This window comes from Carassius carassius, chromosome 39, assembly GCF_963082965.1.
Source record: "Carassius carassius chromosome 39, fCarCar2.1, whole genome shotgun sequence".
NCBI classification, from domain to species: domain Eukaryota; kingdom Metazoa; phylum Chordata; class Actinopteri; order Cypriniformes; family Cyprinidae; genus Carassius; species Carassius carassius.
This window is the reverse complement of record NC_081793.1, coordinates 9,108,000-9,252,178: the sequence shown is the minus strand read 5'-3', so window position 1 is coordinate 9,252,178 and position 144,179 is coordinate 9,108,000. Positions and strand designations below refer to the sequence as shown.

Sequence of the window (144,179 nt, the reverse complement as noted above, 5' to 3'; positions counted from 1 at the left end):
TTAGGTGAGTGTATAATCCATTGTAAAAGTGGATGCAAAGTGTTCATTGTGTTATAAATCATCATACTCTTAAAAGCTATAACCACAAATAAGTAAATATTATAATATATCAAAACATTAAATATACAACATATTATAATGTTTTTTATAATGCCTTAAGAATACCCTTATATTGTATTATAAATACGGGCTTCATAGAAAGTGTTACCAAAAGGATTATGTTTGAAATCTGGATATTTATTTTACAAAAACGAATGGATTTGCTACTTTGTAAAGACAGCCTTTTTGGTTCAAGGGCAGGTTATATTCTCGATTCATAAACTATTCATCATTATTCTGAAAATATTAAATTATATGTACAGAACAACATAATCAGGGCCGTAGCTGGGGTCAGCGGGGCCCCGGTGCAGGTTGTACCAGTGGGCCCTGTTTGAAAGTGTTTATTTTGTGGGTTCTTTCTGTTTATTTGTTTGTGCTATTCACACAGTGTTTAAGTTTTTTCAAGTTTGTAAGTGTCCAGGTACAAAAACCGAATAATTAAATGTAAAATAGCACTGTAAAAATTAAATATACAGTCAAATAAAAATTTATTCAGACACCTTCAACATCTCTAACATTATCAGTTTATTTGCTATAGTTTAGAAAAATGGTAATAAAATATTACAAGAACTTAGAGTTAAACTGTCAGAACAAATTAATCTTGATAATATCAGATAACTTTGATAGAAAGATATATAATGGATTACAATCAAACAAAACTTCAGACAACTGTCAATACTTTGTTGAGCAATTACCAAGCAATGATTAATTTTGTTTAGTCTGTTGTGTGAAAAGGTTGCATTAGCAATTACGAAAAAAAAAAAAAAAAACACGTAAGCAAACCATGGTCAAAGTTTCTGGGAACTAGTCCAACTCTCTAACCATTAGGCCACAGCTGCCCCTCTTATTTTGCTATACTCACTTACATACATTAATTAATAGTGTCCTGCACGTACTAGTTAAAAAAAAAACCATTTCTTTCGTTTCTCTTGCATTGGATTAACATTACAGCAGCCAGTAGCTAAATTAGGCGCGGTCAGTTTAAGAGACAATGAATGCATCTAATATAGTACACATACGATTTTTTTTCCTCAACTGTTTACTTTCACTTAAGACATAACCGAAATGTTTTTGAACATACTATCCAAGATGGGTATTTTCACATATTTTTTATGTATTTGTCGGTACAATAGCAAAAACAGACAAATTAGGTGTTCAAGTGTTTTAAAACGTCTCTCTCTCTGCGTGAGCCTGAACACCAGAACACCGCAGTGCTGATTTAGGCTCTTACATATCCTTTTATGTTTGTTTAAACTGCGATTTGTTGTTGTTCGTTCAGGTGCAGGAGGAACTTAAATGAGAACTTTGTAAAGGAGAGCTCAGTTCAGTGTTGCTGTCTGTGAGACGCGGCTCTCTCTCCGCGTGCGCACCGAGCACAGCACGAGTAACCAGCTGCTCAGTTCAGCTTTTCCGTGTCTTGTGTTTAAATGCTTTAAAGTCTTTTGAATGGTTAAATTGGCAAGTGGCAAGGCTTAATAACACATGAAAATGATATGCTTTCATGTCGACACGCAGCAGCGCTCTGTCAACTGTCCTGAGCGTCTTTTTAGACTGGCCTCAGCCAGACTGTCGAGATCGCCGGGCCCCCCCCCTCGGCCGTGGGCCCCTATAATCGTCACCAGCTTTCACCCCACTAGCGACGGCCCTGAACATAATCTTCTAAAGCAAATAAAGGCCAAAATCTAAATTCTACTGTTTTAATAACTAACAAAAGGGAGCACAATTAATGTAATCATTTTATTCACCATAACAACGATATCTAAGATAATATTTGAGACGATGACATCACTGAATTCAATGATGAACTGCCTTTAACTGTCATTTTGCATTATTGACACTGTTTTCCTAATGAATGTTGTTCAGTTGCTTTGACACAATGTATTTTGTTTAAAGCGCTATATAAATAAAGGTGACTTGTCTTGACTTGACAATATTTGAGAAAAAGAAACACCCACTGCTTTTGGCTGTGGGTGGATATTTATTTTACAAAAACAAATGGATTTGCTCCTTAGGGCCTTTATTCCCCCACCCCCCGAAGCCGTGTGATGGACATTTTATTACAGATGCGCACACTTTATTTCACGTCTTCTGAACTGTTGACAACAAACACCCGCTTACCCCATTGAAAGGCTTGGAAGAGCAAGGACAATTTTTAATATAACTCTGATTGGATTATTCTGAAAGAAGAAAGTCACATACACCTAAGATGCTTCGAGGCTGAGTAGAAGATGAACTATCCCTTTAACAGATGATGAAAGACAGCAGCAGGTTTATACAGTATGATGCTGTCACGGAATGCATAGATATTGACTAGCATTCAATTACTTTTCACTAAAGACATAACTGACTGTGTTTAGTGAAAACTCACCAAGACGGACATTTTGACATACAAAATGCAAAGTAGCCTATATTTGTCTGTGTTTTCATAATCACTGAACAAAATAAAAAATGAAACTGGTGTTTTGGGGGCCCTACGCAACATGCATACTTTGCATATAGGGAGGATCACCTCTGGCACTGATGCTGTTCGCTTTATTTGAACAATTAATTTTGATTAAATACCATTGTATCAGGTTTCTTGTTCAGACAGGACTGCATCATGTTAAACTGAGTTGAAATGGTTCCTTTTTGGCTGAACTCTATGTTTTCATTCTGAAAGAAAATGTTTCAAACAAGAAGCTCAAAATTCGTTTTACACTTCCTGTTTTTGGGCAAGTTACCATTGTGGTGAAGTGTGGAGTGTGCGCTTGGGTTGAGGACCTGCTAAATAGAATTCCAATGGGAGTACTAGAGATGTAAACGGTGTCATCTTTTGACTGCCAAAATCGAACATACGTGTAAATAAGTTATATTTAACTTACTAGTATGTCATCTTAACATTTTGGCTGAATTGCATGGAAAGTGGTTCTACAGAATGGAAACATGTTATCTCTACATAAATACTGAACTAAAATTGAAAATGAAGGTACTCAAATCAAATTTGACTTTCCCAATTAACTTGGTTTAGTCTTTTCCAAATAACTGATTCAATCATGTGGAACCACTGTCCATGATTGAATAATTTTCAACCAAAGAGTTATTTTTTGAGTGTACAGTAGGTGTGTTGGAGCAAGTTTGGAACTCAAGCCTACAGGATGTTTGCCCACTTTTCCCAATGGTACATAAAAAAAATAAAACTAACTTACATTTTTATATAACTTAACTTTAAACATTTTATTACTTAAAACTTGCTAAATATATAACAAACATTTTTTGTATTGGCTTTTATTTCAGATGTTATTTCACTCTTAATTACCCATAAGCTCCTTTTGGACTAGGACACCCACACCTTTGTCATAAGCATATCCAAGGCTAAACTCTTCATTCTTGTTTGTATAAAGGGAGAATAACCTGAAATGGTAGGTGCCATCTCGCTGCCCAAAGCCGCTGCCGGGAACCAAACAGATGCCTGTTTCTTCCAGAAGCTTCATACAGTAGAACATATCTGGAGTTTGTCCCTTCTCCTAAAATTGGAGTGGATGGGGGATTTTGGTTAGAGTTTTATGATGCTGTTTAAGTCAACCAAGTAAAATATAATATATGACAGACAGCTGTGTAAATGTGTTTCTATTGTTCGTAGTGACATTATTCGCTGCAGACATCACACATTTCTAAAAGACATGCTCGTCAACTAACTACAAAATCAAGATCAAATCCTCAGGTGACAGAGAAAGTGTTTATCAAGTATAGTAGTATTACCAATTAAAACCAATCCTGCAGCCTTTATGGTTCAAGGGCAGGTTATATTCTCGATTCATAAACTATTCATCATTATTCTGAAAATATTCAATTATATGTACGTAGAGAACAACATAATCTCCTAGAGCAAAAAAAGGCCAAAATCAAAATTCTGCTGCTTTAATAACTAAAAAAAGGGAGCACAATTAATTTAATAATTTCATTCACCATAGCCTATAATCACAGAATATTAACAATGATATCTGAGAAAATATTTGGGACAATAAAGTATTATTTGGACATTTCTAGGTTCATAAAGATCTTTGACAGCTCTTAAAGTTTGCGTGCACTGAAGAACTATAATAGGAGTGAGGGATTTGACCTTTAATTTTAGGGGTAGTCAATTATTATGGACTGCACTCCCAGTAAATTATGTTAACTATGTGGAATACACCCTATGAATTCCAATAAAGTCACTTAAATAAGGGAGTTAATGTGCAGTCACATTAGCAAATGTCTGTTGCCAATAGTGTAGCAATATATTAAGCACTGCTCACAAAGATATCACTTTCAAATCAAGTAGTTGTCTGTTAGAAATCGGATAGGTATCTGATCAGTAAAAATACATGAAGGTACAAGTGAACAATTGTTAGGTTTAACTGATCACAAGTTCATCCTACCTTGGCCTCCAGGATGGCTTTTGGTGGGAGGTGGATACGTGGGAAAGTGTACATTGCACCCTGCACTGGGTTACATTTTATTCCTGGTACCTGATTCAAGATTTCTTGCGTCATGTTGGCCTTCTCTCCCAGTGCGGCTAAAGTGTCTGTGCGCTCCTGAAGACAATAGAGAAAAAGGTTTTATTTTAAACTACGATGTACTTAATTTCTCACTTCATTTTTAAAGTTTTTGTTAAAGATGCAAGAAATTGATATGAAGTGATAACTGTATTCAACACAACAAAAATACTGTGTATCTTAAAAATATAATTTCCTGGTCAAATACAAATTTCTTTTAGAGACTAAATAATATTGGCAAAATATAAAATTAACTGTTTGATTTGTAAGCATGTATTTTGGTATGCTCTAATAAAAAATATTATTAAAAAGATGTAATTATAGCTATTTATTATTATGATATTTACAAATCCACTCTGTTATTTTTTTAGAGTGTCCAAAGCAAACAGTTAATGGGACAATATAGACCTTGATGAATGTGTCATATGAGGGTTCATCTGGTTGGGGTGGATTGACCACCACATCTAGAAGAGCCTGTCCAGGCACTGGAGGACACAGCCGCACAGATACCAGCTTAGTGAGTTGAACTTTCACCTCAGGGTCTAGATTTACCACCTCCATATAACCACCACGAAAACCACACCTTAAAGAAGCAAGACAGACAGGCTTAGAGCTTAACTGTTTACTTGTTTTTTTTTTTAAGAACACTACTGTTAGGTCAAAACAAATTATTTCTTTCACAGTATTTGTATATGTATGCTTTTCCGACATCATCTCACAATCTTCATTTCAAACCATGGAGGAGCAATACGGGACATTTTATTTAAATCGACTACAAATGTATTTGTAATTGGTAAAAGCAGTATGTGATGATTGTGCTCAAACGTGCTTGCGTGAAATGCAAGTTCAAACCTCATTGGTTCTGGAGCTTAAAGCAAGTGTGTTTAATGTTGTGTTTACCACATTCAATAAGCTCTCTGTATGTGTTGATCAATGTTTACATGTGAATAAAAGCCAAAATTCATGTTTTCATCACATCAAGCAATCATGTCTTTTCAGAGGTCTTGAAACTTTTGAATTGTCAAACTTTAATGTAATGGGCTTTCAATGGAGGGACAGAAATCTCTCAGGTTTTATTAAAAATAACTTAAATTGTGTTTCCAAGAAAGAGTTCAAAATGTCATGAGGTAAGTAAATGATGACAAAATTTAGATTTTTAGGTGAACTGAACCTAAACAAGAAGTTGTTAGGAAGATTGTGAATTGGAACCAGATTAAATCATTTCTATCATATTTCCTATGGAATAATTCTCCCAAATCACCTAAAGATCGATTGCTCTTCTCTTGTTTTTGATACTCACTCTCCCATGTAGCACTTTGACGTTGAGTGAAAGGAAGCTAGTTCCACTTTCTCAGAGTATTCCAGACCCATTTCAAATAGCACCTTCTTAAAGGAATGAAATTTACACCCATCCGCGTAAATATTGTCCTGATAAACCTGGACAAAGCAGGGCAAGTTGAAAATATTAATAATGTGAGGTTTTATTTATTTACAAAAAAAATATATAAGCCTATCATACAAATCACCTCATCAGCCATGAGGAAAAGCTTTTCTGCTGCCGCAAATCGGATCACGTCCTCAATGCACTGTCGGCTTTGCACTTGACCTGTCAGGTAAAAACAAACCATAAAAGCGTTGCCATATTAGTTTAATGTTTTCTAACCCAATGGTTGTTGGACAGTTTGGATAATTGAGAAATCCTTAATAAATACTACTACAGGGTTCTGTAGGTTTTATGAAGGTAAATTTAAGACTTTTTCTTAAAAAAAACTTTAAAAAAAAAACCTTTTCAAGACCAAGTAATCGAAATTTAAAGGAAAATTGAAAGGAACAACACTGTGTATGAAAGTCTAGCAAGCAGGCAATGAGCTGTATTAGCAAATTCTCACAGATCTATGTTACTTTTTTCATTCATTTTACATAAAAAAAACATTGATTAAGACTTAAATATACAGAATAACCACTAGAATACGGAAATAACGTTTACATAGATAAGACATATTGTTCTGAGAAACAATTGAACAATTAAGTGAGATTAAGATTAAAACAACAACAAATGTCAATGTGGTCAGAAAGAAATTTTAAAGAATACTAATTTGCATAGACCATTGGCAGATTGACAAATTGTCACCAAACCTGTGGGGTTGCCAGGATTGATAATGCACAGTGCTCGAGGGCTGCAGTGCTTCTTTGCTTCCTGCAGGGCGCGTCGTAACTCACTGATGTCCAAACTCCAGCAGTTGTCTTCATCCAGATAATAACTGATTTGTACAGCAGCCAACTCAGCCAGAGCAGCGGAGTACAGTGGATACTGGGGGATGGAAATCATCACTCCTGTACGAGACATTCCTTCTCCTGACACCAGCAATTTAAGCATGGTCTGACACATAGACAAAGACGGATCTTTAAAAGTAATTCTGATAGTTCATCTGTCGTTGCGCAGTATCAACTTTTATCCATGCATGTTAGAATCTTAGGGATGCACCTGCATTTTACTCAAAAATCTGAACAGAAATGGTTACTTAAATCTGATAACAGAATTGCTGAGATGGATAACGGTAAATTATCCAGGAATAATGATTAATCTGATTTAATGTAAATGCTGTAGATGATATCCATCTATAGAGATTGCATTTACAGTTGATGAGTGAAAATAATATCATATCATTACCCCCAAAACATGCAACAGACCCACACATGCACACATCCACAAATGTATGCAATAAATACACAGTATATTTACAACTCTACACACAGAAAAAAAATGTTTTGTTAATAATGTTTTGCTCAAAATACAAATCCACAGAAATCATGCAGTATGTGTTTATTTATTGCACAAAACATGCTGAGCTGTTTGTACTGGAATTCTTCCTCAATAATGTCTGTTTAGGAGTCTTGACACACAGAGGTTTTCAAATAAGCTGGGGCTGGGGCTAAGGGTGGGCGGTATGACCAAAATTCTGTTTCAGGGTATGACTCATTTTATTTCACGGTAATAATGTATTTTACAATATAGTTATTTATATATGTAGTTATTATGTATATAATAAATTAAGCTATTTATATAACAAATAAACTCAAACACTATATAAAGGAAGAGCACTTTACCTATTTTTCTTCAACTTTTATTTGGTAAATTATTTAGTAAAAGCACACTTAACATTTAGATTAACTGCCCCCAACTGACTGATATTAAATGCAACTTATACATGTAATTAAACTTTAAATATAGTCTTTCTGAATTAATTTCAAATTATTTCAAATTAATTTAAATTACTTTCTTAATAATTTGTAGGATACTATTAATACTAGAATGTGAAGAGTTCAATAGTGACCAGAAGGAGAGTATCAGTGTGCAAACTGAACATCAACTACTGTTATTGCTGACTAAATTATACACACCTTATAACCACGTCATTATTTGAGCCGGGTGAAGACTGACACGTGCTCTGCCTTTCATATTTGCCTCTCACTGCGTGTGCATGTGGGTGTGTGTGTGCTTACCTTCTGAATTATTAAAACATGATCAGTTAATTTGAGCATCAAATTGAGACGAATCATAGGAGGTTATTATCAGCTGGTTAAGATCGGTGTTTGATCGTTTGGAGTTAGAAAAATATAATACATTCTGTTACATTCTCAATATTTTGTCAAATTGCCTCAGATTATGTACATTCTCTTTAAAAAGCAGGTTGTTCATTGCTCCCTCTCTGTTGTGAGCCTGTGCACTCCTCTAAACCTGAGGGTGCTACACTGCTCTCGCGGTTGACTGCTGCACCTTTGTTCCAACCTTTTAGAAAACGGAATCCTTTGTGGATCCTCCTGAACTGAACATTCATCTTTCTCCATGTTTCTTTGACAAATGGAAGAATTTCAGTCTGATGCACACTGCATATGAGTTACTGACGCCTAATTATTTACATGTCAATGTATACAGAGAATAAAACAAAATCTGTTACGGTTGACATTTTATACCGTGGTAACGGTAAATAACGTCATACCCCCCAGCCCTGGCAATGTTAAGCATTGCTGCCAGCAAATGCTCGAGATCATAATTTCACACTGGGTTTTGATTCCGGAAAATTACAAGAGAGCTTTTTGTGTGAACACAAACCTTTGTCAGAATGCCCAAAAAATTGACAGCACTATTTACTTTATCTACAGGTCATTACATCTAGAATTTTGAAGTAAAATAAAAGTAGCACAATAAAATTTTATTTCTTCTAAAGAGCGAGAAATTGTGTCAATTAGCTGTTTCTGTGCCATGTATCTCTAGACAGCAATATTACCACATTATTACTGTTAACTATAATGCAGCTTTTTTACAGCAAAGCTATTTTAATGATAAAAGCCACAGGGCAGTGCTGACAAGTTTTCAGTGAGACTCTGGTCTAGAGTGTGTGATGCTCATACCTATTTTGTATAAATCAATTTGCATGAACACTTTTTAAAAATATTTTTTTTTTTAAATATAGTGTTACATTTTGGTCTGTTTGTCATATCTGCTTACCACGATTGCATCACTGGCTCCTGTGAATAAGTAAATGTTGTCAGGGTCACATGTGATTCCTCCATCTCGCCGTTCAATGTAGCGTGCAATGTCCTGACGAATCATTTCAATTCCCTGACTAGTACTGTAAGCACCTAAAATATCCAGAAAGCCAAAGAAATTAATTAATTTGAAAAAATAAATGCCATGTTGAATCAATATCTTTGTCATAGTATTCTTTCAGTGTTAATGGGATTTCTCATGACAATGAAAAACAAATATAGATATGAAAAAGTACAATGGAAGTCAATGTATACTGTCAACTGTCAACATTCTACAAAAATATCTTGTTAATTTTTCAGCAGAAGAAAAGATAAAGCTCATATAGGTTTGGAACAACTTGAGGGTGAGTAAATGGTGACAGACTATCCCTTTAGAGTAAAAATAATGTCCTTGTTTACAACCTTGTTTCAGCCTTTCAATATAAAAATCTCTAGTTCTACTATAAGGGGAAGTCGTGGCCTGGTGGTTAGAGAATCGGACTCCCAATCGAAGGGTTGTGGGTTCGAGTCCCGGGCCGGCAGGAATTGTGGGTGGGGGGAGTGCATGTACAGTTCTCTCACCACCCTCAATACCACGACTGAGGTGCCCTTGAGCAAGGCACTGAACCCCCAACTGCTCCCCGGGCGCCGCAGCATAAAAAATGGCTGCCTACTGCTCCGTGTGTGTGTTCACTGCTCTGTGTGTGTGCACTTCGGATGGGTTAAATGCAGAGCACAAATTCTGAGTATGGGTCACCATACTTGGCCGAAAGTCACTTCACTCACTTCATAAAGACTATTTTTACCATCTAATGGTATTGTAACCTCCACTGAAGTCAAAATTACCATCACTAACACAGACCGTTTCTCAATAGTAAATCATATTATTAAATACAATTACTATTTATATAAAATATTATTTTTTGAACAATAATATTTAATAAACAATAATAGCCATTATAAAAGGAAATAAACACGCAAATAATTCCGTCATAACAACAAAGGCAGTGCTCTGATACAGCATTAAAGTTTTATAAAACGAATGGCCTCTGCTGCCCTAGAGCTCACATCTCAGAATCTTTATAAATAAACAGCATATCAGGAAAGAAAATTAAGCTATGAGGGTTAGAAGTACTGTGTTCAATATCACTGTACTGTTGTTTAACATACTCATTGTTCCCATACCCATTGAAATAGTTTTAGTTTTTTTATTTTATTTTTTTTACTTTAGACAAAAAAACTCCATAAAACAGTTTTAAAAGAAGTGAGATAATGAAAATTACGAGCCTGTCCTCCAACAAAAAACGACCATATAGGTTGTTTGTACAAGCACCTTATTACGACCAATATTTACGTTTTAAAGTTAAGCGCCCTCTAGCGGGCGTAAAAATAACAACAGTATCGCGTTGCGTCTGTCGTCATGAAATGACGTATCACGTCATTACCAATCAAAACGCACGTTTATTTAAATGCAATGTGTGGGCTTTTTACACCGATCTCACAGTATTTCCTACATATTTTACTAGGTTGCTTATTCGTTCGAATGACCACACCTAACCCCACCCCTAAACCTAACCCTCACAGAAATCATGCTAAATTATGATTTATTGAGCATATACATTTTCGTGCATATCCGTTCCCTGGGATCGAACCCATGATAGCATGATTACATATCAAGGTATAATGCAATAATCTACCAACTGAGCTACACGAAACACAAACCAGAGTGCAAATAAAAGAATACAAAACATTAATATGAAAACAACGTTTTGCCGATAGGGGCGCAATTGTAGGATACGCTCTTATGGGTCGTATTTCAGGGATTTGGACAAACGACCTATACGAGCGTATTGGTTGGAGGACAGGTTGCCCGGCTTGGCACAGCATGGCATGGTACTGTACAGCTCGGCTAAGTTTATGTTTCCACTCCAGTTTAGTACTGCTTTAGATTGGGTGGGATTATAGACATGTCGTTAAAGCTTTTTCATTACATGTTGTACCTTGAAGCTCTTGTTGGATCCGCTCCTCAGCTATCAACAAGAGGAACGTCCGTATTTCCTCAACAGACCACAAAACGTTCATTCAAAAAAAAGTTGTGTTCATTCCTCGCTGGCTTTGCTATTTTAACCTAGTAAATCTAGTGCCTCCTGTAGCAAGGTCAATGACACAGGTAGTAACTATTCTCTCTGGCCAATCAGTGATCAGCAGGGTTTACACATCACATTTTGGTAGCAGTACGGCTTGCTTGGAGCCTCAGCCGAGGTGGTACTGAGAAAAGTACCAGGTACTGTACGTACACAGTGGAAAATCCCCCAAATGTGAGCCATGCTGTGCTGTACTATGCAGTGGAAAAGCACCATAAGTCTATCCCCCACAGCCTCATTCATTCAAATTCATTTTGCAACTAAGGCCTATAAATAGTCACATGTGCACATAATAGCACATGTGAAAGTGTGAATGAGTACTAGTAAGGTGAAATCACTATCATAATAAACAGATTGTACAAGCAGACTGATTGCTATAAAACAATGGAAGAAGCACCTTGCTTGCTTTTTTTCATGTTTTGTTATGTTGCTGCCCAATGTTAAACTGCTTTAAATGACCCTTTTCCCCACATTAATCTGCACTCCATACACCTGTTACAGAGTGGTGCATAAGTGAATGAATGAAAACAAATGAAAGCAAACACAAAAGTCCATAGCTGTGACAGTTCGACCCCCACCATCTGTGCACTCCGCCGGGCTCCTTCGTCCCTCCGACTCCACCTTAGTCTGTCGTCGACCATCTGCCGCCTTGGGACCCAACTCCTCTGGCTCCGCCTCATCCCTCCGTACCTCAGGGTCTGTCAGACTCCTCCTACCCTCCGCCGCCACCTCAGTCCTCTGTCGCTCTGGCTCCACTGCGGCCTTCTGGATCCCCGCCTCGGTCGCCGACGCCATCCGCTCCGCCTTGACCCTCTGGATCCTCTGTGTTGCCCTGGCTCATCGGCTCTCCGTCGCCACCTCGCGTCATGTTGAAAAAGGGCTGGGACAGAGGGGGACTATGGAAGAGGACAAAGGAATGGATGTGGGATGCAACAAGGAGATTGGAGAATGTTCAGGAGGTGACCGAATGACCGGGAGGAAGACAATAATCAGATTCCAGGGTGGTAATGACGGAGGGAGGGACGAGGGAGCCCGGCGGAGCTGGTGGACTGACGGGCCATGGTGAACCCTCTGGGTTGAAGGGCCAAGGCGGAGTCCAAGACTCAGAGGTTGAGAATAAATCCTCAGTAACTGTTGAAGACCAGCACTATATTGACAAAAGATCACCAAATCATGTTTGAAATGGTTTATAATGGTATGACCGACTATATAACCTGTTCTACAACCATTTAACAGCTTTGATAAATCATCCATATAATCATTAACTAAAAAGGGAGACAAAATGCTTCCCTGCCTGACTCCATTACAAACACTGAATGGAGCAGACACGCAATTACCCTATTTTACAGATTAATTGATCAGCATAACAAAAAGCCCAAATTCTCACTAAAATGTGAGAACTCCTCTATTGTTTAACTTAAAAAAAAAAATTCATGATTAACACGATCGACGGCTTGAGAAGCATCAATAAAATACATACATATTGTGGAATTATGCCTGTTATAAAAATCTCCTTTAGAGCAAAAATACACATATCAGTGCCATGTTTCGGTTTAAAACCAAACTGGTTATCAGAAGTCAGGATAAAATGTTCCATCTTATTCATTAATATCCTTTCAATACCCTTGGATAAAGTAAAGTAATTATCCATGCAATTCATTTTAATTGCCTTTAATAATAGGCACTAACATAACAGATAAGATAGAATCTGGCAAAATACAATGATCTAAAAACCCAGTAAAACAAATACTATGCAAAAAATAAAATTTTCTACTTGCAAATTTTAAATGTCCAGCAGGTATTGTATCCATACCCCATACTTTACTATCTTTTAGCATCATAACTGCATCATTAAGTTCTTGTGGGGAGACATTTATAACTTCATCATTATCAATGTTGCCCACTACAAGAGTTACTCTTAACACAGTTAAACAGCTCATAATAATGCTTTTGCCACATTTGAGTAATCTCCTCTGACCCGCTTACTACACTTATATTTGTTGGTATAGATGTTTTACAATTGTTCATTTGATTTCTTTCTTTCCATAAATCATTTAGATTATTATTTTGCAGTTTCGTCGCAAGAGTCAGATCTCATAAAATGTTCATTCCTTTTGATGAAACGTAATGCATACTTAAAATTTGTGTTTGCCCGTTTCTTGTATTCAAATAAAGGAACGTATTTATTTCTGCCTGACTCAACCCAAGCTTTAAAAGCCTTTCTAGCCTCTGTATGAAACTCTTTTACACATTCATTCTAACCCGGCTTAGAGGTACACATCTTAGTCTTATGCAGAGACCTGCTTGAGGTTAGAAGAGGCTCCACAATGTTATCATACAAGAAACATAACTCAATTCCATGTTGTGGGTTCTTACAATTAATATCACAGCATATATGCGTGTCTTTAGGTAAATCAATATTACTCAACAACGTGACAGACTGAAAGCAATATACTTTAAGTTCCTTCTCAGTCAAATTAGACCAATCTAATATCCCTACCTGCATGTTGTTACTCACAGACAAAAGGTAAATTTCCCAAATTTATAGACATAGAAAAAGGCACATGATCAGTGGTGGCAAACTCATAATTAATTCTCATTGACTCTAAGTTGTGTAAATGCAATGATCCAACCATGAGGTTGTATGTCATGCATCATTGATATACGTGTAACTTTATCAGGTAAATTACCTGGAAAGGACCAGACCATTATCAGAGCAAAACTCATTTAAATGATTGGCAAATAAGGAGCTACCATCATAAACATCCATATTCATATCACCCACAATTAAAAAGCTTTTTGTGCCATAGTACTGCAAAACCACCAGGTATCCTACCTTGAACTATTTTAGTGCTCAGGTCAGTGGTAGTTTCTCCCCATAGAAGTCTTTATGTATAGAATTCAGTCTTTCCAAGTCATGCTTAGGTAAGAAGGTCTCTTGGACACACAAAACATCACAGGACTCCAATAGTTTATCCACCACAAAACGGCGTGATTTATCTGCATCCCTATGACCAACACGCAGTCCTCTTAGCATTATATGACACTACATTGATCTTCATTTAGTTTAGTTTATCCTGAGCACCCACAAAGCTACTGCTCTCTTGTAAGCCTGCAGATGTTATTGTCACGATCGGCGTTACAGGAAACACAGGAGAGGGAACCAATTGCAGGTAAGTCATTTATTTAAAGGGTAATCCAAAGGGGTAAACTGTCCAGGCAGGGTCAAAACCAGAATATCCAAATCCAACATAAACAAGACACGAAGACAAGGTAAGGCAAGGCAAGGCAAGAAGCGACGGACATGAATAATCATAGGACATTAAACAAGGAGTCCGTAACACAGACTCAGACAGACCGGGTATAAATACACAGAAGGATAATGAGGGAACAGGAGACAGGTGGGGAACACCTGAAGTGATAAGGTGACAGACACCGTGGGAAAGGAGGACACCTAGTGGAAACCCAGGGAACACAACCCAGACACTGTGACAGTACCCCACCTCTACGGAGCGGCTCCTAGACGCTCCACGACAGACAGGCTCAGGGGGAGGGACGGAGGGCCAGAAAAGAAAAACATGGGGAACAGGCACCAGAATTGAAAACACAAAACAGGGAGACCAGGAGGGAGGAGGACCGCAGGAGGTTCAGGGGGAGGGACGGAGGGCCAGACTAACAGAAAGGAACAGTGACAGGAGTGAACACAAAAACAAAAAGCAAAAACAACAACATGAAGCCCCCCAGGGCGGGGCAGAAGACCACCACATCCTTGTGGTCGACGCCAGAGTCCTCCAGGACGGAGCGGAAGACCACCACGTCCTTGTGGTCAAAACCAGAGCCCTCCAGGGCGGGGCAGAAGACCACCACAACCGTGTAGTCAGGGCGAGAGCCCCCCAGGGCGGAGCAGAAGACCACCACAACAGTGTGGTCAGGGCAGAAGTCCCCCAGGGCGGAGCAGAAAACCACCACAGCCATGTGGTCAGGACGAGAGGCCCCCAAGGCAGAGCAGAAGACCACCACAACCGTGTGGTCAGGACGGAAGCCCCCCAGGGCGGAGCCGAAGAGCACCACGTCCTTGTGGACGACGCCAGAGTCCTCCAGGGCGGAGCGGAAGACCACCACGTCCTTGTGGTCAAAACCAGAGTCCACCAGGGCGGGGCAGAAGACCACCACAACCGTGTAGTCAGGGCGAGAGCCCCCCAGGACGGAGCGGAAGACCCCCACAACCGTGTGGTCAGGGCGGAAGGCCCCCAGGGCGGAGCAGAAGACCACCACAGCCATGTAGTCAGGACCAGAGCCCCCCAAGGCGGAGCAGACCTCCGTGCGGCTGGACCAACGGGACGACAAAACTCTGGTAATCCCTTGGTGTCCTTACTGGATTCCAGAAGATTGGTGCTGGCCTGACACTGCTCATGAAGATCATTGGTGACTTGCATTTGCTCATGAAGATCAATGGTGACTTGCCTTTGTTCATGAAGATCACCGGTGACTTGACTCAGTCCTTGAAGATCACCGGTGACTTGACTTAGTCCTTGAAGATCACCGGTGACCAGCCTAGTCTCTGGAGGATCAGCGGTGACCAGCCTAGTCTCTGGAGGATCAGCGGTGACCAGCCCTGACTCTGGAGGATCAGCGGTGACCAGCCCTGACTCTGGAGGATCAGCGGTGACCAGCCCGGACTCTGGAGGATCAGCGGTGACTAGCCCTGACTCTGGAGGATCAGCGGTGACTAGCCCTGACTCTGGAGGATTCCCTGGCACCTGACTCGACTCTGGAGAGTTCACTGGCACCTGACTCGACTCTGGAGAGTTCACTGGCACCTGACTCGACTCTGGAGAGTTCACTGGCACCTGACTCGACTCTGGAGAGTTCACTGGCACCTGACTCGACTCTGGAGAGTTCACTGGCACCTGACTCGACTCTGGAGAGTTCACTGGCACCTGACTCGACTCCGGAGGGTCAACTGGCACCTGACTCGACTCCGGAGGGTCAACTGAGACTCTCATCCTGTGCAGCAGCGCTGGGCAAGCAGCCATCTTGGGCCATGACTCTAGACAGGCGGCCCTCTTGTACTGTGGTGCTGGGCTGGCGGCCATCTTGTACTGTGGCGCTGGACCGGTGGCCAATTTGGGCATTGGCGCTGGGCTAGTGGCTATCTTGTGCTGTGATTCTGGACTGACGGCCATCTTGTGCTGTGATTCTGGACTGACGGCCATCTTGTGCTGTGGCGCTGGACTGACGGCCATCTTGTGCTCTGGCGCTAGGCTGACGGCCATCTTGGGCTGTGGCGCTGAACCGGTGGCCAATTTGGGCATTGGCGCTGGGCTGGCGGCCATCTTGTACTGTGGCGCTGGACCGGTGGCCAATCTGGGCATTGGCGCTGGGTTAGCGGCCATCTTGTGCTGTGGCGCTGGACTGACGGCCATCTTGTGCTGTGGCGCTAGGCTGACGGCCATCTTGGGCTGTGGCGCATAACCGGTGGCCAATTTGGGCATTGGTGCTGGGCTGGCGGCCATCTTGGGCTGTGGCGCTGGAACGGTGGCCAATTTGGGCATTGTCGATGGGTTAGCGGCCATCTTGTGCTGTGGCGTTTGATTGGTAGCCATCCTGGGCAGTGGTGCTGGACTGGCGGCCATCTTGGGTTGTGGCGCTTGGCTGGTAGCCATCCTGGGCAGTGGTGCTGGACTGGCGGCCATCTTGGGTTGTGGCGCTTGGCTGGTTGCCATCCTGGGCAGTGGTGCTGGGCTGACGACCACCCCGCCGGAAGAGACAGAAGTGGCTGGGCCATCCCACCGAAGCCGATGCTGCAGGTAGCGCACGAATTCCCAGAATTCCAGTGTCTCTAACTGAGCCATCTCCTCCTGAGACACTGGATCATCCAGCCCGCCATTGAAATAGTCCTTGAGGGCCGCATCGTTGAAGCCCATGCCTTTGGCCAGGGACCAGAACACCTGAGCCAGGGCACCCACTTCATTGCCCTCTTGGCGGAGGGCGATGAACCGAAGGTACTTGATTCGCCGCTCCGCCATCTTGGCTGGGGAACGGAAAAAATGACATACCGCTGGTTCCTACTGTGACGGAGTCCTTCTGTCACGATCGGCGTTACAGGAAACACAGGAGAGGGAACCAATTGCAGGTAAGTCATTTATTTAAAGGGTAATCCAAAGGGGTAAACAGTCCAGGCAGGGTCAAAACCAGAATATCCAAATCCAACATAAACAAGACACGAAGACAAGGTAAGGCAAGGCAAGAAGCGACGGACATGAATAATCATAGGACATTAAACAAGGACTCCGTAACACAGACTCAGACAGACCGGGTATAAATACACAGAAGGATAATGAGGGAACAGGAGACAGGTGGGGAACAATCAATTACTAAACAGGAGGAAGGTGACCAAATAAGGGAACAGGAAGTGAAAAGGTGACAGACACCGTGGGAAAGGAGGACACCTAGTGGAAACCCAGGAAACACAACCCAGACACAGTTATGACAGGCACTGGGCGATGTTCTTGCAAACAGCCTCGCCTTCTGATCCGAGGGCCATGCCGCCACTGTCTACTCTAGGAGGCTCAAAATAACGGCGAACATAAATACCTGCCAGCCAAAGTTGTGGGTCATACATGTTTGCCATTTCATTACACTCACTGTACAGAGTGTGTCAGCATCAATACTAGGGTAAAATCTAGTTGCAAACACACTCACCAGCTTAGTTTTGACCACTGGAATGTTGCTCTCAGTACCAGTATCAATAGTACCTATTTTCGTCCGCTGGTCCCGTTTCAAGCGAGCCAGCACAGCTGCATTAGTGGACTGCCCAGTTACACTCGATGGCTCACAGCACCTCTAGCACGTACTACTGCACAATTCGCCATTATGGATGGGATTGTTTGGAGAAGAAAAGGTGAAGGCTACCATGAGTCCTGTGATGTGCCAACAGTGAAGCATCCTGAGACCATCCATGTGTGGGGTTGCTTTCCAACCAAAGGAATGGGCTCTCTCATAAATTTGCCCAAAAACACTGCCATGATTAAAGAATGGTATCAAAATGTCCTGCAAGAGCGACTTCTTTCAATTATCCATTAGCAAATTGGTCATGATCTGTGCATTTTCCAGCATGATGGAGCACCATGTCACAAAGCAAGAGTGATAAAGAAGTGGCAAGAAGAGCATTACATTGAAATTTTGGATCCGTGGCCAGGCAACTCCCCAGATCCCAATCCGATAGAGAACACTGTGATCAGTCCTCAAAAGGTGAGTGGCCAGGCAGAAGCCCACAAATTGTGATCAACTCTGAGAACTACTAAGGCAAGAATGGATCGCCATCAGTCAGGATTAGCCCAGAAGCTAATATCCAGCAAGCCAGAGTGAACTACAGAGGTTATGAAGAACAAGTGTCAACACTGTAAATATTGACTCATTTTTTGCCAATAAAAGCCTTTAAAAGTTATGATATGCTTATCATTGTTTTTCAGTATAACATAGAAACGTGACCTTTTGTCATGCTGGTTTTTGGGTTTGGTTTCTTGCTTAGGTTTTGTTTTTTATTTTGATATTTAACTATGTTTCATGTTGCTGTCATGTGCTTTCCTTCCCTGTCATGTGATCCTGCTATTGGTTCCTTTGTTCCCCTGTCTTTTATGGTGGTAGCCATCCTGTGTGTTTGAGCTACTCACTGCTCTGTCCATGAATCTGCCCCAGAGTCCTCTCCTGTCCATAAGTCTGCCCCAGAGGCCTCTCTTATCCATGAGTTTGTGGCTTTTTCTCCCGAGATGGTGGCTTCCGCTGCGGAATCTCCAGAGGTGGCAACAGTTTCTGCTGCAGAGCATCTCGTGGTGGTGGCATCTGCTTTAGCTCCTCTCAAGGTGGTAGTGCCCACTTCTGAGGCAGTCCATGAACTCTTTGCTTGTCCGGTAACGGCCATGGAGGCTGCATCTGAGCTCACTGCCTGTCCTTTCATGGCCAAGGAGGCCATCCATGAACTCACAATCTGTTCAGTCATAGCCACAGAGGCCATCCATGAACTCACAGTCTGCCTCGTCACGGCCAAGGAGGCAGACCATAAACTCACTGTCCTGTCACGGTCAAGGATTCCATCCGTGAACTCTATGCTTGTCCTGATGTGGCTGCAGAGACCATTGTTAACCTGTCTATGCTCTCTGTTCCAGTCCCGCTTGATCTGCCGTGGTGGTTCCCTGCACCATCTGTGTTCTTGTCTGCTGTGGTGATCTCCTGCTCTGCCCTGGCTTCCTTCTCCGCCTCCTCTGACCTGGTGGTCTTCAGTCTCACCTGCTCCACCCTGGTGGTCCTTCGCTCTGGATAAACGATTGGATCTTTCTTTCCCACACAATATTTAAATAAGTCTGCAGAGAATGGCCCAGTGCAAAGTAGAGGTCTTCACGGGTTCAAAAATTTGTGCCCGAACCCGAAAGAGACCCGTAATGTACTACACAGAACTGACCCGGACCCATGTAGATCCGAGAAATGCCTACCCGGACCCGTATATTATTTGAAAGCTGGACCCGAACCCGCCAGGAAGACACAGACCCAACTGGACCCGTTTGTCACATATTCCACCTTAAATTGCTATTACAAGTCAATAAACCTGTTGCAAAAAATAAAGCTTTTTTTCTTACCTAATTTAAGGAGCCGTAGTCTCTCTTCCTTGTACTTGACTGCCTGTGATGCATTACAATCCTCCGACAAGAAAGTTATCCATGTTATTCATCTCGTTATTCCAAGTCCAAGCTTAATCCACTCATTATTTCAGCTTCAAGAGTCCACTTGATGTCACGGTGACGGATGACAAATGCAACTGTGCACATGTACATTCTGACTCGAGTTAACTCGCATAATAACTTCGAGTGTTTGCCCTTTTGAACTATAATAACGCCACTGACGTTATTTATTTGCTATCATCTCTGTGCTCTCTGCTCTGCGTCGAGTCTGAATCTGACCAATAAAACTTTTAAGATTAAACGGTTCATTTATATTATTATATAAATGGGAGAAAATGTAAATCATGGTTTGGCGGTCGAAGTGTCCCTCACTGGTTGCCATAGAAACATGAAACATGCTGGAGCTTTATCAACCTAAAATATGTTTAACGCAATTTGAGCGTCATAGAAAACATTCATGTTACAGTTCACCTCAGTTTGTGTTGCTGATTTGAAATATATTAAATATAAGTGTACGTACGTACGGGTCCCGGGTCGACGGTTCTTGGGTGCACTGTGAAGACCTCTAGTGCAAAGTCAACCTGAAGTGGGTGGGTTTGAAAAGCATTTTCAGTCATGGGACATTTTACAAATCAAAGAGAAGTGTAGGAGTCTCATTAGCTCTACACACGCGTGTTCTCCATCTTTTTTGGATTATGTTGTGTTGGGTTACCCTCTTGTTTCACGAATAAAAAAAGTCTCCATCGTTCCTTAAACAGTGTGTGACAGATCACCTGACCAAAACAGTAACCTCCATTTGTCTATCCTCCCAATTTGTTTTCCGGATTTACTCAGTGTTTGCTTTTGTTCCCATTGTTTTATAGATCCCCTCCTTCACCCTGAATTCCTCCTCCTCCTGCTGGAGCAGGGGGAGTGCTCGCTCGAGGGTCATACAAGACTATTTCTGGCTAAAGCCCATCTCACCACCTACCCGGACGGCGCGCTCTGCGCGTTCTATGACAGCAGCCTCAACACAGCGTCCAGAGTGCCCAGAGCCCAGCTCATCACCTCCCCCCGATGCGCATGCCCAAGCCCACCACTGACGGAGATCCGGAGCCTGCCGTGAACGACGAGGCATCGCTGCAAAAAGCAACAGAGCTGAGGATCGCCGCGGAGCCGGAGGCAGTGAATTCAGTCAAGGTGTGTGAGCCAGCAACAACGCCTGCTATAAGGGAGAAGCCAAGGACTGTGTGAGAGAGGAGCTCTGCACCGCAGCTGAGGGTGAGCAGAAGCCCCGAATGCCTAGAGGCTCACGGTTGCCCACCCTCCCACCTGCTCCTGCCTCCTCCACCACTGTTGTCTGGCAGCCCCTCTGCTCGCCCTCAGCTCACCACCTATGTGGTGCGAGCTCAGCGGGACTGCCATCCTCCAGCGTTGCCTTGGCTGGAGTCTCCCTTGACATCACCTCCAGCCTCCGAGGCCTGTTGACCCTTCGGCTCCACCTCGGATTCTAGATCCCTCCTCTCCACCGTGGCCCGGCAGTCCACACGCTCCGCCAGGCTCCCTCGTCCCTATAGCTCCACCTTGGTCTGGCGTCGACCATCCTGCGCCTCGGGACTCCACTCCTTTGGCTTAGCCTCATACCTCCATACCTCCAGCTCTGTCAGGCTCCTTCATCCCCTCGGCTCCACCTCAGTCCTCTGTCACTCTGGCTCCACCATGGCCTCCCGGATCCACATTTTTGCATCAGTTGTGAGCACCATCTGCTCCGCCTAGTCCCTCTGGATCCTCCCCATCACTCTGGCTCATCGGCTCTCCGTCTCTGCCTCGGGCTCCTCCACCACCTGCTCTGCCACCGTTGGAGTTTGGCAGCTATTACTTCTGCATGTCTCCTCCCTCCATTGGCTCCAATGTGGGCCGTCATTATGGCTGTGGCTTTGGTCCAAGACCCTCCTGACTCCTCCCTTGGTCCTCCCTTCTTTGTCTCCTCCCTGGTCTCTGTCTGCCAGCCCCCTCCCGGGTGTCTGTCCTCCTCCGGAACCTACTCCCAAGTTCCCACCCAGGCCTCCCTCTGTTGTTGCTATGCAAGAACGCACCTTCGAGGAGGGGACATAATGTCAGGATCATGGACTGTCTGTATCATGTTTTGCCCTTTTCTGTTCCCTTATATGGTCATGTTCCTGTGTTTAGTTAATTATCCTCATTTCCCTGTGTACTGAAAGCATTAGTTCACCCAAAAATGAAAATTATGTCATTAATAACTCACCCTCATGTCGTTCCAAACCAGTAAGACCTCAATTTATCTTCGGAACACAGTTTAAGATATTTTAGATTTAGACCGAGAGCTCTCAGTCCCTCCATTGAAACTGTGTGTACGGTATACTGTCCATGTTCAGAAATTTAAGAAAAACATCATCAAAGTAGTCCATGTGACATCAGCGGGTCAGTTAGAATATTTTAAAGCATCGAAAATACATTTTGGTCTAAAAATAGCAAAAACTACGACTTTATTCAGCATTGTATTCTCTTCCGTGTCTGTTGTGAGAGCGTTTAAAACAAAGCAGTTTATCATATCCGGTTCGAGAACGAATCATTCGATGTAAGCAGATCTTTTTGAACCAGTTCACCAAATCGAACTGAATCGTTGTTAAACGGTTCACATATCCAATACACATTAATCCACAAATGACTTAAGCTATTAACTTTTTTAATGTCGCTGACACTCCCTCTGAGTTAAAACAAACCAATATCCCGGAGTAATTCATTTACTCAAACAGTACACTGACTGAACTGCTGTGAAGAGAGAACTGAAGATGAACACCGAGCTGAGCCAGATAATGACTCGTTCACGAGTCAAGAACCATTTCTGTCAGATGTGTCCGATTCGAGAACCGATGAACTGATGATACTGCGCATGTGTGATTCAGCGAAGCAGACTGACACACAGAGCGTCTGAACCGAACTGATTCTTTTGGTGATTGATTCTGAACTGATTCTGTGCTAATGTTATGAGCGCAGGTAAACCGAAGGCTTGAATGAAGGGCAATCATCGCCAATGACGCCATTACGTCGAGCACAAAAGAACCGGAGATCCGTTTTCTTCAACCGGTTTATTGAATCGAACTGTCCGAAAGAACTACTGGTGATCCGAAAACCGAAGCAACCAATTCTTAACTCGTGAACGAGTCATTATCTGGCTCGGCTCGGTGTTCATCTTCAGTTCTCTCAGCTCTCTTTCAGCTCTCTCAACCGGATATGACAAGCTGCTTAGTTTTGAACTCTCTCACAACAGATATGGAAGAGAAGACAATGCTGAATAAAGTTTTTGCTATTTTTGGACCAAAATGTATTTTCGATGCTTCAAAATATTATAACTGTCCCTCTGATGTCACATGGATTACTATGATGATGTTTTTCTTACCTTTCTGGACATGGACAGTATACCATACACACAATTGTTTCAATGGAAAAGTTTTGATGGAGGGACTGAGAGCTCTCGGACTAAATCTAAAATATCTTAAACTGTGTTCCGGAGATAAATGGAGGTCTTACTGGTTTGGAACGACATAAGGGTGAGTTATTAATGACATAATTTTCATTTTTGGGTGAACCAACCCTTTAAGTCCTAGTCCATTCAGTTTGTGTTTGTCAGGTCTACTTTGTCCGTACATGTGTCATTCCTCGCTCCTGTGTTGGATTACCCTCAGTGACTGAAGACTAATGAGGTGTGGGGAATTCACTTATAAATCACTCCATTAATCCTGCCATTATTCACACTATGTCAGACATTATTTTAGACCATCACCAACTGACTTTATTGCTAAAGTACTCTAGATTAGCGGTTCTCAATTCCAGTCCTCACGACTCCCTGCTCTGCACATTTTGTATGTCTATCTTTCTTAACAGACCTGATTCAGATAATCAGCTCATTAGAAGTGAGCTCCGTGCATGAACTATGTTCCGACTAACATGGTTCCTACATAGTGTTCATTGCTCCCTACTCCTGAGCAGGGGAAATCTTTTGAAGTTTATATCCTGTGATGTACACTTTGCAGGTCATTTACATTTGAATAGAACAAACGTCTGAAGAGATAAAAGAGACATGAGAGACAGAGCAGGGGGTCGCGAGGACTGTAACTGAGAACCACTGCTCTAGACCCTTCACACCAAACACAAATATTTACCTATATTAAAGGATCACTTCACCCATTTGCATTTAGCTTTGTATTGTTAGAAACCCAGTCATATATTATAATGATCATGGATTTTTCCTTTGTTTTTCCCTGAGATGGGAGAAATAAGGATTTAATTGTTTTACTTCCTGCTTATTATGACGTAAAAAATCGTCATTTTGCGTCATAATAAGCAGGAAGTCAAAATTCATTGAAAAGTGTAGAGACTACAGACACTAGCTTATTATTATTCCAGGGGGTGGGACCCACTCACCCTACAGGCCTATTACAGATCAGTGGGTGGGACTAAACTTACAGAAAGAAAATGAAAATCTGCCATCTTGTTTGGAAGCTATGTAGCTAAGCTAACAAGCGCTTATGGAGTCAGATTTACGAGAATGGCTGGAGGAACAACTCATGATATGGAAGAAGAGGATTTTCAAAGTCTGTTGCTCAAAACAGATGTTCGTGGCTATCTATACGAGCCACAATATAGCGCAGAGGAGGAACAGGAGGCGGCGGCTGCAGCCGAGGCCGGAGACCTGCCTGTCGCGTCCGAGGAGCCCGGGCGTGCTCGAGCTGGTGCGGACTGGTGGTGCCTGTGCTCTCGTTGTGCGCCTACGGACACAGAGCTCGAGTCCGTCTGCTGAAAGAATTTGAAAGATGCCAATTTCTCCTCGAAGAAATGTCTGAGGCAGACAAGGACACGGATGTTTGCGTTGTGGACCATCCTAGTTTCGCCCCGCATATGGACAGAGGCGTCCTGGAGACATATTTCAGAATTCCGAAGGTAAACTGGAAACGCCAGCCGAAGCCTGCAGGGACAAATGGACGTCTAACTGTAAAATAAGTGTTTCAATTTAATTTATTATTCATTCCGTGAAATGTATACAATTTCTTCAAGCATTATTATCACGAAATGATTCCCGGTTAATAAGTTACGTAACGTCAACTGTAAACTGTTTGTGCAGTACCTTTTTTAATGCACAAAAAGCTTACTGTGGCATTGTTTACTACTGTGGCACGTAAATACCATACATCGCTAACTGTGTCCTCAATGTCTTGTAGACAATATCACCTAACAGCCTAACAGCGGTGTTCTGGATTAGTGGGAGTGGCTTGTGGAGCTGTGCAAATGTGTTGCATTGTGGGAGTTTTGGTTTTCCATACAAAAGAGCCCTAAAGTTAATTTCTGTAATAACTCGGTCAAAAAGGCACCAAATCCGAAAGTTTTAATAGATTTTGACTACATATATGACCCACTTTCAATGAAGATCAATGTTCCCACGGGTGAAATGCTCCTTTAAGACTATCCTGCACTAGTAAAATTTTGAATAGAAGCTATGGATTCATATGGAGCTATGTGAGCATTTTGGCAGAGTGGAAAATTAGACAAAAAACAATAACCAATAATTTGCATTGTGCTTGTGACATCAGTCAAAAAGGCGAATCAGAGACTGAACGAGATTTCAGCAACAGTTAAGTAGATACTCATTTTGATTTCATGTTTGCTTGAAGTATCTAATTCAATTGAACTTAAAAGTTTTTCCTGTACCGAGACTTCCTCCACCACATGCTTGGAGAATGCGGTGAGCTCTACTTTTGGCATCTTCTGGAAATTTGCTGTCTTCAAGAAGATCTGGATAAGCGCACAAAGCCAAGACCTGACAAAAAAAATTTAGCAAATGTACAGTATGTACAAAAACTACTGTTTAAAATATAGCATGACATGCAAAATATCTTGTAAACACACCTGTCTAAAGAAGGTGATGGGTTTCTGGCCCATAGCATGGCAGTCGCCGATGTTGGCTTTAATGACCTCTGTGAATGGCTTTTTTATTCCCTACATTGATGGAGAAGTTAATAAAAAAGTAGGAAAGATAGGATAACAAAGATAATTAAAGAAAGAAAGAAATGGGAAAAAGACCAGAAATTTATAACTGGGCTTCTTAAAAAATTAGAGAATTTTCATCCAACTATCCCTTAAAATAGATCATTATATTTTTTTCACCAATTTCTGTAAATAAGTAAATTAGACAAATTTGCTTAAAAGGAGGGTTACAAAAATTTGTAAACCCTTGATTAAATTCAACAAACATGTAATATTGTTGTATGTATTATGTTCTCCATACCTTTAGGTACTGTATACTGCTCTGATCCTTTAGGGTAAAAGTACAAGTTCACTGCAAATTGTCACATCTCCAAGAGGTCAACCTCTTTGTGTGCCCTGATGTTTCATGGAGGGGGTTGCTCAACTTGTCTCCACAAAATTCCCTCAAAGGTGCTCACCTGTGAGTAGGTCAGGTAGATGTGAAAACTTGCAGTGAACTTGTACACTTCAACACCTTAAGTGTTTACCACCTGTAAACCGAAAATGTCTGGAATGCTCCACAGGTGCAAGTGCAATAATTCTATATGGTTTAAACCCCTTCCAATAAAGATCTGTAAAAAAAAGCTTATTTGGATTTTATAAAAAAAAATATCTTTAAAATACAGCATTTTAAAAAGGGACAGTATCCATAACAATATCATAAAAAGATATTAAAATATGGTGAAGGTTTTGTGCCTCAGTACTGATAAAAGGCTAGAAATGATCCTGGCTGCAACTGACTGCAACACTCTCTTCATGCTGCAGTTGATGGCACTGTTGTTAATGGGGGACGAGTTTTGAAGTACTTCCACTTTTGGATACACAATATTTTAGAAACATTTATATTTACCCTAACAAGATTAGACAATTCTTCATTGATCTAAATATTCTTATTTTATTTAAATTATAATCACATAGTTTAACCATATATTATGATGTGTTAAAAGGCATTATGAATGTTCCTCTTATTTTTTTATAAACAATAGTATTTAATATGAATTTACTATTAAGTGCAGGTAAGTTCAGCTTTGCAATGTTTAATAATCACTCAAGATGTGTAAAAAAAAATATGTAAGAAGCAGGAGGTGTCATGTAGAGGAAATGTGCTTGCAGCAGATAACAGATCATCATCTCTGAGAAACTGTCTTACAATGGACAGCCAACTAAAACAAACTGTACAGAGCATTTGCTTTCTAGAACACTGGAGGAACATCACGCAAACCTTTCTACGCAACATAATGAAACAAGATAATACAATTTTGAAAGTGAACAACAACTTATAGGTACAACACTAATACTTTCATTACCACTTGATGTGTTACATTTTTTTAAATAAAAGTTAAATTGAAATGCTCTAATTATAATAATAATAATAATAATAATAATAATACAAATAATCACAAAATATAACTTTTACTTAATAGAACTATAAAAAAAAAATAAGAGTATTTAATAAAATTACATAATAATAATTTGATGATACTTCCCATGCTTTTGCCAATTTCATACCTTTGTGCATGTTCCCAATTAATGTATCAAGACAAAAATAAAATAATTACTATTTCTGAGATATCCAAAATCCCCTCTGTAAGAAAGATAATTTATTCAATGTTCGGATTAATGTTTTGGAAATGTATGCAAATTACTGCATATTTAATTACATGTAATTTGCATATTCAAACCTAACATTTTAGAAAATGTGTAATACAATTTTTATTTTTTATTTTTTACAATTCTTAATATAATCAATCAGCTGGAAACAGTATGGTGGTAATAAAATTTTTACCCTATTCAAAGTCTATTCCTTTAATATGAAATACTCCTGTACACTTGTCATCAAAGCCCTTCAATATATAACATCTCTCATAGCCTATGATTTCTTAAGGAATTTTATGGATTCTCATATGTTTACTTCAAGTTTCTTTAAAGAGAAATGTTACTTTTTCTATTTTTACCCAAAATGGTGTGATGTCAGCATTACTGACTGCTAAACATGTGTAATGTATGTTTCATTCATACCAGAGGGCACTGTAAATATGTATTTAATATAATATTCACACAGAATTCATATATAGAATCATATAAAGTTATTGATGTTTAATTTATTTTTGGAAAAAAAAACAATAACTTGCTTCTCTACTAGGAAGAAATTATTATTTTTTAAATTAATTTCTAATGATGTAGCAATGTGAGTGAAATTAATGATTGCTGAATGAATATGAGTAAATAGTTCAGCAAAGAATACAGAGCCAGTCAACCCTGCAGTACATTTGAGCGTATTTTCTAAGAGTCAGTGTTCTGAGTGGTCGTATAAGTTCCAAAGAAGTGAAATTGTATTTCTTTGTTGATTATTTGAGGACAATTAAAAAAAAAAGACAAGAAGCATTTCTTGCGAAAAAGAGCAAGAAGAGTTTCTTGATAAAACAGATCTCAGACCTGTAACTTTACCCTGTGTGACATAATTTCCTATTTCTATCCCTAACATGACAAGATCAGGCACGCTAGGGTGATAAGGCTGTAAGCATGAACAAAACAAGCTATCGCTGTATAAAAAAAATGCAGATAGAGACATTTTTACTAATGAAACGAAGACAATGAACACATAACAAATATATGGATGATCTGTAAAGTAGTAATGTAAAAAGTAAATGCACGGTTTAGTTGTCACCAGGGCACAGTAAGCTACATATCAAGATCAGTGGCATTACCACCATCATACCACCACAGTATCTAACTTTGTTAAAGCTTGATTGTGTTGAGATCACAGGTAAGACTCAGGTAGGCAGTTCACCAAGTTTTAAGACACAGCCATCAATCACTTTAGTGTTATCTAGCTAATTTCTATCAGACTGTTTTCTGTGTTATGCAGATTTGGTAGTCACTGTTGTTATGATGCATTAGACATGTCATTACATTGACATTGAGATGAACATTAAAGATAATTGAGTTACATTTGTCAAAATGTGTAATACACAACAGAGCTCATAGCATGAAATGGGCTACTCTAATCCACAATGCAATGCACTCAGCCTTGTATTTCCAGTATGAAAACTGAACTAGATGTAGTATCTCTTTCTTGACTTATTTTCTGTGTCTGAAACTTAAGGTGACCTCTGCCAGGTCAGTCAGTGACTTCACACACAGACTTTTGAGGCAATGTCACAATGTCTGATAATCTTAAAACAAATAAAGTTGTATTTAGAGACTTCAAATCATCTTTTTGGATAGGCAAATGCACATACTTCTTTCAAAGCTCCTTAAGGCTGAATTTTGTTCTTACAGGATTTTACACAAACACTGGTTTCACATGCTTATTGTTAACACTAATCCAAAGTTGGTTGAAATAATAATAATTAATTATTAATATTTCTGTGATGAGAACTATGTAAACTATATCTGCCACAATGCAGATTAGGCTATACGGAAACCATATACTATGAGCTATGAACGGCTTACCGATGTATATGACATTATAATGTTTGCAGATCATTGGTTTGCATACTGTTTGGAATAGAAACAGAAGGCTGTAGTATGCAGTATCCTATACTAGTATTTAATCAGAAAGCCCGTCGACTTTTAAAGTCAACTTTTAAAAAAGTTGATAAATAAATAATTTGGGATCTGATGTTTCTGATCGCCTATAAGATTTTAATGAGTTTATGAGTAGATGAACTGACACTCACCATCTTGAGTTCTCTTTCGATCTGAACTGCCCTCTGGACGATGGGACCTCGTACAGCGTATTCCACGCGTTTAACGTTTGGGTTCATCGTGTCCATCGTCAGCACCCTCTCACGGTATTGACAGCCGTTCTCAGTCATTGTATCTCCGTATATTCCTTTTCTGATAATTGCTTGTGTAAACCTGGAGATAACAAAACATACGTGAGATGCTCAAATGAGACGTCAGTAATCAAGAACGTCACGCATGCACATCCTTTGTTTCCCTCTTCTTCTTCTTTCTTAGAGAGGAAAAATGGACAGGTGTGTGATGGCACTGTGTCCGTTAGTTTTCTTCTTCATCCGCTCTTGATTCTATATTAGCTCATAGAACCAGTGGAAAAGTTATAAAATCTTGCACACAGATAAAGTTTGGGGCAGGGCTCAAATCACTAGGCGGAGTTGGCATCTGCGTCCATTAGTGCGCCCAATAGGGTTTTTTTTTTTTCTTCATATATATATAATTCCATTTTCATTATGGCAGCACAACAAATCGAAATAAATAGTATGTCTTATTAATGCGAAAGCGTTATCGCGAAGGCTACAATTACCGTTAACAGAGTCCATAGACGCTGAAGAAGGACGCAAAGAGGACGTGCGAAGAAATCTTAAATATTAAATTGGGGATGATATTTATATGAACGTATATGAATATTCTTCAGAAAAGTTTAGATGGCATTTTTTTCAACTTTGATCTTACCTCCGTAGAATGTCCATGGTGCAATGGAAGCACTTTGTTTAGAGTGGTAACTAGGAAACGCTATATTGCCGACACTGTTCCATAAATGCCACCTGCTGTCAGAGTGAATCTGCGTTCACATTTATCCCGTCTGCTGTTATTGTATCGTCCTGATTTTTTTATGTAGCATAGCATTTACAAAGCTAAAAGTAAGAACATTCTAATTTTACTTCAAATGTAGAAATTATACAGTATAATTTAAATAAAAAACTGCTCTTGCTACATGTATGTAGCATCTTTGTTTGGATTATGGTCCAGATTTTACGTTTCAGCCTGTAATAGAGCAAATAGAGATCTTGTTCATGTACACGTATTTTCATTCTTTCTTGTCTCTTTGATAAATTGCTAATTTTAAGAATGTTTGAAACGAAGAAAATCGAGACATATATATTAGTATTGCAATTTTACTTTAAATATTAAATTAACTGATTAAATATCGCAGCATAGCATTGGATGGTAACAGTAAAGTTCTCTAATTTAAATAACTAGCTAGTTGACTTGTCAGTTTTTTTTTCATGCAATAGTCTTATTTATGTTATTTAATTTGTTTTATACCATAAAACGTAGTTTCCGTGTGAATGATCGGTGGAGGAATTGGCTGTGATGCAAGGGCAATGCAGCCAAAACCTTGCCTATGGCACCAAGTTGGTCAAGGCCCACCCTGATTTGGAGACTTTAACTAAATAATTTAATAAAAAAAAAATCTTTAACTAGCACAGGGATCCTCAAATCTGGCCCAAGAGAGTTTCCTGCAGAGTTTAGCTCTAATCAGAATCAAACACACCTGAGCATGCTAATCAGTGTCTTCAGGATCATTAGAAAATCACAGGTAGTTGAGTTTGATCAGGGTTGGAAATAAACTCTGCAGTGTATTGGCCCTCCAGGGCAAGATTTGAGGAACCCTGCCTATCACCACTGACTGTCCAAATTTGTACTTTATTTACGTTAATAATAAAGGCTAGAAAGAAAAAACTTTTTTTTTTTAAATCTTTTGCTTAAGATGATTCGATTTGTACCCTAAGACGTCATGTTGATGTCGTCAATTTTCCATCATAAAATTGTTCCTGCCATTTTGAATTTCATTTTAAAAAAAATCAACTGACCAGTGGTTTTCAACCTGTGGGCCGCGGCCCCCTAGTACGTCGTAATGGTATTGCAGATGGGCTGCCAATTACTATTAAAATAAATTCTAATATGGTTAATTTAAATCTAGAATAAAAACCCATCTCTTTAACCTGGCTTACACATAACATACTAATATGCTTCTAATATCAAAATCCGTTAAAGGATTTTTAGGCTGCATTAATTAGGTAAACCAGAACCGGGAACACCCATAACACCCGATGTACTTGCTACATCATTAGAAGAATGGCATCTACGCTAATATTAGTCTGTTTCTCTCTTATTTCCGAGGTCACTGTAGCCACCAGATCCAGTCTGTATCCAGATCAGAGGGTCACTGCAGTCACCTGGATCCAGTACGTATCCAGACCAGATGGTGGATAAGCACCTAGAACGGACCTCTACAGCCCTGAAAGACAGCGGAGACCAGGACAGCTAGAGCCCCAGATACAGATCCCCTGTAAAGACCTTGTCTCAGAGGAGTACCATGACAAGACCACAGGAAACAGATAATTCTTCTGCACAATCTGACTTTGATGCAGTCTGGAATTGAACTACTGGTTTCGTCTGGTCAGAGGAGAACTGGGCCCCCAACTGAGCCTGGTTTCTCCCAAGGTTTTTTTCCTCCATTCTGTCACTGATGAAGTTTTGGTTCCTTGCCACTGTCGCCTCTGGCTTGCTTAGTTGGGATCGCTTCATTTACAGTGATATTGTTGACTTGATTGCAAATGAATGTTTTCCTAATTAATGTTGTTCAGTTGCTTTGATGCAATGTATTTTGTTTAAAGCACCTGGATCTGGTTTTCCCGTTTTGCTGAGCAGTGCCAGCCCGAGTTATTTTCTGTTCATTGCCAGTTTATTCAATAAAGAAAGTTAAAGCTGAAGTAGGTAACTTTTTAATAAATGTATTTGTGAAACCTGTCATTATGTCCTGACAGTAGAATATGAGACCGATAATCTGTGAAAAAATCAAGCTCCTCTGGCTCCTCCCAGTGGTCCTATTGCCATTTGCAGAAATTCACTGCTCTTCTTCATAGACATAAACCGAGAGAAGTAGCTCCGGCTACAATGTTCTTCCGCAAGACGCAAGCAGTTCTGTTTATTAACCGCTAGAGCGTCAAAAGTTACAGACTGCAGCTTTAACAATCTAGCTTCTAAGTACTAAGTTTTTAACCCAACAATAGCGGGGTCAGTGAATTTATTTGCAGTGGGCCGTGCAAACATGTGTTTGGTTGTGTGGGCCACGAGTTGAAAAAGGCTGGGAACCACTAAACTATTGGTCCAATTTTTGTGAAAATCAAACCATCTTCAGACCATACAGACAAAAAGTTGTCAAATTCAATTTGATTAGTTAATCTGTTATCAAATAATGGGTGATTGAATTTCACAAATATTTTGCCAAACTGAATGTGTGGCTATATCTCTGTAGCGCTTTAGCCAAGTCACTTTAGAAAAAGTTGTGGCTTAGTGATTAGAGAGTTTGACTCCTAACCCAAAGTTTGCGGGTTAGCCTTTCAGGCCTGCAATACTATGACTGAGGTGCCCTTGAGTAAGGCACCGAACCCCCGACTGCTCCCTGGACGCCGCAGCATAAATGGCTGCCCACTGCTCTGGGTGTGTGTGTGTGTGTGTGTGTGTTCACTGCTGTGTGCGCGCACTTTGGATGGGTTAAATGCAGAGCACGAATTCTGAGTATGGGTCAACATACTTGGCTGTATGTCACATCACTTTCACTTAAGTTCAAAGTACACTTCAAAAGGAGATACTTTCTTTAACAGAAATCACTTTTCAAAAACTTCAAAAAAACGGCTTGTTTGTATTACAACGCATATTTTCTGGGATTTGCAATATCACAGATATTTACAATTGGGACGAGACCTGATTGAGCTGCACTAGAGAGGGCAAAGAGTTTTATCACTATGTCAGAGATGAGGCTAGTTTCCCCAAGGCAGACGAACTTAGAGTGGTTACAATCATCCGGGTTTAAATTGCGCACTAATTGAGTGATTTTGATGCAATATTTACACTGAAGCTCGCAGGCAGCTATGGTAAGGGGCATTACATTTCCCGACCAGGCTTCGAGAGGTACTAATCACAACACACACTACCCCAGCTAACCACTCACAGCAAATTTCGTATTTCAAAAGGGAGGCCTTCATTTGATACAGGAACTATTCGAGCCGTTCATGCAAGACGAGGTGTTGTAATAATGTAAAATATGTGAAAAATAATGTGTTTTCCAACAACCTAGTATGAGAGCCTGGTCAAGTACACCCCCAAAACAAAATCAATACGTTGTAAAAGAGCATAACAGGACCCCTTTAACACTACTCTTTGACACTACTTCTATCACACTGACCACACCACATTAATCTGGAAACTACCTATTGGTCAAAAGTGATAAACAATTAAACTACTAGTGACTGTATGTATGATTTCTCAGCCTTTTTGACTAAAATTATATTAAAATGTCTTTAATTATTTATTGTTGCAGCTGGTCTGATGCTCCCTGCCATGCTTAGGTCATAATTTTGCCTCTGTTGTGCTTGTCCCTAATTGCTGAAACTCTGTGACTGAAGTGAGATCAGTGAATTGGTGAATCTTTTTCCTTCTGGAACTTTGTGTGCAGGACGTCCCCTTGTCCCTTGTACAATGCTGATGTTGATGAATACATGCCCAAATTGAAGTGTTCATTGGGAGCTGATGAGATGGGTGCAGCCTGCTCAATGGTAATTCTAGTTTCCTGCCAAGCATGAGACAAGCCGGGGATACCCCAGTGGTGACATGTTGGGTAGCACGATAATGCTAACCACAGAACTTTTTTCAGATGTTTAACCAAAAACTTATTCAAAAAAATTCTAAATTACTAACTTACTTCTTATAGTGCTCTACTCGAGTATTGTAGTCTCTACTAATGAGCTGATGAGATTAATCATGTGCGATATATATGGAACCATGTATACTGATGGGACATCAGGACAGGTTTAGGAAGCACTGTTTTCGGTTATTTCTATATTAACATAATCATGCCGCATATTGATCATATACTTTAGTTCTTGGCCTCACATAAACAGGTTTTGGGCTATGAAAAACATTAAGGAAACAGGTAGAAACGAATTTGTAATTCTGATTATATTCTGTGGTCATTTTCTTTGTTGCTTTGTTGCTACAACATTTAACTGCTGAGCTTGTGTTTTCTCAGAGTATGTTTTCATTACCGGAAGGCGTAATGTTGTTCTCTGCCATTCAGCTAATGATACTGGAAACATACAAGAACTAACTTCTCTTTACTTTCAACTTTGCATTTTTGCTCAAAATGTTTTTAACTGTTAGTGTAAAAATTATTTAAGTGGATATAAGAAGTCAGTTCCCCTCTTATTAAAACAGTAATCTCATAATCACATTAACTTTTTGGATGTTCCACTAATGTCTGCAACCACAAAGTGTCACAAATTGTATTTTATTTTTTTATCATTTTAAATGCTGGTCCATTGTTTTGTCTTTTTAAACTTTCATTTCAAAAGCAAACAAACACAACCTTTCTAGACACACTCTAATGTTATCAGTAATATTTTCAAACAAATCATGAAGTAAATTCTTTACACTTTTGTAAATAATTGCACATTACCTTTTCTGATTGCTTTTGGTCATTAATCTCTGTCTTCCAACTATTTAATCTGATCTTCTTCCCTCTTTTCTGTGCACAGTTTAAAAGACAACTCCACCAATGTGAAGACCTTGTGTTCATATATGACATCAGAGGTTTCTTCCTGCCCACCCCTTTCATTCCGTTCTATTCAAGGAAAGTGTCCAAGACATTTCCAAGTCGACTTTGGCCTCTATGGATTGTACCTTCTCAGGAGAGAGTGATATTCAATCTTTGTAGACATGTGATGTTGACCCAGATGAAATTCAGTTGAGCAGAACGTGCTGCACTCTGACAAAATGTACAAATGCTGCAGTCCATCAGCATAAACTGTACCATATTACACGTCTTCTTTAACAGCTGTTGCTCAAACATCAGCCATCAAAACACAGGGACCACTTTCTAAAGATAACACACAGCTGATTGTGACATGTTGGTTGTAGAATGGAAGGAGAGAGTTGAGGGAAGGGTCTATTTGCACCATTTATTAACCCTCTGCTATTATTCGATCATTAGAAGAAAAGATCCCATGTGGTCTGAGAATTAAGAAATTTCCTTCATTTGGGGCTGATCATTTGGACTAAAATAAGTGGGAGCAAATACTGAATAAATTCTCTCTATAGATATCATACTTCTCCACAATAAGGAAGCTAAACAAAAAAAAAGATTTTAATTTAATAAATAATTTTCCTCTATATTTTAAAATATTTTATATTTTATTTTTGTTTTCCAATTTAATTAATTTATATTTTTCTTATGTATTTTACTACATTGTTTGGTTTGTGTAGAAGTTGGTTGGTTAAAGCCATTCCACTAATTATTTATTTTAATTAACTGTTTTGATTATCCACTGATTGACAGTAGTTTAAAGAATGTTTGTGTTAATAATGGATGTGTATCCTGAAGAAAGTGAATTCTGTGTCTATAATGTGTTGATCAACTCTTTTAATGTTTAATGAATTAGCCCAGTTCATTAAAGGCTTTTCATGATTAACCATGCGAGTGCCTTGGAATATTTTGTTGATTTGTACATAAAATTTGGACTTGTTTTGAGATGGTCTTAAAAAATAGTCACACTTGTACAGTTTGAGGTCCATAGGAAATTAATGGGAAAAATACAGAACATTTTGTGTGTGTGTGTGTGTGTGTGTGTGTGTGGTACAATTTACAAATCAGCCATGATGCAGAAAAAAAATCACACATCAGAAGAGGATAAACTCAAGAAAAAACATCAAGAGTGCAAAATAGACACTTCCAACCTCACACACACGTATCCACATGCACATATGAACTAGTGTCACTGTAACACACATCAAAGTTTTGTCAATTTGTGAAACAAAATCAATAATTAAGCCAAAATGCAGAAAAAAAGCACACAATGAAGGGGTAAGAGTAAGATAGGGATGGACTAAGATGGGTGGTATCAAATAAATAAAAAGTGGTATTGGACATATTTTTATTGCACAATGGGGAGAGCATTTAACTCTTCATGAGGTAGTTTGCTGGGGAAAGAAACTTTTCTGTTCCTGGCTGTGCTTGTGTTCAGTGCTCTGTAGCACTGACCAGATGGAAAAAGTTCAAGAAGAAGATGGCTTGGATTTGAGGGGTCCATGATTTTCTGAGCCTTTTTCCTCACTATGGAAATACAGTATACAGTTCTTGAAGGGTGGGTAAGGGAGCACCAATAATCTTTTCAGCAGTCCGAACTGTCCTATGTAGTTGTTACGGAATACCACAGGAGGCTGAGGATAACAGGAAGACAGTTTATTGAGGCACAAGCAGAGGAGCGGGTAGTGCTGGGTAAAGTGATATGGAGGATGGTTGTGATGAAGTGATCCGTAGTAGCAGGGTAGAGACGTCAAGGAGGGAGGTGTACCACACACACGCACGGAGATGGCTGGGAGCTTCTGGAGATCGCTGGAGAGAGGTAAGTAGAGATAGAGTTAGCATACAGGTAAAACCTTGTTGTGAACGAGACGCTGACTGGGTGCGTGTGTGTGGTATTTATAGTGCAGAGGTGATTGGATGATGATGAGGGTCAGGTGGAAGTGCTCAGTACTCAGGTGAGGGCGTGCGTTGTGAATGAATGGAGGTGGAACCTGGCGTGTCTGTAATAGTAGCACCCTCCCCACGGCCCGCTTCTGAGGGCCGAGGACCCCGACGACGTGGTGGACGTCCTCTTCCTCTGGGAGCTGGCCGGTTAGGATGACTGTAGTGGAAGGTGTTTAGTATGTTCGGATCCAGCATGTCGTTGTTTGCGACCCATGAACGGTCCTCTGGACCATATCCTTCCCAGTCCACTAGGTATTCAAGTTGTCCACCACGCCGCCGGGAATCCATGATGTCTCTTACTTCGTAGGCAGCACTGTCTTCTAGGAGGAGTGGAGGGGGGGCTTCAGCTTCGCCAGGTTCTGTGGAGGGAGAAACAGAGGGATGGTGAGGTTTCAGGAGAGACACATGGAAAGTGGGGTGAATCCGCTACTCAGGTGGTAATTGGAGTTTGTAAGTGACCGGATTGATCTGCTCAAGGATGGTGAATGGGCCAATGAATCTGGGACTTAGCTTGCGGCAGGGCAGGCACAGGCGGATGTCCAGGATGGACAGCCAGATCTTCTGATTGGGTTGGTATGTAGGGGCCTCGGATCGGCGAAGGTCGGCTGTCATTCTGCGCCTGCTTAGGGCCCGCTGGAGTTGGTGGTGGGCCGCGTCCCAGACCCAGGTTGTCGCACGGAAGTTCTGTGCATACTCGGCCCACCCTAGGAACTGGTTCGAGGAGTTCTGGTGGCCGTGACAGAAGGTACGGAGGAAGCGTCCAATCTCCTGAACCTTCCTCTCCATCTGCCCGTTAGATTGTGGGTGGTATCCGGAAGACAGACTGATGGCCACACCTAGGAGTGAATGGAACGCTTTCCATACCCGGGAGATGAACTGAGGACCTCTGTCTGAGACGATGTCTTCTGGGATGCCGAAGTACCTGAAGACATGGTTAAATAGTAACTCGGCCATTTCCATGGCCGTGGGCAGACCTTTCAGGGGGAGAAGACGACATGACTTAGAAAATCTATCCACTATGACAAGAATGCAGGTATTATTATCTGAAGGAGGAAGATCAGTAATAAAATCCACCCCTAGGTGTGACCACGGGCGATTAGGGATGGGCAGAGGATGGAGCTTGCCTGATGGGAGATGGCGTGGGCTTTTAGAGACAGCACAGTCTGTACATCCGTTCACGTACCTTCTGACATCCGAGGCCATGTTTGGCCACCAGAAGCGTTCCCTTAGCAACGAGAGGGTTTCATTGACCCCCGGGTGACCAGTGCCAAAAGACGTGTGAGCGGAGTGAATGAGTGGAGTGCGCCGTGTCCTGGGGATGTACTGGTGTCCCGGTGGGCAACCCGGCGGGGTGTTGGTAGCAGGATCAGATGTAGGAAGGGTCTCGGCAGACCAGGTTATGGGGCTGATGATGACCTTTTCTGGGAGTATGGTTTGGGGTTCCTCTAGGTTTTCTTCAGCCTTCACGTTCTTTGCCCCTTGGTGATACGAGATGGTAAAGTGGAAGCTGGTGAAGAATAATGCCCAGCGGTCTTGGATTTAATTTTACCTGAAGATACTCTAGGTTTTTTTGGTCAGTGAGAACCAGAAAGGGGTGTTTGGCTCCCTCCAGCCAATGTCTCCATTCTTCCAGGGCCAACTTGATGGCCAACAGCTCATGGTTGCCGATGTCATAATTTACCTCCGCCGGGTTGAGCTTCCTGGAGAAGAAGGCGCATGGGTGGAGGCGACTGGGATTCCCCTGCTGCTGAGATAAGATCGCTCCCACTCCGGTAGTAGAGGTGTCCGCTTCAATGACGAAGGGTCAGTTGGGGTCAGGATGGACCAGGAGTGGAGCGGTCGTAAATGCCTTCTTGAGGGAGTTGAAGGCCTCTGTGGCGGCTGGTGTCCAAGAGAGTGATTTTGGCTTATTTCGGAAGAGACTAGTGAGAGGGCTGGTGATGGCACTGTAGTTCTGGATGAACCATCTGTAGAAATTGGCAAAGCCAAGGAATCGTTGGAGTTCTTTGATGGTGGTAGGAGTGGGCCAATTCCTTACAGCATTCATCTTCCCCTCGTCCATCCGGATGCCACTGCTGTTGATGTTGTAACCAAGGAACTGCACTGAGGGCTGATGGAAGGAGCATTTCTCAGCCTTGAGGTAGAGACCCTCAGGCCTTGCAGGACCTTCGCAACGTGGCGACGATGTTTCGCTAGGCTCCGGGAGTAAATGAGCATATCATCAATGTAGACGAGGACGAACTTATGGAGGAACCTCATGGATAAAATCCTGGAAGACGGAGGGGGCGTTAACAAGTCCATATGGCATCACGCATTACTCATAGTGGCCAGTAGGGGTTATGAAGGCAGTTTTCCACTCGTCTCCCTCTCGTATCCGGATGAGGTTGTAGGCGCTGCGGAGGTCCAACTTGGTGAAGACAGTGGCACCACGGAGATGTTCCAGGGCAGCTGGCACTTCAGGACTTCGCCCGTCTTCCACGAGATGACAGGGTTATGCTGCTTCAACCATGGGCACCCTAGAATGACGTCAGCGGTGGATTCCTCCAGAACCAGCAGATGGATCTCCTCGTGGTGGAGTAGTCCGGTTTGGAGGGTAATGGGACCCACACTATGACGCACACATCTTCTACTCAACGGTCTTTCGGTTATTGTGTGGACCTGGTAGGCTGACGGCATTGCCGTGGTAGGAAGTTTGAGTATACGGCAGAGGGCGCCTGAGATTAAGTTGCCGGCTGACCCAGAATTGAGGAAGGAACTGGAAGAGAGATGTCAGCGGCAGGAAGTGTCACAACAGTGGTGAGTGGTTTCATTTGGTACTTCGAAGGGAGAATGGCACTCACCATGGGACGAGGAGGACGGACGGGGCATACTGTGATGATATGCCTCGGGGATGCACAGTAGAGGCATAGATTCTGGGCCAGCCGTCTTTGTCTTTGAACAGCAAGGCCTGTTCATTCCATCCATTGGTGGCCGCTAGAGTCCTGAACTGAAGAGCATATTCATTGACAGACATTTTGCCCTGTTTAAGGTTATACAGCTTCTCACCAATTGACGAGTCCCAAGCTGGTCTGCCAAAAACTTCTCGGAAATGGTCGATGAAGCTGGAATAAGACTTGATAACTGGGTTATTTTGAGTCCAAATTGAATATGCCCACAGAAGTGCTTTACCTTGCAGTTGAGAAATTACGAATGCTACCTTGGATCTCTCGGATGGGTATAAGTGCGGTTGCATCTCCAGGACCAGCAAGCATTGAAGAAGAAAACCGCTGTAAACCTCCGCCAAACCAGAGTAGGGCGCCGGCCTGGCCATGGGACTGGCGTGCACGGTAGGTGAGGAAGTGCTGGCGTTGTTGGCGGAAGTACTCGCTGGTGTCAGGGATGCGGGTAGAGTGGTGAGTGTCCTACGTAGTGCATCGACCAGGTCTTGAAAGGGGTCTGTGAGGCTCATGCTCACAGAGCATGTGAGAGCAGGGCGTGTGTTGTGAAGGAATGGAGGTGGAACCTGGCGTGTCTGTAACAGTAGTCTTCTAATATCTGATTTTGTAGCTGAGCCAAACCATACAGTTATAGAACAGACTCAGTGTTGGCTGAGTAGAACTGTGTTAGCAACTTTTGTGGCAGGTTGAACTTCCTCAACTCAACAGCCTATGTTGGGCCTTTTTAACAGTGGAGTCATTGTGACTGTCCCACTTACAATAACATATACATTTAGTCATTTTGCAGACACTTTTATCCAAAAAATGTAATTTTGAGCCTCTCTGTGAAAGTAACACAATGTGTCGCTCACTAGTGGATCTCAGACTTCTGGAGGGGATATAGATTTGTAATAGTGAGTGGAAGTAGGTGGGTGTTGAGTCTGTGGCTGTTCTATATGCAAGCATCATTGTTTTGAACATAATGTGAGCCGCAGCCGGTAGCCAGTGCACTTCAGGTCCTTGGAAATGGTGGTGCCTAGGAACCTGGGTTTCATAGACAATTGGACAAGTTTTTGGACCTGCACTCAGTCAGTCATCACCACACCTGCCACGGATGATCACTTCATCAAGAGTCTCAGTCAATCTCCGTTTTCTGGTCTTGTTGTTCCCTACAAAGCTGTTTACCAGACCACTCGCCTTGGAATGCTTACCTGTTGTCATCTTGTCTTCAGTTTCCATCTGTTTTCTGTCACTTCAGGGACACCTGCCAGCACCTGCAAAGAAAGGAACTGTAATACAGTCATTCTGTGAACCTGTTTACTCACCTTGAATATCTGTCATTCCTGCTAATAAAGACCTGGGTGTACATTATCTCTGTGTCATCTTCTGTTATTGTAACAGCAGTATGTTGGTCAGGTCCAGAATATGAAATAACTCTTTTTTTTTTAACTCAATTTTCTTCAATTATTTGATTTGATTTAGGTTTTTATATTGCAGTAACATTGATTCAATCTCAAATGATGATAATTAATTCAAAATGTTTTATAATCTAAAATAGTACTTTGCACTCAACATTTTTCACAGGCTGTGCAGTCTCATGCAAAGCACTCATGTCAAAGCATGGATGGTGTCATTGAAAAACCTTGTGTATTATTATCCAATATTAAACAATGAACCTTTCAGATAAAGTTATTTCAAATATGCGGGTGACATCGCTAAATATTTTTACATGGTCATTAATCAATAAAATAAAAATAATGATGTGCAAAAAAAGTTCCTTTTCCAAATTTTACATTTATGCATTTGCAGACACTTTTTTTAAAATGCATTTTGCATTTAATCATTTAGCAAATGCTTTTATCCAAAGCGACTTACAAACCAGAACAGTAGAAGCAATCAGGTCAACAAGAGAACAACAACAGTATACAAGTGCCATGACAAGTCTCAGTTAGTTTAGTACCGAACGCAAAGCCAGGGTGTTTTTTGTTGTTGTTTGTTTTGTTTTAAATATGAAAGACAAGAAAATGAAAAGTGCTAGTATTAGTTAGTTTATATAAGGTGTTTATAAATAATTGAAATAACTGAAAAGACAAATGGAATAGAGCATGGAAAGAAGAACAACATCTGTTGTTTGGTACAAGAATACATAAAATATACTATATGGGTATTTAGAAATATATACAGATTATTTTGAATACACAGTAAAACTGACATGACAATTTATACTACAATTTATAATTCTAGTATAAACTGACAATTTATACTAGAATTCAACATAAACATCAATAAAACAATAATTAATAATGTAGCTACACAGTAGAACTAAGTGGGTGGAAGAAGTTAAACCAGACAGAGTAATGATATATTCAGATTCAGCAGCTGCACTGTAATAAGTAAACAACCAAAAACAAAATTTTTATAGAAATATACACTTCACTTCAAAATTCTGAACTAGGATCAATCCTGATGGGTACCAGCTCAAAATTCAAGGAAAGGAAATATCTGAGTCATTAAAAACAGCACTGAAACAGAATGACTAACGGGGAAAATATGAGGTAAATTATAAATTAAATGCAACGCAGACAAACAATGGCAAAATACTTGACACAGATAATAAAAGTGGAGATGATTAGGGAGAGTTGGGAAAATGCCCCTCTACTTTTTTCTCTTAAATAACCAACATATAATGTTAAGATCCATTTTTGTTGTTGCTATATGGACTACGTTGACAAGAGTGATGTAGAAGTATTCATTCACCATGAAGCTTATACTGATATCTGAGAGAAAACATATTTCAAAGTAATGCAGCAGGCCCAGAATTCCTAACAACAGCACCAAGTGCAATCATGGTTTCAGGTCCATCCACAGTTTATTTCCTTGTATTTACACACTTACTCCCCTTTCCTTACATGGAGGTGGAAGGTTCACAATAGGCATCCTCACAAATAAGTCACTTTTCCCCAGGCCATTAATTATGTGTGCAATGACATCACAGGAGACCAAAGTCAGGCTTATATTTGCCATGCCAGAGGATGCAGATTTTCCAAATTTCAGCTAATATAAACATACATTATGATGTGGCCAAAAACCTGTGGAGAAATCCACAAGACATGGTTGATAAAATAATAGAACTGTAAGTTCTACTGTTTACTGTAAGCCTACTGTAGTTTTTCAAATCTTTTTTTTTCTAAACTAATTTTTCTTATTTAAAGATTTTTGAAAAACCTGCAGTGAGTTGATTATTTCATCAACAATTTTCAAATTTTGTTTAATGATTCAAACATCTGTAGTTTTCTCTCTAGTCTATTACAATGATGTATGAATGTGGAGAACCATGATGAAAGTTGCATCATGTGTTTTCAACAACTATATTTAATAATTGTATTAACAACTAAACAGTGAAACTATGGGTATATTGTGTGTGGGTGAACTTAAGTAATGTTCCTATGTATTTCATAATAAATGAGTTTTGTGAACCAATGCTTCTGCAAATGCAAGGCTTCTTTAAAGATATGAATGCAATATGCAAAGTTCTGAACACTGGCCAGCCTGTGTTACAAATAATGACTGTTTTGAGTTTTGCATCTAGAGTTTTGAAAAAGACAGGTTCTGTTATCAGTTCAAAAATGATTGTAAAAAATTGTAAGAGTTTCTGGGTGTTCCTGTCCATGTAATGAAGAGACTTTGCAAATATCATTAGTTCATTCTTCCATCCGCTGAAGTTAGGTTTAACCTTTAAATACTTACATCTATGAATATAGTATTTGCACCAAATAATTAAAAAGTCTTGATTGAGTCAGAAATTAAATGTCCGCTTCTGGTGGAATGACCTGCCCAACTCAGTTCGAGCAGATGAGTTCTTAGCCATCTTCAGGATGTGCAAAAAGACATCTCCACTTTCTAACTACCTCTCTACCCTCTAACTCTCTAACTATAAAAATATAAATAATCAAATTTAAAATACCAAAAGAAATCTGTTGCAAGTTTACATAGTTGGGAATGTTTTATTATGGGTTATTATTGAGCTAATTTTTTGTGACCTTGGTGGGTGGTTTTTTTTTGCTGAAGGAGGCAACCCTTGTCGTAAGGCATATAGGCCTACTATTACACACTCCTACACACTCCAATGTTGTAGGTGGCACTATGCACGATTTACAACGCTCTGTATCCTACCAGGAAACTAAAACAAGAAGAAGTAGAAGAAGAAGAACTCCGAGCATCACATCCAGTCAAGAGGGTCCGGCAGCTGGACTGTATCGAGTTTGACAGTCACGAACCTCAAGACCGTCACATTGTGTGTTTTGCCCGGTAAGGTTTGGCATTGTTTGGCCGGGCCGTGTTAACGTCTAAATGCTTTTCCTGAACGCACGACGAACTTTATAGACGACGGTTGTCCACTGTGTAGACAGCGTCGTCGAATATAATGGGAGTGTTTGTCGCGTCGCTAGCAGTGTAGAGCGGTTTCCTAATTGTTAATGTGTGACGGGCCACTCTCTGTCTATTAGGAGATCTTCATATTATCACTCTGTCACCTTATAAATGTTAATGTAGGTAACCAACTCTTTCATTCCAGATGGCAGCCGACTTTTGTCAGTGTTTTGCCACGATTCTGACTAAAAATGTGACTAAATTATAAAAACTATGTGTAGTTTTTATAAAACTACAAACCCAAACCTATTGAAGGGGCTGGGATTATTACCGCTAAGATTCAGGTGGCACCCTAAACTGGTTTATTTTGTACTTTACATATAATGCAGCTGCTTTTATTAAAAATATAGTACCAATAAGAGCATTAGTGTAAAGTCTGTATTTACATTGCTTAATGCACATCTTAATTGATGTCATTTTTTTTGTCCCATTCATTATAAATCACACATTTAGATGTCAGGGTTCCTAGACCGTATGGACTTTTATTTCAGTAATTTATAGGTCCGGATGACTATGGAAGAGAAAAAATTGCCCCTATTCTGTTTTGTAAAATAAGATTTTATGAATCTGGATGAATTTCTGAAAATACATTTATCATACAAGCAGATTTTTTATGAAAATATGATTGGTCACGTTGAAATAATGTGTCATTCAGATGCATGTGAATTTTGAAAGTGGCGTTCATTTCTTTAGCAACAGTTGGCTTCTGGCGTGTTTTATTTAAAAATATTTATTGGTCCAATTAATTTTATTAAGAAAATAAAAGTTATGTAGCATCCAGAGGAATTAACATGACAGTCGACAAGTGTAGTCTATATTTATTAACTAAGATGGACAATTGAAATAGATATTCATTATTTAATTATATCTCATTTAGAATATATGATACATCTGCAAGTGATAGTATGTAGCAAAAATAAGGATGTTTAAAAATTGTCAGATCAAAAATATACAAGCTTTCTGCATTTTCTGTCATGTATGACTATTGTGCATCTGGTGTCATACATAATATGGTAAATGTGGTATCCTAATTATGAAAAAAAAAAAAAAATCCCACAAATTTCGGGAAATTACTAGCACAAAATCAATACATTTTTTAGTGCAAGAAAAATTTTTAAATCCATGGTGGGACTGATTAGAGGACTGTCATCTTATGGCTTCTTTGGTCAGTGTCTTTGTGCTGTCAATCATGTTATAATTACCTTTATATAATATGAAAATAATTGATCTGTGTAATAAACATGACATACTGTAAAACTGTTAATCATGTTTTTGGGCTTTTACCACACGCTTGATGCTTGTTAAATGAGTTATATTTACAGTCTCATATATATTTTTATATATATATATATAGCCAATAGTCTCACAGACTTCACACTCATGCACGAGTGATGCTAATGAAATCATATCAAATGTGCCTGGGCCATTCTAACTGAAATCAGTTTGTAGAAGCCCTGATTTTTTTTCTGTCTTTCTATAGGCAGTGTTCTCGGCTGTGATGTCTGCTAAGGCCATTACTGAGCAGACAGGAAAAGACTTCCTGTATAAATATATCTGCACCACAGCAGCCGTGCAAAACCGTTTCTGCTGTGCTACCGTCACTGCAGACACCGACTGGGCCCGCCTTACGCAGGACCATCCATGGCTGCTAACAGAAGTGAGTATGTGTCTTGGTTTTCTGATCGTAATACTGCATTGTTTTCAGTGTAATATATTTGTCTGTCATTTCATGCAGAGGCTGGTTGTGAAGCCAGATCAGCTGATCAAACGCAGGGGGAAGCTGGGATTGGTGGCAGTTGACCTGAACCTTGAGGGGGTCCAGGAATGGCTGAAATCTAATCTGATGACAGAAATCACGGTAGGCTTTTAAAAAGTTTATTTGTATCTACTTGGAGTAACTGTAATTTACCTTTCAAGTTGATTATGTAATTTCACTATGACCTTAGCTTTTATGTTACAAGCAGGTAACTAACAGTTTATTCCACTGTAACTACAAAACACTGAAACATGCTTTAAACAAATGTGATTTGACTTTCTGGCAGACATTTATATAGATTTAATCCATGTAGCATAGCCACTTTGCAGGTAAAATTAAATAAATTCTTCTTTACATGTACATTTTTGACACTGGAAACAAAATTGAGATCATGAAATAATTAAAAAACAACTGTCAATCATGCAACAACCTTGACCAGAGTTTCAAACCTTTTTGATGATGTCATTACTTTGCTGTTATGTTGCCAGTGTGCCGGGAGGAGCAAACGACAGACACAGTGTGTGTAGTCTCGCATAGCCAGACCTTCAGACTGACGGCTGTAGGTCTGGAATTTATGGCAGCTTTCATTGGCTAAGGCCCCATGGGGCCGTTTGACCGACATGTCAAACAACCAATCACAGTTTGTTTTGCTCAGCATCACGTGTCGGGGGAATTAAAATGTCGCCACAATAACAGACCGGTGTGTAAAACTCTCGTATTTGAAAGATTCTATGCTGCTGTGACGAGTGGGGAAGGGCCCGAGAGCCGTGGGAACAGGAGCGAGGCCGGTGGAGTGATTGGAAATGAGCGACACCTGCTCGACCCACCGGTCTCGAGTCCCACGGAGGAGATGGAAGGATATAAAACGGGAGCGACGACAGTGACGGACGAGAGAGGACCAGGCCTGGATTTTAGTTTGTTTTGGTTTTGTTTGTGCGCGGCAATGGACCGTGAGGGGCTGCCACGCTGTTTTGTTTATTTTGATTATTAAAATCTTATTTGATTGTCCACCCGGTTCCCGCCTCCTTCCCGATGATTATGAAGTTTTAATGCATTACAGCTGCGAACTTTAAATATTAGAGATACTTTTAAATATCCAGTTTTTAGTTAATCCTGATAAGCGCTCGTCATCACAGTTGTAAACACTACGGCTTTCTTCTTTCGTGATGGGGTTTGGTGCCACAGCATATTTGTTTCCAGACAGAAAATTAAAGAACGCGACACACACGTCTCCCGGAAATCCTGTATAATTCATCCAATCCGATGACGACTTCGTCATGCATCAGACGTTTAGCCAATGGTCCGTGGGCATGACGTCATCAGGCTGAGACTACAGTGTGTGTGGTGTTCAGATGGGAAGGGTGTTCAAAATAAACAGGGGATCTGGTTTCCTCATCGTGCTGCGGAGTTTGTGAAGGTGGGGCAGTGTTCAGAAAGGAAGGGTCCAGGTGAGGGGCGGAGTCTATCAGCTGCACGCGCTCCCCTTTCGGGTCCGGGGCACGAGCGGCTTCATCTAGTGGCTTCGTCCTGTCCCGACAGCCATGTCATGGGTGCGATACTCGTCCGGACCGAGGGTCTCGCAGATCGTCACTTCAGCAGCACGGAGATCCCTCAGTGCTCCCTTCCTGGACCCACAAGATCACCAGTGTGCATGCATGGGGAAAAGACCGGTCCTCTCTCACGCCCCAACTCCTGTCCGGGACCTGGCGAAGAGCGGTGATTAAGGGATGGGGTGATGCTGATATTTAGGGGGGAGGCAGCCAACTCGTCACACCAGCCAATCATCAACTGTATCAGTACATCTGCCCTTTCCAGTAAACATAAGAACACACAGTAATCTTGACAACTTAATCCAAATATTTTAATGAAATGCTTTTAAATAACCAAATTAGACAGTATTGTACTATTGTACACAAAGCCCTTGCTATGTGTACTGCATTAAGCTAACTGAGACTTGTTATAGCACTTGTATATCATTTGCTCTTTTGTTGTTTTTGATTACTTCCATTGTCCTCATTTGTAAGTCACTTTGGATAAAAGCATCTGCTAAATGTAAATGTACTCTTCTGCTCTAACACCAGTGCTTTTGTTACTAGGAATTTACATAAAAAATAACTGTGATGGCATGATTTGAAGGTCTTGTTGCATTTCTATTTAGGTGGTATACATTTTTACTTCATGAAACCTGTCTAAACCTGATTTAATAAAAATTTGTTAAATATAATTGAAAGTTTATATAAAAAATTATTTGACATTTGATAAGTGTTTTTTTTTTTTTTTCTGTTCTTCAGATTGGGAATGCAAAAGGGATCTTAAAGAACTTCCTCATTGAGCCGTTTGTGCCTCACTTACAGGTATAACAAATTCAGTTCAATTTTATCTTTATCAGTATCTTTTTTGGGGGTCATTACACACTGTCCCTTCCTTTATATTTTTGATGACACTTTAGAATAAGGTTCATTAGTTAACATTAGTTAACCACTTTAGTTAACATGCACTAAGAATGAACAATACGTCTACAGCATTTATTAATCTTAGCTAATGTTAATTTCAACATTTACTAATGCATTATTAAAATCAAAAGTTGTGCTTGTTAACATTATTCAACTCGCTGTGAATTAACATGAGCTAACAATGAACACCTGTATTTTCATAAACTAACATTAAAAAAGATTAATAAATACTGTAATATATTGTTCATTGTTTGTTCATGTTCGTTAATACATTAAATAATGGTACCTTATTGTAAATTGTTACCATATATTTAAATATACTGCCTTGGCACTCCAAAAAGTCAAATTTTAAGAAATCATTTTGAATAATGTTTCCAGTGATTAATATGTTTCTGGCATGTTATGTTTGGCATCAATTCTTTTAACTCTAACTGGTGCAGTGTGTAGCTTTTTATTTATTAAAGGGGTCATATGATGCTTTTTTTAAAGAGCATTATTTTGTGTATTTGGTGTAACACAATGTTGTAACAATTTTTAAAAAATACTGTACATTATTGTATGTCCTCTATCCCCCGCCTCTCTCAAACACATAGTTTTCTACAAAGTCCCTTGTTCCAACAAGGGATCTGCTCTGATTGGCCAACTGACCCATTACATTGTGATTGGCCGAACACCGCAAACACTCGTCTGAAATACAAAAACCCCCCTTTTCATAATCGTGAGCTTCATCTTTCAAAATAAATGTTAATAATGTGCTTAGTTTTACCATCAGTTCAAGCCTGAAAGGGGAACAGAGTGGTGTGACAGACACAGTGATGAACCTCTTATGTGTTTGCAGTACACAAGACTCCACTGCGTTGACCCTGTGTGTGTGTCTCTCTCTCTCTCTCTCTTTCTCTCTCTCTCTTTCTCACACGCATGTGCACACGACATGCAAAACTCCTTATTTGAACAGTAAATAGCAAATACTTATAACAAAACATACTTACAGTAGTTGAATCAGAAGTTCCAGATTGTCGTAGCAAAGTCAGAATTACCTCCTCTCCTCACCAATGTGCCAACTGAATGCTATGAAAACAAACAGTGCTTAATTTATTAGACCACCTGTTATAAGACAAAAAACAAATTATAGGAATGTCAAAAAAACAACAACTAATTCTAAAAATGTTATTGTAATTTTTGGACATAACAAACTGAAACAACTAAATAGTTTTTATTCACATAATAACAAAAATTATATAAGTATGTGTATATATATATATATATATACATACATACATACCGCGGCGGTAACTGTAATTCAGTCGCGTGTTAAAATCATTCGCGAAACTACCGCCAGGTGGTGCAAAGGGACGGATTGCGAAATGAATGTAATTGTAAGATGAAATAAAAGAAGTAAAACAACAATAACATTGATATAACATTGTAACGTCTTTAAAAAATATTCAAACATTTACAGTGAGTTAATTTTAAACCGTAAGATAGTCTTAGGCTACAGTCTACTCATCAAAAATTAAAAGACCTTTACACAAAGGATCATATGCATGCTATTGTTATTAAACAGTAAATAAATATAAGGCCCATGTATGTATGTGTGTGTGTGTGTGTATATATATATATATATATATATACCAGTGTTTTAAATTATATATAAAAAAAAAAATTCAGCAAACGAAAATAGGTGATTAATCCGTTAAAATGAAACCTATACACGATTCATTTTTTTTTTTTCTCTCACAAACTTAATTTATTTTTTAGCGTGTTTAAAAATAAATAAATAAAGAAAACATGCAGCAAATGAAAAAAGGCGATTAATCCGTTAAAATTTGTTACTCTGGGTTAAAGCTGCAGTCGGTAACTTTTGACGCTCTAGCGGTTAATAAACAGAACTGCTGGCGTGTTGCTGAAGGACATTGTCTACTTCTCTCTGTTTATGTCTATGAAGAATCACAAAGGTACCGGGTTACTCCGCCGCGGTACCCCTGAATCTAAAATAGTCCGAATATAAACACTTATTATAGGTGTACCCTAGTGATTCAGGACAGGCTAAAAACACGGTTTGGAAAATGGATTCATGGTGTACTCGCTTATTATATACATTTTGTATACTTTGAACACAAAAAAAAGTTACGGACCGCAGCTCTGATTGGTTGTTTCTTACCGCTCTCGGTAGAGCCAAAACACAGACCGAATTCTGTTCAGCTGGAGAGGGTTGGGTTTTTGGGGGTAGTTATGTATGGCTTGTGGGGGTCGAGATAAAGTTGTGAATCTCTTGCTCTTTCATATGGACAGTGTATGAGACTTTCAAAGTTGCTGAACCGGTTTATATAGGACTGTTGTTTTGGTTATAGACTAAAAAATGGTCTGTGCCCACGTAAGATTTTTCTAGTTCTAGTCGTTCATTTGTTATATTCAACTAATCAGAGGTTTATATTAAATTTACATAATCAAATCTTAATATATTCCGCGCTCAAGCACATGCATTAAGTTTGCCACAAAGTACATGCAGAAGTAGCCTAATAATTGTGAAAAATGAGAAATTTTAATTATTTATTAATAAACAAATGTTTTCTTGTCTGCTGCAAGATGAAATTCACAGTGCTGGCTCTCTCCGACAGAGAAATGCAACATTCACAGATTGTTGAATGTTGAATAATAAGAGCCCTGTCATTAATGCGCATGAATAATGTTTGCACAAATACTTGCATTTGAATATTAATTCACATTTTGCATTACAACATAAATTATTTTTTACATGCAATTATCCAAAATGAAACAAAATGAAAAAGATTTGTAATGAAGATAAAATAAATAAGAATAAAAGCTCCACATCTACCATCACGCGTGCAGTGCAAATCTTGCACATATTTTACACACCTGAATGAAAATTGGTTTTCTTTTTAACATCCACCGACGCACCACTCAGTTCTCCCGTAGTTCAGAGTGGCTCAACCATCCCCGCGAGTCTGACAGAGACACGCCGTCGAGCAAAGGATGAGCTGAGCGGTGTGATTCTGACTGGAGCCTCCATCACGAGTACAATTCATGCCAACAGCCCGTAATATAACTGCATATTCAGCAAGAATTCATGTTAAACATATTTAGCTATGGCTTGATCAGGTTATAATGACTGCAATAGTTGAGTGGGATGTTAAAAACTATATGAGTTTGTCTGTTTCTTTTACCTATTATTTTCGGGTTAAAGCATGATTTAAATGGATAAAGCACATTTACACACAATCGCTTTAGCAATTATGCATTCAAACAAATGTGATCTTACAGTGCTACTACATTATCAGTAGACTATTTCATTTTGAAATCTTGAAGAAATTAATCGATCTGTTTAGATAAAATAACTGACAAAAATGTACTGTTATTTTCCTCACAAACAAAATTTTCACAGCCGATGGGCTAGTATTAACAAAAAATAAATAATAAAAATAATATATAATAAAAAAAATAAATAAAATAAAATAAAGGTCTTTCCAGCATTAAGGTAATAACATAACAGTTTTTTATCATCTTGTCTGTTATAAGTTTATAACTATATTAAAACTTGTCTTTTCTTAGGACATATGCTATCACCCAGCACTAAAAGCAAGTAAAGAAGGCTCCCTTTAAAATCACTTATGTTGTCAGTTAATGAAGCTCTTTTTTACATTGTGTGCAATTTGTTGATTATAATGAGAGAGTTTGAGTTTAATCGTGAGGACGGTTTATTAATCCCATTCTTTAGAGTTTCAAAGATTTTGCTAAATCGTGCAGGTTTAATTTATTCGTTTCTTGTTTTAGGCTAATTAGGCATAATTAATGTATGCGCTTCACGTTTAAACATGCAACAATTTCTTAATCCGTTTACAGACAAATGTCTTTTTCCCAAGAAGTTATCTGTCAAAATAAAGGACAGGTAACGAATAACAAAAATGCATGTTGTTTTATTAAAGGAATTTTAAAATATAAATTAAAATATAGGCATAATATATGAAAATATTGACATTGCATATTAATCCACGTAGCCTACCCCCCTAAAATAGGCTACCACTTTTAATGCTCAGATGCAAAGTAAACCACAATTTCTTTTGAATAATATAACACATAATTCATATAATATAAATAATACTGCACACCTTTTAAATGTATCAAATCTAAAATATGGTTTAATACCATGTAGCTTAGAGAAAATATAATCACAGGATCAGGCACAGGCTTGACATTTATCCTGAATTATTTGAATTCGTTCTAATAAATGCACATAACTTCATAAGTACCAAACTTTCATCTGTGAATATTACATTTTAAATATATTAAATATTTTAAGTATAGTCTTCTTTCTTTTTTCGTGACTGAAACAGTCAAATGTAACACATCAGCGAGGCAAAACTGACGTCTATTTGTGAAAATGTGCTGTGATGCGCTTGTTTGATAACTTGTGGTTAAAGCACTACTCAGCGGTCAAAAGCTGCAAATGCACTTTACAGACGCCGCGGCGGCAGTACCCCCGGCGGCAAAAAGGGCCTTTTGGCTGTCTACTGAGTGTATGATCTGTTATCCAGATAGAAAAGTCAGTTGATGTTGCCCAGTGTAAACACACCATGTTCTGATTGACTGATCCAATCTGCTTGATCACTGTGATCACGTTAATACAAAGTGTAAACGCAGCCTTTGTTAGACAGTATATACATAGAGAGCCAGAGTTGCGAATGACATCTAATTATTTGGCTTTCATCATCATTTACGTATCTTTCTTTAGAAAAAGTTTTTACAAAATCAAACATTTCAACCCAAAATTTTGGGAATTTTCATAAATTTGGTTAATTTGACATGTCTTTGTTTGCACGTGTAATTGATCTCTCTCACAGAAAGAGGAGTTTTATGTGTGTGTATACACAAGCCGAGAAGGCAGTCATGTGCTGTTCCATCATGAAGGTGGGATGGATGTTGGAGACGTGGACACCAAAGCCCAGAGACTTTTGGTGGAAATAGATGAGAAACTCACGGAGGACATGGTTACCCAGCAGTTACTTGAACATGTTACAGATGAGAAGAAAGAGTAAGTATGCTGATCAATTTCATGTATTTTTTTTTTTCATGTCTGTTAGTTTAAAACTATATTTTAGTTTACTTCTGGACTTTTTGCACTTTCACATTTCAAAGTCTCCCTGAAGAATTTTGATGATGCCATGTTCCTGAAGGAAAAAAAAACCTTTAGCAATGATATACATACACTTTGTAAAAGCTGCAAGTCAGCAAGAAGATGAATCTTATTATTATTATTATTATGTTCTTTTTCTAGCTCAATTAACTAATTGATTTTTTTTTCTTCCAAAAAAATAATGTTGATATTCATCTAGGGCTGTAAAAAAAATATTTTTTTTAAACTGATAAATGAATAATCTTTTGATTAGTTATTTATTTTGATTAATCAATATTTTCTGTATTTTACGGACACAAATATTATCCAACATCCTGCCCAGTGTTGACACTTAGCCACCAAACAATGTGCAAATTGATGGCTGTGAAAACCAAACCAATATGGTGAACATATATACTGTATTTAGACTTTGCATGACATCAGGGTTCTTCTAATCCAGTCCTGGAGGGCCAGGATCCTGCAGGCTTTATTACCAATCCCAATTTAACCCACCTGTCTGAAATGTGCAAGTAATTCTAAACTCCGTAATTTGCTTTTTCAAGTGTGTTTGGTTTGGGTTAGAGCTAAACTCAGCCAGACTCCGGCCTTCTAGTACTGGAGTTGATGAGCCCTGTTATGATGCCTTTACAGCAGGGGTACCTATAAAGTGCAAAACTTCTGTAAAGAAAGTGCCTTTCCCCGTATGATGCAACAATACAGTTTATGTGATATGACTATACATTGATGTTGCAAGCACATTTGTCCTCACATGAGAGGTGCTTTATATAGTGAGTGTTTCAAACTTACTCATGAGCCTACAGTTTTAATGTGGCTTGCCCTCCTGTCACAGGAGTGTGCTGTTTAATGCATTTGAGACATGTTTTCCTCAGTGCAATAACTTACATCTTATAGTTGTAATCCTATCTGTAAATAATACAAATTTATGTCAGTGTTTCCATTTTGCATAAAGGCAAAACCATTTCATGGTGCCTTTATAAAAAAAAACTATATATAATTTTTTATTTTTATTGCAGAGTGCTGGCAAACTTCATAGTGGGTCTCTTCAATTTGTATGAGGATCTTTACTTCACATATCTGGAGATCAATCCACTGGGTATGTGTTTTTTTTCTCAGGACTTGGGTCCTGTTATTTGAATTAATGGTGTTTAAAGGCTATGGACATAATTGATACTTAATATCATGAGGAAAACTGAGCAGACTTGTTGTTTCTTTTCATTTAAATAAATGTAAAAATTTTATTTAAATAAATTGTGCAAGGTGATTTACTAAGGTTTGTGGTAGTCAGTTTTTTTAGACTGTTTTTTGTGCCATAATTTAATATCCAAGAAGCATGTCTTAACCCATTTTGTGTCTTTGTTGTTAGTAGATCACATGCTCATGATTATCATCGGCTCTGCTTGTTTGTGACCCTACACTAATTTGCGCTGCTCTTTTGGCCATTACAGACATGGTCTAGCTGCATCCGTGTCTTTTAATATGTGTATTGTCAGTAGAACTTTCCACTCCCATCAGGGCATTATTGGGATTGCGCTCACGCTAATTTACCACTGTTTAGTAAACTGGTACTGAATGACAAGAGAAAAGTGAGTACTTAAAGGCTGGGACATCAAGCTGACTTCAAAGAACTAGCGGCAACGAATGCCACTTCGGCAGTGTCGGACCAAAAAGGTGCGCTCAAACACACCGCACCGACTACAGCTGACAGCAAACTAACACATGCATTCTGCACATTTGTGAGAAATATTAACTGTCTATATCAGCAGCTATCAATAGTATATATTCGTCATTCAAAGGGAGAAACCGAAACAAAGATATAGGAGATCTACTTAGATTTATGAAATGTATTGGTCAAACTTGGTCAAACTGCCACCGACGTGAGCCCGATGAGCCAACGAACACCCCAAACAAACTAGCCCGACTGTCGCTCGCCATCGGCCGGTTGACCGTCAGCTTGGTGTGTCCCAACCTTAAAGGAGAAAACTCTAAACTGGTACTAAAAACATAAACAGGATGTTATTAACAGAATGCCAATCATGTGTTATTTTCTGTGTGCATATATGCAGTGGTCACTAAGGAAGGAGTGTACATCTTGGATATGGCAGCCAAAATTGATGCTACTGCAGACTATATCTGCAAGCCCAAGTGGGGTGATGTGGAGTTTCCTCCTCCGTTTGGCAGAGAAGCTTATCCTGAGGTACAAGTAGACAAACGTCATGCCATTGCACACAATTACCAGAGAGCAGGTGTTCTTTGGCTCAGATTTGCTTTGTTGCTGTTTTTTGTACAGGAAGCATACATAGCAGATCTTGATGCTAAGAGTGGCGCCAGTCTGAAACTCACCCTGCTGAATCCCAGAGGACGCATCTGGACCATGGTGGCTGGCGGCGGTGCATCAGTGGTGTACAGGTTGTGCTGCCAACATCTTGGCCCTCAGTTAGACATTAGATAAACCAAGGGCATAAATACAGTATGAATATGGATCAGCTATTTTCACAGTGAACCGTTTCAATGCATGTCTCTATAAATGAAAATGAGTCATGTCTCTTTTCTGTTTTTTATTTATTTATTTTTTTTAGTGTATGTGTTAGAGAGTTATAACAGTATGAGATTTTCACGGTATTGCAATAGTCTTAGAAAATGTTCTGGTTTCACAGTATCATGGTATATATTAAACAATAACTCTTATCAGTAACAATGACTCTTAAAAGAATAAGAACAAGTTATTTGAGTGGACAACCTTTATTAAAACAAACTTGAAACCATTTTGAAAGTCCCCTTCTGAAAAAGAATATACATTTCATTTAAAAAAAAAAAACATTAAAAAATAAAGGTATACACCTTGTGTACATATATATCACACTTGTAATTGACAACAACAACATTTTAATTAATGTTTTAAAATGTTATCACATGAAAATTTGACAACTTTTATTTTGGCAATGTTCTGCACAACAGAGGTATACTAAGTTCAGACATGGACAAACATGATATTCCTTAAAAATAATGTTTAAATTATTATAAAGAATATTATTGTTATTATAACTTTGAAGTACATTGAACAATGCTAATATATTTGTCATAATTTCAAGTTAAATCAAACTTTTATTTTGACGGACCTTTTGAGTTTCCGATTTGAAAATGGTTTTACTCAAATAAAACTAAGAAATTTTTATTTAAGTTTTCTTTTAAAGCAGCTATGGTGAGGTTCATGTTTATCTAACTTAGACGCTGAAACCACCATTAGAGTAATGCCTACTTCAGTGTGTATTAGATAAAACGGCATCACTCAGAGACATGCAGAAACAAGCAATTATTTCTATCAGCAATCTCTTCATGCTTCAGATTGCACGTTTTACATGACATCCTCATTATACTGTAAATTCCATGTTAATGAGTTCACCGGGATTCCCTCTGCATCAGGAAATCATACAGCCTTAATTTGTAAGTTTTTATAAATGTGACACACCTTTATCTGCACAGAGGGATGGTTCCCACGAATATGAGTGAAGATATTGTAGAATCTTAATACTTAAAGGGTTAGTTAACCGAAAAATGAATTGATTATGTCATTAATTGATTATGTGTTCCGAAGCTGCACGGAGGTCTTACAGGTTTGGAACGACATGAGGGTGAGTCATTAATGACATAATTTGCATTTTTGGGTGAACAATCTCTGTAATACCTAATACAGAATCTGTATTATTGATGTAGCGTCTACCTACATTTTGAGTAGTAGGGACATGTGCCATTGATGTAAATACGAAATGGCTTCTTTACTTTAGGTTCCCTCTAATAAGTTAAATGTTCCTTTTCTCCTGGTTCAGTACAAAATGTTAGACATCTGGATGTTCTTTGTCTGTTTTATAATATTTGATTAGGGATAATTTATAACAGGGCTGTATATGCGATCATTGTGTGCAGCACAAAGGCATTTAATAATCTTAACATTTAGTAATACATTTTTTAAATGGAATGTTGTATCCATTAACATTTACTTAATGCACTGTGAACTGACATGAACTAAGAACAATTGTCTTTTTATGGCATTAAGAAAGATCAATAAAAATACATTGAAAAATATATTGTTAGTTAATTTAGCTAATGCATAACTGATGTTACCAGATAAGACTTATTATAAAGTGTTGCCCTTGTTTAGTGATACCATCTGTGATCTGGGTGGAGTAGATGAACTGGCCAACTATGGGGAATATTCTGGAGCTCCAAGCGAGCAGCAGACGTATGACTACGCAAAGACTATCCTCTCTCTAATGACCAATGAGAAACACCCTGATGGTGAGTGTGAGACAGAATAGCATGCTTTTTAAGTCATGCATTACTAGTGTGAAAAATATAATGATTACAGAAATGTAAAAATAAAACACAATAAATGGCATTTTCAGTTTTTCTGTATGATTTCAGCGGTGCTCTAACCTAGACAGAAACCAAAAAACACAAAAACAAACAGAAAATAGAGTTGCTGTGGTCGCAGCTGGTTAAAATGATTTAATTTTTCACCACGGTCTCTCGTATTGTGTGTGATTAACATTCATGGTTTAAAAGTTAAATTCAGATTTTTTTTTCCCACTCCAATTTTGCCTCTCCAGGAAAGGTGTTGATCATTGGTGGCAGTATTGCTAACTTCACTAATGTAGCAGCTACCTTCAAGGTACAGTGGCTCCATTATTGTTAAATCATGTTATGTAGCTAGTTCTTTTATGTTTTATTTTTCATCAAACTCATCAGGGCATTGTGAGGGCTATCAAAGACTACCAGGGGCCCCTAAAAGAACATGAGGTTACCATCTTTGTTCGACGTGGAGGTCCAAACTACCAGGAAGGGCTGAGAGTGATGGGAGAAGTTGGTAAGTAAAAACAGCTTATGAAGGGTGCTATTAACACCTGGTATTAACATTGTCCGAAATAAGATTTGTCCAATTCAGAAACATTCAGAAGTGGTAGAAAATGACTGATTACCTTAAAGGGAAATATGTATAATAGGTTATTATTTACGTCATCTGTAAGAAATACAGAATGCTTTTTCAGCAAAACTTTTCTTTTGCAGTTAAATCTTTATTACAAGCACTCCCATGGGTCTTAAATAATAACTTAGTTTTTCTACCCTCACAAGTGCATATATTCTGCTGTCCAAAGGCAAAGTGCAGTAACTACATATCTGGTCAAAATTGAGTGAAGTCCTAAAATGGGCTTTGTGACATCTGTTCTGCCTTGTGACAGTTTCCTGGTTCAATTTTGTCCCATTTCAGAGAAACGAGAGTGTCAAAATTGCAGTAACTACAAAATCCAAACTAATACCAAGGCAGAGTAAGTGAAGTTACTGCATTCTGGCTTTGTTTTCCCATTAGACAACACAGATACTGCACGGTCTGCCTTGGTATCCCATGGTAAATGATGGTTGAAATTTAAATTTTGCGTTTAAACACAAATATCCAAAGACGGGTAAGGTAGATAGCAAAATTTTAACTCCTAGCAAGGCAAATGACAGCTTTTTAATCAGTTAACATTAACTAGCCAGCCGCTAGCAAATTAAACAGCCGACCTGCATTGCTTAATATCCAATCTGACAATGTAATAAGAATCTGATTTATATTATTATTATTATTATTATTATTATTAATTTTTTTTTTCTGAGAAAATTGTATACACCTTTCATATACCTAACTGCAGATATGGATGTGGTACAGTACAAGTGTTTTGAGCATCCCTTATTCTGAATCACAATTATCCCTTATTTTCCTTTATGGCATCCCTAGTTATATTGTTAGGAAAAGTTTAAATTTGTGTGAATTTTAACAACTTGGTCTATAATTAATTACTTTTTAAATAAAATGAGCAAAACTCTTTGTGGTGAAAGGAACATTGCGATAAGATGATCTTGAGGCTTACTAAAGAGTAATTATAACATTCACAACATGCAAACACCAATAAAACTATTAAAGTTATTAAAAACAATCAACATGTAGTAAGAAACACAAGAAGAAAGCTGGATGGACTAGTGTTTTGTTTGTTTTTTTTAAATCTGATTTAGTTTGTAGATTCTGCACTTTGCTTTTGCAATAGTGTTTTAGTTGTATATCTGCATTTTAGTGGACAAAGGTCACATCAATGGTCATGGTTTTTATCTACAAAAATGTAATCCTAAAAAGGCTTTAAATGAATGCATTGCCACTTATTTCCCACAACATGTTTGACTGGCTGATGTAAAAACATTTTTCTCAGTTTCAGTGTTTGCATAGTTACTGCACTTTGCCTTTTTAATTCAATTCAATTCAAGTTTATTTGTATAGCGCCTTTTACGATACAAATCATTTCAAAGCAACTTTACAGAAAATTAAGTTTCTACAATATTTAGCAGTAGCTTATAAGTGGTGACTGTCAGTTTGTGCGCATATGACAGGATTTTTCAGAAACATTAATACAAGACGTAGTCAGCCAGACAATGAACATTATTAACAGCAATTATTATATGATGCAATCACACTTGTAGCAATATTTGTTAGTTCTGTTTGTTGATTCAGGGTTAGCATCATCTGGGGTCCTCTGAGGGGTCAGCATCATCTCTTCTCAGGTGTTCTGGATCCAGACTGAAGCTTGTGTATATCCTAGTTACCACGGGATGTAAATAAACATAGAAACAAATAGAGACTTCATTAGCATAATTGCGGTTTCATTGCTGTCAGTAAAATTAATTAGTTTAACCCAAGCTTAAGAATAAGAATGCACATTTGATCAGATGCAACTGCAGTCACAATTTAAGAGATGGATTATTTGAATGTTTGGTGAAAGAGATGTGTTTTTAATCTAGATTTAAACGGAGAAAGTGTGTCTGAACCCCGAACGTTATCAGGAAGGCTATTCCAGAGTTTGGGAGCCAAATGTGAAAAAGCTCAACCTTCTTTAGTGGACTTTGCTATCCTAGGAACTACCAATAGTCCAGCGTTTTGAGACCTTAGAGAGCGTGATGGATTGTAACGTGGTAGAAGGCTAGTTAGGTACGCAGGAGCTAAACCATTTAGGGCCTTATAGGTAAGTAATGATAATTTGTAACTGATACGGGACTTAATAGGTAGCCAGTGCAGAGACTGTAAAATTGGGGTAATATGATCATATTTTCTTGACCTGGCAGGACTCTAGCTGCTGAATTTTGGACTACCTGTAGCTTTTTTGAGTTTGACTTTTTATGGCAGTATTGTGTTGCCTTGTTTATCTGAAAGTGCACTTTTCTCTTGTTTTAAATCTAGCCAAAAAGCCACGTTGACTGTAAAACAGTAGACGAATTATATAAATTTAGTGTGAAATTACTACATTTATACATGTATACATTTATACTACATAATACATGTTTATTTTTTCTGCGAACATTTCACTGTCACTTTAATTCAGAATGTGCAGCACAGCAAAATTAGACTTGGTGTGTAAGCGATTGCTGCACTGCTGCAGATGCACCGCTCCTGGAACACACTGCCGGACCTCAACTGCTTGCAGTGTGAATGCTCTAATCCATTAACATGGATTCAGAAAAAATACGCACTGCATGATAGGGTGCTTTATATTACTAACAGCGGACACAGTTGCCTGTTTTACATGCCTGTTATTCTGGCCTCAAACAGATAAGAAATGTAAAAAGATGTATTAATTATACATTTTACTTCCAAGTTTGATTGTTAGCCTTTAGGTCAATCTGTGATGTGTAATAATTTCACTATACTGTATTTATTCACTGGTCAGATCAGACCATGACAAAATGTCCCTGTATTCACTTGTGAATGATGTTTAGAGATGTCCATTCACACATAAAGTAATCTCATATTTCTGCAACCTTTTGTTGTTCTTGTTCCATTTTCATTGCAACAGGAAAGACTACTGGAATTCCCATCCATGTGTTCGGCACAGAGACTCACATGACCGCAATTGTTGGCATGGCTCTTGGTCATCGACCAATCCCCAATCAGCCTCCAGTGGCAGCACACACTGCAAATTTCCTATTGAACACAAGTGCTAGTGCAGCTGTAAGTGTATTTTTTATAGTTTATCCCAGTGGCTGACATGTAAACACATACAGTGTTTACGGCCATGTGTGAACTTACAAATGAGTAGCACATGATGCAGTGACCAGCAAAGAGAATGAAGACATTGGAGCACATGTGATCTGTATTTTATGAGATACTGTAGTCAAGAGTTGGCAAGATGGAGAAGTTTATAGCAACATTTCTCATAAACATTACATGGACACATACAGTTCTTACCATTCTGAATTCATGCAATTCTGTTTCATACACTAATGTTCATTTCATGTATGTGTGAGAGCGTCTTTATACTACAGTGACAATTTTTTACATATACCATTTTGGATTTAGAATGTTTTAAATTCAGTGCCAAAAGCAGAACATATCACACCTGTTATATTACTAAATATGTTGAATAAATATGCTAGAATAAATATACTGAATATGCTGAATAGAATTCAGTGGCCCACAAACCCTTTCAGAAGTTTGTTCATTCCTTCTGTCTTCCAGACGCCAACAAGAACCAGAAATACTTCATTCTCTGAACACAAACTGACCACTGGTGTCACAGAGGGCATGACACCCACAGCAGGTGTTCCACGAGGTACAGTATTTAGAGCTCAGCTGAGGTTTAATATCACAGTCACAGCAACTTTTTAAGAGAACTTTTCAAGAACACATTTATATTTTATTCTTTAGCTGTATCTTAATTAAATGTGCACTAAGTAACTTTGTTTAGCTAAACTTCTGTTCACCACCATGAACCAGTTAACTTTTTTTTACTCAAGATCAAGCAGAATTTTACCCTAGAAGTTTTTAGATTCTTTTACATTTTTTGATGACATACTTTGATGTCATACAGCGAACCTTCTGTGCCAAACCGATAGCTCACAAACATTTTAGACAGGTTTAAAAATGATCGGGAGGTCGGAAAGTGCTCATGGCGCTCTGCTCGGCTCATAATTCCTCGCACATGATACGAGCCACGACCGTATGAGCATACACGATTTCCACACGAGTGAAAAAAATCGCATGTGAACTCGTACGACAGCAAAAATCGCATGGTGTACGACCCGCCTTAAGCAAGTAGCTTGACATTTGACTTTATTTCTTTTAAACTATTTCCATTTTTTTATATTTACTTAATGTTCATAAAAAAAATGTATGTGCATTTAAATGTTTAGTTTTTTTAAATGATCAAGGTGTTTTTTTAAACATTACTGTGATGTTTTAGTTTCAGTAACTAAAACTTGTCATTAAAAGAATATTCCGAATTCAGTACAAGTTAAGCTCAGCTGATAGCGTTTATGGTGTAATGTTGATTATCTGAAGTAAATGGGCCAGCTTTTGGAGGAAATGTGAACCTTATCATTAATAAATACTTATAGTATTATTTGAGATTAAAAGCTGTTCAAATAATTTGTTTTTGCAGTTTTAAACTGTATTTTATTTTTATATTTTTTGGATTTGTGTAAAATTGGATAGCTTTAAACCGAAAAGGTGTTGTGTTTTTTTCTCACTTAAATCATGCATCTTGGAAAATTAGCTTTGAAGCTATATTTAGTTAGTTGAAAATGACTTGGCTGCATACAATATATTATTTGTATCTATTTTATAAAGTAAAAATTAGTGTTCAATATCATGTTTTCAGTGGTGAAGTTGATTATTTATTATCTTTCTATAGCTGCCATTAGTTATGAATTGTGTTTGTGTGGTGATAAGAAATATACAGAAATTTGATAAAAGTACAAACAATTTATACATTGAAAAGTTACTAACTGCACCTTTACTTTTATTTTTTATTTTCTCTGTACATTTTTCTTCTGTCTTGTTTTTTTTCCCAGTGCTTTTGTTGTGTTAGTCATTTTTTATAATTTTTTAAATTTCTTTCATCATGTCTCTTTTTTTCTCCTCATGCTTTCATATTTTCTTTGTGTTCATCATCATAATTAGTTTCATGGTCAGCAACAGCCATGTTTAATGCAGTGGTTAAAGGTAAGATCTCAGGGCTGTTCAAGTCAAGCGTTTAGTGTGTTTCTTTGCACAGTGTCATATGTTGGCATGGCAGCAGTTATTAATCAATAATTCAAGAGGTAGTTCTGGTCCTCTAGTTTGATTGTTCAAGAGTGCTTATATTGAGAATGAGAATATTAAAAATGTAGTCTGATAAAAATGTAGTCACTTGGTTAAGCCTGGGCCTGTTGTCCCTCTGTAACATCAGCCCATCCTGCATCTATGTGCGTTGCATGTGAGCAAAAAGCTGCTATTAGATGTTTTTTATTTTTGTAGAAAAAAGCTGTATGCAGGCCATTAATTTGCTCTTCTGATCAAACTGCATGCTAACTTCATCGACTTATTTATCATTGTCTAAAACACATTTACAATTTACCTTACTACCTGAACAAGTGTAGGTACAACAGGTGAACTGCCAGCTGTTTTATGAATACTGTGAATTCAAACATACTTATCTTTTCACATAATGTTTTTCACCTATTTTATAATAGTGAAGTATGCATATTCAGATGCAGCCTATGACTTTGTGGCACACAGGCATAGTAAATTACCAGGAGGCAATGAAAAACATTGACAAGAGAAAGAGAGATTGAGGATATTGAGAAGCCCTTCCTCTTTTGGTGTTAATAAACACCATACCATCCAAAAAACTGTTAAGGATTGATTAAATAAGTTGGAATGGCTGTTTAAAAGCATAAATAACAGAAATCAAATGTTGTGTGTGCCGGGATAACTAGCACATACAGTATTTGCATTTCTGTAAGTGCCACCTAATATCAGAGTGAGTTTGCATTTATTTTTACATACTGATCTAATATAATTGAGGAAATATGAAAAACTTAGATTTGGCTGAACTTAATAGGGCCACTTCCTCTTAAATGTATTGAAAATGTATATAATATTGTCAAAAAAAAAAAAAAATATATATATATATATATATATGTGTGTGTGTGTGTGTGTGTGTGTGTATATATATATATATATATATATATATATATATATATATATATATATATATATATATACATATATATACATACAGTCGTGGCCAAAAGTTTTGAGAATTACATAAATATTGGAAATTAGAAAAGTTGCTGCTTAAGTTTTTATAATAGCAATTTGCATATACTCCAGAATGTTATGAAGAGTGATTAGATGAATTGCATAGTCCTTCTTTGCCATGTAAATGAACTTAATCCCAAAAAAACCTTTCCACTGCATTTCATTGCTGTCATTAAAGGACCTGCTGAGATCATTTCAGTAATCGTCTTGTTAACTCAGGTCAGAATGTTGAAGAGCACAAGGCTGGAGATCATTATGTCAGGCTGATTGGGTTAGAATGGCTGACTTGACATGTTAAAAGGAGCTGGCTACTAAGATTGCACCTAAATCAACAATTTATAGGATCATCAAGAACTTCAAGGAAAGAGGTTCAATTCTTGTAAAGAAGGCTTCAGGGCATCCAAGAAAGTCCAGCAAGCGCCAGGATCGTCTCCTAAAGAGGATTCAGCTGCGGGATCAGAGTGCCACCAGTGCAGAGCTTGCTCAGGAATGGCAGCAGGCAGGTGTGAGCGCATCTGCACGCACAGTGTCATATGCAATGCATTTTCCAGCACGATGGAGCACCGTGCCATAAGGCAAAAGTGATAACTAATGTTGAAATTTTGGGTCAATGGCCTGGAAACTCCCCAGATCTTAATTCCATTGAGAACTTGTGGTCAATCCTCAAGAGGCGGGTGGACAAACAAAAACCCACTAATTCTGACAAACTCCAAGAAGTGATTATGAAAGAATGGGTTGCTATCAGTCAGGATTCTGCCCAGAAGTTGATTGAGAGCATGCCCAGTTGAATTGCGGAGGTCCTGAAAAAGAAGGGCCAACACTGCAAATACTGACTCTTTGCATAAATGTCATGTAATTGTCGATAAAAGCCTTTGAAACGTATAAAGTGCTTGTAATTATATTTCAGTTCATCACAGAAACAACTGAAACAAATATCTAAAAGCAGTGTAGCAGCAAACTTTTTGAAAACTAATATTTATTTAATTCTCAAAACTTTTGGCCACGACTGTACATACAACACCTTGTTTAAAATACGCATTTTCATGTCCATGTCTATTTCTCATTTTCTTTATCCCTTTTCCATGTTTCTTTGAGTCTTGTTTCTATTATTCCATGAGTCTTTTCACACCCTTATTGATGTCATTTGTTTTTTTGTTTTTGTTTGTTTGTCTTTTTTTAAGACACTCAAACTGAAGGCATATGAAGCAATAATGTAAATAAAAGAAAAACTCATTGTGCATGTTTGAACTTAATGGTCTTTATATTTACATAATTTAGATTTATGGCATTAAGCAGGCAAATTACTTTGAGCTGAATTTCAGTCTAACATTTGTCTCTCTACCCCTTTAGCTAAAGCCACGACTCTATTCACCAGGCAGACTAAGGCAATCGTGTGGGGCATGCAGACACGGGCAGTTCAGGGCATGATGGACTTTGACTACGTGTGTTCACGTGAAGAGCCCTCTGTTGTTGCAATGATCTACCCCTTCATGTCAGTACATTTAAAAAGAATGTAGAGTGTCTATAAGAACTTAATGCTGAATTTCTACCATTGGATTTAATGTAACTTGCGCGGTGTCTAATAATTGGTTTATTCTACTTATTATGTGGCACATAAGATTGTAAAAAGTGATTGGGGTTTGAGGGCATGAGGCCATTTTTATTTTTATGTTATGTGTGTTTGTATGTGTCAGTGGTGACCACAAGCAGAAGTTTTACTGGGGTCATAAGGAGATCTTACTTCCCGTCTATAAGAACATGGCTGATGCTATGAAGAAACATCCAGATGTGGATGTGCTCATAAGTTTTGCCTCCCTTCGCTCAGCTTTCGACAGCACCATGGAGACAATGCAGTATCCTCAGGTAAAATCCTATATCGACAGCTCAGCATTTCTATTAGCAGCTAAATAAACCTAATTAAGGTTGTTGTTTTTTTTTTATTAAATGATGGCATCCAGCTATGATAATCTCTGAAGCCTGTACAGAATCACATCAGTTTATTGCCACATTGCACATAAAAACAGAGACCAACGCTTGTTATGTTTGTATTTGCAATGCTATAACTGATATTTTGTGTGCATGTTAATATATCTGCGTGCGCTTTGCGTGAGAGATGTCAATTTCATTATATGAAGTTGCTTTGGAGTAGCATCATGTTTCAAATGCAAAAACAACAACTCAACCTATGTTTCTGACAATATGGTGTCTAATGTATTCCTTTCCCATTTCAGGCTAGTGGGCACCACTGGTCGTATAACACGTTGGTATTCCGTACCTGTAGATTCAACTGTGGGTATAACCATGGCCTTCTTGTTTTATCAGATACACACTATAGCTATCATAGCTGAAGGCATTCCTGAAGCTCTGACCTGCAAACTCATCAAAACAGCCAATGAAAAGGGTGTCACTATCATTGGACCTGCAACTGTGAGTGTTTAAGTATTTTATAACTATATGTTATGTGTTTATATAGTTGAATATCAACATTAGTATAAATCTCAGGAAGCATGGAAAAACATGTTCATGTTAATATTTCCTTCCAAAATCAGAGCTTATACAGTGGGTATAGAAAAGAATCATCCCCCTTTAAAACACATTTTGTTGCAGCCTGAAATGAATATGGACACAGTTTTTTTTTATCCTGCTTTATTTACATTTCAGTGCAACTTATAACATTCAGTGCAACTGAAGCAAACAATCAACAATTGGATCCCTGGGATAAAGTTGTGGACAGGCACAAGTTAGGAAGTGGATACCAAATAAATTCAAAGGCTTTATCAATGCCTACAAGCATAGTCAAGTCTATTATTAATACAGACAATACAGACCCTCCCTGGATCAGGACATCTCTCCAAACTGGATGAAAGAGCCAGGAGGAAACTGCTCAAAGAGGATTTTATGATAGAGTGGTCATTGTGGACGTGATAACAATATGTCATATTCGATACAAATGTGGCTTGAATGCGAGGGTTGCAAGAAAAAAGCCACTCCTTAAGAACGGCCACATGCAGTCACGACTAAGCTTTGCCAAAACACACCTTGAAAATTCTGAAGGAGATGAGAATAAAATTGAATTATTTGGCCTCAACACCAAACAATTTGTATGGCAGAAATCCAATACAGCTCAGCATCCAAATAACAGCATTCCTACAGTAAAGCATGGAGGTGGTAAGATCCTGTTATAGGGGTGTTTCTCTGAACCACTTGTCAGGATAGAAGTAAAAATGGATGGGGCAAAATACGGTCAGATTTTTTTAGGAAAATCTGCTGCTCTCTGCCAGAAAGTTGTCAATGGGAAGAAGGTTTACCTTCCAACATGACAATGACCCAAACATAGAAAAACTGACCACACAGTGATTAAAGGAGAAAAAGTTGAATGTCCTTGCATGGCCTAGTCAGAGCCCAGTCTAGATGAGCAAAGTTAGTAGAAACATATCCCAACCGACTAAAGGCTGTGATTAAAGCAAAAGGTGGTTCAACACGATACTGACTCAAGGGGTGATCCTTTATCCAACTCAATGATTATTATTATAAATTATTTTTTTTTTGGGACATGTTGGTGTTTTTGTCACGTTCGGGATCCAATGAGGCACGGAGATAGAACCAATTGCAGGTAAGTCATTTATTAAAGGGGCAATCCAAAGAATAAACAGTCCAGGCAGGGGTCGATATCCAACAAATCCAAACATAAACAAAACACGAAGACAAGGCAAGGCAAGGCAAGGCGACGGACATGAATTAACATTAACATTAAACAAGGACTCCGTAACACAGACTCAGACAGACCGGGTATAAATACACAGAAGGATAATGAGGGAACAGGAGACAGGTGGGGAACAATCAATTACTCAACAAGGAGGAAGGTGACCAAATAAGGGAACAGGAAGTGATAAGGTGACAGACACCGTGAGAAAGGGGGACATCTAGTGGAAACCCAGGGACACAACCCAGACACTGTGACAGTACCCCCCCTCTACGGAGCGGCTCCCAGACGCTCCACGACAGACACAAAACAGAGACCAGGAGGGAGGCGGACAGGTGGAGGCTCAGGGGGAGGGACGGAGGGCCAGAAAAGAAAAACATGGGGAACAGACACCGGAAGTGTGAACACCAAACAGGGAGACCAGGAGGGAGGAGGACCGGAGGAGGTTCAGGGGGAGGGACGGAGGGCCAGACTGACAGAGAGGAACAGGGACAGGAGTGAACACAAGAACAAAAAACAACATGAAGCCCCCCAGGGCAGAGCAGAAGACCACCACGTCCTTGTGGTCGAGGCCAGAGTCCTCCAGGGTGGGGCAGAAGACAACCACAACAGTGTAGTCAGGGCGAGAACCCCCCAGGGCGGAGCAAAAGACCACCACGTCCTTGTGGTCGAAGCCAGAGTCCTCCAGGGCGGAGCGGAAGACCACCACAACCGTGTGGTCAGGGCGGAAGGCCCCCAGGGCGGGGCAGAAAACCACCACAGCCATGTGGTCAGGACCAGAGCCCCCCAAGGTGGAGCAGACCTCCGTGCGGCCGGACCAATGGGATGACTAAACTCTGGTAAACCCCTGGTGTCCTTACTGGACTCCAGAAGATCGGTGCTGGCCTGACTCTGCTCTCGAAGATCATTGGTGACTGGCCTTTGTTCATGAAGACCATCGGTGACTTGCACTTGTACCTGAAGATCATTGGTGACTTGCCCTTGTTCATGAAGATCACCGGTGACTTGACTCAATCCTTGAAAATCACCAGAGACTTGACTCAGTCCTTGAAAATCACCAGTGACTTGACTTGACTCTGAAAGGTCAACGGTGTCCAGCCTAGTCTCTGGAAAGTCCATGGTGACTAGCCCTGACTCTGGAAGATCAGCGGTGACTAGCCCTGATTCTGGAAGATCAGCGGTGACTAGCCCTGACTCCGGAGGATCAGCGGTGACTAGCCCTGACTCCGGAGGATCAGCGGTGACTAGCCCTGACTCCGGAGGATCAGCGGTGACTAGCCCTGACTCCGGAGGGTCTTCGGTGACTAGCCCTGACTCCGGAGGGTCTTCGGTGACTAGCCCTGACTCCGGAGGGTCTTCGGTGACTAGCCCTGACTCCGGAGGGTCATCGGTGACTAGCCCTGACTCCGGAGGGTCATCGGTGACTAGCCCTGACTCCGGAGGGTCATCGGTGACTAGCCCTGACTCCGGAGGGTCATCGGTGACTAGCCCTGACTCCGGAGGGTCATCGGTGACTAGCCCTGACTCCGGAGGGTCATCGGTGACTAGCCCTGACTCCGGAGGGTCATCGGTGACTAGCCCTGACTCCGGAGGGTCATCGGTGACTAGCCCTGACTCCGGAGGGTCATCGGTGACTAGCCCTGACTCAGAAGAGTCCACTGGGACCTGACTCGACTCTGGAGAGTCCACTGGGACCTGACTCGAGTCTGGAGAGTCCACTGGCACCTGACTCGGCTCTGGAGAGTCCACTGGCACCTGACTCGGCTCTGGAGAGTCCACTGGCACCTGACTCGGCTCTGGAGAGTCCACTGGCACCTGACTCGGCTCTGGAGAGTCCACTGGCACCTGACTCGGCTCTGGAGAGTCCACTGGCACCTGACTCGGCTCTGGAGAGTCCACTGGCACCTGACTCGGCTCTGGAGAGTCCACTGGCACCTGACTCGGCTCTGGAGAGTCCACTGGCACCTGACTCGGCTCTGGAGAGTCCACTGGCACCTGACTCGGCTCTGGAGAGTCCACTGGCACCTGACTCGGCTCTGGAGAGTCCACTGGCACCTGACTCGGCTCTGGAGAGTCCACTGGCACCTGACTCGGCTCTGGAGGGTCAACAGGAACCTGACTCGGCTCTGGAGGGTCAACTGGAACCTGACTCGGCTCTGGAGGGTCAACTGGAACCTGACTCAACTCCAGAGGGTCAGCTGTGACTCTCATCCTGTGCAGCGGTGCTGGACAAGCAGCCATCTTGGGCCATGACTCTGGACAGGCGGCCATCTTGTACTGTGGTGCTGGGCTGGCGGCCATCTTGGGTTGTGGCGCTGGACTGGCGGCCATCTTGCACTGAGGTGCTGGACCGGTGGCCAATTTGGGCTGTGGCGCTGAACCGGTGGCCAATTTGGGCATTGGCGCTGGGCTGGCGGCCATCTTGGGCTGTGGCGCTGGAACGGTGGCCAATTTGGGCATTGGCGCTGGGTTAGCGGCCCTCTTGTGCTGTGGCGCTTGGCTGTTAGCCATCCTGGGCAGTGGTGCTGGACTGGTGGCCATCTTGGGTTGTGGCGCTTGGCTGGTTGCCATCCTGGGCAGTGGTGCTGGGCTGACGACCACCCCGCCGGAAGAGACAGAAGTGGCTGGGGCATCCCACCGAAGCCGATGCTGCAGGTAGCGCACGAATTCCCAGAATTCCAGTGTCTCTAACTGCGCCATCTCCTCATGAGACACTGGATCATCCAGCCCGCCATTGAAATAGTCCTTGAGGGCCACATCGTTGTAGCCCATGCCATCGGCCAGGGACCAGAACACCTGAGCCAGGGCACCCACTTCATTGCCCTCTTGGCGGAGGGCGGTCAACCGCAGGTACTTGGTTCGCCGCTCCGCCATCTTGGCTGGGGAACGGAAAAATGACATACCGCTGGTTCCTACTGTGACGGAGTCCTTCTGTCACGTTCGGGATCCAATGAGGCACGGAGATAGAACCAATTGCAGGTAAGTCATTTATTAAAGGGGCAATCCAAAGAATAAACAGTCCAGACAAGGGTCGATATCCAACAAATCCAAACATAAACAAAACACGAAGACAAGGCAAGGCAAGGCGACGGACATGAATTAACATTAACATTAAACAAGGACTCCGTAACACAGACTCAGACAGACCGGGTATAAATACACAGAAGGATAATGAGGGAACAGGAGACAGGTGGGGAACAATCAATTACTCAACAAGGAGGAAGGTGACCAAATAAGGGAACAGGAAGTGATAAGGTGACAGACACCGTGAGAAAGGGGGACATCTAGTGGAAACCCAGGGACACAACCCAGACACTGTGACAGTTTTATCTTTAACTTGGAGTAAATACAGCTGGATAAAACAAAAACTGTATCCACCTTCATTTCAGGCTGCAAAGCAACAAAATGTTATTGCAAAGGGGAGTGATTATCTTCTATACCCACTGTAATTTGTCTGTAATTAAAGAAAATAATGTCTGTAATTTTGTGTTACTCACTTCCAGTCAGGGTCTGAACATAACACTAGCCGTTCAGATAACACTCAGGATTAGTCAATTTATGAAAACTGGTCATTTTGCCCTGTTTTTGCAGTAATGGGGATCTAATGAGAATAACCACTGAAAATAATGAGAATTATAAACAAATTTAAAAGTCCATACAAACAGCCATGGGAGTATAGTAACATCTTTCATGGTCTTAAAATCTCTTTCATGGCTTGTCAATTTTTGTTTTATAAATTAGATTTACTAAAGTACACTTAATGTGTTGTAGGTTGGCGGTATAAAGCCAGGCTGCTTTAAGATCGGGAACACAGGTGGGATGCTTGACAACATCCTGGCATCAAAGCTGTATAGACCGGGCAGTGTGGCATATGTGTCCCGCTCAGGAGGGATGTCCAATGAACTCAACAACATCATATCGCACACTACAGATGGAGTTTTTGAGGGAGTTGCTATTGGAGGAGACAGGTGACAAACAGAACATATCTTGTGAACATGATCAGTGACTGACAACCCAAATAGCCAATCAGTTTGCTGCGATGAGAAGCCTTGTTGCAATCCACCATTTTTTAAAGCTGAATGAAAAGCCTACTGTTTTTAAATCACACTGAGCTGTAAGACACATACAAACTGTTCAACTGTGATTTAAAAAAAAAAGTGTTCAGAGCACATGCATTTTGAATACTAGGTATCCAGAGTTGCAAGTTAATGGAGTTTTGTTCATTTCATTACTGAAATCAGCCAACAATCTCAGAAAATCAATGGATAGTTGTTCATCTGCTGACTTCATCTTATGTGTGTATTGTTTTATTTTATTTGAAAAAAACATGCTATTAAAGCATACTGCTATTAAAAGGTCAAATAGAGAAGGATTCAGAAAATGCTAATTACTAGTTAATTACGCTAATAAACCAATCAACATCTAAACTGGCTAATGTGCCAATCTCGTCCACAGATTTCCTGGCTCTACGTTCATGGAGCATGTTCTGAGATATCAGGACACTCCAGGAGTCAAGATGATTGTAGTGCTGGGAGAGGTGAGATGAGAAAGCTTTGTGAGGTCCTTCTCGAGATATTTTCACGTAAGACTGATATTTACATGTATTTGTATCAATAAATGCTAAAACTCATCAAGGTGAACCCAATTCTAAGAATTCATATTCATCAGCAAAATGATCAAAAGCAAATCAAAATTAAGCAAGTTGTTGTGACCTTTTGCATATTTTCTATATAATATCATTTAAAAAGAATGATCTTTTATTTATCTTTTAAATTAATCTCTCTAAAAATGGACCGATTTGTTAACGTGTTCATGTATAATCTACTGGTGGTCAATTCTTTGACTTAATATTTTTTACCATAATTATATAATAGTAATATAAGAGTTGAGTAATTTGGTAAGCCACTGTAATTCTAATTATAATATGTGTGCTGTCTTTTAGATTGGTGGCACAGATGAGTATAACATCTGTCAGGGCATTGCAGATGGCAGAATCACTAAACCAGTCGTGTGCTGGTGTATTGGAACATGTGCCACCATGTTCTCATCTGAGGTACATCCTTTTACATGGCTTTTGAAATACTTAATGCATATTGGCCCTGTTCAAACTGGCACTCTCAGTCTTTCGAGTCAACACTTGTAATGCATAGGCAGGGATCAAGAGCATAAAATGGAGTAAGACACACTATGTTTTTGTGGACTTGGTGGATATGTGCCAACAAAGGCACAAGTCCACATGAAGTGCTGCATTTGGGACAGGGCCATTGAATGTTATGAGAAATATTTTTATCTAGAACTGTTCCGTATGTGATAACCTAGCTAGTGACAGCAGTAACATTGTATTGTGTTAATTTAAATGTTTTAGGTGCAGTTTGGTCATGCAGGAGCATGTGCCAATCAAGCGTCAGAGACAGCTGTGGCCAAAAATCAAGCACTGCGGGAAGCAGGTGCATTTGTGCCCAATAGCTTTGATGAATTAGGTGATGTCATCAAGTAAGTAACAGAAATCAGAAGTATTTTGTCTAGAGGAAGTAGAATATAACCTAAACACTACAATTTAAAGGTGTGGGTGACCGGTTTTATTTTATTTAATTTTTTGTAATTTTTTTTGCGTTTATGGGGTGCAGTCTAACGTGTTAATGCCTTGTTGAAAAAAAAAAAAATATATATAAAAAAAAAAATCACACAATTTACCTTTTTTCTACACCGCTCTGTCGCTTCTCCTTTGAACATTACGATGCTTTCTTGGTTACAACTCTTTCTCTTCTCTGTAAAAACAGCGCAACATGGCCTCACCCCCTTTGTTGCATGTTTCTGGGGTTGGGGTTTATTTACATAACATAAATTAAGTAACTCGTTGTAGTTCCAACAAGCCGTTTTTGAAGCATTAAACTGCCAGAATTTTAAAAGACATTGCATTGAACTTTCACCGTCGTAACTTTGCAGATATTGTTTAGGCTCAAACAGCAACACTACACACTAACTAACATTAAAAAAGTGAAATGGCAATCAACCACCCCTTCACCTCAGCATAAGAACTCATTTACCTGTGTTGTGAAAGGTAGTTTGTAGTCTGAATTGAGTTGAACAAAACAGTGGAAGCATTATTAGTTTATTTTCTGCTTTTTTGTGAAGGTTTGTGTATGATGACCTTGTCACGAAAGGAGTCATTGTTCCAGCACAGGAAGTTCCTCCTCCTACAGTCCCAATGGATTACTCCTGGGCAAGAGTAAGTCCTGTCCCCATTCCTTTACAGTGTGAAAGAGGATTGCATTTTTTCAGAAACATTACAATATTCTGTAATCAGTGATTTGATATAAATTCTCACTAGTGTTAAAACCTGATTCTTCTGTTTTTGGTATTGTGATGTGTATGATGTGCTGCAGTACATCCTGTAACTTTGTGAATGGAATCTTATTTAGAATCCGTTCCATGTCACATAAAAAACTGAACGATTTTCATTGTTTGATTTTGTGAACAATTCACAGATGTGGACAGAATACTGTACTAAAATACTCTGACAGTGTTTCCTGCATCACTGTTCAGTTGCTGCTTAATTGCAACAGAATCTACAATGCCATGCTAAAATAAATGACTGGGTTTTAAACTTGCTGTAAAATTCTTTAATAACTGTTAATTGAACAATTGAATTCCTTACAATTTCCAACCGAATATTTAAAAAATATAAAAATGTCTGACTGTGTCTGGGTTTTCTTCTAAATATTTTAAAGGGGTCATATGATGTTGTTAAAAAGAACATTATTTTGTGTATTTGGTGTAATGCAGCAGTTCTCAGTTCTAGTCTTCGCGCCTCCCTGTTCTGCACATTTAGTATGTTTCTCTTATTGCTTCAGACGTTTGTTCTATTCGAACATAAGTGCCCTGCGAATTGTACATCACAAGATATTCCGTGTTATGATTCCAGTTCGAAATGAACGTATATGTTCCATTCAAAGTGCATTGAAGTGTGCTAGACGTGAATTTAAATTGTATTGATTTACAGAGGTATATGATGTCACACTTGTCGGTGTGTGCAGACGGACGTTGTGCAACGCAAATCCGTGAATGAATGTTCTGAAGTGAAGTAAACTTCATCAGATTTCCCTTGCTCAGGGAGTAGGGAGCAGTAAACACTGTGTAGAGACCATGTCAATGGGAACACAATTCATGCACGGAGCTCACTTTTAACGAGTTGATTATCTGAATCAGGTGTGTTAAACCAGGAGAGTCACACAATATGTTCAGAGCAGTGGGGCGTTAGGACTGGAATTGAGAACCGCTGGTGTAATGCAATGTGTTTATGTGGTTTAAGGTTAAAAAAACACATTGTTTTCCACATAATGAAACGTGTACATTTTTACAAAGGTCATTGTTCTGATAAGTGAGGTGTATGCTGATTGGCCAGCTATCTCAAGCGTGTGCGGAAATGTTAGGCCCATTAACGTACTTTGATGCCGTCTCCCGGCGTGGCGAGACAAACCCAATAAAACCCATTATAAACAAGGCATTTGTTGCATCCAGTGGGGACATAATTACTGATTATAATGACTTATACAGTCTTTTTATGCTTTGCGTGTCGCACTGCGTTAACATAATACCATGTCTGCATTTGTGATCTGTAAAATGAAAAACGAGCGTTACTCTACACTGCCCAAAATTTGCATTTAAATTAGGGATGCACCGAATTCAGGATTTGGATTCGGCCAAATACTGGGCTTTTTGACGGGGTTCGGTTTCGGCCGAACCTTAGATGTTTTTCCACTGAACCAAACCCTAGGCTTGTGCTACGCTGGTCGACGTCACGCGGCCATTGATAACGTGAAGGTGTTTACATGTGAACCGCTCTGTAGCGATACAGAGCCAGTCACATCAGGTGCTGACGTGAAAATAAGCGTTTTCTTTCGGTGAGCCTTTGATTTCTCTTAGAGAGGATCCTCTTCAGTGGTGGAAGACAAACCAGCAGTGATTTCCATTTCCTTCCATAATATTTTTCGTAATATTTGGCTACTGTTCTAATCGTAGCCTAGCCTACTGTTATAAACAAAAACTAAACGGCCTACTATCCATGTTTATTGAGTAAATGTTCAATAACATTAATTTCAGTCCTGCTCTGATTTGCACTTTTATTAAAAGGTTTTGGTTTGTACTTGGGTAAGGCTTATGGTAACTGTCAAAATAGTTTTCCCTACTTGTCATCCTGGAAAAATGGACACTTTTTTTTTCCTTTTAATTTTTTTCTGTTAATTTTTTTTATTTTTTACATTTAAAACAAAATGAAAAATACACTGCTGTGGATGTTGTTTACTTCATTAATGTGTTTTACTGTGTTAATGGAATAAGGATGCGAGTAGGATTCAGTATTCGGCTTCGTATTCGGCCGAACCAAAAAATTCGGTGCATCCCTAGTTTGAATCATCAGTAAAGTTGAAATTGCCCCACTTTATAGAAACAAACATCGCTGTTGTAGGCTACTAGTTCAGGAAACAGTCCTCATCCACATCAAGTTGTGTCCTCTTTTGAAAGACCAAACAAAGACCAAACAAAGTAATTTTGCTTTCACAACGAAACACGGTGTCTCCACAACATGGCACCACCAGAATAAAAGTTATGCATTCTTTTCTTAGTGTGAACATTTGGGCAGTGTTAGGCAAATTTTGACGCAGACTTGTGGGTGCGTGTTTAAACAAGGCATTTTAGAGGGCATGAATGAGTCTTAACTTTTATAAAGAAAATCTCTTTGGATCTGAGACTTTATTCTTTGTAACTTTACAGATGGAAAGGAAAAATTTTAGATCACATATGACCCCTTTAATGCAAATTTTGAACATACGCTTAAGATATCCTTAATGGAAATAATTTAGTAGGTTGGGAACCAAAAAGCTATTAAATCAGGAATCAAATTATTTAATTAAATTTTGATTCTGCTTCTTGATTCCTGTATGCACATTTATTGTGATTTCAAAAAATTCAGCTGCAAGAAAATGAAATAGAACTCACGTCATTTTGAGCATTTCAATAGAGCAGTTTATTTTTATTTCGTAAAAAATGGGCCAAAAGAGACCTCCAAACTAGAGTTGTTTATATTAATCGTTTAACTGTTAACCGCAAGTAAGAATTTTGACCGATTAATACTATCAGTTAAACTGTTTAGAAGGTATTCATTAAATTATTTTTTCCGACCCCCCCCCCCCCTTTTTGCTGCATGAATATTGCTAAACATATTCAACATCTACTGTACATCTATAATGTCTGTATTGATGTCTATATTAAATGTGCGCATGCTCTGCTATTTATGCCATCTCTGTTCCTGTAAAATTGAGCACATCAAAAATGAACCAAATTTATCCATAGAACACAATGTTTTAATAATGAACCAATTTAACAAAAAACAAATGAAAAACCCTCAACAGGCTGCATGAGCTCCATACTATCCCCTCAGCACATAGAATGTTACTTTTTTATAAGAAAAACTAAATTTGTGGATTCTTATTTGTCGAAAAAAAAAAAATCGATGCCTTTTTTCTTCAAAGCTTCAGAATGATTCAGTGCATTTGGATGAATCACTGGAAATTAAAGAATGAAAATTGCTGGCTGCTAAAATGCATAGTAAAAAAAGAGGATATGGTCAGTTTTCAAGATGTATCTGGGCTGCTTTTGTGTGTGTGTAGGAGCTGGGTTTGATTCGTAAACCTGCATCATTCATGACTAGTATCTGTGATGAAAGGGGCCAGGAGCTCATTTATGCTGGTATGCCCATCACAGAGGTGTTCAAAGAGGAAATGGGACTAGGAGGAGTACTGGGCCTGCTGTGGTTTCAGAGGAGGTTTGTTATGTAAAATTCCTTCATTATATAGAATATTCATATGAATTGACTGAGAAACTGTCTGTGTTTGTCAACTTGCATTATGTATGGTTTTGGCTTAAAATCATGAGTGCATGTGTGTTTTTGACAGATTACCACGTTACGCATGTCATTTCATCGAGATGTGTTTGATGGTGACTGCAGATCATGGGCCGGCTGTATCTGGTGCTCATAACACCATTGTGTGCGCTCGTGCCGGTAAAGACCTGGTGTCCAGTCTGACCTCTGGACTTCTGACAATAGTAAGATCAGTCACTGTACACGGCTGATGTTTTCCAAACTAAACTGATTCTGCTACGGTACAGCAAGAACGAGAGTTCACTAGCCTCATAGTAAATATGAAAATTTAAGCAAACAGAGTCTGGCTATGTTGGCTATGTTATGTATCTGTTGTTGATTTACAAGTTATATTACAATAAATATTAAGAAAACATAGTACATATAGTAGTTATTATATGTGATATTTACCATTTTATATGATGACAAAAAGTTGAAAAATATGCTTGTAAATTCTCCTAATTTTTAAAGAGGAACTGAATGGTGTGTGTGTTCTGCAGGGAGATAGATTCGGTGGTGCACTAGACGCAGCTGCTAAACAGTTCAGTAAAGCATTCGACAGCGGCCTGCTGCCCATGGAGTTTGTCAACAAGATGAAGAAAGATGGTGTACTGATTATGGGCATCGGGCATCGAGTCAAATCAGTAAATACTCACACACGTACACACACAGATAAAAACACTGCATGAGACTTGATTACGGTAGTTATATCAGGAATATTAAAGGCACAATAATTAAGTTTTTCTGTAATAAAATATATCCAAAAACCACTTGCACAGTGTTATACATTTCATACAGTTGTGCACCTAGGTTATCCCAAAAGTTCCCAAGGTTTTGTAAAAACAGAGAAATTCTAATTAAAAAAAAATCACAAATAATGAATTTTGGCAACACACGTAGACAAAAATGCTGCTGTACAGTTAAAACTAAATCCATTTCGGCTGTCACAAATACAATGAAAATGAAATTAAAAAAAGTGTTGACATGAGCTTTAAATTTAGATCTGCTCAGTGTTGCATCATGATTCTTTTTCTGCGTTTTTACAATGTTGCATATTATAACCAATCACACACGAGTCTGTTGTGCTTGTGAATGCAATGGCCAATAAGAGGTGTTCAGAGTCATCACTGAAATGCCAGAGTTTTGTTGTTCAGTTTGCATGCTCACTGACTGTATTCTGCTCTCTCGTGAATTCTCATCATGTAAGTAGGAGATTGATTCATCAAACAGCAGACAGCTTTACTGATTATAAGGGGAGTTATTTGAGAGCGCTTACAGTCACGCTTGACTTAAGTATGTCACTGTCATTGCGCAGTAATATCTTCACTCGTGAAAAATCCTCTCACCGGCCCCCGCTCCCTCTAGTGAAGATATTACTGCGCCAAGATGAAGTGCTTACAAGCACTTGCCATTGGTATTCCGCCATACAATATAGTTATCCATTTTACACGCTTAGAAAAGCGCAACGTTTTGTTTTGTGTTACCGTCCTAGGTCGAGTTACACTACGCGAGTAACTGTATTTAAATAGGGAAAACGTGGAGGTGTTTGTTAGCTTCTCTGCTTGGCCCATATTGAATGAATGGGCTCAGCTAAGTGCTTTCAAAGTGTCACCGCGCTCCAAAGCGATTGATTGCACGCACTGAGACGGGAGAGGTATGTATCAACTTGTCTTAGGTAAGGGAAAAACATCGTTTAATATGAAAACACGGTGGAGTATCCCTTTAATCTCAAGCTGAGGTGGCCAAATATTTATCAGATTTGGAACCACATTTGAAAGTAGCCCAAATTGAATCTCATGTGTATTGCTATTTACACATACATACATGTATCATTAAATGCATACATATACAACAAATTAATGTAATACATTAAAATGTCATGTGGTGCCACTCTCAAAAATGTTGTATATATTCATATCTGGGCTTTTTGGTGACAGATCAATAACCCTGATATGAGGGTGCAGATCCTGAAGGACTTTGTGAAGCAGCATTTCCCATCAACACAGTTACTGGACTACGCCCTTGAAGTAGAGAAGATCACAACCTCCAAGGTGATGTTATCGCTGATGCCATTTTAATGCATGTATGTTTTGTTGTGCGATTGTTTCTTCATGTGATGCTCACATTACAATGTCTTTCACGCTCTGCAGAAACCTAACCTTATTCTAAACGTTGATGGTTTTATTGGTGTGGCTTTTGTGGACCTCTTAAGAACATGTGGAGGATTCACACGGTAAGTCAAGAAAACTATTGTTTTTAAATATGTGTTTAATATTATGGATGGATTCCATTTCCTAAATATTTCCAGCACCAGGGCTCACATAGTCATAGAGATATATCTAGAATTTTTTTAATGTGATTTCCATTGGGCAAACGCTTGGATTCACAGTGCTTGGGACAAAATTATGTGACAGTTGTAGTGCAGATGTGTGATTTTGATTTTCAGAAGAGTCTAAAATTGTTGATTTCTAGCACTGCCCTCAATTTTTCTGATCAATTAGTAGTCGTTTTAGGCGATTAGTCGACTAATCGCACATTTATATAATTAACCATATTATTCATAATAATGCGCCTTTAATCAATCAGCACTCAAGTACACGCATAAAATTCGCCGCAGCATGCTAGCAGAAGTAGTGATTACGAATGTGTTTGGGGTAAAAACAGCTAGAAGACAGACTTAACATTATGATAATTCATTGATAAACTAGTGTTTTCTGTGTTTTCAGCTGCAGCGATATCCACAGTGGACAGCACATTTCATGCAATTCATTACATAATCTGAAAATATTTAAATGCTTTCATTATTTTACAAAAGCACAACATTTTGTTGTTATTGCGAGTTCACAGAAAGAAATAAGCAGACCTTTTACAGACTCAAAAAATTTATTTTATTTATTCTCTTATCTGTATGAGCAAAAATGACAAAGTATTTTAAGTTAAATGCAAATTATCAAACTGGCACTTCCAAGATAACTGTCATGCAGTGAGCGTGCTACTATTCGGCTTCCACACTCAGAAACATTGGAATAAGGTACACTTAGGTTAACTTTAGAGAAGCCATGTAATGATGTTCCTACTTAGATGTTTCAGATGATAAGCCACATTTGAGGTTGATGAACGACATGAATGTTTGTATGCAGGGGTGCTGCCAGGAATTTTGGGCCCCATGACAAAAAAATCGAATTGGGCCCCCTCTGCGCAGCAGTTGTCACCACATCTCTAGGACCTAACTGTCCCATCAAAAGCTTTACATAACTCTAATCAAAGGCTTGCAACTGTCAACTGTCTTGCTGCTTGTAGTTCAATACTAGTACTAGCACAATATTTACTGCTGGTGATTTGTAAATTAAGTCTGCATACAGTATGCAGTTCACTTTTTGATGCAAGATTAAAAGCCACCATAAAAATGTCCTGAAAGCAACACTATGTAAAAATGTTTACCTTAAAATAATGTTTCCAAAATCGTTTCGGTGGTTCATCAAGTTGCAACAAAAAACACTTATGCACTTATGCCTCCCTGGAATTATGCGAAGTCATTAACACAGTGGTAGCTAATTTATATGTAGTTTTCAAATTAAAATAATCATTAATTTTTCTCTCTTTAGACCAAATCAATTAAGATTATGAGAAATTTGAATCAAGGAATACATTTGGAAAATCTTGAATAAATTATGACAATTTTCATTTTTGGGTGAACTATCCATTTAACAGAAGTGAAAAAGGAGCAACTAATATATATATATATATATATATATATATATATAGATACATATAAAGATACATATAAAGATACAAATTAAACTCATTTTTCAGATACTGTAGGTTTTACTTAACATGTATACATTTATTTAGCGTCTTTTGTTGGTTAACATTAATGACAAATAGGTATTTAATTCGGAATGCTGTCCTTTTAAGATGGAAGGCATGCATGAAATACTGACACGTTCAGTTTTCACACACCTGTTCACGTTCACTTAATCCAAAACCTACTGTATTTACGTGAGATACTCTATTCAATTCAATTAATTCAAATCAAGTTTATTTGTATAGCGCTTTTTACAATACAAATCGTTACAAAGCAACTTTACAGAAAATTATGTCTGCAATATTTAGTAATAGCTTATAAGTGGTGACTGTCAGTTTGTGCACGTTTGACAGGATTTGTAGAAAAATGTATACAAGTCGTAGTCAGCCAGATGATGAACATTATTAATATTATTAATAATTATTATATGATGCAGTCACACTTGTAGCAATATTTGTTAGTTCTGTTGTTGATTCAGGGTTAGCATCATCTGGGGTCCTCTGAGGGTCAGCATCATCTCTTCTCAGGTGTTCTGGATCCAGACTGGAGTTGTATAAATCCTAGTTACCCTTGGCAAAACATAGAAACAAATAGAAACATCATTAGCATAGCTGCTGTTCCAACAAAGTTAAATTAATTAGTTTAACCCAAGCTAAAGAATAAGAATGCACATTTGCTCAGATACAACTATACTCACAATTTATGATACATTATTCAAATGCTTGGCGAAAGAGATGCATTTTTAATCTAGATTTAAACAGAGAGAGTGTGCCTGAACCTCGAACATTATCAGGAAGGCTATTCCAGAGTTTGGGAGCCAAATGTGAAAAAGCTCTACCTTCTTTAGTGGACTTTGCTATCCTAGGAACTACCAAAAGTCCAGCGTTTTGTGACCTTAGGGAGTGTGATGGATTGTAGCGTGGTAGAAGGCTAGTTAGGTACGCAGGAGCTAAACCATTTAGGGCCTTATAGGTAAGTAATGATAATTTGTAACTGATACGGAACTTAATAGGTAGCCAGGGCAGAGACTGTAAAATTGGGGTAATATGATCATATTTTCTTGACCTGGTAAGGACTCAAGCTACAGGTAGTCCAAAATGCAGCGGCTAGTTTAGTGAAGAAGCAGGACAACCACCTAGAAGTGCATTACAATAGTCCAGTCTAGAGGTCATGAATGCATGAACTAGCTTTTCTGCATCAGAAACGGACAACACGTTTCGTAGCTTGGCAATGTTTCTAAGATGGAAGAATGCAGTTTTTTTAACATGGGAAATATGATTTTCAAAAGACAAGTTGCTGTCTAATATAACACCCAGATTTTTGACTGTAGAAGATGTAACAGTACATCCGTCTAGTTGCAGATTGTAATCTACAAGATTCTGTGTAGTGTTTTTTGGTCCAATAATTAATATCTCTGTCTTATCCGAATTTAATTGGAGAAAATTATTGGTCATCCAATCTTTTACATTTTTAACACACTCTGTTAGCTTAGATAATTTAGAGCTTTCATCTGTTCTCGTTGAGATATATAGCTGAGTATCATCAGCATAACAGTGGAAGCTAATTCCATATTTTCTAATAATATTACCAAGGGGCAACATGTATATTGAAAATAGAAGGGGACCTAGGACGGATCCTTGTGGCACTCCATATTTTACTGATGATAAATGAGATGACTCCCCATTTAAGTAAACAAAATGGTAGCGTTCGGACAGGTAGGATCTAAACCATCTTAGAGCCTGCCCTTGAATACCTGTATAGTTTTGTAATCAATCTATGAGTATGTCATGATCTATGGTGTCGAACGCAGCACTAAGATAAAGTAAAACTAGAAATGAGATGCAGCCTCGATCTGATGCAAGAAGCAGGTCATTTGTAATTTTAACAAGTGCAGTTTCTGTGCTATGGTGGGGCCTGAAACCTGAACCTGAAATTCTTTATACAGATCATTTTTGTGCAGGAAGATGCTCAATTGAGCAGACACAACATTTTTAAAATTTTAGACATAAATAGAAGATTTGAAATAGGCCTATAATTTGCCAGTTCACTAGGATCTAGTTTTGGTTTCTTAATAAGAGGCTTAATAACCGCCAGCTTGAATGGTTTTGGGACGTGACCTAAAGATAACGACGAGTTAATAATATTGAGAAGCGGTTCTTCGGCTAAAGGTAACAACTCTTTCAGTAATTTAGTGGGTACAGGATCTAATAAACATGTTGTTGGTTTAGATACAGTGATAAGTTTATTTAGCTCTTTCTGTCCTATATTTTTAAAGCACTGCAGTTTATCTTTGGGTGCGATGGATGAAACTGAAGTGTTAGATGCTGTTGAATCTACATTCGCTATTGTATTTCTAATGTTATCTATTTTATCAGTGAAGAAATTCATAAAGTCATTACTATTTAACGTTGGTGGAATATTTGAATCAGGTGGCATCTGGTAATTTGTTAATATAGCCACTGTGCTAAATAAAAACCTTGGATTGTTTTGGTTATTTTCTATGAGTTTGTGGATATGCTCTGCCCTTGCAGTTTTAAGAGCCTGTCTATAGCTGGACATACTGTGTTTCCATGCAATTCTAAAAACTTCCAAGTTAGTTTTTCTCCATTTGCGTTCAAGAGTTACTTTCTTGAGAGAGTGAGTATTACTGTTATACCATGGCACAATACGTTTTTCTCTAACCTTTTTCAATTTGATGGGGGTAACAGCTTCTAATGTATTAGAGAAAATAGTGCCCATGTTGTCAGTCATTTCGTCTAATTCATGTGTATTTTTGGGTACAAATAGCAGTTGAGAGAGATCAGGCAGGTTATTTGCGAATCTGTCTTTGGTGACGGAACAATAGTTCTGCCCAGACGGTAATGCTGAGACATATAGTTAATATCAGTGATATGCAGCATGCACGATACAAGGAAATGGTCTGTAATATCATCACATTGAGGTACGATATCTATAGCAGTAAGATCAATTCCATGCGATATAATTAAATCTAGTGTATGATTTAAAACGATGAGTGGGCCTGGTGACATTTTGCTTGACTCCAAAAGAGTTTATTAGGTCAGTAAACGCAAGTCCTAGTGCATCATTTGTATTATCAACGTGAATATTAAAATCTCCCATAATTAGCGCCTTATCAACAGTAACCAGAAGGTCTGAGAGGAAATCTGCAAATTCTTTTAGGAATTTTGTATACGGCCCTGGTGGTCTATACACAGTAGCCAGAGCAAGAGATACATTAGATTTCTTTTGCATGTCTGACAGTGTAACATTAAACAGAAGTATTTCGAATGAGTTAAACCTGTATCCCGTTTTCTGGGTAACATTGAGAATATCAGTATATATTGTTGCAACACCTCCGCCACGACCAGTCTGAGGGGGCTCATGCTTATAACAGTAGTTTGGTGGAGTCAACTCATTTAGACCAAAATAATCATTTGGTTTTAGCCAGGTTTCAGTCAAGCAGAGTACATCAAAACTATTATCTGTGATCATTTCATTTGCAATAACTGCTTTGGGTGTGAGTGATCTAATATTTATGAGCCCAAACTTTAAAGATTGTTTTTGTTCATTTACTTTACATGTTTCTTGTTTAATCACGATAAGATTTTTTCTAGATCCTACATTAAATTTATATTTTGACCTCACTATTCGGGGAACAGACACAGTCTTAATAGATTGTACAGCGCAAGTACTTTAATCATTTAGTCATTTAATCAAGCGGGTGCAACAAAAGTCATCATAATAGTTATTTGAGAATTGTCTTACTAGTCACAAGGAGCGAAGTGTCCTGGAGATGTTATCAGAGAGCAGCTCCGCTCAGACTCTGCTGGGGTGCAAGCCATCAGCGTGAAACAGCCTAGGATGCTCCCAGAAAAGATTCCAGTTATTAACAAATAGCAGTTTCTGTTCTTTACACCATGACAACAACCATTCATTTAAAGCAAAAAGTCTACTGAACTTTTCGTGTCCTTGTCGATACGTGGGCAGTGGTCCTGACACGATGATCGTCGCCACGGGTGTCGTGCTGCGAACCGTCTCGATCAGGCTCCTGAAGTCCCTCTTCAGCGTCTCCGTCTGCCGCAGCGTGGTGTCGTTAACCCCGGCGTGAAGCACGACCGCTCTGGGGCTCTCGTCAGCCTTCAGGATCGCGGGTATCTGCGGAGAAACATCGAGAACACGAGCACCAGGGAAACAATGAGTGTGCACTTTACCTTCGGCTAACGAAGCTCGAACGATGGAGTCTCCGATGATCACAGCGTCGTGTCCTGTCTTGCGGAGGGGAGCGAAGCGGTTCCGTGTGGAGATCTCGAAGACCGGAGGGGGAGAAGTCGTCGCCCAGGGCCTGGCTCGCGTCCTCCGCTGTGGATGCAACCAGGGTCCGTGGTGTCCCGGCGCCGGAGTGAAGGACATCTGGGAAGATGGCGTCCTGGGTGCACCGGGCCTGTGCAGAGAAACACACGGAGTAGACGTGGTGGGACTGTTAACAGCACACTGTATTTTTACCCCGGACTTGTGAGCGTCAGCCCGGGATGATTCCAGCGCAGCTCTCTGCTCTCTCAGCTGGGCCTGCCTCACCTCCAGGTCGCGAATCTGCTTCCCCACGGCCTCGAGCTCGAGATGCACCAAATGCAGCTCGAACGTGTCCTCGCCTGCAGTCAAAGGTAGACATTCATCCGCCATTAAAGCAAGTAACAGTGAGTACAGCAGTGGTAATGTGTGTGAATACAGTATTAGCAATGTAAGTGCAGTTAGCAGCAACCACGCCGCTGATGTTAACGGGCTATAAGCTAATAGCGGACCCAGGAGCTCAAAATAAAACTAGTTATAACGAGGCGCTCTGATTGTTTTTGTTGTAGAATACAATAGAGGATATATTCACATGTTATATAAACGGAAACGATGGTGTATAAAATTGATTTTTAAAATAAAAATAGTCGATAAAAAGAATATAGTGACAGAGCTCAAACGCAGTACGGGCGCCAACAACAAACAGGAAGTGACGTTTATACTCTACACAATAAACATTTGGACTACTGTGTGTGTATTTGAGCTCTGAGAACTAATCGCGCGCTGTATGTGAGAACTGAGGAAGTGGAGCACGCGCGTGAGAGAGAGAGAGAACTTCCGCCTATCCTGCCTTCACTAACTTTAAGTTAATCGACAACAAATTGTGACTCCCAGGAAACTCCAGCTGTTATACTGACTAGATATACAAACGGCCCTTATCCGATCGCAATCCAATGACAGGGACGCACATTTTGAAAGACAATAGCCTATAGGATGCATTTTGAATGTCCAATAGTCCTCAAATAACATTATAGTCCAGTCTCGTTTAGTTAACGAAAACGCTGCATAAATTTCGTCATAATTTCGTTATCAGATATTATTTTTATCTCATCAACTTCTTGTCTTAGTCACATAAAAAAATTATTTTGCTAACGAAATTAACACTGCTAGCGCACCTTGCATTGATTGACTGTTTGCAACTAATTAAACACCGTCACTGATGAGTGCGCTAAGGCACTCTAAGGCAGGACCAAACCATTTCATGCAGATACAGGGGGGTGGTCGGTCAATATGGATGTTTTATTTTTTTGGTCAATGGTGATATTTAACTTTTATTGCCAAAATAAGTCAAATCAAAGACATCATTCATTTTATTATTATTTGAAATATACTCAATGATGATGGTTTATATAGTGTATAATATAATTGTTTTTACATATTTGTTGGGCCCCCTGTTAGTCAGGGGCCCTTGGAATTGTCCTAACTTTCCCCCCTATACGGCGCCTATGTTTGTATGTCTTGACCGATGTATTGATATACCAGCTGTTAATAATCTGTCGGTCAAGGAAAAAGTGACTTGCCACTTTCTGTGGGGTTTTTTTTCTTTCTGCGACCTAATACAATTTTGATCAACTAAGCCTCTTCTCGTCGCAGTTATTTCAGATGTCTGAAATCCAAATGTCTGGTTTGTCTAGTACTCATTCTTTATATGCAGAGTATATTCTTCACTAGTTAATTTGCAGAGTATATTCTTTACTAGTTCATTTGACATTTGTTTAATGTCATTGTAAAGATCATGCATCTAAATTGCATTAGAATATGTTTTTGCATTGCAGGGATGAGGCGGATGAGTTTGTTGAGATCGGGACTCTTAATGGAATCTTCGTTCTGGGACGCAGCATTGGTTTCATCGGTATGCCACTGAATTACTCTTTACTGTCCAGACCCAGTCCCACCAGTTCTAAAACTGAATATCTGTTTGAAAAATAACTTCTATTACTCAACATGTCTGCTGTTTATTTCTGTTTTTGAATTGAGATTGTTAAAAATTGTTTTCCATTTTGACTTCAAGTAACAAGTATATTTGTGTGAAAAATCCATTGAAAATTTAGCAAGCTATATTTCATGATAGTGTTAATTATTAATTAATTAATGTAATATGTTTTACTGTTAATCCCACAGGTCACTATCTGGACCAGAAACGTCTGAAGCAGGGTCTCTACCGCCACCCATGGGATGATATCTCCTACGTCCTTCCTGAGCACATGTCTATGTAAACCTGGAAAATGTTACAAGTATTTTGGATAAATACGTGGGAACATGTTTATTTTATTACTTTTAGTATAGTGGGAAGGGGTAAATTATTCAGTCATAACCAAAGAAACACACTAGCAAAATACTGACAAATAGTAGTTAAGCTTATGTTAAAGCATGACAGTTCTCAATTTATAAAACGGTTGCTTATAAAGCAAGCTTCATTTTTATGGTACAGTGTCATTGGCCATCTTATATTACTAACACAATGCACCTTCCTTTGCTTTTGTTATGATTAACAAATGATGTATCGTGTCTCTTCAGGCTGCCAGTTCTGATAGTCTGAATGAAGACACCACAGCTTGTAGATGCAAAGCACCAAATTCTATAGCATATTCTCAAATGATACCATTTATGAAATGTTAGCGTATACACCCTGAAACTTGAGTAAGCAAAGTGGAGGTTCATACTAAGCACATTAATCACTTTCTGGGATAAATTACTGCAACAGAAAAGTGAAACTAAATTAGCTTCTATGGTGTTGTTTTTATGTGCAAAATTCTAGTATTTGTAAAATAAAGTTCTTTATTGGTTATTTATGTTGGACAATGTTCATATGTTCCACAACATAAAAAAATTGGTCAAGGGTAATCTCTTTATTGCAAAAAACACTATGACATTAAGTGCATATTGGAATAATCTAAAATATTGTGAGTGAAGTTACTGATTCTGATATCTTCACTAACAAATTGATGGCTTGCAATGAATTGGAGTCGTCGACATGCTGCATTTACAGAGGACTTTTTGATGGTTGTGAAGAAATGGACACAGCTAAACGGCAACCATCTAGGGTTTACAGAGATTGGGGCAAAAAAGAGAAATTAATCTGGTGAGCAGGATTTCTTTGGGTGGAAATGCCTTGTAGATACCAGAGACCAGATCAGACATTTTGTCAGCTTGTCAAATTGTGGTTTACCCTGGAGACACTTATAAGTAATGTTTCTCCAGACCCATTTTTGACTCGATCTCTCAGGAACATCTTTCATGTTATTACCATGAATGAAATTGAGAAATGTTGATCTTATTTAAAGTGAAATTTACATAAAATTTAAATAAAAGTATTTACATTATTACAAATTGAGGCAAATTAAAAATCAACATTATAATAAACGTTATGTATGTTTTGGGTTATGACCGTAAACTCACCCTCAGTCCTCATGATCTCATCACAGTCCAGCTGTCTCAGCAGATGTGATGCATGTGCACTGTGGAACTGAGTGGTTCTAAATTAATTAGAAAAAAAAGAACAATGACTACTTTAGTAACAATTTACAGTAATTAACAGGTAACCCCTGAAGCTCTCTAATAATAGCCATAAATACATTGAACTTTATAACACCGCCTCTGGCTGCCTGCCTTCTTCTTTTAGTGCATCCTGTCACAATCTCTTCCATCTCTGCAGATAAACAACACAAAAAAACATGATTCATGCACTGCTCCAAGTTTTATTTCTGATTTCTCAAGTCCCCAGAGTAGATGCTTTCGATGGTGAACAGGTGTCATCGTGAGACCAGTTTTATTTAACTGAAATTCATGTCAATTTCCAGAGTCAATGTGGTCTTGTAAAAACCTGTTCATGTTAAGAGTGTTACAGAGTTTTAGATAGCTATTTAATCATTGCTCCACTTAAAAAAAAAGGTGTATCATTAAAGAATATCAGCAGTTGTGTTTGAAAAATGTATTTTATAATCAAGAAGATTTCTGATGTATGTCATTTAGAATTAACCTCAGAATTTTCTTCTTTGTTTGTTATTTCCTATGTTTATATTTGCACTTGGAGCAGAAGTGAACCGTGTGTTCATAAGTTCTGGTGAAAATGCCCATATTCACTGTAATCATGCTGATCATTCTGACTGGCATTCTGATTCGGTTTGGTTTACTGAATCAGTGCATGAGAAGAAAAATGAAAGCAAGCAAACCACAAATTCAAGAGGTCACGCAGGTGGCTCTGTAATTTTATGTTCATCTGTATTCCAATACACAAACATTTTCATGATGACATGAACTCATGCAGGGACGTGCACAGACATTTTGAGGGGCAGGGGCTCTAGTGAAATAAAGGGCACTTCTCATAATTAGTTTTTTTTTTTTTTTTTACAAAAAAGTATATATATATATATATATATATATTAACGCAACTCTGACTTCCTTTTAAAAAAAATAATTTAAAAAGTAAATTAATTTTATCTTCCTCAAACTCACGCAATTGTTTCATTTTCAAAAGATGTCTACAATCAGTTCACAGAAACCATGGTCTCCTTAGTATTCACTAGGTTTATAGAGCAGCAAAGGAAACCATTCCACAATGTGCATGTTTTGAAAACATTTTCTATGCTACTAGTTTCAAGTATATATGAAGAGTTCAGATGCAAAAGCCTCTAAGTGCCATCTGAAATTTTCTTATGAGCTTTTTTTTTCAAGCTCGTATTTAAGTTCAGTAATTTAACTTAAATGACAATTAATAGGTAATTTTCATTGCCAGTAATGTGAAATAAGTGAACATAAACATACAAGTTTGATAAAAATGATCATTATTGAAGGAAATTTCAGATGGCACTTAGGGGATTATTCATCTGAACTCTTCATATTTAGAATAACCTAAATAACTGCATCAAACAGAGGGGCATGTTTTACTAATTGTTTATTTTTGCACAAGGCACTACATCGTTTGAATTATTTTGGTGTTATCAGAATACATAACACTTTAAAATTAAACTTACCAAAATAATTGAGTAAAAATTCAATAAAAGCCAATGTCATGTATGTATTTGTGGTGGTATGGAATACTATTTTATAAAGGTTTTGAGGAAATAAAAAAAGTTAAATTACTTTAATAGTTAATTTATAAATATTGTTATTTTTAAAGTTTAATGTTAACTTATTTACTCAGTTTTATTTATTAATGTACCAGATGCAGTTACTCAGATTTACTACATTTTTTAGAGTGTATCCTCCATCTGTTTGCATCTGTAGATTTCTTCTAAATTCACCAAGACTCTTGATGTAAGTCAATAACTGGGGACGTTCTGTATGCAAATTAGGCGTCAACTAGTTAAAATGCGCACATTTGCATCTAATTGACAGGGAAATGCAGGTAAACAGGATAAACAAAATAACTAAAGCATATCACCTGGTGGTGATATAGGCTTATTTTATTAACTTATTTTATTACATGGCTTGGTTGAATTCCAATGTAGAATGCGGTCTGTTATAACCAACAGACCGCTGTGCGGAGTATAACAGACCGTTGCCATGAAAAACAGAGCGTTGCTATGGACTCACAGGATTCTAACCGTAGAGACGGAGCGGACTATTTTCTTTAACGGAAACAATACAATCGGGTTTAACAATCGGGGGAGAGGGAGCGCTTCAGAACTCCTGACCTGATATTTAGATACTATATTTCAATAAATATATTTGTTTGACAGGGAAGCTGTGTGCAAACAGAAATATATATTATTTTTCAAAAATAAAAAAAAAGCATCCCAGAAAAAAGGGCACTTTCTCTCCAGGAATAAAAAGGACAGGTGCTCAAGCCCCCTTTCAAGACCAACTAATCAACATGATTTATATTCAAACCAGTAAACAGGTTCTGCTTTGTATACAGTAGAGATTTGCACAAATACATAAAAATGCAAAATGCCTCGGTTTGAATATATATATATATGAAAAAAAAAAAAATACTGTGTGGGGGGAAAAAATTATCAGAAATACAAATACAATAGCCATTCAATACTATTAGGCTGAAATCTTTTCTTCTAATCTTGAACTATTCTGAATGCAAACATTTTACAACTACTAAGATTTTCATTTAACCTACCCTTTCCTTTTCCTTACCCAATAGGGGACAAGACAAAAAATTTTTTTCTCAAAGCTGAATCCATTAATGACAAGAGTAGCTTGTTGGCTGCAAACTAATTTCCTGTTGATACGCATTGTATTGACTGGCGAGAAGTATTCTAGCTACCTAAATATAGTAATGTAAATTATAATTTTAATGGAAATAACAGCTTTACTATGTTATTATGCAACAAGAAGAATCAACCATAACACCTTCTCCCGTGACGGACTGGCATCTCTCCAGGGGATTTCTCTGCCTTCGGCCCCAGATGCTGGGATAAGCTCCTGCACATACAAGCAGTTTGGAAAATGGATGGATGGAATATTCATTGTTCATGAAGTCATAATTTCATTCTGTAGTGCTAAATTGGTAAAATTGCTAAATTGCAGGAAAATTTGGGTTGGAACCAAGTAGTTTTCTGTTTTTTTTTTTTTTTTCGAAGTACACAAAACAAACAACTATCACACACACAAAAAAAATATGATAACAAAAAATGTATAGGCAGTGGGTAACGAAGTTTTTTAAATTGAGTCAACAAATTATTTTTTTACAGTGCAGTAATATGTTTGTATGTTTATAATTTGAGTAAATACACAGCCTACTACTACCAACTACTACTACTAGGCCTACTACTAATAACAGGCAGGGGCGGACTTAACCAGCAAGAGAGGTAAGCGGCCCTTAGGCCCGGGGCATCAGGGTTTTCTGATCGGGGCCCCCATCTGATATTGGCGAAGAAATACTTAGCCAAAGCTCCAGTTTGTATTTGTGTTCTGGAGAGCATCAAATTTTCATAAGTTGTGAAGAGGTAAATAAACTATAAATTATGGGAGAAAGAGCAAAAATAAGGGTTAGGTGTAAAAGAGCAAGCTTAGTTGTTGTGTTGGGGCCCCATACCTGACATTTGCTTAAGGCCCCCAAATCACTAAGTCCGGCCCTGATAACAGGCCTAATAATTAGTTAGTTTCAGCAGCAACTTTAGGTATTTTCCATGTCTTATCGCTGTTATGACAAAACAATTGCAATATTTTTCGACGAAGTTCTGCAGCCCTGTACAGTTGTGGCCAAAAGTATTGGCAGTGACATAAATGTTGTGTTTTGCTAAATTTGCTGCTTTGCTGACCATTGCATGTTCATTCACATTGTTTCTACAAGTATAGGCAGTGACATAGTCTAGAAACAATGTGAATGAACACCACAACAGCTTAAGTAGCACATTTTGCAAGATACTACATTTATGCCATTGCCAATACTTCTGGCCACGACTGTATTTAAGTAATAATAATAATTATTTCATATATATATATATATATATATATATATGTGTGTGTGTGTGTTCACAATTTAGCTTAGATTTACTCATTACAATTTCTTTATATTAATATATTTCCCAATTAAATTTAATAATTAGTTGTGTAAGAAAATAATTGTACATTTAGAATCTTGTAGAAAAACAAATATGAAATTTCAATTTGTATTAATGTTCCAAACATCCTACAAATGAAGTTAGAGACATCTATCCAAAACAAGCTTGAGTATACACACACTAAAAAAATATATGAATCACAGATTCTTTTACAACACCACAAAAGTCACATGAGTTTTCCCTATATCCAAATCAAACCATTAGTAGTCCTGATTAAAATATGCCATTCGTGACGTCGTTTATGAGCTGAGTGTAGGCCTAGATCCAACAGGGATCAAGTCTGACACAATATTGTGTTTTTTTTTTGTTTTTTTTATAACACATTTCTATGCGATTTCAAAACAATATGATGTTCTTTTTTTATGTTACTTCTTATCTGTTCCCAGATCAACAACTTGCCTCGCGTCAGTGCCTGTACGTCAATAGGACTCCTTCGGTGTATGTACGGTGCGTGTGCGCATGCGCGTGTTGAGCGCTGTTTATGTTGGAGTGTGTATGTTTGAGTGTGCTCCTGCTCCACCACCTCAACATATTACGCACTTTACGAACCGACCGCGCGGACACCGAGATGGCCGCAGCCGCCCCGAATCCAGAGGACGCCAGCCGAAACAGCGGCGGGCCAAGCACGGCAAGCGCTCTAGCGGGAGACGGAGAGTCTGAGGAGGCTGAGGAGTTTGCCTCCGCGACCCACTGCTCGGAGCTCTCCCGGCGGCAGAACGAGCAGCGAAAGGCCGGGCTCTTCTGTGACGTGACACTGGCGTTCAGCAGCGCCCCGGGAGCTACCAACACATTCGAGTTCAGCGCCCACCGCTCCGTTTTAGCTGCAGCCACGGATTATTTCACGCCGCTACTCGGGGGTCAATTTTCAGAGTCGGTGACGCGGCGGGTGGAGATGAAGGAGTGGAGCAGCGAGGCAGGCCTCGACCAGGAGACAGTGGAGAGCGTCATCCAGTTCATGTACACTGGCGAGATAAGAGTGAGCACTGCGAACGTGCACGAGGTTCTGGAGCTGGCTGACAGGTGAGAGAAAACCATGCAAATCGAAGAGTGTCAAAACACAGCGAGCAGCCTACCTAGACAGTATTGTTGGGATGTTTGATCACGAATAGTCTACACATTGGGCATCACATGCACCTTAAGAATAAACAGATGTTTGGTCATCGCTGGGCATTGTATGCGTCGTTTGAGTCAGTAGCGCTTTGCAGCATTTTTGGGTAGCATGGGTTACCTTCTGAATAGGCAGCGTTTCTGGTTATCATAATTAACATTTCAGATCGACAGGATTTGTTGAGCATGGGTATGTTGTTCTTAAGCAGCTGCATTTTAGACAGCGAAAGCATACTCCGATTCAGTAGAATTATGTGTGTCCAGCATTATGGGATATAAAACACTTTTTTTGTCATTATGTTTTCCTCCATAAAGATGTTTCCCTTAAAAAATAAAATATAAATCATCTGCTTGTCCCCCATATAGTTCCAAACTCATGATTTTCTTTATTTTGCAAAACCATCTGAAAAATGTTTCAGCACTTGTTATCCACATGGTCCAAAAGTTGAGAAAAAATGTGCATAAAGATAGCATGTGAGTCAGTTTTCTAACCCAGTGACATTTTGAGTCCTAATGTTGATGCACAAAAAAAAAAGTCAGGTTTGATGTTATTTTGTTCCTGTTTGAATTTGACTGTATACCACTGAGTTGATCAATAATTTGATTTGAGAGTAATTTTTTGTTCAACATACAAAGTGATCATAACTTGTAAGTTTCTAAAAAAAAATTTAGAATCTATACACATGACATAAGACATTTATTTAGTGCTGCCCTTTAGACTTACACAAAGCGACACATGCACTGCACACAACATTAATATTTCAAGTTATTTTAGTTAATACGTAATAATTATTTTGAAAATAACTTGATTTAATCTGTTTAAAAAAAAACAACAACAATAATGTATTCCCCCAATTTTCAAGGTCTTATTATTTTTACCGGTTTACTTTTTTAACCTCTATATCACCCACTACTATTCAGACCCCTGATACAATGGTGTGCTCTGGATATTTGTAATTTCACTGCTGCATGTTTTATTTCTTGCCTGCTGAATTGGTCTCTGCTTACAATGACTTTTTTACCTGAGTGTGGCTGCTTTATTGAATCAACATAATTTAACTTGCTTTGCAGCAAAGTGAGGTTTTGATGTATAGCCCTTAATTAGCCTACAGTGCATACACCCAGTTAGCACATACATACATCTCCTGTCTGTCTGTTAGAAAAGTGCTTTATCTGGAAAGCATCTGTTGTCTACAAACTCTCATCTTAATGAAAATGATTTAGAGACATATTGTTTATCAGTAAATGCTTTAAAAATGCATCATATAGACATCTCCATCATCTTCATGTGTTATTATCTGGGATAATATTCTGCTTATTTGTAGCAATTTATGTCCTTTGTTCTCTGTGAACATCTTCATTCTAATATATAGTGTACAAACAGAATTCACACAAAGATCAGAATTCAGTGATGTCTTTACATTTATTAGTTTGTTGTTGCTAGACTACGCTACTATTAGTATGCTGCAATTATGTTGAGACAGGAGTTTTTGAAGTTTAAGACATTGAAAGCCTCCCTTTTGACATAACAAACACCTTGCCTTGACTGCATGCACGGATCCTTTCAAAATGACTAAACTACTGACCATTGCATAGTTTTTCATTGGCCTCCAATATTTGTAGATGCATTTTGTCCATAGAAATGCATTATTCAGTGCTGTAATTTGATGCGACCGGCTGCACGTGCACTGTGGTGTGGGCAGACCCGACTAATTGATAATGACAATCATTGTCAATGATTTTCATTATCGATAATCATCGATTTTATCAATTAGTTATTGCAGCCCTAGTAAAATTACTGATTAACATAGCGGATAAAAGCAGCTTGCCTTATTTTTTTTTTTTTTTTTTTTTTTTTTTTTTTTTTACACCGCCAATATACTATAGGCATACTACTTACAGAAATTAGGTGCTTTTTCAAAATTGATGTGCAGTTGTGGTAGGCCAGTTTCAAATCGCATATTTTGCACACTGCCTTTCTTGTCCTCACTCAATTTAAAGTGCTCCCACACAGCTGAGGTCTTCGGCATTTTTGTCTTTTCTTCCAGATGAACTGAATCATGACGTTCACTCATTTATTTTGAACAGACCGTGTACAAATTACAAAAAAAAAAAATTCACCTAGATGTAAAAATACTAAATATTATTACATTGTCATATATATAAAATCAGCATCACATATATACATACAAGGAATAAATTATTGAAATATATTTAATTTAGTTTACAGATAAACAAAGGAAAAAAAACAGTGCGACACCTAACATAGCCTATATATGCTGAGCTTCAGTTAATTTTTTGACACGCTTAATTTGTTCACAGAAAGGAAACTCAAATGGCAGATAGCGACATCCTATTTCTTTTCTTTATTTTACAAAAGCGCAGTGTTTTGTTTTCATTGTTAGTGCACACAAATAAAAGCAGACCTTTATACAGTGAGGCATTATTAATAAGACTAAGTGTTTAAAGTTGATACTGCTATTATAAGGAAACAGTTTAAGTGATCGCCCCAGTGTGCATGCACGCACACACACACTCACACAAAACATCAGTTCCAGCATTGCTAACTTGACAGCACAGTTATTACTTTATCAAAATAAATACAGTGAACCAAACATAAGCTCCCCCTCCTCTTTCACCATTGGAATGTGTATAATTTACTTAATAAATAATAGTTCAGCATTCAGATACATTACATCACAAATATGGAAATATTATGTAATATTTGGATTTGTGCCAATGAGAGCGGTAGGATACATGAGCACAAAGCTCCATTTCGCAAACAGTTGAGTGCACAAGCCTTTAAAATATACTACTTTATCAGTCTGTGAGAGAGACGCATTCAGAGCCAACACATGGTCACTGTCTAGTGGGCTTTGTTTTCAAGTGCGCAACTCATGGAATTCGCTGTTCTTCTGCTGGCTGCCAGTTATCGGACAGCATTGCATTGCTGTGGGTGCCGCCTTCCGGATTGGGGGTGAATTGGCTATATTCGTTGTAAGGCCTCATGCACCGAACCGAGACGTCTGTACCGTGACCGTTCGGTACGAGTACATGTATTGTTCCACCACTTTGAAACTGATATACACAATATAGAAAAAATCTCAAGACCTATTGATAGACATTTTATATCTTCACAATGTCAAACTGCCCAGCCCTAGCTGACTATTAGAACAAATAAAACAAAAGAGCACTGACATCATATATCTTGCCTGTTCTTGTTGTTGGTTTTTGTAAGGCATAAATCAATGTCTTTTCTTTTCCACTCACAGGTTTTTGCTTGTGCAATTGAAGGATTTTTGTGGAGAATTTCTCAAGAGGAAGCTCAGCCTGGGCAATTGTGTGGCCGTCCATAGCCTTGCACACATGTACACTTTGGATCAACTGGCCTTACGTGCTGCTGATATGATTCGTCGCAACTTCCACAAAGTCATCCAGGATGAGGAATTTTACACGCTTCCATTCCACCTGGTCAGAGACTGGCTGTCAGACGCAGAGATTACAGTTGACTCTGAGGAGGTTTTATTTGATGCAGTGGTCAAATGGGTTCAGAAGAACTCAGAAGAACGGATAAAGTATTTTGAGGAGCTTTTTCGTCTTCTCAGGCTGCCACAGATAAAGCCAACGTATCTTACAAGAGTTGTCAAGAATGAGCCTTTGGTTGTGCAGAATGCAGCCTGCCTACAGCTTGTGTCAGAGGCTGTGGAGGGTCATGCAATCCGCTTTGAGAACCTCAAATCAGCAGATACAGAGTTCTGGGCTTCATACATGGCCACATTCCAACCAAGATTTGGCCAGAACATGGATGTCATCATGGTGGTCGGCGGAGTATCTGAAGGAGGTGACTACCTGAGTGAGTGCGTCGGGTACTTTGTGTATGAAGACCGTTGGGTCAATTTGCCACACATCCATAACCATCTGGATGGTCACGCTATTGCGGCCACTGATACCCATGTATATGTGGCTGGGTCCATGGAGCCAGGATTTGCCAAGACAGTGGAGCGCTACAATCCAAATCGCAACACCTGGGAACAAGTGAGCAACCTCACCACACGCAAGCATTCCTTTGGCCTCACCTGCATCAAAAATATTCTGTATAGTATTGGCGGTCATGGCAACTTCAGCCCTGGCTTTAAGGATGTGAGTGTCTATGAACCTGACCAAGACAAGTGGCACAACTTAGAATCTGCTCCTAAGATTTTGAGAGACGTCAAGGCCATTAGTGTCGAAGATCGATACGTTTATGTCATGGCGCGAACACCCATAGATACCGACAGCGATGATGGGTTGAAGACCGTGACTACTCGCTATGACACTGACAGTCGCCAGTGGCAAGAAGTCGATTCCTTACCGCTTATCGACAACTACTGCTTGTTCCAAATGGCTGTAGCATCGACTAACTTCTACCACACGGCTTCTTGCTGTCCCAAGAGCTACACCAATGTACGTGACGATGTAGCTTGTCAGAAGATCAGCGCAAGGATATCTGATGATATTCTTGAGAGCCTTCCCCCAGAGGTTACTAGTATTGAGGGTGCTGCTATCTGCTATCTTGGTGATGATGTGTTTGTGATTGGTGGCTGGAAGAACAGTGACGATGTGGATAAGCAGTATCGCAAGGAGGCATACCGTTATTGTGCTGAGCGCAAACGCTGGATGCTTCTGCCGCCCATGCCCCAGCCACGATGCCGTGCCACAGCATGTCATGTTCGCATTCCCTACCGCTTTCTATATGGCTGTCAGCGTTACCCAATGCCACAGAATTTGGCACGCCAGAGGGACCGTATGCAGCAAATGCAACAGTTACATCGTCGCACGTTAACTCTACGCAGGCAGTTACAATCACAGATTGAATGCTGAGAGCCCTTGTTGCTCAATAGAAAAAATGCTGCAAAAATCGTGATAATTTAGTGTCTTCAGCATTCTCATGATCCCATTCTTATTAACATGTGTATTATTTGTTTACTTGTGACATTTCATCACCGGGACAGTGAATGAAATGGCTGAAGCTAGTATATAAAGAGTATTTTCAATGTGACTTTGTATAATGGAATCATATAAATATGTAAAAAAGATACGTTTGTTAATATCTGTACATTGTTTCATTGTTTCATGGCCTTGCATGAATTTGCCTTATTCCTGCTGTCGGCAAGTTGTAGAATGCTGCACATTGTTAATTTATTCCAAGTGGTGATGGTTGTCCTACTACATTTGTGGGTTTTTAGGTTGTTTGTTTTGCAGGGAGTGATGTGTTTCACCATTTTCCCAGCTGTAATGAATCACCAGGTTTTTTTTTTTTAGAACTGTTCAAAAACAAATCATTAATAACTACAAAAAGAACCACTACTAAACCTTTATTCCCTTCACTTGTAAATTAGTTCCTGGTCTTAATTCTGATGATTTTATTTATTTGGCACTTGAATGCAATTCTTTCACAATCTTTGTTAATATTTGCAAAAATGCATTCTTCACAACTACAAGCACTTAATTTCAGCATTAGCCCTTGTCTGAATCTTTATTCTTATTGTTTAATTGATTTATATTTGTTTTTTTTTTTACTTTAAAGCACAGGGAATAAAGACGAAGTTATGGCATTAATATAATAATTTTTTTTTTGTGTGCATAAAGGCTACATCAAATGCAGTTGAAAGGCTAAGATGTTCAGAATATAGTCAAAGATCCATTACCTCAGTGTCAAGGGCAGGACCTTGTAAACTTACTTAAAAATAATTTGTCATAGGTGTTGCAGTCTATTCCATTTCAAAATCTCTCAAATTCCTTTTTTTTCATATATATTTGTTTAGCCTCCTAAGCTGTCATGCATTGCCTGTCAATAATTGTTAACATTTCCCATCAGTCAAGTGTAGTTGTCTATTCCAGTTTTAAGAAGGCATCTACTGATGGTACCCTCACTGCATCCTTGTATTTGTTAAATATATAGTGCCATTTATAATCAATTTTTGTTTATTTATTGGAAATCATTTTTCAGTTACATTCCCATTTTTTTTTATCTCCTCAAAACTTTTTTCCTGTCTTTTACAATATGTGATGTTTGAAGTCTTGTATTACAAGAAAACTCAGTGCACTTCACTTAGGTTAAAACTTGTCAAGCAATCATTGGCACCATCTAGACCAGAAAACATTTGGTAATGTTCACCTGAAGAACATTTAGCCATTACCACAGTCCACTCCAAAGTCTTAAAGTATGTCATCTTAGCATAACTAATGTGACACTACGATGTTAAAATCTCTTCTAAATGCAAGATAAAAATGGCTTTGACAATGCATCTATAGCCCTCGTATTGACTTGCAGAGTTTCATATTCATTTCATACAGGTAAAAACACCATGAGACATACAGTGAACATACATTATTAAGCCTTTTTCAAACATTTTCCTGCATATTGGAGACTGTAGGATTTTAGATATTGTATTCAATGGGAAATGTAAGTTTTGTGTCTCTCATGTTGAGATGTGGTTTAATAGTGTTAAAGATCTATATCTGTTTCTTTCCTTCTTGCACAGAGAAAATGTATATGTATGTATTGACTGCGAAAGTGTCTTGACATTAAGAGTATCATGGCTGGGATGTTAAGGCTGGCTCGTTGTTTTAAAGTCTTTGAAGGGCGAATATAGTTCTTTGCACGTGTTATAAAGTATGCACATGTTGTGGATCTCCGTGATTTGCAATAAATATATATTAAAAATTTGATATTGTCCAAGAACATTAGTTCTTACCCTTCCTGAAGTGCCATTACTTTTATGTTTGCCGAAATGTTTTTGATGCAGTATAACTGTGGATTACAGTGTTAATTTTAGAGCGATTAATGCATTTTCACATAGAATGATTATTCCCCAATTGATATGCTTGACAGTGTGTGCAAATTGACATGAGATCTGTTACTGTGCATTGTTTGAGCAAGTTACTATAGGAAATAATATGGTCATATTACAATAAAGAAATTATTAATGAGAAAACCTTTTGCTATTTCAAGTGTACAGTTTTGGTGACTTGTGGACACACGAATACAAGTATGTACATAAAGTTCAATAGGAACCAATGGAAAGATGAGAAGGCAAAAATAGCATACGTTAAACACCGCCACATTCAGAAAGTTGTAAAAACTGAAGTAATAGCTTATATGCTAATTTCAAAACATCTACATTCACCCTAAAAATACTCACAGAACAGTATTATAAAAGGACAAATGAACAAATAATTCATTAATGAAGATTACACTTAAAGACTCACTTAGATTTACTTAAAAAAAATCAAAGTATACTTCTTCATAAGCAGATTGGGTTCAAGTATATTTTCCAATTATACTTTGTGTAGCAAGTGTTCTAAAATGAATATTTATAGTAAATTTAAACTTATTTCAGCACTTATTGGAATGAATTGGCTGCTTTTTGCTTGCTCCTGTTTGTAAAAGTGTACTTTAACAGTAACAGTAGTACATTTTGAGTTTTTCATTTGTATTGCAACTATATTATATCTATACTACAGGAAATAGTGATCTATACTACAGGAAAACATTTTAGTTTATATACTGTAAGTATAATTGGTTATTAAGTGAACTTAACATTATACTTTTAGTTTACGATTTATATACTATTTTTGTACTTAATACAGGGGTACCCAACGTCTGTTTAGAGTTTGTTAGAGTTTCACTCCAACCCAAATCAAACACACCTGAACAAGTTAATCAAGGTCTAAGGGTTACTAGAAAGTTGCAAGGTTGGAGCAAAACTTTGCAGGACTGTGGCTCTCCAGGACCTTGGCCAACCCTCACTTGATACTATACTAGTATAATTAGCATATTAGAATTATTTCTAAAGCAGGGTTCCTCAAATCGAACCCTGATCAAACTCACCTACCTTTGATTTTTCTAATGATACACAAAGTATATTCTCTTATTTTAAGTCTAAAAGAAGTAAACTAATAGCACACTTGAACACATTTCTTTTTTGTAAGGGTTGTCATCGTATTTCATTTCAAAATAAAATGTTTGCTAATACTTTTGGAACATTTTATTAGGTGGCACAAATGCATTTTTGAGATCCAACATTTTTAAATATGTGACCATCAAATGTACAAACTTTTAATACTGGAAAGCATGTTGGTCTAGTTTTCAGCCTCAGGGTTATGAGTCTGTTGCTTTGTTCTCATGCTTTCGTGAATATCCATGAGAGTTTCACAGTTCTTCATGGTGTGTTTTCTCTGCATCTTCATCCACTTTTAGTTTTAGCTCATCCTGAGTAATCAGACCATCAGAGTTCCTATCCTGGTTCTTGAACATATCCATGATGACAGTATCTGGATCCTGAGCTGGTTTAAGACGACCTTTCCCTTCTGATACCTGCTGTTTGATGAACTTTGAAAACTGTGGAGACACAAGGAACAGGAATAAAGTTAGGATTAAAACTAAATCATTGCTTTCTTACCCAAGTGACTGTGGCACTTACTAAAACAAGTATTAAATTATATAGACCATGTGCCCTGACGAGGTAAATTACTTCAGCAACAGTAAAGAAAAAGCTAATAAAAAAGGGCCAAACACAAGTCCTATATCTAGCAATGTAACATGTCTTACAGTAACTAGTCAAAAGTCAGTGAGTTTTGTATTGTGCCCTTGAGTAAGGCCCTTATTGTGGTCTCACACAGGTCCACCTTGCAGCATATTTTGGTCAAGAACCACACACTTTATTTGACTGACATGTAAAGTTTTCACAAGATAACACATTTCAGGGCTTGATTGTGATCATCATCATTTTTAAGCAGATCAGGGTTCCGACAACTACATCAGAAAAGCTTGCTCAAAGGAGGAAAGCATCTAGAGCTAAAAACGGACCTCCTCTAAAGGGACCTGTTGGTCCTGGTTGATGTCTAGTTCCTTAAACAGCTGAACCGGACTCTCTTCGAGCCAAATGAACAGGTAGCCTTCTGGAAGCCCCTTCTGCAGAGACACCAACTCCAGTTCGAACCGCAGCACTGCACTCCCTGGAACAATGCCAGCTAGAAAAACAAGAGAACACAGGACAAGGATGTACATTTGTGATTACCATATTTTCCGGACTATAAGTTGCACTTCTTTTCATAGTTTGGCTGGTCCTGCGACTTATATTCTGGTGTTACTTATTTATCAAATTTAATTTGACATGAACCAAGAGAAAACATTACCGTCTCCAGCCGCGAGAGGGCGCTCTATGCTGCTCAGTGCTCCTGTAGACTACCACTGAAAACATAGAGCTCCCTCTCGCGGCTGTAGAGGGTAATGTTTTCTCTTGGTTCTTGGTTCTAAATAAATGCAACCTTATATACCGGTATGTTTTTTTCCTCGTCATGACATATTTTTGGACTGATGCGACTTATAGTCCGAAAAATACGGTAAATGTTTGTAAAACACAAATTCATAACCACTGATTCTGGCTAATTGATTTTCTCCAAGTCATCTTATGTGAGATGAGAAATATTCACAGATCAAACGAAAACAGTCCAAAACCTTTCTAAACATATTTTTTACATTTCAGTGTCACTGTATTTGAGCTAGTACAGTGACATTGTTCCTGTCTGTACAGGTAGTTGGTCGGCACTGGTTTACATCCTTTTAGAGTATGAAACAGACACATGAAATAAGACACACCTCCTTTCTCTCCATGTCCAAGGTGTGGTGGCACTATGACTGTCCGTCTCTCTCCTACACACATATTCCTAAGAGCCTCGTCTAGGCCGTCAATTATTTTATCCCCTCCAAGCACCACATCCTGTGGGGTCTCATAGTCCCTCCTACAAAGATCAGACATTAATAACTTTAATCCAAATCACAAAACCATTAGCAAATTGCATTAGTATTAATTCACTTAAATTTAAATACATTAAAAATGTAATTAATACTGAAGCTATTATAAAGATATTAGATAGATTGGGGAAACTCACGATGTAAAGAGCAGCGTGCCGTCCAGCAGCGAGCAGTTGTAGTGGTACTGAATGAAGTCATTCACCTCACTGGTTTCATTACACACCTCAGGTTTACGTGTGATATCCACCTGCACTGGATCTTTGACGCCATGGAAGTCTATCACATGGATGTCAAAGACCAACACGGCTGAACCTGGAATGTCTTTACCTGGCCAAAACAGAGCTGCACTTACTGGATAGTAACATTTTGAATGTAAATAGCAGTTAACATCAGCTATCTGTCACTGTGTATCTCTTGTCACCCACTCAAGTAGATCAGGGCTGAGCTTTGTCACTACCCTTTGAAATTTGTGAAATGTCTATCATCATTGGCTATTACATGCACTATACACTATTTAGCCTATCCATAGAAGCGGCAGCCAATGAGCATGTGCATTCTCTCGAACCATGTCATTTCAACATGGCAAATAAATGTAGGCAACTGACCTGCCCAATACATAATTAAAACACTTTTTATAGAAAAGTCATATGAGTATTGTCTTCATCTCATGTGAGTATACACCGGGTCGGAAATTGACTGGGGCTTGGGGCAAAAATTCGAATTTTAAGGAAACGGGGGAATAAATGCACCTGTACAATTCAATGGAATCTATTACAGCCGTCAAGATTAAAGTGAAAAATAAAAAGTGTGGCATTGATCATACTTCATCAGATTTATTTTTACACACTGACCAATGTCAAGAGCCAGTCAGTGTTTTTTATTTATATAATTTATGTGGGATAATTACATTTTGCAAGTGTTGTGTAAATATTTATGCCACCTTTAAGCAGCATTAAACAGTCCTGTGAAAAATCAGGGGTGTCAAACTCAATTCCTGGAAGGCCGGAGCCCTGCAGAGTTTAGATTCAACCCTAATTAAACACACCTGATCCAACCAATCAAGTCCTTCAGACTTATTTGAAGACTACATGGTATGTGTGTTAGAAACAACCTTAACCTTAACCTCAACTGAGCTTGACAAGCCTTGTGTAAATAAACATGGCACACTTTTCATTCAACTTTCATTGATAAACTAGCATTTAAAATAAATTAGGATAATCTAACCTGCCCCCTGCTGGCCATATGCAAGATGAGGCGGCAAGATGATTCTTCTCCTCTCTCCTGTACACACACCCTGCAAGCCTTTATCCATTCCAGCAATCACGTAGCCCATTCCAATGTATGTGTTGTACGTATGGTTGTACTGATAGCTGTGACATTAGAGGTAATATAATACATTAGAATCTCAGTAACATCTACAGCAATCCAAACCAATAAACAAGCAAAAAAAAAAAATTAAACCTGGAGTCAAATGTGATGCCATTGAGAAAGGAAGCATTGTAGTGGTAGCGAATGTAATCGCCCGCAACAGTCTTGCGTGTACATGGTTCAGGCGCTTCCATGACCTCCACAATGATGTCATCTTTAGGGTTGTGGAGGTCTTCCAGGAGAATGTGATACACTAATGATGCATGAGGAGGGATTTCTGTGCCTGGGGAAAAGAGAGACACAAGAAAGGTGAAATCACGGGGAACAAGGAATGAGAGGTCAGAAAGATAATTTGTTTTAAAAAAAAAATCACCCAGAAATGAAAATTTGCCCATAAATTACTCACCCTCAAGTCATCCTAGGTGAATATGACTTTCTTCTATCAGACGAAACAACAGCTTGAAAGATCAAAGACTGGACTGGATTCGTCTAAAAGTAGTAAGTCATTTATACCTAGGATGACTTGAGGGTGAGTAAATTATGGGCAAATTTTCATTTTTTGGGTGAACTAACTCTTTAAGAGTTCAAAACTATTATTTTTTAAAGTGTTCCAACATGTTGTAGCTACCTGTATATAATGTGCCAGTCCTAGGATTTTGGAAATAAGTGAATTTACATAAAGTTGGATATGTACTGCATAGAAGCAGTACACTCGTGTAGGATGATATATATACTATATAGCACATCTCAATTGCTTAATTGCTTGTTTTGTTGTAAAATATAAACTATATTATCACCCAGCTTTAATCTGCTAAATGCGACTTTAAGACATAAATATATTAATATATATAAACATTAATAGCATGATTTTCTCTAAAGCTGCTTGGAAATGTGTATTGTGAAAAGAACTATACAAATAAATTTGGCTTGACTAAACCAAAATAACAACTGTCTGTCAATGGATGTACTGTATATTAGGAGTGGGGTTTTTTTTTTAAGTGTGTGTGTGTGTGATTTTACTAAACCTCACACAGGAAACATTTATGCTTTTTATTTTGAGAAAAAAAATCAGTTCAATGTCCAAAAGTGTTACTCTAGATTTGTTAAGGCTGGAATACACTACACAATCTAAACTGATTTTAAAACTCAAGGAATCATACACCTTCCGGCTTTGTATACAGAGGAAAAACTGGGCATCACTCACTAAATAAGCGGTGTTTAGTAGCATTTCATCAGAAACTTTCAAATGAATAAGACTTCACGCCATGTTACTATAAAGGGGATCAGCATTAGCGGAGACATCAAATAAGCGCTGCAATACTTATAAGCAATTGCAATGCATGGTACTAGTGGAATCCTGCAGCTCTGAGAGGGAGAGTGGGCCTACTGAACTGCTATACGTGATTGTGCACAACAGCAAAAATATATAGCAGTGAGATGCAAAACATGAATGCTGACATGACAGTTACATGCACTTGAGCGTGGAGGGCGTTCTGCTGTCATCCAAACACTTGTAGAAAAGACAACAGGTAGTTGACAGGGTATTGGCCCTTCGAAGTGCAATTACAGTATTTTCACAGATATACAGATGTCTTTTAGATGGAGCGCTCACCTCTGAAATTGTCTTCAGCACTTACTATGACAGTGTGTCTACAAACTGTTGATTGGCCAGATGCGCAGATCCCATAAGTCTGGGCTGGATGCCAGACTGAGTCACTTGCGTGAGAGCGGAAGTCTCTTCTCAATGAAATTGGCCATTGAAGTCCCAAGAACCAGGGCTGCATGTTCCCTGTGCCTCGGCGCTTGTACACCCTGTGATTGAGATTTCCAGGGAGACAGACAGCTCAACAGACAGGAGGTGCTGGTCTGCCCATGCCAACAGGTGAGTGTGTGAAGAGGGCGAGAATGGGAACCACCATGGTGATTTATGAACGCCATAGCGGCCATGTTGTCCATGCAAATGTGAACATGCTTGTGACAGACCTAAGTGTAGAAACACTTCAGAAAAAGGTGACCTGCTCTGAGCACAAGGCAGTTCCAGACAGGTCATCAGGTACCTTTTCTCCATGTCTGACCAGGCACAGAGTGCCAGGTGACCATAGTCTGCATTACACTATTGAAATGGGGCAATCTGTATCTTTCATATTGAGCTTGTCTCTTTAAGGTAAGGGGAGAAAGAATTCTGATAGGATACATATTAGTATCTTCTGTATTCTTTTGTCCAGCTTGTTACACTGAACAATGGAACAATTATAGCACAAAGTAAACCAGTGATCTCAGTGCCTGCAATAGTCAAGTCACCTGTATTTGTATAACGCTTTATACAATACTGATTGTGTCAAAGCAGCTTTACAGTGTCAAACAGAAAAATAGTTTGTCAATAATGCAAGAGGACAATAACAAAGTCTGTTGTCCTGGAGTCATTTTTTCAAGTCAGTAAATTGATGATTCTGTGATGTCATCATCCATTTCAGCTCTCTTTCAATAGTGTCTGTGCAATCAGTCACGCATCCCCAATGAAGCAAGCCAAAGGTGACAGTGGCAAGGAACCAAAACTCCATCGGTGACAGTAGTGGAGAAAAAACCTTGGGAGAAACCAGGCCGAGTCAGGGGGCTAGTTCTCCTCTGGCCAGACAAAACCAGCATGGCATGGTTTAATTCCAGGCTGCAACATAGGTCAGATTGTGCAGAGGATTTGTCTGGTTCCTGTCGTCTTGTGCTGAAGGTCATTAAGGTGGCAAGGTCTTTGCAGGGAATCTGTCTCTGGTGAACATCTAGCTGACGTGGTCTCCGTTGATATCCAGGTATTCTCTAGATGCTGATCGACCATCTTGTCTGTATATGGACTGGATTTGGGTGGCTACGGTGACCTTGGAATAAGAATGAAAGAGGCTAATATTAGTGTAGATGCCATCCTTCTTACGATGTAGAGAGAAAATTGGGTGTTATGGGAAGTGTTCCCAGATCCGGCAGGAAACTGAGAGAACAGTAAAATAACAGGAAGTCTTGATTATCGATCCGACTATAATGCTATATGGCACATTCCTCATTCCGGGAAGGAATGGCATTACGTTCTTATATTCTCTGGCTGTGCAGCTGACTTATGGGCCTTTCACACAGGACGCGGTATGCGCGGCGCTGCGCTATAAAACCCATTCATCTCAATGGCTTGCGCCGCACAAGGACGTTTTGTTGCTGCGTCGACCAAAGCGCAAGCGCAGCGGTGCGCATCATTTGCGTGCTTGCGCGCACGCCGCGGTCAAAGTTCAAAATAGTTAAACTTTTGCCGCTACGCTCTGTGACGATTACCAGCGCGACCAATAGAATTGGGGGATCCAAACAAGCACGGAAATCAAAATGGATGAACGGCTAGTACTGTGTGTGTCAGAATTTCCTGAGCTGTACGATACAAGTTTGAGGTCGTACCCACAGCTTCTTCTTCCTTGCTTCTCTCTTAATTCTCCTCAGCAGGACTAGCGCTATCGCTCACTTCTTACAACGGGACAGATACATGTTTGCTGCTGACCGAAAGGAGGAACAACAGACTATGAAATAGCTCCCGCTAAAAGTTTTTAAAACTCCGCCTACCCCATAGCGCAGCGCAAATCGCATTGTATCTGAAGGGCAACGCTGAACCCAGCGGCAAGCGCCAAGCATACCGCGTCCTGTGTGAAGAACCATTAGGCTCTATGCAAAAGTCTGAAGCTGGGCTAGACAACATGCAGTCGCACAGAGCTATGCAGACGAAGAGCGCTGAAAACAGTGGCACAGCTGGTGTGTCATAATATGGATATGAATGGCAATATATCGCCAGTGTACACCATGGCTAATGTAAGCAACACCATACAACTATATGAAAAACATTGGCGAAGCCCGTGTTTACCAAAGGACAATGCACGGCACTCATCACAAAAAAAGGCAACACATAGCAGCAGCACCAGCACATAGCGGTCTAAGCACTACTACACATCTGTATGAAAGACAGCAGCACAGACAGTGCTTATCATAGAAGGGTGACACACAGCTGCAGCACCTGCATATACTGTATAATAGTCAGCAACTTACATAGTGGTCAGTGTAATCAACTTTACATGCTGGCAAATACAGCAGTCAGTGTCGCAAGACTACCTACATGAATGACAGCAGCAGAGCTGTTGCTTATCAAAGAAGGGCACAGCACGATGGCAGAGTACAGTATATATAGAGGTCATTTAAAGAAACACTATACATCTACATGAAAGACAGCAGCACAGCCGGTGCTTATTGAAGAAGGGTAGTGCACAGTGGCAGCGCAGGCATATATGTTGGTCAGTGTAAACAACACACATCTGTATGAAAGACAGCGGAACAATCGATGCTTATCAAAGAAGGCAGCTCATGGCGGCATACATAGCTGTCAGTGTAAACCACACTTAAAAATCTAAAGACAGCAGCACAGGCAGTGCGTATCAAGGCAATGAGTGGCGGCAGTGCTGGCATATAGAGTGTTAATGGCACTACACATCCTATTGAAAACAGTTGCACAGCAACTGTGCATATCAAAGTCAGTGAGAGTGCTGGAGTTTATGGCGATTAGTATAGAGAGCACTACACTCACTACACAAGTATACACTATACATTATACAGTGATATGTCATAACCTCTTTGTGACGAGTGGGGCGGGGCCAAGAGCCGTGGGACAGAGTGAGGCCGGTGGAGTGATTGGGAAATGAGCGACACCTGATCCACTCACCGGTCTCGAGTCCCACGGAGGAGATTGGAAGGATACAAAAGAGGAGCGACGACAGTGAAGGACAAGAGAGGACCAGGCCTGGGCCCACCACCTCGAGCGTCCACGGCAGCAGACTACTTCGCCCTGCTCGATGGCACCGCGGATTCACCCCAGTGGCGAGGGATCTTCGACAGTGCGTCCCCCTCCTTCCTCCTGGGTTTTGGCACCAGTGTAACAATATAAAAACTTAGCAATCCCAGGAAGAAGGAGGCAGGAACTGGTTGACATTCAAATTATGTTTTAATACTAAAATAAACACAAAACAGCACAAACAAAACTACAACACAAAATAAATCCCAGGCCTGGTCCTCTCTCTCCTTCACTGTCGTCGCTCCTTTTTTGTATCCTTCCGATCTCCTCCGTGGGACTCGAGACCGGTGAGTGGAGCAGGTGTTGCTCATTTCCCAATCAGTCCACCGGCCTTGCTCTGTTCCCACGGCTCTCGGCCCCGCCCCACTTGCCACACTCTTGAAAGCTGAAGCTGCCTGCCTTGCTACTTTGTACACAACAGAGTACCATGACACTCTGCTTGAAAAGAAAACCACAGCGCATCAGAACATCGGCTCCTGCGTCATCAGGATCACATGCATGCGTCATGGTACACTTGTGAACAGTGGCGGAGACTGACACAGAAGAGAAGAATTGTTGAATAAAGTCAGTATTATTGTTTTCTTTGTACACAAAAAGTATCCTCTCTCTTGGCTGGGATATTTTGTGCTTTGTACAATACAGAACGCCGCTGAGGCGGGGGGCAGTTTATATCATAATCCCATTCAGAGTGCAAGGGGTCAGCAGGACCTGTGCCAGCATATGAGCTCTGCTGCAAACTTTACATTCTGCATATAGCTCCACTACCATGAGGGGAGCATGAGAGCCAGATTTTTTTCTTGAAGTAAGGTATGCACCGCCTATGACGAATGCTTGGGCATGGCCAGGCGGAATATGCAAAGTTCTAGTTTGTCTGGGATCCTAATGGTTCCCACACAGATCAAGCAGACCTAAATGATATCTTCAATCAATTCTTCATCAGAACATTTGACGTTACGAATATCGATACAGTTGGCCCTGTATCAATATTGTGACACGTTTGCAGCCATGGACCGCACTTAATTTGAATACAAGAATAACATTTAAAATTGAGTTGAAAAGTGCAAGGATGAATATGAATAGTGAATAATATATAAACTACAATAAGGTTTAATCTGGCTGCAGAGGAACACAACTGGGTTGCCTGATATAAAGAGATGTAATCCCCAAAACAGAGTTTCCCATTTGTGCAATATGGAAATATCTGCTAAGTGTGCTACTTATCTTTGTCAACCTGGCATTCATGTGTATGCATTCTCTCTCCACCATAGATAAACGCGCTTGTTTTCTGAAAACAATGGTTAGCTTGCAGTTTAGCAATCTCCACTTCAATATTCTATTCTCAGAAAAGTGTAATTCATCAAGTTCATTTATGAGAGAGAGAGAGAAGCTGTGTATGTATGAATTACCACCATTGTATCGAAGCGATATGTATCATTTCGTGACTTTGCTGATGATACACAACCCTACTTCCATAGGTCATTCATTGTTTCTGTCATCTACGGCTGTCAAAAAAAAACCAATTCAAACATTTGTCTCAACATTCACCTCTTGTACGCGCACCATCCGCGTGGTCTCAAAAAAAATCGCCTGCACGCGGATGACAGAAATGATATAATGTGGACGGTGCGCAGACTACCGAAGTATACTTGACCTTTATCAGTGGCGCACGAGATGCGATGACGATGTGTCATTGCATTATAAGGTTTATGTTAGCCTATCCACTTGAAGCCACTAGAAAAAAGAAAAAAAAAAGAAGAAGAAGAAGAGAACATCAATGTGGAGAAGATCTTGTTTACATCAAAACTGAAACCAAGCCATTTACACAGAACACATATTCCGCGCATTTTCTAGAGGGACAATGTTGGACTCGTGTCTCGCACAAGAGAGCCACATGTTTGGAAAGACATGTAAAATTAATGTAAGTTCAACTTTTTAAAAACATATCTCGAGACTTTATGGTGGGTTTTTGGTCCCCATCCCACTGCATCTCATGTTTTTAAATGAAAAAATGTATTCTGTGTTACCGGCTTTCCGCCCTTTTTATTTAACTATGCATGCATACATGACACTGTTTTGTTTATAGTTCAAGCAACTTAATTAGTTATAATTGGTTCATAAACATTATTTTACTTTTTTTTTCACAGTCATGTATTCTAATGCTTTGAATAAACGTGCATTAGTAATATTTTGCTCGATGCGCCCTCTTGTGGCCTCAGAAGAGAAGCAAAAAGCTTTTCTTCACCCTAACTGAAATTATGCATTTTAAATTTGAATATAATTTGAATATTGATAATATTTAAGTAAAAAATTCGAATTTAGTTTTTCAACTATTTTGACAGCCCTACTGTCACCTATTAATCACCTATTGCATTTCAGTGTGGTACTCTGTCTGTACCTCAGAAAACAGGAAGTCTCTCCAGCGTATAATTAAAACAGCAGAGAGGATTACAGGCTCCTATAGCTCCCAAGACTGGAGGACATTTAGAGGGCACATTGCACCCGGAAGGCCAAAACCATCATCAGAGACCCTTTAGATCTAGGTCACAACATGTTCATCCTCCTGCCATCTGAGAAACAGTATGCCCACACAACAAGACTCAAAAATAGATTCTATCAGAGCAGTCTCTCTTTTGAACACCCTACCTTCACTGCAAAAATGGCTTATCTTACTTAGTATTTTTGTCTGGTTTCTAGTCAAAATATCTTAAAATTCTTAAATTAAGATGCTTTTTTCTTATATAAGCCAAATGACTTAAGATATTACGTCTTTTCACTGGCAGATAATTTTACTTGTTTTAAGCAAAATGCACTTGATTTCGTTTTTTTTTCCCTTGAAAACAAGACTAAATATCTTACAGTAAGTCATTTGGCTTATCTAGTAAAAGTATCTTGATTCAAGAATTGTAAGATATTTTGATTAGAAACCAGACAAAATACTAAGTAAGATAAGCCATTTTTTGCAGTGTTCCACATGTACCTAGAGACCTAAACCACATCCCCACATACTGCCTCTCAGTGCAGTGTCTTAAATGTATAAAATGTGTGTGCAGATTTGTACATGGTACATCACTAATTTGAATGTATCAAGAAGGCATCTGGAAGTTGCTCCACCCAGTGTTGCCAAAATTTTTTGCTAGATTTAGTGACTCCCCTTAGTGACTTTTTTCCTAAAAAGCAACTAGCGGCAAATCTAGTGACTTTCTTGGACAAACATTATTTAGCCTCTGAGACTCTCCGGTACTGCCGCATGAGTGTGAGGTCTTGCTTTCCCAGGACACAAACCTCTCTGGCCCTGTCCCAAATCCACCCTAAACCCCTGCGATCTTCTTCTGCATCTGTACTTTCGTGACATAATTCCGCATTGACTGTCGGGTAGAAGTCTGCTGCAGAGCTCGCCCCAGTGCGGGCTCGGCAGAAGTGTGGATCGAGGGGCGCATAACGGCTGCAAAGGACTTTACGGACACACGGCGGCCATTGTCCGTAAGACCGCAAGTGCACATGAAGTGTTCCATTTGGGACAGGGCCTCTCTCTGCGTTTGCTCTGTTCAGAGGATATTCTGTTGCTTCCAACTCTATTTTACATGCAAGTATTGCCGAAATCACAGTGTGACGAGTGGGGCGGGGCCGAGAGCCGTGGGAACGGGGCGAGGCTGGTGGAGTGATTGGAGATGAGCGACACCTGCTCAACCCACCAGTCTCGAGTCCCACGGAGGAGATGGAAGGATATAAAACAGGAGCGATGACAGTGAAGGACGAGAGAGGACCAGGCCTGGGTTTTAGTTGTGTTTGGTTTTTATTTGTGCGCGTCAGTCGTCCGTGAGGGGCTGACATGCTGTTTTGTCTTTATTTTGTAATTAAAGTTTGATTTGATTGTCTGCCAGTTCCCGCCTCCTCCTTTCCGATGATTATGAAGTTTGTAAATTGTTACAGTGGTGCCGAAGCCCGGGAGAAGGAGGGACGTGCTGCTGAAGATCCCTCGCAGCTGTGGTGAATCCACGGTGCCATCGAGCAGGCGAGGAAGTGTGCCGTCATGGACGCTCAAGGCGGAGGGCGTCTGGGAATTTTTTTGTTTTCTCCTCCCTTCCCTCTCTCGTCTCTGTCGCTCCTCATCCTTCCATCTCCTTTTCTCTCGCCTCGTCTGTCCTATCCCCAGGTTCCCGAAGGTCCCCGTGAGCGGTCCCCCCCGGTAGGGGGGGGGGGGGGGGTAGAGCGAAGTCTCGAGGGTACCCCCCGGCCTGCTAGGGGCGATGGGGGTATGTGGCGAGTGGGGCGGGGCCGAGAGCCTTGGGAACGGGGCGAGGCCGGTGGAGTGATAGGTGATGAGCGACACCTGCTCGACCCACCGGTCTCGAGTCCCACAGAGGAGATGGAAGGATATAAAACAGGAGCGACGACAGTGAAGGACGAGAGAGGACCAGGCCTGGGTTTTAGTTGTGTTTGGTTTTTATTTGTGCGCGTCAGTCATCCGTGAGGGGCTGACGCGCTGTTTTGTCTTTATTTTGTCATTAAAATATCATTTGATTGTCCGCCGGTTCCGCCTCCTTCTTCCCGATGATTATGAAGTATGTACGTTGTTACACACAGCACAGCCATTGTCTTAATCATTTGTAGGTGTATTTGATTTCATTAGGCAATGTTGTGATTAGGATTTTAGTGTAGATTAATATATTTGAGAGCTGGTTATTCAGTCTTAATAGAATGTGTTTCAGTCACTATAATATTCATTCTTTTGACTGATAACAGAAACAAATATATTAATAAAAACAGTTTTATTGAGAATTTAGCTGCATTAAAATGCAGTACGTGAGCACAGGGAGGCAAGACAATATGAAGCACTGATACCATGAATTTGATGAGTTTGAGTCTCATTCCAGCAGGGATTGTAGGTAGGGTGAGTGAGGCCCGGACTGGCCATCAGGAGCACCGGGAGTATTCCAGGTGGCCTAGCGGCAGATTTGGCCCATTGCCCAATTTTTTTTTTTTAGTTATTATTATTATTATTGTTATTAATGTTTTACATTTATGCCTTCTCAATGTAACAAAGTGATAATTTCCAATTTTTTTCATTCGATAATAAATCATGAATCAGTTAGTCTTGACTGGCAGCACTGCGCTACACAAATCAGCTCATGTCTGTTCCGCTTCCATCAAACAGTTCCAAACAGAACCGATGCGTGGGACTCAATGAAAGAGATAAAGCGGCCAGAAGAAACAGTGAATTGTAGCTACATCATAGACCTGTTCAAGGCTTCAAGTGCAGGTCAGATTAATATGTAAATAGACTAGAAATGTTTGTCTTTATTAAACTAGTTGACTTTTGAGTATTAAACTGCTAGTATTTGTTAGGCTATAGCACCCCATTATTATTATCATCATTCAGAATACTGTCCTAAAAGGACATCAATATCAATTGTAAAGTTACATTAAAAAATAGCAGAGACATATATTCGCATGGACTTAATGTACAGCGAGGGAGGGAGCTAGAGCAGACAACAACACAAATATAATGAGTCACAGCCTAATAATGCAATAGTGTGTTCAGTGTTCTTTTTTTTTTCAACAAATACATTGTACTAATTTTGACATTTAGGCACTTTTTTCTATTACACTACCAGTCAAAAGGTTTTGATCAGTAAGATTTTTTAATGTTTTTTTTTTTTAAAGAAGTCTCTTCTGCTCACCACGCCTGCATTTATTTGATCCAAAATACAGCAAAAATAGCAATATTGTGAAATATTTATATTATTAAAATGACTAATGTATTTTAAAATATAAATTATTCCTGTGATTTTAATGTTGAATTTTCAGCATCATTACTCCAGTCTTCAGTGTCACATGATCCTTCAGAAATCATTCTAATATGCTGATTTGCTGCTCAAAAATATTTATTATTATTATTATGCTGAAAATAGATAAGATTTATTTGTTCAGGTTTCTTTATTGAATAGAAAGTTCAGAAGAACAGCATTTATCTGAAATAGAAATCCCTTGTAACATTATAAATGTCTTTATCATCACATCTGACTCCAAGCTTTTGGTATAGTGCATGTATAATGTTACAAAAGCTTTTTATTTCAGATAAATGCGGATCTTTGGATGTTTCTATTCATCAAAATATTCTGATGTACTCAACTATTTTAAATATTGATAATAATAATAATAACAACAACAACAACAAATATGTTTCTTGAACAGCAATTGAGCATATTTGAATGATATCTGAAGGATCATGTGAAAATTCAGCTTTTTATTCACAGAAATAAATTACATTTTAAAATATATCCCAACCGAAAGCAGTTATTTTACATGGTAAAAATATTTCACAATATTACTGCTCTTGCTGTTTTTTGGATTAAATAAATGCAGGATTAGTGGGGGGAGGGGCAGAGATGTGTCCCAATCCGGCCCTGGGGGAGTGAATGTACAGCCCTCTCTACGTACAATGTGTGTACGTAGCCTAAAGTTCTTTCTTACCTACTTACTTTAGGCTTCAGTATTTGAGGGAAAAAGGTGTTTCCCCAAAGCATCAGTTTACACTGTAAAGTAGAGAGACCCTCTCGAAAGGAAGCCCAGAATTATATTGACACGTGAGAAAAATCCAACAGAATATAAAAGAGTGCAACCATGTCCAAGATTTGAATAAAAATCTATAATTAATAGAACTAGTTGTTCTTAATATGTACATGTGGATGGTTTGCTTGCTTACCAAAACCTTTTTCTCCAAATGCCAAAAATGGGGGGATGATGAAGTGTCGTATTTCTCCCACACACATGCCCAGCAACCCTTCATCCAAGCCTTTTATGAGCCAACCTTCCCCAACCACTGCATCCTGCGTCTGGGAACGCTTGTAGCTGCATTATGTCCAATACAAGATTAATCAACACACTTCTGATACTGTATATGACGTGTCCACTAAGATACTTGATTCGCTTTTAGATGTTAAAAAACTTTCTCTTATGCCAGTTCAATGTACAAAGAGAATTATTATGAAGCCATATGTAAAATTATTTGCATGAACAGTGTCAACACTGTGGATCCATGGCAATATCAACATATTGCTCAAACAAGAGCATGAGTTTGTTGGCAGGAGAGTTCAGGAAACTTGTTTGTAAAAAGTTATTATTTTTTGCAGTTCCTTCGAGGTGAGACTACTAGGACAGTAAGTAGCACTAACCTGGAGTCAAATACAGTGCCATCCAGCAATGTCCCATTGAAGTGAAAACGGACAAAGTCAGTCCTCATGACTGAGCGCTTGCATTCTTTAGGTGTAATGATGACTTCGGTCTGAACGTGGTCTGCTCTGTTAAAGATGTCCAGCAGAACCAGATCAAACACTAATGTTGTGTCTGGTGGCACTTTATCACCTGAAATGGCACAGAAGGAAGACAAGACAGATTTCTATGATATCTAATACAATGCACCCAGACATTTTTAGCCATGACCTGTGTGTCCAAATGGTTTTTGAGCTGCTGTCCAAGTCTGAGAAATAAACTAGTATGCACATTTAGTTTGATGAATGTAAAAGGTTAGTTTGGGTATATTACCTGCTCCTTGGCTACCGTAAGCCAAGTGGGGGGGTACAGTGATCCTCCTACGCTCATTCACACACATACCCAGAATGCCTTTGTCCACACCAACAATCTGCCACTTTTGGCCCACTTGTCCAAAGAATGCAGCCCCCCTATCATAGCTGCATTTAAAACAAACAAATCACATTACAATACATTTATTGTGAAAAGGAAAGACTTCCAACACACAGCATACATGCACACACATAGCTTTGGAAGCCATAAAAGTACATTTTACACAAGTCAAGACCAATTTTTTTATATAGCTCTTTTAGAAATGCAGCTTGTCTATCATGTATTAATATTATTCAGAATAGTTGTTTTCAAGCTACACTGAAAAAAACTGCACAAGGCACAGAAACCGAGTGAGCTTCCTATCATATATATATATATATATATATATATATATATATATATATATAATATGCAATATAATATTGTTAAATAGACTTGAGTAGAAAATCTTGAACAAACCTATTTGCATGTAACTTTAAAAGGCTACTTCAAATTATATTATAGAAGTAGCCTGATTTTACCATATTACAAACAACGTATTCCAATGTAATATTCCATTGGTGAACGTCCAGAAAATCACCGCGCTACACTGGACGTCTCCAAAACACAATGTTATCGCCTGATGTGAATATTTTTAATGTGCAAGATGCAAAGAATGAACATCACTCAGTGAACAGTTGGCTTAATTATCTCACCTAGAGTCAAAAAGTTTTCCGTCAGTGAAAGTGCCGTTATAGTGATAACGCACGAAATCTCCTGATTTCGCTTCTCTGATGCAGTTCTTAGGGATGAAGTGTCGATCAACTGCAATATCATCGATAGGCCCGGGGTTACAGTCCACGGAGAACCACGTCGCCAGCAGTAAACTTAAAATAACCCTCCGTACCATTTTAAGGAAAATGTAGACTGAGAGAGAGTGAGGCTTGTGTGCAGTCAGTTGTGGTGGGCTCCTGTAGGAGGAGTTCGGATGTGTAAACGTGGAAGATCTTCAGCTGGGATGTTGCTTCGGGCACTTTTTCCGTGTTTGGAACAAAGAAAACTTCAGGCTCTGAATTATTTTATAGAGTGATCAGTTGTAAAACCATTGTTTACTGTGATTATTCCTGATGTTATTGGTTAAAATGTTGAGAAAATGACGCACAAGTGGAAAAATATGTAATGAGATCATATTTCACGGAAACGGATTGAAAAAGCCGTTCAGAAGGCTATGACCGTTGGATTACAGGCTTTAGCGGCGTCGCGTTTTAGTCAGGAACATGAGCCATGTATTATTTATTTATTTATTTAATTTTGTTTTGAAGCCTATGACTTAACTGCTTGGTGTTCGGTTCATTCTTATTCTGTCAAATAATGTTTTTGTTGTTGCTTGGTTTAACCCCTTAGCATTCCTGCACAATTTGCCTAAAACGCGTAAAAAAAGCATAGGCCTAAGTTACCCAAATCAATTGCGAGCTATTCAACAAAACTCAGTGTCACCAACGTAAGTCTGGTATTGACAGTAATAAAGCAATAAGCCCCAAGAGAACATTGTTTACAGTGAATTTATAACAGCAAAATCACATTACGTCCTTTTTGTCGTTTTTTTTTACGATAATAATATAATCTTTCCAAAGATATGTGACATGTTTAGTTTTTTTTGTGTGTGTGTATTTTTGTATGGTGTTGTATAAGTGACCCTCAAAAATATGCAGTGTACCGTGGGTGTGAAACGAGGAAAATTGTTTTGTTGTTGTTGTTGATAAGTTTCCAAAAAAGTAGCGTTGTTATGCCTTATTTCTGCGTGACTGACTAATATCAAAGTCCTTTTAAGACTAGGGTATAGTCTTTGCTGACATAAGCGGAGGGAACCAACTCCAGCTAAGACTAAAAGCAGCCAAATTAAACATCATAAACCCGTCTTTTTAGCCAACAACTAGGGTGTCATGTAGGCTAATGAAATATGTTTAATGGGGCTGAATTTGTATTTAACATATTATATATAGAAAGTGACATTATCACTAACTTTGATCTATCGCAAGTTTAAGCACTCTCTCTCTCTCTCACAATCGACACTGTCTGTTCATTTTCACTTTGTTAGCAACAGATGTAATAAATTGAATTTGTTTGTGCAGGGGCATGTTTGTCCAATTTAGTGGCATTTTTGCCTCAAGTCTCCATGGCCAGCCTTACACACGCTCCGCCCATGTTTGCTGATATTCCACAATCTGTTCGGAATCCTCAAGCCACCTTCCGTGCATGATCTTTCAGAAATCATTCTAATATGCTGATTTATTATGTTGGAAACAGTTGTGCTTCTTTTTATTATTATTATTTACATTTGTATTTATTTATTTATTTTTGGAACAATAATACATTTTGGGGGGTTCATTGATAAATAAAAATGTAAAAAGAAAAGGATTTATTCAATATAGAGATATTTAAAAAAGAAAAAATCAATCTTTACTATCACTGTTTCTATCAATTTAACAAATCCTTCCTAAATAAAAACTAATTTCTTTCAAAAAAAAAAAAAAAACATGACCAATAGAGTATATTGTTACAAAAGTTAGATTTTAAATAAATACTGTTCTTTTTTAAACTTTTTATTCATCAAAGAATCCAGAAATTTTTTCTTTTTTTTAAATCACAGCTTTTCATTGCTAATAAATCAGCATGACATAAAATGTATTTTGAAAAGTATATAAAAAAGTTTGATCAAATAAATGTAGGATCGATGACCATAAGTGACTTCTTGCAAAAAGATAAAATAGTAATGTATCCAAACTTTTGACCTATAAATTAAGAAATGCCCCTATTTTACATTTGAGCCCCTGCCCTGAGGAACTCTCTGCACGTCCCTGATTAGGTGTGTTTCTAGTGTTTTGTCTGTACTGTGGCACATGCCCCCCACCAAAATGTCCTTGTATTTTTATACTATTATGGATATCTGGGCTTAAAATGTCTTTCCTCTGTGTAATGTATAGAAAGCAGCTCACAATCTGATCTGTTTTACGTAAAGTTCTTGATCTCAATCAGGGGCATTCCTCTGACTCTCTGAGATGTTATGGTTTGGAACAAAAAAATATATTTCAAAGTACTGTGTTAAAGTTCACTTAAAATGAACCTATTCAACTCAAATGTATTTGTTTAGCGCTTTTCACAATACACATTGTTTCAAAGCAGCTTTACAGAAAATGCATGTGTCTACAATTTAGAGTGATCTGTTACATTTTGTTTCTTGGACTGTTGTATAAAAATCAATATCTTGTTTGCGGTCGTGCTAATTGGACAGAATAATACTTTTGCTCGTGTGACATTGCTTAAACTCGTTATAGGCTATACACGGTGTTAATTCAGAATAATAGGGACCTTTTTCCCAGTGATCTCAATGGCAAAAATATCTCAGTGTACCGAAATCCAAAAAATAAAATAAAATAAATAAAAATTCATATAAGAAGTCATTCCCCCAGTTGAGGAATTTCTATTAATCATGGTTCGCATCTATCTCCTCAACCATATTTTAACAAAATGTGATAACTCATACTGTACATGAAAGAAAAGGCTACAAATAACAATAGCTGCCAAAGAAAAACAATGCATGACAAAATATACAGACCATTTACAATTACGTGCGATGAACAACAATATAACTGACTGTCATCATTTTTAGAGCCACTATGTACTGTAGGACATATACGCCTGTGGGTGGCGGTAATGTGTAACAGTGTACGCTGCAGCAGACAACTTGCAAGAGAAGAAGAACATCAGGAGGGCTGTTTGAAAAGATCCACAGAAAGAAACTGCGCGTAATATAGTTTTCAATCTCTTGAAAACTATACATTTGACGATGTTTTAATATATCAAGACGCACGATATTTTTAATCCTTATGAGCAAAGAACATCAAGGTAAGATAAACATATTAATAAGTACTCTGATGATACAGCTTTTTGTGGCTTTTGTTGATGTGGTCCATCAATTCTACCCCCTTCTTTTATAGTTAACGTTACCATGGTATTTACGTGCCCCCAAACGTGGATATGTCAAACAAAACTTTCAAATAAAAAAGTACTATCAGACAACATACTGTACCAATAATACCATGCCATATATGAATTCTTCAGCTAGCATGCTTATTAACAATTTTTTTTAAACAAAACTTTTTTTCCCCCTGCTAATGGCAGATTTGTTTGTTTAAATATGTTTTAACAGTGCTGGTAATATATTGAGAAATAAGGGTCCAACTGTGTTAACACATGAAAATGTGAGAAATCAATAGCATTAATAAATAAGATGTTTACAATTACTTGCTAGGTTCTCCAATTATCTGGTTTCTTGTGCTGTAGTGTATTATAAAATCTCAGGAATTTTAACATGTGTTTGTCAATTATTGACCCTTAAAAAAGCAGCTACAAGGAGATTAAGTTTCATATCAATACACCAAAGTGTTGATATACAGCCTTTTTGTCATTTTGCCATCACATTCATTGGTCCATTAGATATGCTTCACATAATACTATACCTATTCACAAATAACCTACTGACAGATTTTGACTATATATAAATGTTTACCTATACATAAACGAAAAAAAAATATACAAACTATACAAATGCTACACATAAACACTGTACCTAAAAACAACTAATCTACTGACAGATTTTGAATATGAATATATAAATACCATAATACCATATATAAATGTTTACCAATACATAGACTGAAAAATAAAAAAATATATAGACTATACGAATGCTTCACATAATACTGTACATGTGCAAACAGAAAAATCGTAGGTTAAGCAACTGGCTGTGGAACAAAGATGATTTGTAGTGCACGAGCATGTAAACACATATTTGAGTCTTATATGGGATTATGTACACACAGTAGTGTGTTTGAAAAGTGTCTAGTGTGCATAGAGGAGAATTGCACAATTTATTTATTTTTTTTTAACTTTCAGACTGTTTTCTGTGCTGTGGTAAGGTTGGTTTGGGGGTTGGAGGAGGGGAGATGGTCCATGTTTCAGTTGGCAGGGGGTTTGTGTGGGGTTTTAGAGGAGGGTGGGGTAATTCGAGTTTAGGGCTTGCACAACCTGGGGGAAAAAGCTGCTGAGCAGTCTGGCGGAGCAGGCTCTGATGCTCCGGTCTTCCTGATGGTAGGAGCTGGAAGAGACTGGGAGGGATGGGTGGGGTCCTTCATGATACTATTGGAGCATCGTGTGAGGAAAATATCCAGGATGGAGGGTAGAGGGGCACCAATGATCTTTGCAGCTTTGTTCACAGTCCGCTGGAGGGTCTTGTGGTCTGCTACACTACAGTTCCCATACCAGACAGTGATGCAGCTGGTCAGCACACTCTCTATGGTTCCTCTGTAGAATGTGGTGAAGATGGGTGGAGGGAGACTTGCTCATTTCAACCGGCAGAGAAAGTGTAGCCACTGTTGTGCCTTCTAGGAGAGTGACATGGTGTTGGTGGTCCAGGTGAGATCCTCTGTGATGTGAACAGATTTAAGTTAAGGCTTAAAATAGCTCATAACTCGCTGATTTAGGAGAAAATCTTAAAAATAATGAGCGTGTCAGTCCTAAATTTAGGATTCCAAAATTTTTGCTCTAAGAGTATTTCACAAATCATTTTATCACTAAACTAGTTTCTAAATCTGTGAACCATTAGGAGTAGTGAAGAGGACTCCTAAGTCATGAAGACCAAGCCACAAACTATCTTGCTTTGAAATGTATACATTTGAGAAACATTTGACGATAATGAGCATTTAAAATGGTATATCGCCTTAATTGCAGAGGTATGACTGTTGTAGAATTTGTCAGGGACAATTTTCCTTTGATTAGCCTATATCCTTGATTTCATTAACCAGTCAGGCAAGAAGTAACAGCTCGTGTTTCACCCAGTTTGGTTTTCTTTTACATGTGCATGTCTTACTATCAGTCATGATTATTCTATTCTGTAAATGAAAAGGCTGTTAATATGCATATTCTAATTCTAAATACTAATTGTTTACAAGAAGCATACATGTAAGAGGCTAACAATTAGCTTATTAATATACTTATTTAATTAGTGACTCTTAGCCAATATTATAAAATATCACTGACAGACAGAGCCTGCCCCTATCAGCCAATCACTGTGTGTGCATAGTTAGTGAACATGCTGACATCATCCATAGCAATGAGGTCAACCCCGTTCTTACTCTAAGCTTAAGACCTTTCTCTATTCCTTAGTAAAAGTTTGTCTTAGCAGCTTTGTGAATTGGTTTTAAGAGAAAACTCTTAGCTAAAAACTTTTACTGCTAATTAGGTGAACTCTGTTAGAAAATGTTTTGTGAATGCGGGCCCTGATTATAAAGACAAACATATTCTGACTTATGGCACACACCTATTTTTCAAAATATTTTATTGATTTACTACTAAAATCATGAAATGTGAAATCCATACTCCGCTACAGTAAATACTTAAAGAAAATTAAATAATTTTAATTTAACTGGCAAAATGCAGTACTACTAGTTGTCACCAGTGTTAAATGTGAACACAACTGAATCTGATGTTTTATTGCATTTCCACGCTTTTAAAATATATCTTTATTGGTCAACAAACTAATTTAGCAATGCATATATATATATATATATATATATATATATATATATATATATATATATATATATATATATATATACACCTCTGCAACTTCTGCAGCCTAAAATGGCACAAGTTCTGTAACTACCCTCTAATTTTGACTGAATTGTTACATTGTGCCACAGACTGATTAAACATGACTATTGGACCTCCGTAAAGTTGGCACCCCATAAAAAGAAATATTGATCAAAACTATGCCACTCGTTTGTGCTAATTTGTGTCGCAAAAACGAACGTTTGTGCTGGTTTGGTGTTTGAGATATTAAAAAATATTTATTTGATCGTGTAACGTCACTCTCCACCCCATGTTGCCTAAATTGTTCAAAATCAGCGCAATTCTTTTGTGCCTTTAAAGCAAACACTATCTGTTTTCCTGACTTAGATAAAACCAAAATAGTTTCGGGAGCTGTGATGACACTCTCCACCCCAGTTAGTCTAAATTGCACAAAACATTCATTTGGTGTCATGCCCAGTCTGTGCCTTCTTAGAAATGACAAACATAATTCTAGGCATGACGTAACTCCACCCCATGCCGTCCAAACTGGTGACATTCATTTGTGCTCGATTTGTGCCAGTTTGTACCATTAAAAAAAACCTTGTAACTATAACCACTTCTTAAATATAACGTAAAAAAAAAAAACTGTGTTCTGAAGGTGAACGGAGGTCTTATGGGTTTTGAAACGACATGAGGGTGATTCATTAATGACATCATTTTAATGTTTTGGTGAACTAACCGTTTAACTAGTAACTAGTTTAACAAGGTTACCTTTGTACAATATCATAATTTTTTTAATAGTAGCCTATGCAATTCAAAGCATATAGCCAGACTTTACAACAACGAAAAGGACTGTTTAATCACATAGTATTTTGCATAATGTTTGTTTTAAATGTGTATTGCATTATGTATATTGCAGATGGTTAGCCTACCACATGAAATTGCTCGACTCTATTTTATCTTTAAGGACTAAGCGTGAAGCAAGGACAGCCAAGTTGTGTTTAAAAATATACACTGCCGGTCAAAAGTTTGGGATCCGTAGCACTTGTAATATTTTTTAAAGAAGTCTCTTATGCTCATCAAGGCTTAATTTATTTAATAAAAAATATGGAAAAACAAATAAAAATAAAAAACAGTAATCTTGCAGAATGTTATACAATATAAAATAATTGAAGAGTTTGGTTCCAAAACACTAAATGCATTTTGATTAATTTGAGTAAAAATGTGTTTTCTTTATCAAGAAAGTGGCAAGATGAAAACATTATTTTCCATTTCAAACTTTCACATAGCATCTTTAGGTTATAATAACAATAAAAATTCAAATCCAGATTTGATTTTCAAAGATTTATTATGCTTTTGTTTTTTTATAATTCTTTCCCCAAAATGCAATAAATCAAGAAAGAATCCTGAAAAGAAGTATCACAGGTTCCAAAAAAATATTAAGTAGCACAACAGTTTCCAGTTATTATAATAAATCAGCATATTAGAATTATTTCTGAAGGATTATGTGACACTGAAGGCTTTGCATCACAGGAATAAATTACATTTTAATGTATATTTAAATAGATAAACGTTATTTTACATCATAATATTTCACAGTATTACATTTTTCCTGTATTTTTGATCAAATAAATGCAGCATAAGAAACTCCTGTAAAAAAACAATAAAGTCGTTCTGATCCCAAACTTTTGACCAGCAGTCTATATTTTAAAAAACAATTAAATTAAATGTAGGCCTAAATGGACTTGAATATCATTCATAACTTAACCTAATGTGTTAAAAATGGCATACCACAAGCTCATGTGAGTTTTTGATTGCAAAATATTAATAAAAAGTCTTACCTCTTTGATATGTATCCATCCATTTCCTTTAGGTTTTTTTTTAATTACCCCTTGTATCCTGACATGCACACATTTAGTAGCTTAAGGCTATTTTATGTCCTTTTTTGTTCTCTTAAATGTCCCAAATTTGTTATTTCTAGGGGGATTAGTAGATGTTAAGTGTTCTAACGGCACAGATCGAGCACAAACAAATTGGAATGATTTAGACTTGAAATTCAAAGGGATAGTTCACCTAAAAATGAAAATTAGCCCATGATTTACTCTTCCAAAAAAGCCATTCTAAAATACAGTCTATATGACTTTCTTCTTTCAGACGAATCCATTCGGAGTTATAAAAAAAAAATTGCCTTCCAAGCTTTATAATGGCAGTGGGTGAGAGTTTCCGTTCAACAGTCCAAAAGAAGTCATATGAAGTGCATCCATCTGTAATAAAAACAAAACAAAGTGTCCCACATGGCTCCGGGGGTTGAACAAAGGACACCTGTAGTGAATCAATGCTTTTTTAAAAATAAATTATATCCATATTTAAAACATGATAAACCGTAATCTCTAGCTTCCGTTAACTGTCATATGTGCGTTCATTCGTGCGGATGATGTAGGACGTATGTGTGGCGCCAATGAGAATTGAAGCAGAACAGAACAAAACAAATCAAAACACCGGTCATAAATTAGAAGTACAAAATGAGGATTATATATATATATATATATATATATATATATATATATATATCAATCAGAGGATTTCGATATATGCCAAGAGAAATTTTGCTCCTGTAAACAAACATTGTTTTTTGTGAGCATATTCTCACCAGTGCATGCGCTGCACATACATCATCCACCCAGAATGACAAGCTACAGAAAAGTGGTTGTAAGTTTTTAAATATGGATATGTTTATTTTATTTAATTTTTTATATATACAGTACAGACCAAAAGTTTGGGGACACCTTCTCATTCAAAGAGTTTTTCTTTATTTTCATGACTATGAAAATTAGGGTGCTCCGATCACGATCGGCCGATCGTTATGCGCATCTCGTCAGTAAAGCCAGTTCTCTAATCAGCGGTAAATTCCATCAGGTGCATGATTTCACATAGAGCAGCTGTTACTACACAGAGCCATTGTTAACTGAGATGCTGCGCAAATCCACGTTCATTTTCAGCGTTTATTTGCGCATCTTCTCAGTTAACAACGGCTCTGTGTAGTAACAGCTGCTCTATGTGAAATCACGCACCTGAGGGAATTTACCGCTGATTAGCGAACCGGCTTTAATGATGAGATGCGCATAACGATTGGCCGATCGTGATCGGAGCACCCCTAATGAAAATTGTAGATTCACACTGAATTAACACATGTGGAATTATATACATAACAAAAAAGTGTGAAACAACTGAAAATATGTCATATTCTAGGTTCTTCAAAGTAGCCACCTTTTGCTTTGATTACTGCTTTGCACACTTTTGGTATTCTCTTGATGAGCTACAAGAGGTAGTCACCTGAAATGGTCTTCCAACAGTCTTGAAGGAGTTCCCCGAGAGATGCTTAGCACTTGTTGGCCCTTTTGCCTTCAGTCTGCGGTCCAGCTCACCCCAAACCATCTCGATTGGGTTCAGGTCCGGTGACTGTGGAGGCCAGGTCATCTGGCGCAGCACCCCATCACTCTCCTTCTTGGTCAAATAGCCCTTACACAGCCTGGAGGTGTGTTTGGGGTCATTGTCCTGTTGAAATATAAATGATGGTCCAACTAAACGCAAACCGGATGGAATAGCATGCCGCTGCAAGATGATGTGGTAGCCATGCTGGTTCAGTATGCCTTCAATTTTGAATAAATCCCCAACAGTGTCACCAGCAAAGCACCCCCACACCATCACACCTCCTCCTCCATGCTTCACGGTAGGAACCAGGCATGTAGAGTCCATCGGTTCACCTTTTCTGCGTCGCACAAAGACACGGTGGTTGGAACCAAAGATCAGACATCAGACCAAAGCACAGATTTCCACTGGTCTAATATCCATTCCTTGTGTTCTTTGGCCCAAACATGTCTCTTCTGCTTGTTGCCTTTCTTTAGCAGTGGTTTCCTAGCAGATATTCTACCATGAAGGCCTGATTCACACAGTCTCCTCTTAACAGTTGTTCTAGAGAGTGTCTGCTGCTAGAACTCCGTGTGCCATTGACCTGGTCTCTAATCTGAGCTGCTGTTAACCTGCGATTTCTGAGGCTGGTGACTCGGATGAACTTATCCTCCACAGCAGAGGTGACTCTTGGGCCCAATCCCAATTCTATTTTATACCCCTTCGCTTAACAGGGAAGGGGGCTCCCTTCCCCTTGTCCCTTGAAACAGAGTGTCAAGGGGTAGGGGAGAAAATATTCCCCTAAGGATTGGGACATCAATACCATGACTTCACACGCCATCATTCGTCGTCTAGCTCTTACATATACTGGTGTGCATTATAAAGCCCTGCATTTCAGCCCGAGCACGACGGGCCCCGACTTATTTATGCCACTAGGGCTGGGCTTCGGGCCAATTTTCACGTTATAGCTCACATGCGGGCTGGGCCTCGGGCCTTTTTTGGGTTATCCTTCTATTTATATTTTTAGACATTAATAAAAAAAAAAAAAAAAAAAAAAAAAAAGAGAAGTTGACGTCGACGATAGAAAAACAAACATAGACATTTCATAGCCTCATAACTTTCATAATCTGATAATTCAACCCGTTATAATTATACTGCATTTCTGTGTCTGCACCTGTTGTTGCGGGCCACGCAGGAAAGAAGAGAGCGCTGGGCTGGCCGAGTTTGAAAACATTGTGGAGCAGGACGAGGATGACGACGATGAAGTACAGCAATACATGCGCCTCAATCACAACATGGAAGGTGATGGACGAGATGTGCTGCTATGGTGGAAACAGCACAAGACCCTGCTACCGCAACTGTCAAGACTGGCTCGCTCTGTGTTTAGTGTCCCGCCAGCAGCAGCAGTGAACATGTCTTCAGCGCAGCGGGAAGAGTGATAGAAGAGAGGAGGACTGGGTTAAAACCTTCCACTCTGGATGCTATTCTTTTTCTCCACGATGCTCTGTAAGAGACTGTTCTAACTTTTCATTTGACTGGACTTTATTGTCGTTTAACTGTTGGAAACTAATGGAAAAAAGAATGGGCATGTTCTGTGGTGCATTTTTGAGGTAAGATAACCTGCAAGTTTGTTTTTAATTAATTTAATTTGTTTAGATTGTAGGCTATTTCTCATTTCGTTTGCGAGCGCTGTTGTGAGCCTGCCTCAGTATTTAATTTTTTTTTTATTTTACTCACTGTGGTTTAATAAATAAACATATGTTAAACTATCTGACTGTGTGATATGCTTGAAGTGTTTCATATCTATGGATTTTATTGTAGCCAAGTAAAGTATTAGCGTTAATTTGAGAGGCTTAATTGATTAAATATGTTTTAGGCTACTCGCTGTTGGCTCGGCTGATTAACGTTAATCGTCATTTTAAAAAAAAATGCTCCAAACATTTTTCTAAATTAACTTGATAAAGAAATGAAAAGAAACATAACACAAAACTGACCCATTTTTTAATTGTTGCAAATAGGGCAGGCTTCTGCTGTGTAATAAAATAAATAAAAACACGGGCTCGTGGTGGACTCGGGCTGATAATTCTGATGAGCTGTCGGACACGGGTCGGGCTAGGGCCTGAGCGTCTCGGGCTCGGGCCTAGATTTGAGGCCCATGCAGGGCTCTAGTGCATTAGAGCCTTTAATTATCATTCTGTATTAATGAGCTGCCCCACGACTTTTATTAAATACAGTTAAATACTGAATCGCTACATTATATTTTCCAGCGACGAGAGGATACAATAGCTGTTTTTAAGTAAACTCACTCTAAAAAGATAAACGCACAGACGCGAATACACGCAACTTCCATCTCTCTCTCTCTCTCTCTCTCTATATATATATATATATATAGCGCCCATCAATATCTACGGCAGTTATCGGCCTGATCAAATATATGCTGTGGCACTATCATGCAGTCTGTAATGATATGACGTTAGCAAATATTAGCGATTTTTTTGCAAACATTTCTTTGAGTAACATGACCGTTAATATGAACTCATAATTGAATGTAACATAAAACAAATGATTACTTTTCATTAAAATCTTTACTTATGCCAAAAAAGCTTACATTTATGTGTCTTTTTGTTCGCTGTAGTAGCCATGTTGCCGAGATAATTCATACCCCATCGTTGGAAGTGTGGTCCTGAAAAATCTTCGTTTGAAGGGCTATCTGGCCCTTCCCCCTCCAACCAAAAGAGAATTGAGACACCCCTACTCCTCCACATGAACGTGCGAAATGGAGGGGTAGGGGAAAGGGGAAGGGCTAAGGGGTAGAATTGGGATTGGGCCTTGGTCTTCCTTTCCTGGGGCGGTCCGCATGTGAGCCAGTTTCTTTGTGGCGCTTGATGGTTTTTGTGACTGCACTTGGGGACACTTTCAAAGTGTTCCCAATTTTTTGGACTGACTGACCTTCATTTCTTAAAGTAATGATGGCCACTCGTTTTGGTGAAAACATTTCAGGTGACTACCTCTTGAAGCTCATCAAAAGAATGCCAAGAGTGTGCAAAGCAGTAATCAAAGCAAAAGGTGGCTACTTTGAAGAACCTACAATGTGACATTTTCAGTTGTTTCACACTTTTTTGTTATGTATATAATTCCACATGTGTTAATTCATAGTTTTGATGCCTTCAGTGTGACTCTAGAATTTTCATAGTCATGAAAATAAAGAAAACTCTTTGAATGAGGTGTGTCCAAACTTTTGGTCTGTACTGTATATATAAATATTATTTATAACATGTAACAGAATGACAGTATATCATATTCCAGGGTGCAAGACAATAATGTACCTTTTGAATAAATTCACCGTTTTCACAGCTTTCTTATTAGAAGAGTCAGAAATCATACAGAGATTTAAATCTGGCAAAGAAATTCTAAAGAAAGACTTTCTCTTACAAAATGTACTTTTATGTATGAAATATTTAGCCAGGTAAAAAAATAAGGTTGAATACATAAAAAACATCTGACTGTTCTCTCAGGAATTATCCCAAAAAAACACTTAGTATGTTTTTCCAGAGATTCTCATTATACTGACAGTACCCAAAAATAAATTAATAAGAGAAAAGTCTTCAGTTTGGTGAGCAATTTACATCAAAGTCATCAGAAATAAACCATTGTAGAAAACACTTTGTAGAATAGCTTCGATGTAACATTTTATAAGACACTTTGATTTTATTGTACATAAAGACTTTCTGAGGTAAAGTCCACACTCTTTCCCAGTTAATGTTACCTACATATCTGTTCCAATAAAAGACAGCATTAGGGCAAGAGACTACCGGCTTGGAGGGGCTACGATTTGGATCGATTTGGGCAACATGGGGTGAAAAGTGACGTCACACGGTAAAAACAAATACTGTTTAATGTCTCGAAAACCAAACCAGCACAAATGTAAATTTTTGTGGCACAAACATAGCACAAACTAATGGCATCGTTTTGGTGATTACTTCTTTTTATGGGGTGCCAACTTCACAGAGGTCTTTTTTGGAGCTTTTTTGTATAGATGTAGTCAGATGACAAACATCGGTTAATCATCTTATTTAGAAAAGCATACGAAAGTGGCTCCAACCAAATGGCAACAAAAAAATCATTTCATATGGGTCTTTTTGCTGTTTACTTTCAAGAAGATTTGACCTGATACCAATGGAAAAATCTGATTGGTTGACATCGTACAGTCGTGCCCAAAAATTTTGAGAATTACATAAATATTAGTTTTCAAAAAGTTTGCTGCTAAACTGCTTTTAGATCTTTGTTTCAGTTGTTTCTGTGATGTACTGAAATATAATTACAAGCACTTAATACGTTTCAAAGGCTTTTATCGACAATTACATGACATTTATGCAAAGAGTCAGTATTTGCAGTGTTGGCCCTTCTTTTTCAGGACCTCTGCAATTCGACTGGGCATGCTCTCAATCAACTTCTGGGCCAAATCCTGACTGATAGCAACCCATTCTTTCATAATCACTTCTTGGAGTTTGTCAGAATTAGTGGGTTTTTGTTTGTCCATCCGCCTCTTGAGGATTGACCACAAGTTCTCAATGGGATTGAGTTTCCAGGCCATGGACCCAAAATTTCAACATTCTGGTCCCCGAGCCACTTAGTTATCACTTTTGCCTTATGGCACGGTGCTCCATCGTGCCAGAAAATGCATTGTTCTTCACCAAACTGTTGTTGGATTGTTGGAAGAAGTTGCTGTTGGAGGGTGTTTTGGTACCATTCTTTATTCATGGCTGTGTTTTTGGGCAGAATTGTGAGTGAGCCCACTCCCTTGGATGAGAAGCAACCCCACACATGAATGGTGTCAGGATACTTTACTGTTGGCATGACACAGGACTGATGGTAGCGCTCACCTTTTCTTCTCCGGACAAGCCTTTTTCCAGATGCCCCAAACAATCGGAAAGGGGCTTCATCGTAGAATATGACTTTGCCCCAGTCCTCAGCAGTCCATCCACTATACTTTCTGCAGAAGATCAATCTGTCCCTGATGTTTTTCCTTTCAGATGCGCTCACACCTGCCTGCTGCCATTCTTGAGCAAGCTCTGCACTGGTGGCACTCTGATCCCGCAGCTGAATCCTCTTTAGGAGACGATCCTGGCGCTTGCTGGACTTTCTTGGACGCCCTGAAGCCTTCTTTACAAGAATTGAACCTCTTTCCTTGAAGTTCTTGATGATCCTATAAATTGTTGATTTAGGTGCAATCTTAGTAGCCACAATATCCTTGCCTGTGAAGCCATTTTTATGCAACGCAATGATGGCTGCACGCTTTTGTTTGTCAAGTCATGTCAAGTCTGCCATTCTAACCCAATCAGCCTGACATAATGATCTCCAGCCTTGTGCTCGTCAACATTCTCACCTGAGTTAACAAGACGATTACTGAAATGATCACAGCATGTCCTTTAATGACAGCAATAAAATGCAGTGGAAAGGTTTTTTTGGGATTAAGTTAATTTTCATGGCAAAGAAGGACTATGCAATTCATCTGATCACTCTTCATAACATTCTGGAGTATATGCAAATTGCTATTATAAAAGCTTAAGCAGCAACTTTTCAAATTTCCAATATTTATGTAATTCTCAAACCTTTTGGCCACGACTCTAAATGCAACCACTGAAACACAAAAGACTGCAGAGTATACAACAATTTGTAATATGCATGCAAAATGTGAAGCTGCTGTATTTATAGTTCATCATGATTTATTGATGAAGTGTAATAGTCAACTTTTTTCTTTTGCTTGGGGCCGAGAATTCAGTTCACATAAGACACATTTACATACATACAGTTCAGGAGATATTGCTCAAAATGCATTTAGCTTTATTGTAGCTTCCTAATTTACTATTCAGGACCAAACAACCATCCTGCCAAGTTTCAAATCTCTAGGTCTTTTGGGCTGCCGGATGCAGTTTTGGGGTATGGTTTGTAGCAGTTGAGCCCATAATAACAATAATATTTAATGATAATTAATAAATCAATTCAGTTATTTTTGAATACCCTCGTGGATGAACTGACATGCATAAAAACATTTCTCATCCTGTTTCAGATCAAATAATGGCTGGAGAAATTTCAGGCAGTTTGAGAGGTCAATCCTTCTACCTGCATGTTGTGAAGAGACATCAGTCCGTCACACTCGCTGACATCATCAGCCGTCTGGGAGGGGTGAGAGATTTTATTTTGTCATTCGTCTGCAAATGAAGGACAAAACAGGGGTTGTAGTAATTTTTTCCCTGTATGCACTGTGATGTTAAATGGTGCATCTCATCCTGTCTGTTCACTGTTTCCTATAGAAAGTGGACAGTTTTCTCACCAAGGATGTGAATGTGATTGTGACGGGAATTAAAGAACCTCAGAGTGATTTGCAGGTGGATGGTTCATGTACTGCAGGGGGGAAACAAAGTGGAACCCCCAAACCTCTGGTATGTATGCAATTCTTAAATTTTGTTCTTGTCTAGGTCTAGTATATAGTTTGATGTGCTATCAGTAGATTATTTTAGGAGCTTTTCATGCTGAGTTCTGGTTCCTCCCAAGGTTATTTTTGAAAACCCAAACATTCCGGCAGTTCTTTTTTTTTCTTGCCACAGTCACCTTTGTCTTATTCACAGAGGGTATGAAGGCTTTTATTTTCTTCAAAGCTGCTTTAAATTATTAAGAAAATGCTATAGAGGTGAATTGAAATCTCTCTAAAAGGTTCAAGCAGGGAAGTTTAGTAGCTAATAATGTCTTTTAAATGTCTTTTTACCCTCAAGCTTTGTGGCAGTCGTGGAAAAGCATTACTGGAAAAAGCAATCCACAGAAATGTAAGTCCACACAGAAAATTCCCTTTCTTATTTATTTAACTTCAATGCAATGTGTTTGTGTGCATGTGTCCCTGCTTGTAGTCTCAAAATTAATCCTCATTTACATTGAAAATTTGTTAAAGTTATAGGATTTGACAAATGTAAAAAAAAAAAAACTGCACTACAGGGCTCCAGGCTAACATTTGAGAGCATTGGCACTAGCGCCACGACAGATGTGCCAGGAGAAGATTTGGTAGCGTTGAATTTTTTCAAATGCATAATCAAAGAATTTTCACTTGTGCTTTCTGCCCTTTGAACCCAACTGTATGTTGTACAAAATATATGGTAGCCAATACATTTATCTGATGTTCCAAACATGACAATAATGTATAGTATAACAAAAAAAAAATTTCTTGCTGCCTTTTAAAAATTGTACGTTTTTTTTTTTTTTTTTTTTTTTTTTAACGAAGCGATTCATTTTTTTGAATGGAGCGTGCTAAATATTGGATAAATCCAATCTGACCCCTTCAGATGATAAAATACTTTTTTCTCAGTCATAATGATTTCTGGATTAATGTTAGGACCTCGCAGTTCTTTGACTTTTGACTTTTATTTGTTACTTTTGGTTGATTGTTTTTGGTTGTTTGTAGGAGAAGTATCAGAGCAGTGCGCTGGCGAATGCTCGTTTGTGGGGAGTCAAGGTCTACAATGTAGATGGTATCCTTTCATTTACCTGCTGTAGAGGCCGCTCAACAATATTATATATACGAGTCACATGGGCTGACTTTGGAGTGGCATTTTGGAAGTTTGACAGCCCCATTCCTCTTTCACATTCATCATACTTAAACGTAAGGATATTTTATATTTTTAAGAATTCAACCATTTGTGTCAATTCAAAAAGTCAAAATGGGGTTGGGAATGACATGCAGTCACAAAGTAAAGACAATTTCAGTATTATATGACCTTGCCAGTGTTATTTTTTTATTTTTTTATTTTATTTTTTTAGTTGTTTAACCACTTCAGCTGTTATTTTGATTTTTTGAGAATTAGGCATATGCAATATTGGACCCACCGGTGGGTCCCCAGAGTTGATGTGGTTAATAAGAGAAGCTCAGAAAAAACACTTGGTTACGCAAGCATTATGTTAAGGATCATGTAAGAAAATGTAAAAAAAAAAAACCTATCAATAAAACTACAGCATACCTGTTCCTCTCAGTACTCATGCAGTCTTATACCGACTTACAATAAGTCAACACTAGAGAGCACCATATGTACCGTTTGATTTTACATTTGAATGAATGTGGGATTCTGCTCATGGACTCTTTTGTGAACCCCTGTTATTAAATAAGTTAGAATCACAGTTAAAATTTGTACTGTACTGTGAGTGTTGTTTTTTCTTAACCTCAATGACAGAATTTCTAAAGTTCATCAATCATCTAAATGAGAAAATGAAGATAGCTAAGGTAATTTAATTAGTTTTTAATTTTAATTAATACTGTTATTATGAGTTTCTTATCAAAATGATTTTCTTATTCACACTAATTTCACCCTTTCTTTCCAAACAGAAAAAAAGAAGCAAACTAACAGCTCCTCATGTGAAAGGTTTGTCAACTACTTACACATGTCCTACAATTGTTTTATACTAAATATAAGTCTAGCTTTAATATTTTTTTTACACCTCTGTACCTGAGAAACGTGAGTGTAGACGTGGCACATGCTCTGGAGCATTAATACATCTGTGTCTTCACACAGCTGGAGTTTTGAGAAGTCCTTATCTGAAAGTGGAGGACTCCAGTCGGTGAGTTTTAGAGCTCATTCTCTTAACTCTGCTTTCTGTTTAGATGTTAGTTTAGGTACTTTATACTGTATTTCACACTGTATTTTATTTTAAGTGAAACAATAGTTTGTCTCAGCCTCTGACGGTGTGATCAGATAATGAGTCAAGAAGTTGTCAGTTGTAGCTGATATCACTTCTGGTTCATTCATGGCTCTGAAAATAGGAAGTCAAGTCTTGTATTGTGTGTACAGTATTTTTGTGCGGTGTGCTCTGTAAATAAAAGTTTTCTAACAAAAAGTGCAAAGTAACAAGTCCAAAAAAAGAAAAAAGCACAAAGAACTTCTATAGAGATTTCTCTCTCTGCAGATTTCAGACCTTCTTTTCTCTGTAAATTAAGGGTGCACACTATTGCTGAAAAACACAAGTCAGATGTCCATATGCACAAAGGCACAGATCCCTAAACAAGATCATATCTGCAGATTTAAAAAATTTTTGTAGAAGCATTTTTTAAATTTGAACTAGCACCTCATGACTACACGTTATGTACGAGTAGCTGCTAAAGACACAGGCACAAGTGGAAAGTACAAAACATGGTGACATTACATTTTAAGTGAATATAATGGCCGATATATTGCGTCACTAAAAATGATTGAGGTCATGTACATAAACACTGTTTTAGGTTAATTATCAAAATGCATGCCGCACGCTTGAGGCAGAAAAGGTATCGGAAAGGTATCCTTTCCCTCCACTGCTGAGGATCTGTGTGCACAGAGCAGCTCTTGGCTAATGAAAAGAACTATTGTGTTTTGAGTCTGTTTGACACTGCTGTCACAAATTGATCCTATAAATACTAGATCCTGGGGGATATGTGTGATTAAGCCAATGTTATACATTATGCAGTACATTAATTTTTTTACATACCAAAAATACTACAGTGACATGTAAACAGTCAGATGAAATGTCATTTCAGCGTCCTCAGCAAAAAAAAACACAAATACATTTTCTCATACATTTCATTTTTTGGCTGGACATCAGATTTTCTGTATATTTGCATGACTTAAATCCAATAACTAACATGATATGATTTTAATACTTTTACATGCATAACTATTAATTTCTATCATGGTATTGATTTTACTCAGAACTACAGAAAGTTATCAAAATATTAATTTACGAATTTAGCAGATTTGTGTCATGAGTCCGGACCCGGTGTTCCTCCCTCTCACCCCCAGAGGGCGCCACTTCCCCATCTCCCGGACTCATTCACCGTAACACTATACACCTGGTTCACTCTGTACACCTGTTGCATCCACTCACTCACTTACACACACACACAGCTGTTCCCCATTTGTTCACTAGTATATAGTTTTGTCTCACACACCACTCTGCCTGCCTGGATTATTGTATGTCAGTTGTATTACGTATGTTTCTAGTGCTTGTGTTATTTCGTCTTGTTCCCTGTGATTGTTTCTGCTTTGTTTTTGCCGTGTTGGCTTTTTAGTTCTCGTTTAAAATAAATTGTCTCTTCCCTGCACTTGGACCCAGACCTTGCTCTTTCCACGGCGCCGTCCCTACCGCACCGTGACCATTTGAAGGCCTAGATGTTTCAACCATTTCTTATGTTAGAGGATGATGCAACTGAACCTAGAACCTAGACTGCAACAGATAATTATTTTTGAATACAATATCTTCAATATTTTGTTACAGTCACTATGTTCATGTGTGCACCTTCACTTTAATCTCCCAAAAGCATTCATTACTAGTTTTTGATGCAAGGATTGCTTTACTACGAAGTCTGAACATTTTATCCAAGTTAAGTTTTGCACAACAAAACAGAAGTATAAATACCGAGTCATCACAGTTATAATGTATTACATGCTTATATCAGCTTATTTAGTTCTTACTTCACTGTGTCCTCCATGGGAAAACAAAGTTAGAATTTGTCTAGAAAGAGTATATTTCCACAATGGATTGATTTTAGCTCAGAATTTTTTAGTTCTACATTTGTATGGAAAATTCAGTAACACTTTATTTTAGGGTCTCTTAACTAGTTGCTTATTAGCATGCATATTACTAGAATATTAGCCATTTATTAGTACTAATTAAGCACATATTAATGCCTTATTCTACGTGACCTTATTCTACATCCCTAATCTTATCCAATACTTACACTTAAAGGGATAGTTCACCCAAAAAATAACATTTTGTTCATCTGCTTACCCCCAGGGCATCCAAGATGTAGGTGACTTTGTTTCTTCAGTAGAACACATACTGAGATTTTTAACTCAAACCGTTGCAGTTTTTTTTTGTCTTATAATGGGTGTGAATGGGAATCATGACTAAAACATACAATAAAAAAAAAATAAACAAACAAAACCAAATTAAACTTTGCAGCTCATGATGATACATTGATGTGAAAAGACACCAAACGATCGGTCTGTGCAAGAAACTGAACCGTATTTATATCGTTTTGTTTTTTTTTACCTCTGATGCTCTGCAGTGCCTTTATTTGCCACAATTCCCATTCACATCAATTTTAAGACTGACAGACTGCAACGGTTTGAGTTAAAAATCTCAGTTTGTGTGCTATTGAAGAAACAAAGTCACCTACATCTTGGATGCCCCGGGGGTAAGTTTGGGTGAACTATCCCTTTAACAACTACCTTACTAACTAATAAGAAGCAAATTAGGAATTTATTGAGGGAAAACACTTAGTTAATAGTGAATAAGTGTTCCCTATTCTAAAGTGTTACCGAAAATCTATATTGCTGATAGTCTACTTATTAGTGTGGATGTAGCATATGTGAGTCCACACTGTATTAAAATAGCTTGAAATATTTGGTATCATGTCATGTTAAATCTCCATTCAGAATTAGTCTTAAAAGTTAACTTTGTCAGTTACTTTTATAAAAACATAGATTGGTCTAATCTGATTCCAAAAAGTATGCCTTGAATAATTGATCAGACTAGCTTATTAATATAATGACTGTATCATGAAACTTGTCTCTCACCTAAAAATAATTAATAAAAACAATTACATTTTTACACTGCAGGATATTTAAAAATGAAATGTTGAAAATAAACATTGATTTAACAAAAGAAAAGTTTGCACTAGTTACAGCAAATCACAGCACGTTTTCCCTCATTCAAATTTTGACATTTTAATCTGAAATATTACGAAATGTTGGTATCCATTTGTCATCTACTTAAATATTTCCCAATTTAAATGTTGTTCAAAGATGCTTTTTATTTTGTTAATCCTTATGGTTTTGGTTTTAAACAGGAAGTTCAGACCATTCTATGCACAGACTCTGAGTTTCCCAATGATGAGTTTTTCAGGAAAATTTAGCCCTTTTGAGCCCCTCATTCCTCGGCAGTCTGGTAGAAGCAAGGATGTAGATTCCAGCAAGGACAGTTTTAGGTATGTTCTTTGTGTTTTGAGAAGTTGGAAATCAAATCTACATTGTCACTTTAGCCTGTAATTTGTTTTGTTTTATCAGGAAGAAAGAAACCACTAGCAGCTGCCGTAAGTTGCAAGTGCCACTTACTGCAAGCGCCCCACGCAGACGCCCAACTAAGAAAAGTTCAGGCTATTGTGAGTGCTGCCACGTGGTCTACAAAGACCAGTATGAAGTGAGTCAATTTGGTTTTTTGTTTGGAAAAATTTAGTAAAGGACAAAAAATTCTGTAAGATCTTTACATATTTACTACAAGGCACTGTTTAATATGCAAACTTTTTATTTAATTTTTGACATCAAATCCTTTTTGATTTTTAGCACTTGCTGTCTGAAATGCATCGTTCTTTCATTCAAAATGACAGTAACTATGCTGTAGTAGACCAACAAATGGCTGCCATGGTTGCTAGCTTTGTTTGTAATCCAAATCTAGAAGTGGATCCAACGCCAATCAAGTAAGGGGCAATTATACAAATGCTTTTTTTGCTTTAAAGCAGTTCACATGATATGTTGACTTTTACTGTGTCTCGTTGACAGTACAACATTGAGTGTAAGACTTTTTCTCAGTATTCACTTTGTTTATTCATTTCCCTCAGGTCCTTGACAGGCTTCTCTCAATTAAAATTGTGTAATTTAACTGAGATGGTGCAGAATACTGTCAGCGAGAATGAAAAATCTCTTCAGACTCCACTGCATCAAGAATGTGATCGTCTACTGGTGATTACTGACAATAGAGTAAACCTCTTTCCTAAACCTATCCAAAGTCCACCTGGTCAACCAAATGCAACCTTGCATCCTACAATGCAAAATAACTCTCCTGATCTTGGCAATGTCAAATTAGACCTCTACATCAGCTGCACCACAAATGTTCAGGACTTTCAATCTGGTGTTCTCTGCATGGATATAGTACCACATCACATTCCTCCAAAATCCCAGTCAATAGAGAAGAAACCCAAAAGCCTATCTTCTGTCATACTTTCAGAAGCTCCATTCAAAATGCTCACTCTAAACTCTTCTGGAGACAACAAAATCCCATGCATAATCTCTGGTGGTAAAAATGTTCCTGAATCTCAGGAACGATGTGAAGGTGGTCATAATCTACATGTGTTGCATATGCGAAGGGATCTTACACGTGGTATTCCTAACACAGTCAACTCTCGAAATCAAAAACCTGACTGGGATCAAGGTTTAAAAATGTGCTCAAAAAGCCTCAAAATGCTACTCCAGCGAGGTGAAGATGATAATTCTGAAAGTTGTGGCCAGTATGCGTTGGACCATAGAAAGTTGCCTTCAACAAAACAGTCACTGAAATCAGCCCAAGATATTTTTTGGCCTCCAGAGTTAGGCATGACTTACTTTTCATTTCCACATGTTTTACTATTTCCACACTTGTCAGATTACCCATTTTCTATAGTTTGCTTAAAAAAGCGCTGCAGGTCCTTCACTCCAAGTCCAAAACTTGCCAAGAGAAGAAAGATTAAAGAAAAGCCAAACCCAATTCAGGGGGGTTGCAGTGATTCCTGGATAAGACGGTACTCATCTGAACTTTCCACCATGCCATGTTTACCGGTCTCCAAGGTGGGTTTTGCAACAGAGATGAATAATCAAACTGGAGGTAGCATACTAGCAACCCATGAATCACCACTGAATGAGTCATCTCTTGTGAATCAGATCCCAACACAGCCTTCCCTAAAATATTTTACCCCCAGTACCCATTGTTTGCCACATAAAGTTGACCAACAGGACAGTGCTGCAAATCAACCCTGTGTCCATGTTAAGCAGTCGCATGAATTGTCTCCAATCAAAGATTCAGTGGAATCCCAAATAACCACTTACTCATCTGATTTGGACCCTCCTCAGTTGGTTCCATTTTTCCACGAAGACCATCAACTCCAGCGCCACCCGTTTCATGATCCTCCAGAACTGTTACCATTTTTTTACCATACACCAGAAGATACTTTCCATACATCAGTAAATAAAGCTTCAAACAGCTCATTCCTGTCACACTCTGGAGCCTCTGTTTGCACTGAATCTGCTCTCCTCCCTAACCTCACGTGGTCCATGGGCTCTTCTGAATCAGATTGGGATTCTGGCCTGTTGTCAGGGTTTGCGGCTGGAGTTCCTCTTCAGAATAAAGGGGCACATGATGACGTGAGTCTGTTATTACAAAAGCCACACACTGGAATGCAGGATGGGAGCTATACATCACGGTTGTGTTCCATACTGCAACCATCTTGATTCACATCATTGGGATTGAAGTTGCACCAATCCAACAATTGTGACTGTTGATGAATTCAATGTTAAAGCATTTTCCATTCTTAGTAGTCCTTATTTTTCAGTTCTACAATTAAATTAAGATGACTACCACCATTACTTGTGAAATAAGACTAATGAATAATGAATTAATTGTTTGTTTTTCATAAAGAAGATTTTATTGTAGAGGTGTGCCTAAATTTTGCAGCTAATGTATAAATAATTTCCTATTTTTCAAATATGTTCTATTCATTAAGACTGCCGAAACTGGATAATGAAATCATCTTGTCTTACATCAATATTGATTTATAAATTTTTCTTACGAATATTGAACAATGTTTGTCTCTCAGTATGCAATATCTCACCAAAACCAAAGAAAACAATTAGTTTTAATTAACAGCTAGCAAGTATTTCATGCTTTTCTCTTCGAGTGACCTCCATGACTTCACTTATGGCTCTCTCTTGCCCTGAGTGTTGACCATGACTTTTCAGCGGAAATATCCGGGAACATGTGCTGGTATTGAGAATTTAATGAGGCTTTGCTGGAGGGGCATTATCGAATTAGTTTAAGTGCTGCGTCTGGCCTCGCTCCAGTTTAGAGGCAGTGTTGATGGTAGAACAATGCCTTGGTGGTTTTTTGAGAACATCCAGGATAGGATACACTCTGAAGGCAAAAATCATTTTTAAAAGACATTTCAGATTTCCTGTAAATGTGCATCTATTGTGGCGGCATGACTGGTAGAGTGGGGAGTGTTTAATTATTTAATATCAATATTAAAGTCATCTTTTAGTGAC

At 38.8% G+C, this 144,179-nt stretch overlaps 5 protein-coding genes across 7 annotated transcripts in view; 3 read left to right on the top strand and 2 right to left on the bottom strand.

Moving 5' to 3' along the window:
• si:ch211-217a12.1 (alanine aminotransferase 2-like) overlaps positions 1 to 35,341 on the bottom strand; it is a 38,370-nt gene extending 3,029 nt beyond the window's left edge. The window contains exons 1-11 of one of the 2 annotated variants that reach the window (XM_059530650.1): positions 35,195 to 35,341; positions 29,670 to 29,850; positions 25,870 to 25,959; positions 25,672 to 25,780; positions 9,124 to 9,257; positions 6,750 to 6,993; positions 6,140 to 6,219; positions 5,914 to 6,050; positions 5,022 to 5,196; positions 4,497 to 4,652; positions 3,490 to 3,602 (exon numbers count right to left, since the gene is read on the bottom strand). In XM_059530650.1, the coding sequence (XP_059386633.1) occupies positions 3,490 to 3,602; positions 4,497 to 4,652; positions 5,022 to 5,196; positions 5,914 to 6,050; positions 6,140 to 6,219; positions 6,750 to 6,993; positions 9,124 to 9,257; positions 25,672 to 25,780; positions 25,870 to 25,959; positions 29,670 to 29,850; positions 35,195 to 35,217 (1,442 nt within the window). In that variant the 5' untranslated portion in view covers positions 35,218 to 35,341. The remainder of the gene's footprint in view (positions 1 to 3,489; positions 3,603 to 4,496; positions 4,653 to 5,021; positions 5,197 to 5,913; positions 6,051 to 6,139; positions 6,220 to 6,749; positions 6,994 to 9,123; positions 9,258 to 25,671; positions 25,781 to 25,869; positions 25,960 to 29,669; positions 29,851 to 35,194) is intronic. The other variant, XM_059530651.1, reaches the window with a different exon arrangement.
• Positions 35,342 to 44,353: 9,012 nt separating this feature from the next.
• On the top strand, positions 44,354 to 89,632 carry aclyb (ATP citrate lyase b). 2 transcript variants are annotated; one of them, XM_059530648.1, is made up of 29 exons: positions 44,354 to 44,487; positions 46,088 to 46,264; positions 46,343 to 46,465; positions 48,655 to 48,717; positions 53,676 to 53,866; positions 54,982 to 55,061; positions 56,032 to 56,162; positions 56,256 to 56,374; positions 58,125 to 58,261; positions 58,573 to 58,634; positions 58,712 to 58,829; positions 61,840 to 61,994; positions 62,502 to 62,595; positions 63,945 to 63,986; positions 66,417 to 66,558; positions 66,761 to 66,929; positions 67,389 to 67,493; positions 72,541 to 72,737; positions 73,225 to 73,306; positions 73,712 to 73,822; positions 74,135 to 74,262; positions 74,905 to 74,998; positions 78,438 to 78,592; positions 78,723 to 78,873; positions 79,189 to 79,332; positions 80,626 to 80,739; positions 80,839 to 80,921; positions 88,616 to 88,692; positions 88,962 to 89,632. In XM_059530648.1, exons 2-29 carry the CDS (start codon positions 46,106 to 46,108, stop codon positions 89,054 to 89,056), a joined length of 3,321 nt encoding a protein of 1,106 aa, XP_059386631.1. In that variant the 5' UTR covers positions 44,354 to 44,487; positions 46,088 to 46,105; the 3' UTR covers positions 89,057 to 89,632. The 2 variants fall into 2 exon arrangements, with proteins under 2 accessions (XP_059386631.1, XP_059386632.1); XM_059530649.1 differs by lacking the exon at positions 63,945 to 63,986.
• A 5,136-nt stretch (positions 89,633 to 94,768) lies between these two features.
• Positions 94,769 to 100,858, top strand: klhl11 (kelch-like family member 11). The gene is made up of 2 exons (XM_059530646.1): positions 94,769 to 95,380; positions 98,740 to 100,858. Exons 1-2 carry the CDS (start codon positions 94,842 to 94,844, stop codon positions 100,325 to 100,327), a joined length of 2,127 nt encoding a protein of 708 aa, XP_059386629.1. The 5' UTR covers positions 94,769 to 94,841; the 3' UTR covers positions 100,328 to 100,858.
• A 2,624-nt stretch (positions 100,859 to 103,482) lies between these two features.
• fkbp10b (FKBP prolyl isomerase 10b) lies at positions 103,483 to 120,074 on the bottom strand. The gene is made up of 10 exons (XM_059530645.1): positions 119,775 to 120,074; positions 119,041 to 119,186; positions 118,671 to 118,860; positions 118,202 to 118,347; positions 106,728 to 106,917; positions 106,491 to 106,636; positions 105,404 to 105,593; positions 105,111 to 105,253; positions 104,319 to 104,482; positions 103,483 to 103,850 (listed from the first exon to the last, which is right to left on the bottom strand). Exons 1-10 carry the CDS (start codon positions 119,966 to 119,968, stop codon positions 103,662 to 103,664), a joined length of 1,698 nt encoding a protein of 565 aa, XP_059386628.1. The 5' UTR covers positions 119,969 to 120,074; the 3' UTR covers positions 103,483 to 103,661.
• A 2,724-nt stretch (positions 120,075 to 122,798) lies between these two features.
• On the top strand, positions 122,799 to 143,286 carry dbf4b (DBF4 zinc finger B). The gene is made up of 14 exons (XM_059530173.1): positions 122,799 to 122,964; positions 135,167 to 135,282; positions 135,411 to 135,539; positions 135,870 to 135,920; positions 136,550 to 136,616; positions 137,313 to 137,362; positions 137,465 to 137,501; positions 137,652 to 137,697; positions 140,960 to 141,097; positions 141,177 to 141,309; positions 141,453 to 141,586; positions 141,728 to 142,471; positions 142,568 to 142,709; positions 143,212 to 143,286. Exons 1-14 carry the CDS (start codon positions 122,946 to 122,948, stop codon positions 143,284 to 143,286), a joined length of 1,881 nt encoding a protein of 626 aa, XP_059386156.1. The 5' UTR covers positions 122,799 to 122,945.
• Positions 143,287 to 144,179: the final 893 nt, after the last annotated feature.

Bases quoted from the DNA above. Each gene is read 5' to 3' on its own strand.
- aclyb (XM_059530648.1), top strand. From the start codon at position 46,106: ATGTCTGCTAAGGCCATTACTGAGCAGACAGGAAAAGACTTCCTGTAT. The intron at 73,307-73,711 runs GTGAGATGAGAA...GCTGTCTTTTAG, and splicing joins TGATTGTAGTGCTGGGAGAG to ATTGGTGGCACAGATGAGTA. The intron at 73,823-74,134 runs GTACATCCTTTT...TAAATGTTTTAG, and splicing joins CCACCATGTTCTCATCTGAG to GTGCAGTTTGGTCATGCAGG.
- klhl11 (XM_059530646.1), top strand. From the start codon at position 94,842: ATGTTGGAGTGTGTATGTTTGAGTGTGCTCCTGCTCCACCACCTCAAC. The intron at 95,381-98,739 runs GTGAGAGAAAAC...TTCCACTCACAG, and splicing joins GTTCTGGAGCTGGCTGACAG to GTTTTTGCTTGTGCAATTGA.
- fkbp10b (XM_059530645.1), bottom strand. From the start codon at position 119,968: ATGGTACGGAGGGTTATTTTAAGTTTACTGCTGGCGACGTGGTTCTCC. The intron at 119,187-119,774 runs GTGAGATAATTA...TTTTAAATGCAG, and splicing joins GGAAAACTTTTTGACTCTAG to CTATGATAGGGGGGCTGCAT. The intron at 105,254-105,403 runs GTGAGTTTCCCC...TGATCTTTGTAG, and splicing joins GGCACGCTGCTCTTTACATC to GAGGGACTATGAGACCCCAC.
- dbf4b (XM_059530173.1), top strand. The intron at 135,921-136,549 runs GTAAGTCCACAC...GGTTGTTTGTAG, and splicing joins AAAAAGCAATCCACAGAAAT to GAGAAGTATCAGAGCAGTGC. The intron at 141,310-141,452 runs GTGAGTCAATTT...TTTGATTTTTAG, and splicing joins TCTACAAAGACCAGTATGAA to CACTTGCTGTCTGAAATGCA.